This window comes from Strix aluco, chromosome 6 (genome assembly GCF_031877795.1).
Source record: "Strix aluco isolate bStrAlu1 chromosome 6, bStrAlu1.hap1, whole genome shotgun sequence".
Classification (NCBI taxonomy): domain Eukaryota; kingdom Metazoa; phylum Chordata; class Aves; order Strigiformes; family Strigidae; genus Strix; species Strix aluco.
Genome location: NC_133936.1, coordinates 1,212,708 through 1,355,700, shown reverse-complemented (window position 1 = coordinate 1,355,700; position 142,993 = coordinate 1,212,708). Strand labels below are relative to the sequence as shown.

Here is a 142,993-nt window from a genome sequence, read left to right as displayed (position 1 = left end):
AGGCAGAGTTATTTTATCTTCTCCATTGTTCTTGTTCACTTTCCCACAATTCTCTCCTGCGATTTATTGGGATTTAACAAACTGAAGAGGAAGTTGTCAGCCTGCTTCATACTAAATATTAGCTCTGGAACTCATGGTATAGCAGCAGTGTGGTTTCTGCTGTTAGAAATGAATATATGACTCACCACTGAATATGTAACTTTGAAGAACAAATATTCCCAGTGCAAACAGGGACGAAATTCAGTGAATCACAAGAAAATCTACAGGGCATCAATTAAAGACATAGTGGCTAATTTCAGGTATCTCCTCATATTCCCGGTTTCCACACCAGAAGCAGACTCCTGCCAACACACCACCCGTTCCCCAGCGCCAAGAAACAGGTTATAGCAGCCCAGGGCTGGAGCTGCCCCGCTCCTCAGTGCCCAGTCCTGTCCCAAAACAGTTTCCACAAACATGAATGCCTATATTCCTGAAAAATTTGGCCTTGCCTGTTCGTTTGTTTGTTTGTAAACAGCCTGTAAAATTTCTGTAATGATTTTCTGTGATGTTACAAAAATTAAAAAGGTTCATGCCTCATATTCCAAAAAACCTCCAGTTTGTAAGCAGTGGAAAAGGCTGTCATCTGCTGTCTTTCATTATATAGATACTCTAACATCTGGTTGGTTACACAGCGCTGAAATGATGGTATGGAAAATAAAATTTTGACTATTTAGTACTTTCACCAAAAGAAGAAGAAATTCTCTATTTGCAGTTAGTTACTGGATTTTTTTAAAAAAAACTTGGTCAAGCTGCTGTATACGTAAGAAAATTAAAAACACAGCCTAAAAGCTCTTGTTCTTTTGATACTGATATTGCTATCGAAACAGTAAGAAAAGGAGGTGAGATCTCTAAACCTAGATAATGGTAAAGCTTCGTTTTTAGAATAAGCATTTTTAGAATTTCAAGGTAGCTGTAAAATTGGTTTTCATTCACATCATACACCTATACTGTAACACAGGCTGTACTAAAGCTGTAGGAGTTTAAAGGATACAAGCTTGAATGAAGAACAGTGAATGGAAATGTACAGATAAGTAGGGCTATATATAATTGAAAATCTGCTTGCTTGAACAGCATGGTGACTAAATAAATATCATTATTAAAATACAGCAAGCAGAATTTTGCTGTTAACTTATACCGATATGCAAAAGGAAAAACAGATATTTGTTCTTTATAAATTTGTATTAGATTACAAATGAATTACAGTCTATATGCTTAGAACACTGTCATTTTTTTCCAGTGCTAATAGAAGAAAGCAGGCTATGAAATATTTTAGCTACATATAGTTAATTCCATGGCAATTCAGTGAATGGGAGAAAAAAGCCTCATATAACAGAAAATGTTATTTGAAACAATAATAGAATATGCAGCACATATTAAAATCTATTATTTCTGTCAAATATTTAGTCAGCATGGATGTGTAAACATATGCAACTGTGTGGTTTTATGTTAACCAAAATCTGACACATACTGTTGGACTCTGGAAATACAAGAGGAAAATTCTATAGCATAATTTCAGTGACTAAAATTCATATAAAATTAATATTTAAACTTAAAGCAAACATGCATGGAAATGCTGTTAATAGGCTGAATTAATACCCTCAAAGCTTTTTTTTAAAAATTACTGTGCATTTTATATTAAAAAGACATTCAATATAGAGTTCTCACTACATAATTTATATTTGCTTTTTCATTTTCTTATTAACTCATGTTTTTTCTATGCTTGACTTAAGAAATACTAATACTGCAACCCATTTAAAAAAAATATTCAGTTGATTAAAAATATAACTGAAAATACAGTTTGTAATTTTTTTTGCAGCCTTTCCAGAGACAATAGAGGGTCAATAGTTTGGCAGAATCAAGAGGGATCATGGTTTATCCAGTATGTGTGACAACTGCTTGCTGAAAAGGGAAAGCCTATGTGATATTGCAGTTTTGGTTCCTAAAACTATATCAAGGCTACTCTTTTAGTCAACTTGGAAATTTATATACTATACACTAACCCTCCTTTAATATCCTCTCTCTCTTTCCTCTGGGCATTTATTGCTGTTCTTTCTAGTTCAGTAACCAGTGAGCAGAAGGTTCATTAAAACTAATTGAATTGGAAACTTGTCTGCCCTGGGAAATGTTAACTCTTTGTTGTTATCTCTAGGAAATTCCTTTTGTTATTTTCCTTTGAATTATATTATTAGGCTTTAATGTAGCAAACACCACCTTGAAAATATTTTCATTTGGCAGCCTGTCTAGACAGCAGCTTTAGGACAGCTCCTCTCCCCCCGGTTTTCCACAGCGGAGTGCAATATTCCGCGTGGGTGAAGCGAGCGTGGTGCTCGCCACAGCCACCCCGCTGCCGGTTTAACTCCTGGAGCTCGCGAGAAAGGAAGCGGCTGGCAGGCACCTACCACGGCCCCTTCCAAAATGGGAAAATAAACAGCAGAACTACAGGTTTAGGAATCCTGGCTGCTCTGATGGAGATTATCGCAGCACAACAAACCCCAAGTGGATGCGACATTAAATACGAGGGACTAGACGTGGCAGGGAAACGACAGGGTGATTAGCCTGTGTGGTGCAGTGAATCTTATTTTAACTTCCTTCTTTTAATCGTCTGTGAGCAATACTTACCAAACAGATAAGGAAATAGTTTCAGAACAGTGTTTCGTCCAGCTCTTTGTAGCTTGAAAATATTGATGAAATAAAACACTTGATAATAGTCACAGTGGTAGATTTTTGACAGCTTTAAAAATCAATTGAAAATAACAGGCAACCCACTGTTGCTAATAAAAGTAAATATTTATGACTGATTTGACTGAGCTTCAATACCAGTCAATCACTTTCTAAAGGATCTTTGCAATTCATTAACCTCTTTTTACTGGTCTTGTCCCTGTTGGTATTAGCCATTAAAAGGGAATAAGGGAGGGGGGCTTGATTTTTCTATTCTCATCATTCATAGCTTATTTGTTCATTCCCTCCATTCCCATACGTTGCTGTTAAATTGATTGTCTGTTTAGTCATATGAATGATAAAGTAGCTCTGCCAGGAAGAATGAAAGCATCCATTAATTTCTGAGAAGGGTGGGTTTCTTTGATTCAGCCTCAATCTAAACCAAAACTACTTCCATAGTTTCCTACAACACCAGTAACTAAATTTAGACCATAAGATATTGCTGATAATAAGTGCCATAATGCTCCTCACAAACTTTGATGTCAAAACTTCAGGTAAAATTATATTAATAACTATTGAAGACTGTTGTTATCAGTCTGGTATCCTTAATCTGTAACATGACACAGCAGGAAAAAAGACAGCTATCTTAATTTTATAATTTAAGTATGGTTTCTATAAAACAATGTTTGCATGCTACAGTGGAAGAAGGATATACACAGTTGTTCCTTTAAATAATAAGGATGATGGTGGGTTTGACTTACCAACCTACACAAATTCCACATTTGTTTGGGTTTTTTGAAACCAATGAACCACGGCATTATTCTAAACATAGCGTTAAAACAGAAGAATGATACAGTACCTTGTCCCTTTAAAATATCCCAAAGAGATATTGGAGACTGTGTATACAGGCAGAATACTTTCCTTACACTGATACCCTCCGTGGTGTAGCCAAAAGGACTTCTAACTACATACAACTTGCTTTGTTACTGAAGAACCAGCTGTAGAGACAGATAGAATCTGTAGGACCTAAATTAAAGTCAACCTGGGGGCAACTTTGTATTACACACCCCCTCTAAGAAACTCTTCTTTACTCTTATCCCATAATCAGGGTATAACAATGAAGAAAGCCTGTCCCAGATCACAGTAATTCTTGACAGCTATCACTTAACAGTTGAAGATGCATATGACAGTTGTTTTCAGCAAAACTCCCAGTTTTCTTTTTTTTTTTTTCAGCCACACAGAGCACTTTTAAAACAGAATGCTGTAAAAGCATTGTCCAACCTGTGAGGCCACCGAAGCCAGGGGATTCAGTGCCCTTGCCCAAAACTCGCCCTCTCCCAGTTCCCATACTGCGTAGGGTGCCTGTGAAACACCAGTGCTGAGCCAGCCGGGGCATGGTGGGACCATTAACCCTCCTCCCCTGAGCCTCACAGCAATGAGGGTGTTTTCACCTGGTCCAGAGGCACAGCAGGATTAATGATGTATCTTCTACTCTTAACAGCTCAGAGGCAAATCTCTACTGGCAAGAGCTTGGGCTGCTGCATAATAAACCCTGAAGAAGAAAAAATGCCAGCAGAGGTTGGGTCAGCTAGAAGGTAGGAAAGTTGGATGTCCATGAAGCAACACAACACTGTCCTTGGAGAACCCTCCTGCTCTGCAAAGCAGCATTAGGCGAAAGGGATTTGTCTGTGTTTATGTGTTTGCTGACCACACTCTAGAGCATCCATTGCAACAGCACAGGAGCAACCACAAGCACCATCAGGATCATGAGGTGAAACCTTAATTAACATCACAAATAACTTCATAGCTTAAACAGCCTTTTGAGTACCATGGGTAAGTTGGAGTCAGAAGCAAATCCTTCACTTTCATCTCTACTTCATGCCTTAGCTACAGGACCCCTCTCAAACCTCATTCTGTTGCCTTTCAGGGGCAAGAAGAGGACTTGCCAAGGGACCAGCTGACAGCAGGGTGAAAGCATCCCCAACCTACTGCACTTACTGCTCCACTTGAAACAACGGCATCCAGGCAGAGAACAGCAGGAGGAAGGACACCCAGGGCTTTGCATTGCTCTGGGAACATCTAATCCCAGGTTTAGCACACCAGCACACAACTCTTTAAGATAAGGCCCTTGCAGCAGTCACTCGGCCTGTTGTCACCTTCAGGCTGGGGTCCTGTGATGGGCTGCAGCAGGGGGCTGTGCCAGGTCACCCACCCTCCATCCGCTGCAGAACAGGGCAGTGGGATTATTTAATGCCATCAGCTGAAGGCAATATATCTTTATATCACTATGGTAGAGGCCATACTAATTCCTCATTCATCACCAGGACCAATTCAAGGTGATGATTAGAGTAGCAGATGAATTATTTGCAGTGAAAATTTTTTGACAAATGTACCACCCTTTTCTGCTTATGAATTATCCCTATACAAACTTCTCTTGATACTTATTTATTACATTTATTTATAAATTACACTGATTTATTCAACAACTCATTTACAATGTCAAGGATAGCTAAGTTTGCCCATGGACTGTTCTCAAGCCTGTTGGCTTAAGCATTTATTTTTGTCCGATTAGTCATTTAAGTCACATGATGTTGTTGTTTCTAGTCATTGATAACTGCTCTACAAATTCAAAAAGGCCTGTATCCCCAGTTGAGGGAACTCAGTCCAGATGTAAATTCCTTAAAACTTTTGGCAGTGAATTTTCAATTAAAGAACCTTCAGTCTGGATTTTTTTCCCCTGACAGTACAGCCCAGGTTGAGTTTCAGAGTGAGGCACGGCTTCATTTCTGCAAGCTTTCACATAATGTAGAGTTGAGAATGTACTTTCATCCACTAGTCAAGGTATTCATTTGCTGCAGATTTCATTATTTAAGGTCACTCCCTCCTTTGCTCCAAGATTCAGCCTAAATTTTCTTAAGAAGGGAAGGTATATGAATGGCAAAACAACTGCTACTGAATCTTAAAAGACAAGTTCTTAAACTTTCCTTCTACAATTCATTGTCACCACTTGTTCAATATGATGCTGCTGGCTCGGGACGTCAAGGGCAACAAGAAAAGATTCTATAGGTATGTCAGTGATAAAAGACTAGGGAAAATGTGGGCCCCCTCCAGAAGGAAACAGAAGACCTGGTTACCTGGGATATGGAGAAGGCTGAGGTACTCAATGACTTTTTTGCCTCAGTCTTCACCACCAAGTGCTCCAGCCACATTGCCCAAGGGGCAGAGGTAAAGGTGAGGGCTGGGAGAATGAAGAACCACCCACTGTAGGAGAAGATCAGGTTCAAGACCATCTAAGGAACCTGAAGCTTCACAAGTCCATGGGATGCATCTGCAGATCCTGAAGGAACTGGCGGATGAAGTGGCTCAGCCACTATCCATCATATTTTATATGTTGTGGTAGTCTGAGCAAGTTCCTGCTGACTGGGAAAGGGGAAACATAACCCCCATTTTTAACAAGGGAAAAAAGAAAGACCTAGAGAACTACAGACCAGTCAGTCTCACCTCTGTGTCCAGCAAGATCATGGAGCAGATCCTCCTGGAAACTGCTGGGGCACGTGGAAAATAAGGAGGTGACTGGTGACAGCCAACACGGCTTCACTAAGGGCAAATTGTGCCTGATGGATCTGGTGGCCTTCTAGAATGGGGTTAAAACACTGGGGGATAAGGGAAGAGCAACAGATGTCATCCACCTGGACTGGTGCAAAGCTTCTGACACTGTCCCGCACCACATCCTTGTCTCTAAATTGGGGAGAGATGGATTTTATAGATGGACCACTTGGTGGGTAAGGAATTGGATGAGGCTTTGGGCAACCTGGTGTAGTGGAAGGTGTCCCTGCCCATGTCAGGGGGGTTGGAACTAGATGATCTTTAAGGTCCCTTCCAATCCAAACCAGTCTATGACTTCATGATTACTGTGTTATATGATGAATATATGGATTTAAGCTCAGAAACAGTATCAGGGCTGCTGCCTGCACACGTGGCTCCTAGCAGTTTGTAACTCAGCACTGCAGTGACCTGGGCTGTTGAGAAAGCAGCTCTGAAGCTATCTAACTCAGCTTCTCTGTAGAGTTTGCAGGGAAAGACAGGATCTATGTAAGATTAGACAATGTAAGTTCTATTTAGATGGCAACTCAGACAATGAGATAAAGATCATAAAATCCATTTTATCTTCCTCTTTGAGGATGAATGAAACCCTCTTTCCTTGTTCACAAAGGGTAAGAAAGCCATATGACAGAGGTCCACACAAAATAGGACAGAAGGACATGAATATGTGTTTCTCTTTTTACAACACCTATCCTGTTGACTTTGTCCAGGCTATTATTCCAATCCAGCATGGAAAAATGCAAGCACGATAGTCACCCCAAGGAAGTTCCTACGCTCACTTCCCCCACGTGGCAATGGCAGCAAAGGCTCTGGCTCTTGCCATGCAACCGTGGTGTGACTGAACCCCTGGCACCATGGCTGCTGGCATGGGCTCCAGCCCGTGGTGCTCCCCAGCCTTGCTCCAAGGAAAGCACTGAACCCCTACAATCAAACCTTCATTTTCCAGAAAAAGTTGCCTTTGCAACTTTTCTGTGACAGCAACCGTTATGGAGCACTTTAAAAATAGACCTTATAACTTCAGTTCAGCTTCAAAATTAATGATCCATATGTTTAACCTATTTCAGGACATCTATATCTAAAGAAAATGCATGGAACCAGGCATTCAGACACTCTTACCCTTCAGTAAAAGTTCTGCTGACTGCAAGGGGCTCAACTTGATTTCTTGTAGATAAATACAGAACATATTTACAGCTGCCAATGACAGATGTTCAATGCAAATATTATTCCAGCAGATTTTTTAATCAGATGGTGTAATGCATGATAGTGTCATTTAAAAAAAAAGTATGAATACAGTGAAAAAATTACCATTTGAAAGGCAAAACTATTTTTGCAGAATTCATAATGAACTCATTTTTCTCATCAGCAAAATGGGGCTACAAGACACACAAAACTTATTTCTTAGTTGTAAGAAACCAAATAATTAAAAATTATATACATGTTCACCTTTATGTTCAGGTGCAGAGGAGTCCCACACACAGTGACCTGTATTTGTTCAGCACCATGGAAACCATTTCACTCCATTATCCAAACATTATTTACATAAAACCGAGGGGGAAAAGGTAAGAGAAAATAAAAGTGACACAGGCAGAAATAATGACAGCAATCAGATTCATGGAGGAGAAGTGGGCAAGGAACCAAGAGGGCTTTAATGAGATTTACATTCACTGAGGGGAGCGGTTTAGGAGGAGCCAATTGCATCAAAATGGGATAGAAAGGAAAAGTCCAGCTTACATGGAGTAAGATTTTCTCCTTCCAGCACTAGCACTTGTACAACTACTTTATCAAAATGATAAATCTTACTTAAACAGAGCAGGAAAAACAATGGTACAACAGGTAAACAAGTGGGAACTTGGTGATCACACCCTATTTGCAACAGGCAATCAAACAATGATCTAAAAGTGAGATACACGCCTCTGATGGGGAGAGATACTTTCTGCTGAAGGCTGCAAACATCTCCTTGACAATCACACACTGGTTAAAATATTTTAAGATTGCTGCTTTGAGACTGCTCCTTAGAGCCACCTTGCTGTACTGAACATGCAACAGCAAAACATTTCACTATGTTCCCTCTACAAGCTGCTGAAGTTTCCCAAATTTTATTCCCTCTCTAAAAGGAAAAAATATCCAGGACAACCAGAAAAATCAAGAGAAACATCAAGAAAAGCTGAATTTAGCACAGACACGTCCCTGTTTGTCCAGCTCATGAAGCTGTTGAAGGCAAGAATTCTGCAAACAGAGGAAGAGAAACAAGAGGCAAACCAAGAACCTCCTCACCCAGTTTTTCTGCCTCTGGCTGGATAAGATACACTTCATCTGCAACTGCCAGATTCTCCTGGGACAGCAGCTCCAGCCATGACACCAGCAACCCTGGCCATGGCCGGAACACAGGCACCAACCAACTTCTTGTGTAACGACTTCAAATCCATTTACAACTGAGTGTTGGAATACTGAATGTTTAATGCCACTTCATTAAAAGAATTTCATTATAATGCCTTTTGCACATTTAGAGCCAATTAATGCAAGGTACTAAGTACTCTTAAATCACATTTCAGCCAAGACAAGCTAAGGGTGATCAGCCACTCATAAGATGAGCTTTTTCTGATTTGACAAAGGACAGGAATTTTCAGCTGGGATCTTGAAGTGTTCTTCCAAGTATTCTTCTTTGAGAGGGGAATGGAGAGAAACAGAAGAATTGAAGATTTCCTCTATTAACAGCACCTGCAGAATGTGCAGTGCAGCCACTGCTACCCCAGAATACACGGAAGAAAACTTCAATGCTCTGGTTAAAGTCAGTTGTGGGCTGATCTCACCCTTAATTTCAACTGAACATACAATCCTCTTCTTCCTCCCCCCTGTCTTATCACTAGACGTTTTGGAGCACGGTGATGTTGAATGTGCTACTAACCATATGTCCTATTCCCATCTTACTCATGGCTATGTAATAAGCAAGTAAAATTATTGTATGTGTACAATTTATATATCAGTGTGTGGTTTTCAATTATTTGGAAGGAAAGGGACCACAGATACTTAATTTAGATATTCAACAGTTCTAAATTTTTAATTTTAAGTTAACACCTCTCCATACCATGCCTCCTCTTCCCTGAGTAGTACAACCAAAGTACTCAATAACAAGGAAAAAAAATGGCCTGAACTGGAATTCCACCACTGGAAGATGTTAAAAAGAATTACAACCAAAAAAATGTTGTACCATTAGCTTCCTGTGGAAAAATAAGTGGCATCTTTCATGCATTATAGCAGGAAAGATAAAAAGCCACTAATACACTGTCTCCTTATGTTAGGCTGAACAATCATTCTGAACTACCAGTCCCAGTAATTACTGGCCGCTCTAAACAACAAGGGCCAAGTACAGGCAAATGTTTCTGTTTGTCAGCTAACTCCAAACAGAAAGACCTGGCTCTATGAGAAGATCCTTTTCTCCACTATCCCCCATTTAACTTGACTGCATGACAAACTGATGCTCACATGGGTTTTTTAACTTGTTCTCACCTTTCAGTACATGAAAACAGAAGAGCATCGTGGGCAGCATAAGGTATGATTTGCTACAGATGCAAACATTGAAGAACTCCTTATTTTCACAATTTATAAGCCCTTACCATCCCGTTGATGTCACTGATTCACTCCCAACTGACAGAGACGTGCAAGAACAAAGAACATTGCACAGAAAAAAGGACATCAGGAGGAGAAGCAGCAGAAGCAATGAGACTAAGAGGTATGCCAAAAATACCACCAAGTTGCAAAGCCCTGTTTGTTGGTTTATACATCACTGGACACTAAAGAAGGCAGAATAGAGGAAAGAAATCATCATTTGACTGCAAAATCTGGAAGTTAAAAATACATCAGCAGCTACATGAACACTGGAAAGGAGACAAAATACATCACAAATTGGATACCACTGAATATATGCAAGCATAACATTTTTTTGAAAAGTCATAAAACTTGGTATTTTATCATGAAGAATCCCTTCTAATTCCAGAAGGACGCACAGCACTAGGACAAACTTACCCATTGTTGAAATACTCTTAAAACCAGTTTGTCTCCTTCATTTAGGACTACTCAAGCTCTCCCATAGATTCCTCTGAGTAAGTCTCACTAGGTGCAATTTCACAGCTGATCTCTGATTTAGTTCAATATTTCCTTTGTAACTGATGCAATATCATCTCCTTCCTTTTGAGCAATTCTAACTTTGATCTCTTTTCTCTACAGCTTTGCTTTTCATGTGTCAGTTTGTATGAGGAGCATGTACCCCAACTGGAAAATGCTTACCAGTCTTCACTGGTATACATATCTGAATGTATTCCATAATTGCAGATGTCCTAAATTATGTTAACTAGCCTAAACTAAGAAAATATGGGCTTTCAAAAACATACTACTGCATGTAATAATTAATAACCATCAACTAAAACATAGCATAACAGCTAGTTTTTTGGTCTGTGGTTTGCTTTAATTTTTATTTTTAAAGAAATCTTTGATGTAATTTAAAAAAGTTTACCCTTCTCACTCTTAAGTTTTCAGTAAGGTAGACTTCTACCCATTTTGTTACTTGTCTTCCAGGAAGAAAAAAGGCAAACTAAGTGTATGCAAAAAATCTCTAAATGGGAGATTGCATAGGAAAGACACCACAACATGCACTTCCACTCTACTCCAGAAGCTGTCGAGCAGAGACCAGCTGCAGTGTCTTCACTGTGAAGGGATCAGTGCACCTGACCAGGCTCTTTCTCTGCAGCCATGGCTTTTTGTTTTATGAGATCTCAGTGAATACTTCCACATCTTCTCTGAAAGTTCTAATCGATACAAAAAATGAACCACACTTTGTAAACACTGTGATCACATCAATTGCTATTGTATTTGTAATTATGTTCATTTATCAAATGTGCTACTAGGATGATCATAATAATCTCAACATATCCATAAAAACTATCTAACTAACATTATCTCAATGTGTGCACACATCCACAAGTCATGAATCATCCATCCTATGTTTTGAATTTACCACCGGAAGTTAGACAAGTATTTGTGAAAAAAACTTGCCTCTGAAATATTTAGAGACCTTATTCTCACAAAATATCACCTTCCTGCGCTTGTTTAGCCTCCATAAAACAAAAATCCCAGGCAAAGCCTTTAATACTCACCCTCCTGTGATACTGATGGGCAAACAAGAAGAAAGAAACAGAAGGAAAAAAAAGAAATAAAGGTGAAATTAAAAGTTTTGAATCTTTCTAAGAGCATATTTTGTTCCGGAAACATTGATGACAGAGGATACAGCTGACCAAGCAGAAAGTAGAGAACAATAGTACAAAGAATACCACTATTTATTAAACACACCTCACAAATACTGCATTGATATCTGCTTATTTTGAGAGCAGAAGGTGACAGACATCAGATTCTTGAAAACAACACAGAACAAGCACAGCAGATAGAAACTCTTTTTCCATTCCCCAGCAACCCCCTAACCTGATGTAATCTACATTTCTCACTAAACCTTCAGATAGCTGCTGAATGTACATATTAAGAAAAGGTCTATAAAAAATATACATTGGATGTGCCCTAGTTAAGTGAATGGAAAAAAGGACAAAAGTAAGAGAAGACAAACCCAGTTCTTTAAGAGTCTCCTTTCTATTTTCAACCCAAGACTTTTTCCATTTCTGTGCTCCTTCTCTACACGCATCCAAGTGACACGCTCTGTTGCTCACACTAAGACAAATACCCGAGTAGATTCAATGGAAGAACCACCCAACTGGTCAGCAGAGAGTGTATCTTAGAAAGATTAAAGATTAATTAGCATTTTTCAAGAATTTTAACAAGTCTGTTGCTTGACAGTTGCTTCCAGAGTGTTAATATCACAAAGAGCAGTCACACGCAAAGGCCGATCTGACCTCTGAACCTAATATGGCAAAAGATACCTGTGGTCCCAAAGAGGAGAAGACTTCAAATTTTGGGCTGGACAGAGAGGAGGATTGAAGACGAGACCTGTCTGGTTCTGGGTTCTTCAGTGCCATCTACTCACCAAGGGGAGGTGCATCACAGCTCTGTGCCAAACCCCCACTGCCAGCCAGTCACATCCACCCAACTAGTCAGGAAGCCTCTGAGCAATGTGGTAGATTTTAAAGGTATGCTTAAAAGTCTAGAGCAATTCTTCTATCCCTAAAAGCATCAGACAGCTTCCTGATACCAAGCTGATGTGCACTTTTTTGCTGTTTTGCTTCCCAGGGGTAGCCCTATATTTTTAACACAATGTAATTCTGGTCCTATTTCCCACTCAGTCACTAATGGTGTGGGGCAGAGTGATCTACAAAGTCACACGGAAGCTGCTGAAAGAAAAATGTAACCCCTTAAGAATAGTATGAATTAGTCACAGGACACTTGCTTAACCGGAGTAATGCCAAACACAGACAGACATTCAACAACGTGACGTGGAGTGCACTGACAGAGCTGTTCTGCATCTAACTTATCAGAGAATCACAGAATGGTTTGGGTTGGAAGGGACCTCAAAGCCCAAAAAAAAGCTTTTCTGGCATGATAGAGGGCATAAACATGAAGATTTTGATCATTCTAGAGATCAGACACGCTCAGCCACTACCAGGTGATACTGCGTGTACCCAACAGGATGCAGTCCCAGCCAGACTCTGATCCCCTGTACTCAGTATTATGTTCCACAAGATGTTCTACTGGTTTTATAGGAGCTTTCTAAATGATGATGATGCCAAGAACAAGTGAAAGCATGAGAACCTGGCCCTGTAAGTCTTTATTTATTTTACCAAATTCTTATATGCAAGGCTTGCCTGATTCCTTTAGCATATACCTCTGGGAAAATAACATATGAAACATTGAGTTTCACTCTTGAACACAAATATTTCTTAGACATTCAGAGAGAACTAGAAGTTCCGATCCAGACTTCTGCCTTTTTTCTTGTATGGACAGTAACAGATGATCTCAAGTCCACCAAAATCAATGGAGACTTTTTGCCCTCCTATGAATCGATTTTGGATTATGTTCTATAGGAGCATGAAGTGTTGAGTCAAGACCTTAACCACAAGCTCATTACAGACAATTTTATCTGTGGGCACAGAACAGGCCCGTAATCTTAACGTACATATTTGGTTTTGAAACAAAGGAATGTTGGTAAATCAGATTAATAATTCCTAGAATCATAGGATAGCCCCAAAAATATGCCACTATTCCACTATTTTTTAAAACATGAGTCTCCTGCCTGAATTTTATCAAGAGTCAACAAAGGTATAGAAGACATTAATAAGTGACATTTTAGGTACTAATTGATAAAAATCCACTAAAAGAGGATTGGCAGTATAATCTCAGCTATTATGATTGATTTGTTAGTTAAATCTGTGTTTATAATCAATTGCCCTCCAGATAAATAGGTGGTGTAGCCTAGGTGGTACGTTAGATCACTAATGAAAGATCTCGGGTAATCCCTGAACAATTATGTAGTCCTGTGCTTACAAAATAGCCTCATATACTGAATCCATTAACAAAATTTAGGTATTTAAGCACTGTCTTTTGGATGTCCTAGAATATTAATTATACCTGATATATAAAATGTATTTAATTACAGCAAAATGTGAATCTGGATGAATTAGCTACACATAAAAAATTACACACATCCTTTTCTCTTATGAACAATTTCGCGTCCGCTCTGAAGCATGAGCTTTGTAACACAGAAGACGTTCATAGTGAGAAATCAGCTGTGAGGGGACTTCAGAAGAAAGGGAGAGGACAGAGCATCAGAGACCTCTGGCCATCGCTCCACAGGCCTGGGACATTACCAGAACCAACCTCTACCATCGCACCAGTGTGCGACCAAGACCATTGACACATCCCAGGCAGAGCCACAGCAGTATCTGCACCAGGGTGAAATGATTCCCAGCCCAGAGGGGTTTCAAAGGGATATGGAGCATTTCCACCCCTAACACGCATGGAAATCCACACACTTTTCTTGTGAGCAACTTAGTATGAAAGTTCTTGGAAATGGTAAATACCTTCAGAAGAACGGAAGACTGAAATGTTTACAAACATCTGCTTTGTTCATCTATTTCTAATTGTTTCTGGCCAGACTGAGTTACAAAAGTAAAGGGTTATCCATCCTTTGACCAATGGCACAAACTTTTCACCATTCTGCCACCACTGGCAACTGACATTGAAAATCCATTTAGTGCATTATTTTGATTGCATCTACCTTAAGCAGCAAAAGGAGCTCAAAGTACAGGGCCTAAACAATGCAGATTTCCCAAAATGGAAAGCTAAATTCTAGAGACATCTCCTCATTTCTTGTTTTGAAAGAAAGTGAATTTCCATGCAGTTTACTATGTCAGGAGACTTTTGGACTAAACCTTCAAACAGGCCCCGTTTCTGTATGGTTATTAGGGGTCGGATTTTCTCACCTCCCTTCTGGAATATCTGTACCAGGAAAAATCCCAATTTACTGCGCACAGTGATCCAGACTACAGCAGTGGTAACTGAAAGGAATATGAGACTATCAACTAAAATATGTGAATTAATCAAGCAATTAGTTGGACTGATTCTGAGCCCCAAACCCTTGGAATAATGGCTTCAGAAGAACTGGTAAAGTACTGTTAGTAAATAAATGTTTCCGCAGCCGAGTCACAACGGCACTGTCTTACATGACCTGGGAAGACAAGTTATGTACAATGAATAACCTGAGTTTTCAGGTTGACGTAGTTTATATACGTTAGGCTTGAGCATATGGAAGTAACAGGCATCAGGAAACACCACAGTCCATCCAGTCACAGCAAAACTGTTTGCTCAGTCTTTGGGCAAACCAGCTCTTGAAAACAGAAGGTAATTTTTACTTCATTTCTCACCCTAATACCAAGTTCATTAGTTTTTTTGCGTTTGTGTGTTTGTTGCTATTGTGGGGGTTTTTACATTACACTTTAAACATATGTATATCTTAAAGAGCCTGAAGTATCATGTATAAGGCAATTATCTTTTCTGTTTAAATGTATTTTTAAAACATCCTAATAAATAACCTTACCTCTCCACATGGCTATTTATCTCTGTTGAGTGTGAACAACGTGCAATTGTTCTTCAGCTCCACTGCTGTATTCCTGAAACTAGTGAGATCAAAACAAACAATCTAATAGGACTCGCTTGGCTGCATCACAGTTGTTTATAAAAATGGCCTGTATATTACTGGTACATAAAAATCAGGCAGCTGAGCACCACATGTAATCCCAGATGAGAGTACAAAGGCAAGGGAGACACAGCATATATATTGTAATAGAGCATCATCGCCACGTCGCATCGTATTTCTGAATAAAATAACACATCAATGTGTTTCTGCCGCCTTAGACATACCCTCAGCTTCGAATTTAAAAAAAAAAAAATGAGGTGAGCTTCCTGGAAGCCGGTGCCCGAGTCACTCCATGAGCCTCAGCCACCCGTGTTTCACCCGCTGGATCCACCAGCAGACACACACGTGCACACATGAAGGGCAGCGCCACCCGCAACGCCACTCCCTGCTCCCCATTCCCGCGGGGCGGAGGAGGCGCCGGCAGCATCATCCCTCCCGCGGGGAGCCGCTGGCCCAGCCCGGCCCCGGGCACCTGCAAGGGCTCAGGGCTGGCCCAGCACCCCCGGACCCGGCACCAACTGGGGTCAACCCAAAAAACCTCACGTGCCTGCAAACTGCCAACCTGCAGCCAAGGGCACGAGGCCTCAAGGTGTTTGGCATAGCTGACCCTGAAGAGAAATCATGTTCAAAAACTGTAGCCAATAAGCATTTTCTTAAAAAATTTTTCATTGCCATTGCACTTTAAAAATAAGTTTCCCCGGCCCTGCCCGGCCCCGCTGCCGGCAGAGGGAGGCAGAGGCCAGCGCCGGCACCGCCGCTGCCTGTCCCTGCCCGGCCCTGCCTGTCCCCAGACAGCCCCGGCGGCAGCGGGGGGACGCGGGGCTCCCTTTGCCTTCGGAAGACAACGTGGTTTGGGGCGTGGGTGTAAATGCCAAAAAATAATTTTAACTTGAATAACCTGCGGAGAACGAGGCGTGTCTTAAAAGAGTCGGTCTGTGAACAGAAAAATAGACTTTCACTGGAAAGTGAAAGGGCTTTTCCCACGGAGGTCACGTAGTAATCGGTGGGTCTCATTCCTCTCTGTCAGACAAGCGTTGTTTTTCCCCAAGAAAGCTCTCAGAATTCGTTAATGCTATCATTGTCCAGCATTTCTTATGCAACACCCACATACCTTCACAGTTAGCGACGTCATCCCGGGCACACGCAGAGCACAATGTGTCGTTGGACACACGGGCAAGCGGCCGCGCGAGGCACCTGGCAGAGCCACGGAGGGGAGATGGCCGCGGAGAGAACATCTCCTTACACCGAGCAGCAAGGATGGCCAACACAGCTTACAAGAAGAACATCAGAGGCAACTGGTCCTCTGCAAATGCCCTTGCTTTGCTGGGGGCTTGGAGGGGGGACAGTCTGGCAGGGAGCCCTGGAAGGAAGCTGGGGGTCACAGAACGGTTTGGGTGGGAAGGGACCTCAAAGCCCATCCAGTGCCACCAACTGGCATGGGCAGGGACACCTTCCACTAGCCCAGGTTGCCCAAAGCCCCATCCAACCTGGCCTTGAACCCTTCCAGGGAGGGGGCAGCCACAGCTTCTCTGGGCAACCTGTGCCAGGGCCTCACCACCCTCACAGGGAACAATTTCTTCCTTATATCCAATCTAAATCTGCTCTCTGTCAGTTTAAAGCCATTACTCCTCATCCTGCCCCTACACACCCTTGTAAAAGTCCCTCCCCAGCTTTCTTGCCTTTAGGTACTGAAGGCTGCTCCGTGAGGCACAAAGAATCACAGCAACAGCTCCCTTGAATGAACAGATCGTGGTAGAACTGCCCACAAGAACAGGACAGTGGATGACAGTTCTGACCCACCCTGAAAGTGCGGCACTTCTACTACAGGTCTGAAGTTACAGATATCAAAACAAGAAAACACACAACTAAAAGTAAGGCAGAGCTGTTCACAGTAAGAGAAAATGGTCTTCAAGTGTCAGTTATCCTAAGCTTGCATGAGAGAAAAACACTAGGTTTAACTTAATATTTTAGCTACTCTTTCATATTCATTCTTCAAAACATGAAATTAATTCCCCAAACCAAACTTTCTGCTTTTCCTCTATAATCAAAAGAATTTCAGAATTCTCCAAAAGCATGAAAACTCCACCATACAGAATCTGATTTAATGCAGCAGCCAAGGCGAAATCCTCATTAAATCTTCATCATAAAATATCAGATCTGCATTACTTTTTTCCACTTTTCAGCACTTTCACCATTGCTTAATCTTAAAATGTTAAAGCCCTTGACACTTACTGCTGTCCTGTGTATTCACCTGAAATAGCTTGCCTGCATAACTTCATTGCATTCTAATGCCACTCCTTTGTCATCCTGCATTCAGTGCAAACCATTGTCTTTTAAATAAGTAAATCAGGTCCAAGTCCATGTAAACCCATGAAATTTGGAACAGTTCAGGCTTAAGATTTATGCCTAAAGCACCTCTACATTTCTTCTGAATGAACATAGGAAGTTAGTCTCAAGGGAGTTCTAACCATCTTTAAGATGTAAGCACATTTTTTGCCACTTCCAGAACACTCGATTAATAACAGCGCAAGGATTTTAGAGTTCGAAATAGACGCAGACTGTGAGAAAAAGAGATGGGCATAATTAAAAGATCTGTCCCATTCCCGCACCCTAAATCTAACATAAATTCCCTAATCCTTGAGCCACATCTGATTCAGATACAGACAGGCCTCATGAACAGCACTTTGAAAGTATCTTAGTTCTCTGACGGCCTTTTCACAGTGAAACCCTCCCAGGAAGCACCACCTTCCCAAGGAATATGTCTTATTGAAGATCCATGAGAGATGAGTTAAAATATAAAATGACACAATCTCTTTTCCCTGCTGCCCTGTCACCAAAGATGCCAGAATCTCAGCAAGACAGGTAGAAGTATCTTACCATTTTAAAACTCCCATTAAAGTATTTAATCTTAGAAAAAGAAATAATCATAAAGTGAGAAGCTATAAAATCCAAAAAGTTTCTGTAGAGTGTAGGATTTTTAAAAATGTCAAAGAGAAACGCAATAAATATATGCTAAGATAAAATTGTAAGTGGCAAATGATTAAAGTGTGAGGCCAGTATTAGAAAATATTCCTTATAAGTAAGTAGAGAAAATGCAATCATCCTGCAATGAAAAGCAGTCAATTACAATAAACAGTGTATGAATGCATCTCATATGCTTCCAACGCAATACACATACCAAAGGAGAACTGTCAAATTGTTATAATTTGCATGGGAGAATTACAAATGAGACATAAAATATTCTTTTGAAATGCAAGTTATTTTTATTTTGGAATTACCATGATCAACAGTGATCCCCTGCATCCAAATCACCAGGCAAGGCAATAATAAATCACAAGGACTTATGCCGCTGGCAGCACAGAGAACAGAGGGTCACTGATTTTGCAGATATATTATGATACACTTTCTATCCTAAGTATTCACAGGACATCTGTTTTTTCAAGTATTCAAGTTTATCCCAGCATCTGGGTGTAAAAAATGCATAATGAATGCTAGATATTAGTTTCTTCTGTCCATCCTATTTCCAGTCCCTGCTTTGTCACTGATACCTCTGGACTCCTGACTTACAGGCAGTTTTCCTGGTTGGAGTAGCATAAACTGAACCGGTGGCCTCATGTGCCTTAGTTAACGTAAGGAAAGAAAAAAAATATTTTGAAATTGTTAGCATGCTGTTTTTCATGGCCCAGAAAAATCTCCTTGTTCATTTGTTTCCATATAATCAGAGAGCAGCCGTAAGTCATTCCAGGTCATAGCTTAAAGTGATACTTGAAGAGACACAACTCCCAATTTGAAAGTTTGACTAAACAGACACCAAGAACTACATCAATTAACTCTTGCCCATTATATACTTAAATGTGAGGGCCATTCCCCAGACCCTATCAAGAGACTGAAAAGATAGTAGTAGATGCACTTCACACAACATTTCTGAACAGTTACATTTGCCAACATTTTTCTCCTATCAGACCTTGTAGAAAGTAGCAACAGGGCATTTCAAAGTGGTATTGCACTTGAATTTGATTTTACCTGGAAGAAGCTTGTTACAGAGGCTCTCAAACAAGCAACCACCAAAAATTAAAAATTTATTGTCAACACAATTAACTAGCCTTCTGCAAATTACAGGTTCAAATGTCTGTGGGAGGAGAACAGAACAGCTTCCTAGGTTTAAGGACAACCCAAAACACAGAACAAAGCACAACTCCTTAGGGCTTAACAACAACCCAAAACGCAGGAGAACTCAAAACGCTCTATCACTCACCTAACAACTGAGGGATCTCAACTGCAGCATCCAGATCCAAGGCATCTCAAGGAGTTTCTTTGGGCAGGGTCCCAATCTAAGGGGGGAGTCCTCAACTGCAGTTGCTACCCCAGGGGACAAGTTCAAAATGGCTCCCCCAGGGGACTCCATTTATACCCAGGCCCAATCTGGCCTCTAGTCAGTAGCAGCTCCCATTGGCCAGAGGCCCCAACTACCATGAAGCCCCAAAAGCAAAATCAATCAGGAGCTGCTCCACTTCAGCTGCCAAGAAGCCCGATTATCATTGTGCAGGGGCACCTGCCACACAACCCACCCCATGACTACAGCCATGATTCAGTTGGTTTCCTTGAAGTGGAGGTGCCATCACCTCTTGCCTCCAATGGAGAGCAGTCCCAGTGAGTCTCCACACTCATTGTGGATTGTCATTCCTAGATGATTATACAATCAAATCTTAAAAAGCCTCGACCATACAATGTATTACAATCAGAATTGAAGGAAGCTGATTAACCATTCTAACAAGGAAAATTCAAACATATCCAATTAATACTTAATATAGCAACAATTGCCTCAAGTCTCTTGCCACTTTCTTCATTTGTTGACCTAAAGTGACATTAACACAATAGCACCAAGTTCAATCCCATTCTCCTGAACGCTGTCAATTGCACAAGATTCATTCATCACCACCTTGTCATCCAAGTCTGGACTGTCCCGATGGATCCCCATGGTCACGGAGGATGCCAAAGTCCTCCAAGATCCTAACAAAAAAACAGAACTAGGTCTCAGATCAGAACCCAGGCATCAAGTTAAAAATTAGTAATTATCCATGGGGCACTAATACAGTGAGTTTTTCCACCTTTCCCTCAGGCTTCCCAAGCATGTGGACAATGCCCATGAGCCTGAGGATGGGATGTGCAAACCCCCTGTATTCCTTGTGTGCCCACTCCTGGACCACCCCGGCAGTAAAGTGGCTCCTGTTACCTGATTAAATTGATTTGGGGGTTTCCTTCCCGATCTGCCCTGGGTGGCGAGAATGATCTCACTGCACAAAGCTCTTCCTCGCAGTTTCTCACTGCCCGACTCCCACAGGAGGGGGGGAGTACCCAGAGCTCTTAACCCCTTCCCCAGGCGTGGTTTTAGGAGCTGTTGAGCCAGGGCACAGCAAGGAGCTGTCGGCGAGTGCAGCCCAGCCCAGCCGCTGACAAAGGGCCGGGATGGGCGTTCAGCCGCCCATAATGGGCTGCTAATTGCCACCTTGTGTGGTTTGGGACTGGCCACACCGGAGGATTGTGAGGAGAATGTGTACGATTTATAATCTTTTTTTCAATATCATTGATCACCTCAGAAATACCCTGTTTGGCAGCAGTTGGCAATGGATAGAGAGACACAGGGAACTTCTGTCCCCTAACTCCAAACCTCCACACTCCGCCATCTGGCAAACACCACTGTTTCCCTGCCAAAACATCAAACCCGAATATTTTTCCTTTGTTCTCGAGTTCTGCCCTCCAGCAATCGCGCCAACTTGGAGATGTTACCAGTAGATTTCCCATGTAACACTGCCCGGCGTACCCCCGTGCCCAGCCTTCGGCCGGAGAGGATTCCTGCCCGAATCATCGATCCACCTGGATTATCCCGGGCGGCTTAAACTCCCTACCAGGAGGCTGCTCGGGGGCAGTTTCCGACTGACTGGCCGAACCCTCCGGCTCCCACCTTCGCCCCCCCGGCTCAGCCCAGCCCATCTCTCACCCAGTAGCAGCCAGATCCTGGAACGCTTCTGCCCACCTTAACACATGTACGCGAGGGCGGGGGAATTCGCTGGTCGCATTCAATAGCTTTTTGCACCCTTTCTCTGAGGGACTGGACATGGATCTTTAAGGCACCAGGGAGCCCTCTAATAAGAGCTCTAAGGGGGCTGGGATTCCGTACCCCCCCTCTCACCCACCCCTGAATACAAGCCGCCTTTGGTATTCCCCCCACCAGCTCCAACAGCCCCTTCACCTTAATGGTAGCAGGTTCCTCCGTCTCCTCAGGGGCCACCCCCCAGCCCAGTAAGCCACTCGAGATGGTATCAACTGGTTACCCGCTGCTCCGTCACTTCAAAACACTCCGGGACCCCAGAAACCTCGCACCTCAGCATCACTGGAACAGAATTCAATACCGCCCCCGTTAAAGAAACCCTCCACAAACACTTGGTTTCAGTTTCACCGGCTTTACACAAATATTTAACTTGAAGTTCACTAAACTCAGGTCCCATCCAGGGGCTTCCACAGACAGTGGTTTGGGGGTTCCCACCTTGTGGACCTGGACACCTTTCTGTTTTAATGAGAGGTCGCACATTTCTTTCCTCCAATTGCTCTGTTTCCTCCAAGTCACTTTCATCAGACTCCCCAAATATCTCCATCCCACTCCTCAAGATCTACACTCATGATTAACTTTCAAATCTGAGCAACACTAGGAGGCTTTTTTGCTCATGCCAACATAATTTCATTTTTTTTTTCTCTAACAACCACCTTCTCTCTCATAATAATTCTGTCTTCAAACAATCAATTTCCAACCGCTCCTCTAAGTTCTCTTTCTCCACTACTACAAAATAATCCTGCACCTGAATCAAGCAGGCATCTAAAACGGCACACATTTCTCCTTCACTTCTGCCATTCCACCAACTTTCCCAACTTGTTCTAACATTCTCACAACTGCCACCAGATCAAACCACTTCTCCTTTGCCCACTGTACATCTGAGGGAGAAGGGACACAACTGGATTTCTGCAATAACTCCTCTATCAACATCCTGCTGACTACACCAATCTGTTACAGAGGCTCTCAAATAAACAGCCAACCACCAAAAATTAAAAATTTATTGTCAACACAATTAACTGGCCCTCCACAAATTACAGGTTTGAATGTTTGTGAGAGGAGAACAGAACAACTCCCCAAGGTTTAACAGCAACCCAAAACACTCTCTCACTCACCTGAGGGCTCCCAACCTCAAGGACCTGCTCAGGGCAGTGTCCTGACCTAAGGCACCTCAAGGAGTTTCCTTGGACAAGGTCCCAACCCAAGGGGAGAGTCCTTGGCCACAGCTGCTGCTCCACAGGACAAGCTCAAAATGGCTCCCCCAGGGGACTCCATTTATACCCAGGCCCAATCTGACCTGTAGCCAACAGCGGCTCCCATTGGCCAAAGGCCCCAATTACCATGAAGCCCCGAGAGCAAAGGCAGTCAGGAGCTGCTCCACTTTAGCTGCCAAGAAGCCCTGTTTTCACTGGGTGGGTACACCTGCTACAAAGCTTAACAGGACATTTTTACAAAAACAAAACCTTACAGCTGATTCACAATTCACGTCCTAGTTCTGGAAACTGCAGGTTGTCTTTTAGAAAAGAAGTGGCAGCCTAACCCAAGAACCAGGTTTTCCACTAGTTAAATTCAGGTAGCCCCGTTTACTTGACTGGAGACAGGCAGATCTAGCCCATGGGAATATCTGGCAGATGGTTTTTCCAAACCAACCTGTCAAATCCTTCTCCTTGACAATTCTAATGACAATTTTAGTCATCAAGAGGGCAGTTAAAATCCCCCCAAAATCCGAAGTGCAGCATTACACAGTTTTCCCAACATGCTGAAGAGATTGCGATAAGGAAGGACTCTACTTTCCACAGCCCTCAAGCTTGCTATCTGCACTGGGGATCTCAACACCTTCAGCCTTTACAAGCAATACACTAAATAACCTTAAGGTTTCCATTGAATTTCGTTTGCTACCTTTCTTCTCAAGTAACTGGTTTAATTCACCCAGAAAGAATATCCTCTTATCACAAATCCTTTAAGCACTGTGGTCCTGTCAATTGTGGCATAATGAGCAATAAAACCCACTGCTAGCCCATTGGGGTCAGCTGTGGTGTATTTTGATTCCTGATGTTAGACATGGGAAGGTAAAGCAGACGATGCCATACACAGCTATCTCCTCGCTAAGAATTTGCAGAAATTTTGTGAGCATTTTTTCCCCTATAGCTTTCAATTTAAGTTTTCCCACTTTCCACTGAAGATCAGCTCTGAAGGAAGGGTCTTTCACTTCGCTTTCTGTGCTTCTTTGTAAAATAAAGTTAGGTTCAATGAAAATCAGATTTCCTGTACTTGCCATGGATTGCAGCTGACGATATGCCTGTATTAAGACAGGCGAACTCAGAGATAATTTTAACATTGCCATAATGCTAATTAACTTTGAGATACATTGGCCCAGCCTATGTTGATGACTGCCATCCCCATGAATCAAAAAAGTGGAGAGAATCTAAGGGTGATATAGTCCAACCTTCCGGCTACCAGAAATTTTACATACACCCTTTGGGCTTGTGGTTTAGCTTCCCAGGTGCAATTTTTTTAAATTACTTTTTGAACTCTAATGTATTCTAAAACAAAACAAAACAAGTTAAGTAGGCTAAAAAGGACTTACAGCATTGGATTGCCATGGGGTTGATTTTTCAGGGGGGTTGCTTAGTTGGATGTTTTTTCCCCAACTACTTAAAAAGTTACAGGTATTCCAGTATCCCAGACAAACACTTCCTAATGTCTATGGATAGTTGTCGGCCTGATCAAACAAAAATGCAACCCTGATTAATCAATGCTGATGGCCATTATTTAATTTCCCTTCTGGTTTCTGTAAACTAAGTATTTTGTTCTGCCAGAAATCCTGCAGTTCTTTGTAGTTGCTGTTTAGAGTGTATTATTAAAAGTAATGAATTATTTTATTGGCCTCATTATCTCCATAAGAGGCATGCAAATGCTGTATGCTGCTTTGACTTAATCTTTGCCAATCAGCATGGTTTGCAGAAAATGTATATCCAGTCTGGAACACGAGCTCCGTACAAGGAACACAGCATCAACAACTTGATGTAAATTTCCAGAAATACACGAACAGATTTAATGTTTGAAAGTCGTGAAGATCCAAATTTCTTCATCTGCTGATACTTTAAGCTACCATACCTATCATACATCTGATGCCATCTCTAAAGAGAAAACACTTTGACAAACTCTGTTCTCTTTAACTTAAACTCTCACAAGTTTGTTGTATACCAAAAAGAAAAGAAAGAACATAAACTAGTTAGATAAAAATGTTTCTATATATTAATATCCCTATAAACTTTCAATATCTGTCTGTCAGAAGGTCTTTCAAGGAAACATGATTTTTTTAATATATTACTCTTGAGAAAACTCTACTTGTGTGGCTAGAACTAAAATGAAGAAAAGCATCTTCTTTGTACTCAACAGACAGCAACAGGAAAGCAATTGTTTAGGAGTTTTGGTTCATTTGTTTATTGGAATCAAAGAAAATGTGATTGTGCAGATCAAGATAAGCTAAATTTCTACATTTACATATTTTCTGTCACATTCACAGCTCCTGGCCAGCGCACTTACAAACATGGGAAATTCAAAACATACAAGTTCGGGAGCTCAGAGCCTGTCTCTAAATTTTAGATCTCATTAATTTTAGATCTGTCTCCAAACTCCTCCAACAACTACCTTTTTTTTCCATTTCATTTTCCACACAAGTTCATGAAAAGAAGAGCAGTACTTCTCCCAGTGCAATTTTCTGGTGCCAGCAATACCAGACTCACAATCTTCTTGGCCCGCTCGTCTCACTGGCTCTCTACTGCCCGTTCACATGTGCAATGCAGTCCTCAGGGTTTGATATATTCTGTCATTATATCACCCCAAGATCTAACTGACTTGCTAGCTGCAAAGTTTTTTGGCATAACGTATTTACTGTCTGGGAAAAAAAAGGGTTTTTTCCTTTCAGTTGTATCAGTGCTGCAGTGAAAACAATGAACATTTTTTCTTCCCACAGCTACGTCTTTTAAATTTCCAGTCATATCCTTTGGCCACCTGGCTTTCCTCTTCCCTCCCCACTGGGAACCATGTCCGTGGCTCTGCCCAGCACCTCCGAACGAGGGCGAACGCCCGCAGAGCTGCCGACTCCCGCAGAGGGCGGGTCCTGGGCCCAAAATGGGAGAATTTCCTCTCACGAGGATTTTTAAAACTTGGGTTGCTTGTATTCAGCAAACACAAAAGTTTTAGTCAAGTGAAGGAAATCAGGTAAGGGAAGTTTCACTGCAGGGTAGGCATTCCCAGGAAAGTAATGCCTGGATTCCTTAAAAATAAATTTTTAAGCAACTGGGCTCTAGATTTACTGAAGTTAACGTGCCTCATGTCTTTCTAATTGTTCCTCTAGTACCACCCTACTTTCAGTAGCACATCTCTTTTGTTAATTGATTACAATCAAATTTCTTCAATTTATCCCACATTCCTCAAAGTCTGCTAGTCTAAAGACTAATCCTTTTGAGCTACTACCTTTCATAGAAACCCTCAGGTGGATTTCAAATATGATATGATTACTAGACCCTAGATATTCACCAGTTTCCATCATATTTATCATACTTGCTTCATTTCCTAGGAGAAAGGGTCTGATTCATTAAAAATTATATGCCCCATTTAAGCAGGTTTTCTGCATACTTTACTCAGGAAAAAATGCTGAATGCATTTTTTTCCACATAAAAGTATGTCTTTTATGTGATTTATCAACCTTTTATACCCTGCCTATAAGTGGATGCCTCTCAGTCATGTACCCTAGTGGTACATAACTCCTGAAAAGGGTGACAACAGGAATTTCCAACTTCCAGCTCAGAAACTGCAACTATTTTAGTCAGAACAAATGTCACGTGTTTTTACTGTTTATGATATTTTTTGTGTTTTTATTCAAGCACCATGATTCACAACATGAATTCCCTGGAACAGTAATATTCCCACTAAGTTTCAGTTCAGTTTTGAAAGACTGATTTCCAAGTATTTGTGGGTCAGATGCAATCCAAATAATACTAGGCGGGGTTTGTTTTTTTTTTCAGAAGCAGAGATTTTCACATTACTGTAATTTATCTGTCTTTATTACTTTGGAGATTTAAGTGATCATTTGCTGTTAGCCATGCCACAGTTAAGCACAGGAACTTTTAATAACATCGAGGATGAAATTCACTCTTGGGCACAGAGCTCAAACAAGGTTCTCTGGTCCACCTGAAGGCTTCAGGATGGAGTTTACATAGTCAGGCACCTTTGCACAACCTCTTTATATTATGACAAATTTCATAGCTGAGGGAAAAAAAGCCTTTTCAACACTTACCTCCTGAAATTGTTTCTTCCTTTTTTTCCTTTTTGGTTGTGGGGGAGCTTGTGGGATGGGGAAGGGGTATTAGAAAGAGGTAAAACAAGTAGCAAGAGGCAGATACCTCTAAGGAAGCTGCTGCTGGAAAAGGGTAAGAGAAGGCTCTTCTCTATTAGCACACTGTTGTTTTGGAAATCCTGAAGCTAATATTGAAACTAATAATTTTGTATCTTTTAAATCAGAGATCTGAGACAGAAAGTTGGGTTTATAATGAACCCCTCTCAAATGACTACCAGAAAGCTTGAAAAAGTCATTATTAACATTTCTAGAGTGCAAGTTCTGAACCCTCAGTATACGTGAAAGTATAATTCTTATTTGACAACACTTTGCAGCAGTCACCATTAACCAAAACACTCCAGTATTTGTCAAGTCTTGTTGATCTTCAACCCACAGGAAAATGAAGGTGGCATCTGATAGAGGAGAACACTCTCAGAATTGACCTTCTGAGCCCTGACCAAGTACTGAGCACTTTCATAACAGAAGACAGTACTAACTTCAAAGAACAACTACTGATCTTACATAGAAGAGTTACTACATCCCCTTATGGTTAGTATATTCAGGCATAAAGAAATGTAGAAGCATTAAGAGAGATTCACCTGTAGTTCAAACCAAAAAAGTCCAAAACATCCCCAGATTTCTCACGCATGCACTGTCTACATGTTTATCACAAAAGAAAACACCTCTAATGAAATATCAGGAGGATAAAAATTGCAGAGACAAAGGGCAATTTTCAACATCACTGTTCATTAAAATCTCAGTAGATATTCCACAGACACGGCAAGAAGTTCCTACTGACCAAGTTTTGAGTTTCTTGTCAGAAATACAGGAGTCTTGAAGCTGCAAAATTCTCGGAGAGAAAAGGTTTTACTATACTCTCTGTGACTGTCATGAATTTATTCACATTAGTCTTCTGCTATATTAATCCAATAAGCTTCTGCAAAGTCACTTCACCTGCCATAGCAGGGAAAGGCTTGAAAGGCGGCTGCCTAAGAGCAGTTAATATCTGGTATGAGGTGAGACAGCCCTTGGGCTTCTCCAAAGGGTGCTCTACAGGGTGCGATACAGCCTCTGAGGGTTACAGCTTCCTCCCGAGCCCCAGTCTTGTTGAACTCAGTTTTATAAAAGCGGTTACTGATAGAAGTTGTGCTCTTCAGTCTTCTCCTTGCTGTCCCTGTATCTCCTTTGGCAAAGCACATAAGCACGAGACTTCTGCTGCTCGTATCGTTTGGACAGAGCTTCAAACCGGGGTTAAAACAGGCCCTTCCTTTCAGCACTATCCAGCATAAGGTTCTGCCTCAATCATTTTCCTTTTTCCTTAAAGGAGAGAAATTGTCTTTTTTCTGTAATCTAAAGAGGTAAGGTTTACCCTGAAACACAGATAGTTTATATTTCACATAACAAACACAGTTAATACATGCAAATGTATAATTCTAAGGTTATATTAAACAGTAAGATCACCAAACTAAGCACTGCATCTCTTAATCTTGCCAATGTTTAAAATGCTGCATATCGTGGAATTGTTGCAATGACCTAGACCCCAGCTTAAGAAAGCGGCAGAGATACTGTTAATACACTAGAACACTATTTTACAACACACTTCCACCAGGAAACACCCACACCCCCCCCAAAAAAAAAATCAAGACACTTGCAATGCAAGGGGCATTTATTCCGTAGACACTTTTATACCTTGATCTGTTATACTGTATAACCCACGAGTGAATCATAGAGGGCGATGGATGCTCTTGCAGAAGACAGTTGCTTGTTGACCTTCACCAAGGTGTAGTAATGGTAACAATGAAGAATCTGCGGTCTCAGTCCCTGTGGATGTCATTGAGTTTCACAGGCAGGATTAGACAGTGCCCAACAGACAAGAAATGCACGTATCAATGGGGAAATAATGTCTTACATAGCTGTATGAAAAATTGTCATAAAAACATGCCTAGGATGGGGCTGAGCTAAAATACAAGTGTCTGTATAAGAACAGGGCATCAAGCTGTTCCTTAACTCTCAGCTTTTGCATTCCCTTTTGAACTCGGTAATTATACAAGACGAAAAGAAGGCAGTTAGCATGGAGAACAGATTTAGCTGCTATTCACAAAAGTTCAACCAGTCAGAACTCCAGTTCTTCAGAAGTGCTCTACTGGCAGTATTATGGGTGTGTTTTTCAATAGCGTCTACCCCTGAGGCTAGCAAAACCGAAATGTAGCCATGAAAAACCATGCCACACTTTTCCATTGTATCTAACAAAACTGCAAAAAAGGCCAATTTAAATTCTATATGCAATAAACAGAAAAAAAATCACACAGCAATCAAAGTTCAACTTCTCTTTTATTAGTCTCCTATTAAATCAGAACCAGATCAAAGGTATCAAAGACTAATTTTTTTCCTGCCTTTTGATAAAACTTAATCACAGCTTCATCTCAATATGCCTTTTGCTATTGGTTACACAGTTTCTTCTAATTATTTAGAAGACAACTGACTCACTCAGCTTTTGGGAGGCCACACAGCCTAACCCACATAGTCAGGCGTACCACCTACTTATGCTTGCAACATCAACCCGAAATCTGTAAAACAGTTACGCAAATGACAGAAAAAACATATGCTAGGCATAAACAGCTTCAGCATGGAAGTACCTCTATGAGCACTCATTTCTTCATGCAAATAGCATAGAGTTTGGGTTTTTTTTTTTATGAAATAGGAACCAGTTACATTTTGTTAGAACTATAAATAAAATTATTTTGCAGAATTTCCTTCCTCTCGACTTAAAATGCTCTTTTTTGTGCATTTTTTCCACTCGTTTTACTATCCAGATCACTAATGTCCCCATAGAAATATCTTAGAGCTTTGTAATCATTCCCGGTGTTCCTACAATTCCATTTTCTCTGTTTGCCAATCATCTCATACTAGAATACCTCTTTATGCAGACTCCACTTTAGTCAGCACCTACCTCATCAGCCACGTTTGCTCTTGTTTCCTATTGCTCTGCCTGCACAACTTTGCATTTTTGTGCTTTGTATGATACCCTCAAAACATTTGATTATGTTTAAATGAAAGAAAGAAGCCACTTAAATATTTGCTCTAAGTTTCCCTCCCTTATGCAGAACATGACATTCATCCCAGCCAGATCATGGAAGCAAGATTAAATTGTCCAGAGTGTTTACTGGGAGAAGTGCCTCTGACATGGAATAAAACTCTGGAAGGCACGGGTGGGAGGAACAAGAAGAGCTTTAAAGATTAGAAGGCCTAATGGAGTTTGGAGGGGACGCATTTTGAATCTATCAAACTCTGACATTTGAGGTAGCTTTATATTTTGCTTTAAGAATAGTACAGACCCCAGTGAATTATATAATGGAATATGTCTCCCAATGTAATCAAAGTTGACCTAACAGATTTATCTTTCTGGCGATACAATCTACCGAAAATCTTTACTGTAAGGAAATCAGAACCGGATTCTAATGACAAAGAGAAAAATCACTTTTTAAATATATAACAGGCCTAGAGAAAGCAATTCCTACCAATTATAAATACTGCAGTGAAAAGCACCATCAGGAAACTAGTAGCTCCCCTCTTCATGGCTCCTGAGGAACATGTTCTCCACAAGACTTTGATGTGGTTGGAGCCCCCAGGACCGAGGCTGGCGGGGAGGGAAGAGGACAACGTTGTCCACGGAAGGTTACATGCTCAGACCCAAGACCGAGGACCACTAGAATTAAGCAAATATCCCAGTACAGCACTTGTGTCAGTCATGAGATTTAACCTTCCGTATCTACCCTCAGGTTTCCTGAACAGCCCGTAGGAAAAGGGTGGCCCTGAACTCAGAGCATCTGAAGCACCGGGGGAAGAAGCCGGTTTCTCTTCACTGCCTGTGTGGCTCACGCACTTCAAACAAGCACTTGTGGTGGGACACCCAAAGGCAGGGAACAGCAACACCTCTGCCACTGCACTTGGAAAACTGCAGCGCTTACCTAAACATTAAAGGGGATGCTGAATAAGTACATCCAATTTTAAAAAGCTGTATTTATTAGGCTTGGGAAAAGGACTCCTTTCTCATCTAGAGGAACAAAAGGAATGGACTTCAAGCCTGCATTACAAATATATTTCAAAAGGCATTTTTCCAGCTCTATGCAAAAAGACATGGCTCTGAATTTGTATAATAATGAATAGGTTTTATTAAATCTCTTAGTATAAAAACATGTAAATTATTCTTCCCCAAAAATATTTTAAACATAACCTAAGTCAAGTTTCCCTGTTGCTAACTAATCTCAATTTTATAATTGCTGTTAACTAAAGAAGGTGATGCTGATATCTACAAAGTTAAGAGCAAAGAGTAAAATTCCAGAAGCGGACACAGAAATTCAAATTTATATTGCCAAGCAGCTGAGCAGGGGAACCTAAATCAAAAGGCAGAGACGCCGCTAGTCTCATGAACATGCACTATAAAGGCAGGCAGATTCCTTTTGTTAAAACATGTTATTCAATTAATTTTGCCATCTTTACTGAATAATTTATTTGATGAATCAATTCTTTTGGTAAATAACCACTTCTACATCCCATTGTCTTCTGTGTGGGCAAAACTGATTTTTCTGTTGGCACTAATTGTATTCTTCAGAGCCAGTAGAGACGGAGGCAGGGTGGGTCAGCAGGTAAGCTGAGGGGAACCGATAAAGAGCATCTGGAGTGGACGAATCCGTAGGTGAGTCGTGCCTCCGCAGGAGAGGGTTTAAGCCAAGCTCAGCAATCACCAGGGCCACAGAATAACCCTGTTAGCTTTCAGTTGCTGGTAACCCATGTTCATTCAAATCAGCAATATGGATGATGACGCACTTGTGTATTTTTCCCTAGTCTGGTTAGCTACCAAGATCCCCCCTGGCTATTAAATATGATATGGGAACTCTTAAGGACAATTTTTTATTTAGATAGTTATATGACTAGTGAAAAAATGTTATAACATTTTTAAAAAATAGGCTTTCCTGTAAGCACCATCAATTTCCTTAAAATGTTTGCTGTGAAACCTTTATCTCAGAGAAAAGCTAAACATAAGGATACAGAGACAGAGAAGAGATATTTCTGCATCTATTTGAAGAAATCTCATCCATAAAGAAACAAATTGCCATGGTAATTATCACTATCTTACTCGTAATTGTAAGAATAACCCTACACGGTTTATACATATGGACCGTTCTCATTCCGTTTGCTTTAATTCTCCCTAGAAAGAAATGATCTTTTATGGAGCAGAAGTATTAAATGTGTTCTGGCAACCGGGAAGCGGTGGTTTATCGAGGTGCTCTGCCATGAAGCAAGCCCTGGCTGCAGATTCTGAAGTGTTCCTGGTTGTGCTTCAGAGCAGCATTACCAGAGACTAAACCTCCAAAGGTTCTAGGAACACTAATTCAATATTCACCAGCAAACCTGCGAATTACCTGCGTGCTCACCAGGACAGTGCTGTCGGAAGAGTCACAGATGTAATCTGCATTATAGCAGAGTTAGTTTACATTAGACTGCCTCTCAAAACTAATTACTACAAAACAAGAAAGGGTCTGTATTATCGACACTATGAATTATTTAAATATCAAGGGGATGAGTAGATCTACTGTGTTTTGGGCTGTGTCTTTTTTTTAAACTGTGGCAGAGCACCATGTAAAACTAAAAATCAAATTTGCATTATAAAGCTGTACATGGATTAATATTTAGTTCTTCTAGTCACTGCAGATAATCTATTCTGAAAGGCCAAAGAGTGAGAGTACTCATATTCCTTGTCCAATTAGTCAGTGGAAATAAATCGTCAAATTCTTCTAAACAATAACCAGCTACCTATCAGGAATAACAACTATCTGCCCGTTCACCCGGTCTGCAAACACGGCAGGTGATACCCACGAGCTGAGTCATAACTCCAGTGTAATTAAATAATGCATGTGCATTTATTCCCTGAACGTTTATGAAACATCTGTAGGCAGGAGCTGGTCTGATTCCCAAGAAGGACTTTCATACCGTTAGTTGAACTGGAAAAGTCAGTCATGGGCTGGCAGAGCTCTGCGCGGGCCTGGGGAGGCTCCGGGACAGCCCAGAGGGACTCAACCCCGCCCCGGGCGGTGATTTCCCCCCCGGACAGCCCCGGAGCAGCAGTCTGGGGAGGGCTCATAACTGCAGGCAAACAGCATGCACTTAATTCACGCTTGGAGCCAGGGAATTCAGGCAGGTTATGAAGCCACAACCCAACAGCTACCTTTTAAGAGCTTGTGTCCAGGCATGATCCAATCTTGACAAGCGGCTGCAAGACTGTGGATAAGTCGGCCTTTTTGCTTTCCTAATATATGGCTGTATGTTTTAAAGCCTACTCTTCCACATGACATACACCTTTCTCGGAGGATGCTATTTCTAAATATATGAAATTTCAGTGAGCAGATTTCTATTTCCAAACAGGATTAACCAGGAGAGAAATTACCGTAGGAATGAGTAGTTAAAAATAAATCCATCTGCTGTTGATGGAGGGAAAAAGGAGAAGCCGTGCCCTGGTGAGGACCATCTCCTCGTCCTCTGATCAGGGCCCAGTCCAAAGGGTGTGGTTTATCACCTGCTAAGGGGGTCAGACTGTGGGGCTGGGAAGACCAGCTCCAGTAAATCCTCAGAGGAGAGCTGAGCAACGTGAAAGTGCCTATAACAGTTTAGAAGTACTACAAGACTGACGGCTAGCTCCTCTGTGAGATCTTCAAATTCCAACATCTGCAATAGAGAACTGGCATTTACAGCTTAATCTGTTTGCATGCCTAAACTGTATTTGAAATTTCTATGCTTCAACTGTATTTATTAATCTTGAGGTTTAATAAATTATTAATCCCTTTTAAAAGAGAAGTTTGAGTCTGATTTTTCTCTATTCATTTATTCACTACTGGTGCAAGTTCCTGCTGAAGCTAAAGATGGCCCGCGTAAGGATTAAGCGTAGGCTTCCAAATGTAATAATATACCTCCAAATGTAACCAAGCACAGTAAAATAATCGTATAGAGAAAATAAACCGTAACTTTCACATTACTAGTTGCATTCCAGCTTTGCTTTCATTGATTTTGGGAAATGTTTTATGACTCATTTCAGGAAGAGGGTTGGCCCATAACTTTGAACCCAATACATTTCAGAAAAAAAGTTTATCTTGTCTAAGAAAAATATTTGCAAGTAAGCTAGAGAAACAGTAACCTCCGTCGTTCATTAATGAGCTTTAGCTGAAGTGAATATTTTTGAAGATGATAGGCCACGTCTCTGACTGCTGAGTGACAATGTGTACAGTAGAGGTATATTGGCTGGCGATACCCGCGACGAGACGGAGCAGCAGCCGAGGGTGTGTGCTCGTGCGGCGGGCGGGACGAGGCAGCAGTCGCAGGCAGTGGGGCAGGCGGGTACGCGCTGGCACCCCAGGAGCTTGCAGCCATTTTCTGGCTATTCTGCAAGTGCTGCGAGACCCCGTCATCCCTGGGGCTGGGGGCTGGCCCCACCTGCCCCCACCACACCCCACAGGCTCCCCTCCTGCCCTTTAGCTTCATTAGCACAAGGCGAAAGCGTTTCCCACTCGGATTGATGGGTTCTGCTCCCCGGGGTGAGGAGCGAAGGGCTGAGGAGCTGCCGTGGTGGCCCCGGAGCCGCGGGGCCACACGTGCCCTTTAGCAGCTGATGGGCCCATTCAGTGGAGTCTCCTGTTAAAGTCAGCAGAATCACTCGCTGCTTTCCCCCTTGTCAGGATAAAGTACCATTTTTATCACAAGGCAAGGGCTACCACTGTATTAAAATCAGGTCCAACAAAACAAGGTCAAATTCGATACAGGGAGAAATAATACTACAGCCAGCATACAATTTCTATACCTCAACTTCCTCTGCAGTGTTTTAAACGGATCAGGCCTGGACCTTAAATTAAAAAACATGAAAATAACAAATAGCCTCATTTTGTAATTTATATGTTTTTCCACTGAGATAAAGGAGGTGGCCAGGCCATAAATTTGCCAGTCCTAGTAGTGCAAGAGTACTTCAACTTACTGCTTCAATAATTCTAACACTGAAAATATTGTACAAGATTCTTCTCTATAAAAATCCTATGCCACAGTCATGCCTGGGCAGAGAGTGTTTCCTGGCTTCTCAGCCCTAAAATTAAATCACTCAGAAGTATTTTTTTAGTAATTTGTGTTTAATTATTTTTGACTCACAGATGTTTACAGCAACTGCCCTTTAGAAACCTGGAATTAGACATCTCTCATTAGTTAGATTTTCCTCCTTCTGCATGGAACTGAGGTTGTTACTGTAATATTATTTATGAGTCTGGATGAAAAGTCTCAAAACCAGCGCAAAAAACAGGCAACAGCAACACTACCACGCTTACCCCAGTAATTCCCAGCACTCCCCAGCTGCAAGAAACTTCATCCTGTCTCCTGTCTGTGCTGCCACGGGTGTCGGAGGTGTCCCCAGTGCCACCAGCTGTCAGTGACGGGGAGGTCTTGCCCTGGAAGTCCAACTGTTTTGGCCTTCCCCAGGAGTACAGGGAGCAGAAGACATATTAAAGCAACCTCACAGCTGTCTGATTGCACACAAAGAGCCCTAAGTGCTCTCCAAGTGGAAGGAATACAGGCATTTGAAACATCCTGCACTGTGCACTCATCCTGACCTTTACTCCTGAAACATGTGCATGTATGAGGAAAACAGAAGCAAACATCTTTTAGACATTTTCTCAGATTTTTGGCTTCAAATTAACAAAAAAAAAATGAAGCCCTTATTCCTGTTAATAAATGCAATTAAGCTTCAAGCTAGAATGTTAATTCTAACTCTTAGTCCTTCATAGTCTGTTGCTTGTCTCCAAAGACAGCTATGGGCCTAAGCTGTTCACGAGAATCTGTGCACAACACTTCTTCAGGAGGCATCCAAGATCTAACAAATTTTATCACCCATGTCTTTTGTATCTTCACATACCATAATCATTTTGAAAGCTTCAACACATGTCTTCCAATGGTGTCACTCTCTATAACGAGATAGGCAAATCAGATTGTTACGAGACAGTCTTAATTGCATTACATCATCTGAGCTGTAAATGTTTGTCTACTTACTGTCCAGGTAGGGCAATCAGTCAAAGAAGAGAAAAATCCCTTCTTTCTGACCCCAAAACAAAACAGACTTCCATTTCTCATAGGCTTACTGTATTATTTGCTCCTCAGACACGCTACAACAGTGGGTAAACACAAATGGCTCCAGGAGATGCATCACTTTTTTCCCTATTAATGCTTCAGGAACCCTGGCTTCCAATGTTTTGGGGTCCTCAAGGTATATTTCATATATTGTTTTTAAAGCTTATTATAGACCCTGAGGAGGGAAACTTAGATCAAATACAGTCTGACAGGTAAAGGGCATTGTGAAGACTCCATCCGCATACCTGCTACAGGGGGAATGTGCTCACGATGTAGAAAACCCTTTCCATGCCATGCAGAAAGATGTCCCCTGTGCACATCCTTCCAAGCACTCCTTACTACTGATCAGGAAAATCACTGTTTTACTTATGTGAAGCGTAAGCGCTACCTGACTCTTTTTGTGCTTTCTTCCTTGGTACCGTGCAGGTCAGCTGCAGAAACTGCAAATCAAGGAAGAGGGAAAAAGCAGCATCACAGGTACACTCTTCATATTTGGGATAATGCACTTGAAAACAAATCCTTTTGTATAAAAATCAACACACTTCATAGCAACTATGGGAAAGCCTAGAAACATGTGGACATTTTAAAAAGTCCTTCTCCTTGTTCATCAATCCAGTCAAGGTGAAAAACTTTCATCTTCATGAGCAGTGAGCAGTTTTATGCATGGAACTTCAGAATATCTTAAAGGTAGAGGACTCCTCATACCTCTCCTCCTGGAAACCAGTCATATCTCTAACATGTCTAGATGCAGGTACCCAGAGTCTCCACTCACTTTTGAAAAAAATGGTCTCAGTCAACTTGCTTTAAAAGTTGCATTTTGATATATATAATGGTTTTTGTACTTAACATAACTCTCAAGAAACAATACTGTGTTATTCTCTTCAAGACAATACCTGTTCGGCTCAGAAGGGTTCCTGCAGTAATAGTCACACAAACACTGAACATCAGTATGTTATGGACTTCTCTTTTTAGATACATGAGATTATAAAGTACATAAACCTATTACTGTAATAATTTCTACTTTTACAATTCCATCTAAAAATCTCAGCACTTTCTGCTCAACCTTTGCAATGCTCACGTTTATGTTCCAGTCTTCCCCACATATTTGATGACAACCGTTTTTTAACAGCAGAACGGCCAGACTCTCCTACTGAGATATTACACAAGAAATTTATTCTAGGAAAAGCAGATGAAAACAGTACTGAAAGCAACTCGGAGGTCAAATTTATGTCATATATTAACTTTATGTAATCAAACTCAGCTCATTTGAAGTATGCCCCAAAAGAAATCTAAGAAGAGGAAGAGAGCCCCAGCTATCCCGCCAGCCTCCACGGGCATGGGCACATGCCACCAGCTCCCAGCTGAGCCCCCATCCCTCACACGGTGCCTCTGACCCTCAGCAAGGACACGGCCACCTTCTCGCACGCCGTCATAGCTACCAAGGTCTCCTTGCACGCCCTGCAGCACTATCATCAGGGAAATCTGTTGCAAGGAAGATCTGACAACAACTGACAGCAGATTTACTGTAAATCCCACAGATTTAGTACTAGAGGCCTTCAGAAGACTGTCTGGGAAAAGCAGCTGAGACTGGGCATAATCTAATACACAAAGAGGAGCAATGCGGGCAGCTATCTTTAACGCTGTAATGGGCTTTGATCAAGAGCCCACCAATGAAGAACTTCAAGTAGAATAGGCAGTTTTTCAAACCTGAGGAATTGCACCTTGTCTTTGTCCTGGGGGAGACCCATCCATCTTTTAATTACAGCTTTCTGGGTCAACAAAGCCTATCCATCTTTTAATTGCAGCCTTTTAAGTCAACATGCCCTTCCCACTCCAGCTCTTATTTTCTCAAATGCTTCCCAGACTGTGGGATGACTCCCTCGTTATAGCTCCTTTACCCCAAAACAGGGAGACATTGCATAAGACAGCCCCAGTCCCGTTCCTGAGTTCTTCTGGTGGAAGCAGATCAGCCTTGTGCGCTGTGTGTTACTTCTGTCACTGATATGAACTGATGTAAAGACATTTAATTTACCCCACTCAAACAAGGACTGTCTCAAACAACAAGGAGTAACCTGGACCTGGCACGGAGCTGACAGGGTGAGACAGGCTGCAGTCGGGTGGATGTTCATCACGCACCAAGCGCACACACGGCGTTACTCGAGCATCTCACCATGAACCGAAAGAAACAGAGAAAGAAAAGGGTTGTTAGATAAAGGAGGAGCTGAAGGCAGACCAGTGCATCCTGCTTGTTAATTGTGTGGATTCTTCTAAACAGTCACATGAAAATCAAAAAATTAGAAAGAGGAAACAGAAATAGGGAATCCATAATTAACAGTGGTGCCCAAGATGATAACAAATGCCATGTTACTGCTCGGCACGTAAGGTTTCAGCTCAAGCCCAAGCCTTCATGGTTCTCACGCTGATGAGCTCTGGCTCAGCAGAAGCAGCACAAACGGCGGGCGATCTGCCTGAATGTCTGACTTCAGCCAAGCCTCACAAAGCCCTACTCCGTGCTAAAACATCCCAGTTTCCTGTGTTCCTAATGCTTAGGACACAACTTAACTAAACAGACAGTTCTCCTCTTAGTCCATTGGCATGAGCCACGTGATCTCAATGAGATTAAAGTCAACCACAATTTTATTTTTTTTTTAATTAAGTCTCCCTCAATATTTTGAGTTCACTTGTGCCCAAATCCAGAGGCATTCAGAGCCCAGCTCAGAATCAAAGCAAAACCAGCTGGGTGTCATAAAGATTTCCTGCTGATGCTTATGTTGATGAGGATTTTTTCTTTCCTGAGCTTTCTTTTTCCTACAAAGTTGATATTTTGCACTGGTTTAACCCAGGAAAATGTAAAGGTTTTTTAGAGATATTTGATGGATTTTTTGTTTATTTCCTCACACTGCTGTCTGGTAGGAATACCTAATCTTCCCTTCAGAAAGTATGCACATCTACAGGCAATACAGAGAAATGCCAAATGGTAAACTTAAATACAGATATACTCTCCCAAAACCTGAAATTAAGCTATTGTTATTACACCGTTCAAGGAATCGAATGACTACTAACCATAATTTAGCTAAGATCAAGTGTAAAATCTGTTTAATAATATCCGATACATCCTCTATCTAGGAGATTATATCCTGCATTTGCAGGGCATTGACTCAATAATCTAATAGGTCTTTTCCATCTCTGACTTCTATTAGCCTATGAATTATAACAAAAGGACCATTAGGCAAACCATAATTGTGGAAACAGCCTTTGACACATGAGACTAACTACTGCCATGGTACAGAAAAAACCCTAAAATTAAAACATGGACAGACAATTGAAAGTAAAGCTTTCCCTTTATCCAAGTGTTAACTCACTTGATTGAAATCATGAAAAAGCCTCAGTAAGTCGCAGAGGAGGCACTTTTTCTCCCCATCTGGTTCGGTAAAACCACCTTGTTTTGACAGCACAGTAAATGCTGTTTTGTCACTGAAGGAGGGACTGGAGGGTTATGTGGGATATTTTCCTTAACTGCTGCCTCTACCCAAGCAAACCTGCCCTGTAGTCTGGACCAGTGCTGGCAGACTGCCTTGGTTCTGTGGGGGAAAGTCACGTGTCTTGGCTTTCGATGAGCTTTACCTGGGGAAGAAAAAACCAAGCAAACCAAAAAACCCCCCAAAAAAGGCACAAAGCATACAGCCAAGGTTCACTGTCTGCGAGGGAAATGCAGCCATCCTCTAACAGCTGTATCACACCTTCCTGCAAAGAAGGTCATCAGCTTTGCAAACACCTTAGAGAAGAAGATGAGTTAACAAATGAAGTTACACATTTTAATACATTTACAGGGAATGTAAACTTCACAAGAGCCCAGCAGCAGAGACACCTACAAAGAGGATCAGCAAAAAAAGAATTTCAGATTTCAGCTCCCTTCTGCAAGGGCTCATTTAGATTTCTGAACGGGTCCTGCTGGCTGCATTAGCAGGGCCAGGTACTGCTCTCCCTTGGTGCGGCAGGAGCTGCCAAGGCCAGTGGGAGCCAGAGGGCTGCCGACACAGACGCGTTATTCCTCCCAGCACCGGCCCTCCCTGACAGCGCATCCGATCCCCGGGCGGCACCTCAGCCACCACCAGCCCCCGCACAGGGATCACGGGACCCTTGTGCCTAGTTAAGCCTGACCAAAGACCCGGGATCCACGTCGGGTGTGTGAGATGCTGGGTTAATTCCAGAGCCGTTCACCTGCGTCGCCACACGCCCGAGTTCCTGCAGCAAGGCCTCGGCGCTCGGCAGAGCTCCAGCTCTGTGGGGGTTTAACCCCACAGGTGAGGGGACGAGCAGCCCACGGAGCCGCGTGTCCTTGGTGCCCCGGCACTGGCCGTGGCTGTAGGGATGGCACCCTGGGGCACGGACTCTCCATTGAATTGCAGAAGGAAAACCTTTGTTATTACAATGGTACATAACTTATGCTCTTGCTACCTTAGCTCTTACTTCATGATAAGCAAATCAGCAGCTAGATGGTCATCAACACTCTTACCCACAAACAGTTCCATACCACACAGGCAGTCTCAGTGCTGCCATTTTCCTCACCACACTAGCACAGCCTGGTATCTCTCTTCCAAGGCCTGTTTCTCCTCCAAGCCTTGCTGCTCCTCTGGGCTGGCGCAGAGCGGAGCTGAGCTGATGCTTCTCCAAGCCAGCACAGGACAGAGCTCCTGCCTGGCTCACTAAGAGTTCTTCTGGGCAGAGCTCTCCACCTTCACCAGGCTCCCCAAACTGAGCTCTCTGGCTGGGCTGAGCTGATTGGCCAATGTCGATTTGGCTCTTAAGTATTGACTCTCCCACAGCTGTGCAGGGCTGACAGGCCAATGCCCACTTGCCTCTTAATCATTTACCAGTAACACATGATTTGACTCTTAACATCTTGAATCTCCCACAGCTGCACGGAGCTGACACTCCCACAGCACCCTCCATCTGGAGAGGGGGCTGGAGGAGCACGTCGGTGCTGGGGACGAGCGAAGCGCCACCGACACTGGAAGTGAACCATTATTAGTGTGCTTCTGACCAAAACCACAGCTTTCGGTTTTCCGTAAAATTTCTCAAGCTTCATTAATAAGCACTTTTTAACCTGAACAACTGTTCCTTTTTTATCCATTACCTTCTAACACGACTGTTTATGCAAAACACATTCCTTAAAGACAGTACGAACCGTTTACGCCGCTATTTGCAAACACTGCAAAGAAAAAGCACTGGCCAATATCTTACCTTTCCAGATTCTACAGCTTGCAAGGCTCCTCGCTGTAGAAGCTGCAAACTGGAGCCAAGCCCATGCATCCATGTGCTGTCCCAGCCTCCTCGCCCAGCTGTGCCGCTGCACCATGGAGCAGACTTGCAGCACATCTGCTCGCCCAGCCCCAGCCCTCTGCTGTGGAGGAGCTGCCAATTGTGCCTCGCTGTGCCAAACTGTGTGGCAGAGAGGTTTTATTATTATTTATGAAACAGGGGGATATCCAGTAGGGATTAGGAGGACTCTCAAGATCACTTCTGTTTGTGACTCGAGCAGGATTTGAAAACAGGTCTTTTCAAATGGCAGTGAGCAAAATTATACATTTCTGCAACAACATGCTTAGAGCTATATTAACACTTTCATTTAAAAACCAGTTTTCCAAGGGGTTTATGAGTTGGCAGTGAATATTCTCCATGAGCTAATAACGGCCACACCTGAATTATTTTTCTCATTAAAATCGGATCCTGAGAAATATCCATGCAAAGAGCCTGTTGACCAAACAGAACCCATGAAAAAGCACACGGGCGAAACCTGCCTGGGTTAAACAGGAAAGTTGCAGCAGTTTACAGCTATGACACGCTCGCTTCCATCCCCTGCTGTACTTTATAGCCACTGGCTTCAGCAAACAGCCACCAGCAGTACAGGAAACAATCCTGCCCTAGCAGGAGCGACAGTATGAGTTTAACTGAAATGTTAATATTGACTCTATCACAAATACAACCACCACATTTAAACAGGCTACTCCGCATTTCATTCTGCTGGACTCCTGCGTTCGGAAAGACTGGGCTGCTCCATCTCGCCTTTTCACCTCAAAGCACGTTTCCAATTTTAATTTTGTCCGCGTCTTCCATGACAAGCTCATTAAACTCTGTTACATTTCCTTCCAGCTCTGACTTAACACCTTTTCTTTAAAGTTACTTCCTTCTCACTAATATCTGTGGTCTGCTTTATTTCTGCACTAGCCAGCAGAGCAAGAGTTAATCTGGAAAATAACGTCGTTGTGAGCCTGGCCCTAATTCCTAGACCCGGCTTGTCTCAGGGAGTCAGAGCAGGTTGCATTCACTTACCAGTTTCCGCAGGGCCCTCTCTATGTATTGGTAATCTCTAGCTATTCTGATTGTTTGAAAAAAGCCCACATTAATGTAATTTAAAAATATGACAGGCTTGATGTTTGCTTTCCAGATCATCCGTGCAGATGCTGAAGCCCCCTGAGCTGTGAGAGCCCCCCTGGAAGCCTCGCCCAGCCCCAGCTCTGCTCCCTCTCAGCCCGGCCCAGGCACTGACACCCAGCCCCTCCTCCCTAATCTTTTGATTTAGATTTTGTGAGGCGCTGCATTAGAAGTTCAAATACGTTGCTATCTTCTGCATTCCCGTGCGCCGATTTGCAGTTCGGTCTGAAGCAGTGGATTTGATGGTGTGGTTCTTCTGCCTGAAAAGAGCTAAGCACTCCTGTTTTATTTTCATGTTTGTCTGAATAAAGTACACCGCAGTATTAATCCCAATTAAATATTTGCTTAACTTGTGAAGGAACTGTGGATGTACGAATAAAAACAACACAGGATTTCTTCCTGAAATTGCACTCCAGTGCAGAAACATCTATAAATGTTCTCAGGGCTTGTACATCCCCTGATCACTCCAGAAAATAAACCTGCTCCAAGTTTCCATGGCACAGGTATTTCTAGGATCACAAAAATAATGGTTTCCATCTAGCCCCTTGCTTACTGAACCTGCAACTTTCTTTCCTAAGGTTTTAACAAAGGCATAGATAGCGGAGGTTTGCAGTTAATTTTAGCTAACACTCTTGCTCTCTTTTTGCTAATATCAGTAACTTTTTCCAGATAGCTTCACACCATTATTTCGCATTTGTTTTGCAAATCTGCTAAAAACACAACTCTAAAACAAATGTCTTGTAGGAAATTCATCTCTCTCAGTCATAGACATATTGCTCACAAATTATTACAGAAGTAATGTGAACGCATGAAATTTATTTATTTATGTTAGGAAATGAAGTAAAAATTTTACAGTTCTTTGTCTTCAGGAATTAGCACAAATATTCATTTTTATGGAGGTTTTTCAGGAGAAAAGACATCAGTATATGGCTTGAAATGGATTTGCAATAGGTGCAACTGTGTTTTATTGTCCTTGCTCATGCTCTCAGTTACACAGTAGGTTATTCTTCCTATAAATATCACAAATACATGATTTGGGGGTTCTATTCTTTGGGACCCTCCACCATTTCCATTATATGTATCTATAATGGTATGATGCTATGCTAACGAGTCCTTAGTTTCAGCAGTTTATTGATGCCAGTCCACTCGTGTGCCTAAGGTTTGTAAAACCAGGCTCCTGCTGTAAAGCAAAATTCATAGCCAGATACTGGAAATCGTGTCACTACTCGAGAATCACATCCATGTTATTTGGACACATCATCCAGGGAAATACCCAGTTTTACAGTAAGACAGAAAAAAACATACTACAGCATCTAGTCACTTGGCTTCTTCAAATGCTTAGCTCCAGCTGTAGGGAAACACTGTGTTTTGAAAATATGATAGTCCTGAACCTTCACTAAGTGACTTCAGTTACAAAACCACACAAAAAGGGCTGCTGGCAGGAGCAGCGGGTTCTGTTTCCGTGGACTCGGCGGATTCAGGCTTTTACACTCCTGTGTTTTCAATTTCTTATAACAAGAGAGTAAAATTGTCAAAACTCTTATAACGGGAGAGTAAAATGGTCAAAACTAAGGATCCCAAACTACTTAAATGGCTCTGAAGCAAAATCACCCAACAACTTAACGATGGTATGGCTGCTTACATAAAGGACTTTTAGAACTGGAGAGAGATACTTAAAAAAAAAATAAGAAAAATAAAATAATGAGAGTTTGTGAGGATGCTTGCTAAGCCGGGCTTTACAAAGCAATCCCCTGGTGCCAAGGAAGAGCCTTCGCAGGCTGGGAGCAGGAGGCAGAGGGTTTCAGCGGAGGCTGCTGGTGGGTGCCCCAGCCCCCAGCCCCCCCAGGCTGAGCCCACTCCCAGGAGAGGGCAGGGGGCAGGGAGCACCCACCCCAGCAGCCTCAGGGAGCAGAGTGACCTTGACCCCGCTGCCAGGGAGAGCTGCTCACCTGCCCTGGCGCCCAGAGGCAGGCAGCTGTCGTGGCAGCAAGTGGAGATAAAACCAGGAGAAATATCTGGGACAAAAAAATGTCAAGCCCTGCAAACTCGGGGACAGTCTTAAAGAGAATAACATTTAGAAGCGATCCTACAGAATTAGCCACGTCCGTGTGAAAGAAGAGCCCTCCCCGCGTGTTGGAGGCACCGAACCACCCACGGAACCTCCCGGCACCGCGCTGCTGCAGAGAAGCCGTTGTGCGGGTCCCCAGCAAGGGGGTCTGCAGGCAGGGGGTGCGCGGTTTGCTCTGCTTTCTCCCACAACGCCGGTGCTCACAGTTTCCCTGGGGCGCATCTCGGTAACAGCCGGGGCAGGGGTACAACTGCTGCAACGCTGGGGAGCGCCCGCCGCCACATGCAGAGCCCGACCCTGCTGCCCCCGGCCCTGCTGCCACCCCCCAGCGGGTCCGGCTGCCGCTGCCCCCTCACCCCGGGGCCGGGGGGACCCGCCAGGACGCGGCTTCCCCACCCGCCGCCTCGGCCACCTTTTCTCCATCCCACGGCATGGCTGTTCTCTGCCTCCCGAGCCCGGAGCCAGCACAACCGAGCAGAAATTAAGATACTGCTTCTGATCTGCCAGGCAGACCCACCCTATTCTAGCGGTGGTTCCACTCCCTGTGCCATGACCCGGGCTTGCGGTGACGTTCCCTCCCTGGGGTCGGAACATTTCCAGAGGGGCTGATGGCATCCACTCGCTCCTCCCGCAGCAGAGCCCGTCGTTGTTGGCCTTTTAAGTTTTGCTCCAGAGCTTGTCGCTTCACTTTATTTCTTCATGAAGAAGCTGGAGGGTCTCTTGTTTTAAGGTACATATACCTTAACTATTTAAGAGAGGTGGGCCACCAAGGCAGGCCTGGCCTCCTCCTGGCCGCACACCGCAGCATGCCTCCGAGACATCTCACCTGGGCATCTAACACACCTCGTTACCAAATCGCCCGTTGAGCAGCCGTTTCAGTAACTAAACATAGGCGCTTCCCCAGGATTTAATGAGTACAAATCCCAACCCTTTTTGACAAGTTTTGTTGGAGAATGGGAAAGACTTTTTGCCGCTTATTTTACAACCAGATTACAGCTACGTCTCATCTGCAATTCCGGGTTGTCAGAGTATACTGCGTAACTTGCGTGGGACACTCAAATGATAGAATAATTACCATTTGGGATCCATGTCTCTGTAGAAAACCACGTTAGCCATGAAAAATTAGCTAAGTAATGTTATTTAGTATTTATGAACATGTGCGAGCCCCTATGCCTTTAATAAGTTACACAACAAGCATTAAAAGCTATTTTTGCCAGTGCTGTTGAGCAGATTTGTCCTTCCGAAGCCAGTACTTCAATCACCAGCCCTGGAGTGCTGCGATTTAGAGCATTAGCCCAGCACACACAGCAACAGTCTCTGCCTACCGAAAATCAGCCCTAATCACCCTCACCACGGTGACTCGGAACCCGGCTGCGGGCCCACCAAGGGAGCTTACATGGAAACGCTGCCCGTCTATGTACAGTTCAAGTATCGTTTCTCCTGAATAGAAACACTCTGTATTAAACTCTCCCTACATCCTACGAGCCACTCGGTGGCGAAAGAGGGAGCGGAGGAGAAAAACGTGAAGCGCCCAAAACACCCGATGTGTTGCAGAAGTTCTCTCGCCTTAGGGAAGGCCCCAAATTTCCTAACGAGATTTGGTTTCATAGAGAATATTGTAGGTAGACGTGGATGAAAATCAGCAATTATCTGAGCAGACATGAGGCCCATTCAACTAAATGCATTGTTTACATTTATCCAAAATTAGTTTGATCATCAGTCACTCAGCAGCCTGGCACGTTCTCCATCTTGCAGAAAACGTTGCATTGGAAGCTCAAGCAATCACAGATCACCTTGCTGAATTAAGTAGGGCTGTCTTGCTAGTGCTGTAGTAAACCTAATACATTTATATCGCATCGACATTAAGTTCTAGTTATGCAGAAATACGATTTTTACAAATCTGTATGCCAGATGTGCTTCTTTGGAAAGAGAACACAAATCACCTGTTTTGTCAAAATGAGCTCTTCTGACCATAGTTGCAACCACATTAAAATGCAATAATCCCGTTATTTACCTAGACACATACTTACAAATAATAATAAAATAATACAACAAATTTAAAAACCCCTAACCACAAAGCTTAAGTTCCTTTGCAGATCCACCCTCCTGCCTCCGAACCAAGCCAGACCACAACGGTCTGGTGAAGGCTCCTACTTGCTGCTAAAATAGGGGAGCAAAGACAGGAGGAAATCAGGAAAACAGAGAAAGAGCACACCATATAGAAAATGTCAAATATGTCAAAACATTCATGAATACCAACATCTCCCTCTGCACCATAACCAGCTGTAAAGGTTACTTAGGGCTAACATCTCAGCAAGTGCAGATTATGCAGCAGCGGGTTTACTTATACATAAAAAATCAGCTACAGGTGCATCCGAAGTGCTTTTATCTCTGCAGCCGGTACCAGGATTTCTGCCACTAAAGAAAAGTCAGAAGGGTAAAATCACATAAACCACAAATTTTCTAGTTTTGACTGCCCTAGACGTAAATTCCTGCTGGCTGCTCTCTCTGTATATGACACACGCAATGAGGATAATTAGGTAAAGGACTAAGAAAGCAAGTGTTGCTGATTGCATTCCAAAACTAATAAAGCTCCTGCACAGGTCTCGTGCCTGCAGTAATTCATCTTCCCAGCGCCGCGGTCAGGAACGGTGGTTGCAGAATACGTCGCGACGCTTTCTCGTCCCTAAGTCACCAATTGTGAATTATATCAGAATTACTGCGGGCGAGCACAGTTTTATGGAACTCGAAGCATAACACATGCAAGGCAGGCATTACGTTATCCCGGCCCGCAGATAAACGGAGCTTAAATTAAATGTCACGAGTGGAATACGATGTACTGGAGAAGCAAACACCTGACCTGAATTCACCCCCAGTTTGTTTGTCAAGTTTGTAAACCCCAGCGTGTTTTGGAAAATTATTGCCTTAGCGCAATCTCCTCATCCTTCCACGCCGGGAGGAGAAAGGTGTCCGGCTCTGGAGAGGAACAGGCAGACTGTCCACAGCGTGACCGGGCAGGCTGCACTGGAAACAGAAATGTGACTTTTAGAGAAATAAAGCAAACGGGCTCCATTCTTATGCATGGGTGCATTGGCGGAGTAACTCTGTAGCAGACAGTGGGATTGTACCAGCAAAAAAGTTAGGTTCAAATCAGCCCAGCGGCCTGATAATGAACTACAAAAAAAGGAAATCCTACGGGAACAGAACAGAATGGGGTTTGTCTGCCTTCTCGCACCAGCCAAGCAGAAAAAGCAGCAACAACATAATCGGCACAGAGCTAAAACAATTAAGAGAGTTACAAATCTGAAATATTGTATGACGACAGAAGTAAAATCTTTCCCTAAATCCTCCCATTGATACCACCATTTAAAAATTATTCCTTCGGCTCCATATTCTGTGGTGAGCCTCCACTCCAAGGGTTTTTCTAAATGTCTCTGTGGTGCTGCTTTTTCTCTTCCCTCCTTCCTTCCCTCCTTCCTTCCTTCCCTCTCTCCTTTCTTCCTTCCTTGGGCTCTGCAGCCCAGGGAAAGCGGGGTTCCTCTCTCGGGGCTCACCTGTCTGTGGGGTGAAGGCTCTTTGGGAGATCCCCCACCCCTGGGATTGTCCCCTCCTGTGGCTCCTGACCAAGCCCAGCCCAGGTGCCCGTGTCCCGCAGGTCACACTCCCCGTGGCCGTGGCCGTGGCAGAGGCCGGAGGGATTTTCCTGGGAACCAGCGGGAAGGTGGGAGCGCTTGGCAGCTGGGGGGCAAAGCCAAGGAGGGTGTAAAGCGGCTGCCTGGGGGGAGAATTCCGGCTCTCCCCCAGCTCTGGGGGGGCTCAGCAGGCGGCGAAGGTCCTGACCAGAGGCGCCGGGGAAGGCGTTTGGCCAAGCGGCCCCTTGCTCGGGAATGACGGAGGGACGGGGGAGACTCCGCGGGAGGGTTAAAGTCGCAACTACTTTAAAGCCCCGCTCAGGCTCAGCCAGGCAGCGCCTAACTCCCTGCTCCCGGCCCGGCTGCTGCCCCGCCGCAATACCGCCGGGGTTATTTCTTCTTCCCGCTCGTTTTGCCTGAATTCCTCACCCAAATAAGCCCCAAAGTCCCCCCTGCAAACCCGAAGCGTCCGTCCCATCCATCACCCACCCTCGCACCGCGCCTCGGGGCTCGCCCGCACCCCCCCGCTGCAAGCCGCGGGTGCTGGCCCGGTGGCGACCGGCAGAGCCGCCGACCGCAGCCCCTCGCCGCCGGGCCAGCAGCCCCGGGGCGGGTTGGGGTGGGGGGTGGGGGGACACACACAGCGGGGAGGGGACAGGCCGGAATGCGCGGGGAGAGGGTCGCGGAAGCCCCGTCGAGGCGGCTGCTTTGGCTCCGCAGGTGCGGAGCGGCCGCGGGGGGATGCGCGGTCCCTCGCACCCGACGTCCCCCCCCCCGTCACCCCGCCGAGCCGGGCGCTCCTCCAGCCCCCCCCCCAGCCCCCCCGAGTCCGTCCGCCCGTGGGTCCCTCTGGGCCGGGATGGCCGGCAGGGAGCAGATTAAAACCGATCTCAGGGGCGGCATCCCACCCCCCCACACCCCCCCCGGACATTTCTTTTTTTCCCTGACGCAAGAGGCTGAAGTTTTCTAAATTCCCAGACGTGCCACCGAGAGTTTCGTTTCCTCCTCCCTTGCCACGCGTGGGGCCGGGACACGGGGGGAGCGCACCCCCGTCCCCCCCCCAGCCCCATCTCCGCCGCCAGGGCCGCGGGAAGTTTCTAAGCGCGGTGCTGCCCCGGCCGGTCCCAGCAAAGCCGGGCTCAGGGAAACCCGCCCCGCCGGGCCCCGGAGCCTTGGGTGGGCAGCACCCCCCGGTAGCCAGCACCCCGCTGCCGGAGGAGGGGGGCTGCCTCCCCAAAAACCCACCCCGGCACCCGCGGGACGAGGTTTCGAAATTTAACCCTCCCCCCCTAAAAACGGGGATTTGTCCCAGAAAAGCGCGCGGGCGGCCGCAGCGCTGCCAGGCGGGGATGCTGCGGGGACCTGCCGCGGGGAAAAATCCGGGAAAGGACCAACCTTCTAGGTTCGGGTTTTCCTCCTCTTCCTCCCGCAGGGCCGGCGCGTCCCGCCGCGGGCGTTTCCGAAAGGAAACTGCCCCATCCATCCTCCTCTGCAGTTTATTACTGCACGCTCGGAGGCTCATTGTCCTTTGCGGGCAATGGATGCCGGTGGTGCTGCTTCTCGCTTCGACAGAAAGAAGACGAAATTCCATTCGTTTACATGTTTTATTGTTGTAAACATTAAAATTGTCTTTCTCAAAGAAAGAGTTATCAAGAGGGAAAAAAAAAAATAATCAGCGTTTCTAACTGTCATACACCATAGAAAAAAAGGCAGCGACTCGTATCGTGTGCCAGACTGGGAATATACAAAGAAAAAATACTACAGAATATGGCAATATTAAAAATATTACTCGAACAGAAAATAATATATTAACCGACAATTTTAGACATAAAAAAAAGGAACAAAACAAACCAAAAATTCAAAGTGCTCAGTAATTTCCAGGGAGTTATGTATAAGCACTCTGGAAACAGTCAAAAGCTGCTGCATGCAAGATTTGTTTAGCTTTAGACAACAAAATAATCAAGATATAAACTTCTTTTTTAATCAACATCAACAGTACATACAACACTTACAAACAAGGAATGTCGGACGGTGTTTACAAACACTATGTGTCCCTTTGGGGAGGATTTCGGGTTCTGTAATACTTGTGCCCACCTATTTTACAATTGAGAAAATGTTTGAAGCTTAGATAACTACCAGTCTTTATAAAAGCTAACAGACTACATAGTGTCTGAAATACTATTTATAGAATATAGACATTACTGAAATAGCAAGTGCCTATAACATCGTCACCCTAGAATCGTCATGCTTTCCTGGTACGGAGAGATTTATTTTTCTTTCTCTTTATTCTCCCCCCCCCCTTTTTTTTTTTTTTGCAAACACGTTTAGCTTTTATTTTTAATTTTTTTCCTTAGAATTGTTTCCCATATTTCTTCATAAATAGGCACAGAATAATTTTTAAAAAGCCAAACTGCATCTGATAAATTTACAAGCCTTCGCCTTCTTAAATGACATGCCACCCACGCAACATTTAGGTTTTGTATATATTACAGCTTTCTTTTACAGCAGAAAACTTTAGTCTTTAGGAGGGTGAGACTTGTGGGTCACCTTAACACTTTGTTTGCCACCGTATGAGTCTTAGCTGCGCACCCGGCGTTGCCAGATATGTTCATCTTTTTAATCAGAAGTCCTTAATAATAAATTCATTTATAAGCTGATAATAAAAAGTTTATACCATGGTATTTGTGTAGTCCATGATCTGCATCCATGATGCCCCAGAGCCAAAATGCCCATTGACGTTCTGCCTGCAGGAGGTTTGCAACACTGGTCGGGGTGGGACGCTGGCACCCAGAGGTGCTGCTCTGGGCCCCGGCGAATTCCCCGTCGGACGGGGGAAGTTCCTCTTCAGTTCAGTGGAAGTGCACGGGAAGAGTCTTAGAAAGGTAAAGTGTCCAGAAAAAGTTTGTCGATTATTGCTGGCGGTGGCACCAAATCCTCCAGTTTCAGGTAGAAAATGCGCTGCAGCCCCTGCGTGCAAAGCGTGCGAAGTTCGGGGAGCTTCCCCAAGAGTTTGGACAAATAGTTGGGGCGATTCAGCCCCCCGTTATTAAAAGTCACATGGTCTTTGAGACAATTTACAATCTTGTTTTGAAGTTCTTCCACCCTCTTGGGTTCTTTAAGCCCGTGCCTCTCTGCAAAAGAGAAGGACGTGGCCGTTACGGGTCTGGTGCGGAGAGGAAGGCGGGCGGGAGGGAAAAGGAGCTGCCCAGCGGGGCCGGGCGGGAGAGAGGGGACACTGACCTGTGACCATGGCCAGGGCAGCGATGCAAGAGAAGGCAGAGATATCGATGTTCATGTTTTGCAAGTTGGAGGAAAATTCAACAATGGAATCGATCCACTCCCCAAAGCCGCGGACGCACTGCAACCGGTGCAGGACCACCCCGTTGCAGAAGATAAGCTTTCCCTCCACTGGATTTGACCTGGAAGGAATGTGACAGCCCCAAAATGAACAGATGAATGAATGAATGAATGAATGAGGAAGAAAAAATCAGAGAGGGAGAGGAAAAGAAAGAAAAGGAAGAAGAGAAGGACAAAAGATTTAAAAGAGAAAGAGGAGGGGAGGGAGAAAAAGAAGAAGAAAGAAAGAGAAAGAAAGAGAAAGAAAGAAACACAGAGGGGGAAAGAAAGAAAGAGAGAGAGAAAGAGAGAAAGACAAAAGATTAAAGAGAGAAAGAGGAGGGAAGGGAGAAAAAGAGGAAGGAATAAAGAGAAAGAGAGAAAGAAAGAGGGGAAAAGAAAGGGAAGAAAAAGAAAGAAAGAGAGAAAGAGAGGAAGAAAGAGAAAGAGAGAGAAAGAGAAAGAGAGAAAGAGAGAGAGAAAGAGAGAGAGAAAGAGAGAGAAAGAGAGAGAAAGAAAGAAAGAAAGAAAGAAAGAAAGAAAGAAAGAAAGAAAGAAAGAAAGAAAGAAAGAAAGAAAAATAGAATCGATGAGAGAGTGAAAGAGAAAAAAGAAAAAGAGGGAAAGAAAGATTAAAAGGAAAAAAAAGGACAAGATGGGGGGAGAAAAGCTAAACAACTAATTACTTGAGGAGCAATAAATGAAGGATTTAAGAGGCACCTAATTACCGAGGAGTTAATAAAACGCAGATCAGTGGACCTTGAAAGGATCTGATTTCATAACCGCCCCCAAGTTCCCCCCTCGGGTTGTGCCCGCTTACCTGTACGCCAGCCGCAGCACGAACAGCTCCAGGAAGGCGGATTCAAAGAGCAGGTCCTGGTCCGTCTTAGGAAGGTCGGTGAAGCCGGGGATTTTTTCCGCCCATCCTCGGATGATCTCCATGGAGCCGGTCAGGAGATCATAGAACTGCTGGATGTGCTGGGTGTCATCTCCGCTCATCTGGTAGTCGGGGTTAGCCTGGAACTGGAAATTCATTTTAAAAAGCACTTAATGAGGTTCTCTAAAGTATATAACCCGTGAAATTGCTAACCCCGCTCCTAGTCGGGGAGCCAGGTTTTTTCTAACAATTAAACCTCTCTCTGACCAGTGAGGAAATTAGCTGTGCCGGGGCAATTAATGCAATTCCGAGCGGTGCTACGAGCTCGCCGCTGCCCGTGCGCGGAGGGCGGTTTCTGCGCGGCCCGATCCCGGGGTTAGGGCAGGGCAGAGCCCCCGGCGGGGCGGGCAGGAGGCAGGCAGGGCGGGCAGGGCTCGCCTCTCCCCCCCCTCCCCGGCCGGGCGGGTGGGCGCAGCGAGGTCCCTACGCGAGCTCGGTCCAGCTTACCCTGGAATAGTCCAGGCTGGTCATAGCCGGGTTGGAGTCGACATGGGCTCTCACCAGCGCACTGATCAGACTCACCGGGGGAGAGGGGGGAGAGGGCTCCTGGGGGCTCTTCGGTTTGGATGGCAAGCGACCCCTCCGGCCTTTTAGGCTGTCTGTGCGCACCACTGCAAAGAGAGAGGCTGCTCAGCCACCCCCGGCCCGGCCCCCGGGCTAGGCGCGGCTCAGCTAGGCTCGGCCCGGCTAGGCGCGGCCCGGCTAGGCGCGGCTCGGCCCCGCGGACTCACCCTCCTTGACCATGCCGACGGCCAGGCACTTCTGGAAGCGGCAGTACTGGCAGCGGTTGCGGCGGCGTTTGTCCACCGGGCAGCTCTTGTTGGCCAGGCAGACGTACTTGGCGTTTTTCTGCACCGTGCGCTGGGGGGGGACACACGGACAGGGTGGTCAGCCCTGCTCCCCAACTCTTTATTTGCTTTTTTTTTTGCTTTCCCTTTTTTTAAAAAAATTTTTCTCTCTTTTCAAAAATTTATCTTTTTGTTTTTTTTTTTTTTAATTTTTCTCTTTTTGTTTTAATTTTTCTCTCTTTTTTAAAATTTTTATCTTTTTTAAAATTTTTCCCTCCTTTTTTAAATTTTTATCTTTTTTTTTAAATTTCTCTGTCTTTTTTTTTTATTATTTTTCTCTCTCCTTTTTTAAATTTTTCTCTCTTTTTTCCTTTTTTCCCAGGGCATTTAACAGGAGAAAATTGATAGCGTTAACATTTGAGCTAACCCCGCAGCTCCTGGCTGTGTTTTATATGCCAAGAGGAGGGCAGGAGACGCTCGGTAAATACAAATCCGTGGGCATTCATATTATTTACATTCCTTGGAGACCTCCTCTATTTAAAATGATAAGATTATTCAATCAGGATGGCGAAATAAAGAGATCACTTAATTTTACCACAGGGAATTCTGTTCCACTTGGTTAGCTCGGCCACAGTTTCTCTGTCCTAACCAATTTCCATCTGAAGGGGAAAGCGGCTCCTCGCCCCGGCGGGTCCGGCCGCCCCCCCTGCCGGCCGCTGCCCGTCCCCCTGCCCGTCCCCCTGCCCGCTCACCTTGAAGAAGCCCTTGCAGCCCTCGCAGGTGCGGACGCCGTAGTGCTGGCAGGCCGCGTTGTCCCCGCAGACGGCGCAGAGCCCCTCGTTGGAGGGGGACCCCCGGGAGGGGGGCGAGGGCACCTGGCTGTCCAGGAGCTGCGGAGCGTGGCCCAGCTGCAGCCCGGGGAAGGCCATGGAGGGCTGCTTGCGGATGGGGTTGGGGACGGCGAAGGCCTGCCCGTCCACGGCGTGGTGGCCCCCGGCCGGCTCGGGGTTCATGGGGACGTGGAGGGGCCCGTCGAAGCGCATCTGGCAGCTGGAGACGGGGGTGCCGGGGGGCGACTGCTTGAAGGAGAAGAGGGAGAGGCGGGAGACGGGCGTCTTGCGCTGCTCGATCATGTGCGTGGTGGCCACGTAGTTGGGGTGGAAGTTGTGCAGGGAGCCGGGGTCGTCCCACACGGGGCCGTGCTGCACCTGGAAGCCCGGTGTGGAGGGGGTGGGGGGCGACGAGGGCTTGTAGTAGACGGAGCCCGAGTGGGCCATCATCTCCTCGGACTGCGGGGGCAGGTGGCCGTGCTGCTGGTAGCCGTGCATCGGGATGTCTTCCACCTTAATGGAGGACTGCTGTCCGGAGAGGGGCATTTGGTACAAGCAAGGTGGCTTCACGTCGTAGCTGGTGTTGTAGTTGTCCATAAAGGTGCTGAAGCTGGGCAGGGAGGTGGTGGCCGTGATCTCGGTGTTGGTGAGGTCCATGCTAAACTTGACAAACTCCGGGGTTAAGAAATCGGAGCTGTACTCGCCGGCGGAGTGGTAACCGTAGCTCTGGGAGGCCGGGCTGGCTCCTTGGGGCGAGGATCCATACTGCGCCTGAACACAGGGCATGGCTGCGAACGAAACACGGTCAGATAGACTCGGCCCCGCAAAGCCGCGCTCCCCCCGCGCCGCCCCGCCCCGCTCCGCGCCGCTCCGCGCTGTCCCGAGGTGGGGGGGGTGGGGTGGGGGGTGAGGCGCGGATCGAGCCGCGGAAGCCAAGCGCACAAACCTTCCGCCGCGTTAGAGGCGTTGTCGGGGGAGCTGAAGGCGGACAGTGTCGGAGATCGGCGGAGAGCGGAGTTTCCGCGGGTTTAGAGCGCGGAGGAGGAGCCCAGCGCGCCGGCTGAAACACAGACACACAGAACCGCTCGTGGGGGGCCCCGGGACCCGCGGGGGAGCCCCCGGGAGCCGCGGAGAGAGCCCCGAGACGCGCGGAGCAGCCCCGGGATCCTCGGAGCAACCCCGGGACCCGCGGAGGAGCCGCGCTGCGCCGGCCCGGGGGGTGCGGGAGCGGTCCCGGGCACGGCGGGGTGACCCGACAGCACCCCCAGACCCGACCCCACCCCCGCCCTTCCCGAGGAGCCGCGTTGGATTTGGGTTGGTTTTAGGGGTTTTTTTAATCGCGAAGAAAACTTTCCGCGGGCGCGCTGTCAGGCGGCTGTCGGAGCCCCGCACGCGTTTACACCCCCCCCCTTCCCCGCCCCGATTTTTGGGCGAAAGGAGCCGGTTCGGTGTTTCCGTCCCTCTCCGGGGAGAGGCGGGCGGGGCGCGGCGGGGGGGTGTGTGTGTGTGGGTGTGTGTGTGTCCGTGTGTCCGTGTGTGTGTGTGTCCCCAAAAAAACCCTTCCCCGGGGGTCTCGGCATCCGCGCCGGGCGCCGGTGACAGCCAGCCCGGGTGGGAGCTTCACCCACGGGTGACACGCGTCCACGGGTGTCCCGTCACGGGGAGCGGCACCCCCCGAGCGTGTGTCTGTGTGTCCCCCCCCATGCCCCAGCCTCTCCAGGAGGAGCGCGGCGGTCCCCACGCGTGATGGGAGCGCGGAGGAGCCGCCGCGCCCACGGGTCGCGCGTGGAAACCCGGCGTGTGTGCGTGTTGGGGGGGGACACGCGGGACACAGCGGTCTGCGTGCGCGGGGACTCACCGGAGAGCGGGGACCGGCGCATGCATCCAAGTGCCGGGCGGCGGCGGGGAGGACACGTCGGGGCGGCGGGCGGAAGGACACGTCGGGGACCCGAGCGGCGGCCGGAGTGTCCCTTCCCCGCAATGTGCCTTTGTTTATGTGGGCTCCTCATTCCGCGGCCAACGTGCACCTCGAGCCCCCCGCGCGTCACCGCGCGTCAGCGCCCCCCGCGGCCAATCAGCGGCGCCGAGGGGCCGCCCTCGCCCCGCCCCCTTGGCCGCGCGCTCCCTTTGGTAAATTTCCGACGGTGACATCACGGCGCGGGACACGCCCCCAAGTGGGCACCCCCCCCAAAACACCCCCCCGAAACACCCCCCCTAAATACCCCCTCCCACCCCCCCTAAACACTCCCCCCACACCCCCCCAAACACCCCCTAAACACCCCCCCCAAAACACCCCCCCTAAACACCCCCCCACACACCCCCCCGCACCCCCGCCCCGCGGCCGCCCCCGCCGCTCCCCCCTCCCGCCCCGTCCACGCGCGGCGCACGAAGCGGGGGGCGTGGCCTCATTTGCATAGAGGGCGGTGGCGTCCCCCGCCCGGCGTCAAGGGAAAAAGTGAGGCCGGGGCGTGGCGGCGCGTGTCTCCCACCCACCCCCACTCTGGCGTCACCATTGACGCAACCGCCCGGCGCGCCAAAAATAGCGCGCGCCCCGACGGGAGCTCCCGCGGCGGGGACCTCCCCGCCGCCCCCTCCGCGCGCTTTTTGGGGGGGAAAACCCCTTCTTTGCGGAACGCTCCCCCGAGCCCAGAGCCGCCCGCGACGCGACGCCTTTTATTGCTCGCCCCCCCGCTCCCCCCCCCCCGTTTCTTACAAACGCGCACGCGAAGTTTCCGCGTGTTTTGTTTTTATTTCCACCCCCCCAGCCCCGCCCGCGCGCAGCCCCCCCTATTTGCATCCTTAAAAGTACAAGTTTGGATCAACGCGGGCTGGAGAAAGCGAAGGGGGGGTAGTGTGATGCAAAGAAGGGCTGGTTTAGGAGAATTAAGGGCACGGCACTTATTAAAAACCTATCAGGAATGTTAATTTTGAGGTCCACATGGCGTGGGCTTCAGCGGGGTCGCTTGGCCTCCTCCTCAGCAGTGAGCTCCGACCCCCACCCCGGATCTTCCCATGGGACCCTCTGCTGTGGTCCAGCCTGAAAAAAAAAAAAAAAATAATTTAGCAAAAAACCAAAAGGCCCAAGTCCCATAAGGGCACATCCTTGCCCGCAGCCACACACCAGGACGGTGCGTCTGCTCACAGGTGCTTTTTTCTGCCAAATTCCAGAGGTGGGAGGCAGCAAAGGTCAGGTGCAGGCCCCAGTCATCAAACCCCCCGAGTCCTGTTGTGCGCAGAACGGCAGAAGAAAAGCCCGCCCAACCTGACCCTAAAAGCTGCCGTTTTCAAGCAGAAAAGCCTCGCCTTGCGCCAACACCCCGCGAAGCGCTGCGCCGCGGTTCCTGCGAAGCCGCGCTCCTTCCGAAGCCGCTTCTCTCGCCGCCTGTCACCGTCGTCCCTGTGGAACGTTTCTCCCTGTCAGCTGAAACCTCCCAGACCCCACTCAAACCGCTTCCCACCGCCCCGGCAGCTCCGTCCCACCGCTCTCCCGCTCCTCCCGAGCCGCTCCCGAGGCTCCTCCGAGGGCAGAGGGATGGGGGAGGCTGGGAGGGCAAGCGGGCAGCGCTGTGCGGGGCCTGTGGCCCGCCAGGACGAGTTAGCCCGATGTTTCCCCGGGTGGCCGCCTGCAGCTCAGGGGTGCTGGCCCCGCACGTCCCCTCGGGGACGGGCACGCGGCCGCCAGCGTCGTATCGCGACAGTCGGCCCAGGCTCCAGTTCTAACATCACAGAAGACACTTGCTGCAAAGGCCCTTATAGGGATAAGTAATACATCTAATTACCATATCCTTAGAATAGATGTAATATAAATTTCATTACTCACTTAAAAGTTCTAAAGTTAACAGCATAAACTTGAAGTTGAGTAATTAAGTAATCCTTATATAGACACTTATTAAAGTATTTATACATATTATCTTAAATCTACATCTATCATTTTGCCAATTAAAATTAGGACTTTAATTGCAATTAAGTAATTTAATTGCCAATTGAACAGCAAAATTGCTAAGTGACTAATTTTAATGCCTATTTTAATTACCAATCATGACTGGGGAGGGAGCTAATCAAGCAGTATCAGAGTAATGATGTGAAAAAAAAAGGGAGAACAAACATTCAAGACTACATGCTTTTAAAAAAGAACTCTAAATTAAATAAATGCAAACACAATTTCATACATGTGGGGAAATGCTGTATTTTGGTATCTAAATACACGAGCACAAAGAACACGTTTAATTAAAAAGAGCCATCGCTCTTCCCCCAAAGTGCTGACGATGAAGCACCCCTTACCCATCTTTCTGCATTCGTCTCCCCCAAAGGGAACCCCAAAACTGAGCATGGGCGGGAGATTTGCACCTTCACTGGCTCGGGAGGCTGCGCTCCCTCGGAAATCGGTGCTTAAAACCAGAAAATCAGCAAGTTTAAGAAGACCCAAGCGCCCCTCGACACCAGACGTGGGGAAACAGGGCAGCACTGATGGGCCAGAGGCCCCCCTGCCCCCCCAGGCCCCCTTGGAAAACGTTTGGGTGGTCACTGTGTGCCCACGTGAGACACCCCCTGTCGCACCGCAGGGTGAAGGAGACACCCCCAGCCCGGCCGTCACGGGGAGGGGGAGGCCAGGGCACAACCGGAGCCGTTATCCCCCACAGCGCATCTTGGTGCTGCTCCCTTCAGTCCCGGGGGCCCGTTCCGGCTCCTCCCCCGAGGAAAAGCGCAGGCGTGTGCGCACACACGCATGTTCACGCCGAGGCACACGTGTGTCACCACAGCCCCACGCCCTCCCGTCGGTGCTTAAGGGCCCAACGGTGAATCACGAGCATTTCTGACCCTGACCGGCCCATACAGGAGGACCATCCCCGGGGCGTACTCCAAAAAGTAAAAATCCATCTTCCTGCGAGGCTGCAGCCACCACTAATGAGGTTTTTCCCATCTGCAGCTCGTTAGGACGCTTCCACGGGAGGACGCGCGGCAGCTGACCCCGCAGGCCGTGTTTTGGGGACCGCCCGTGCGTGGACCTGCTCCGCTGCACCCTCGTTTGCAATAAAAGTGCAAAAACCTTCCTGTCGTTCCTGCCTGCGAGCGCCGCAGATTCCCAGGGTCTGAGGGAAAGTGACGGTGTTTGTTTAAGATTAAGCAGCGCGGGAACCAATTGGCGGCAGGCGCAGCGGTACCTCTACGAGGAGACAGCCCGTGACGGGATCACAGCCCCCGTGGTGGAGTTTCCGTTGTTCCAGGCACGAGGGCAGCACCACGGGCTCCACGGAACACTGGCCTCCAACGGTCTAGTGATGCACAAAGACTGTCCTGGGGCGTCAGGGTGCTGTTTGTCCTGCATGTGGGTGATGCCAGCCTCAGTGCCTTGGGGGACGTGGCGGGTTTGCTCCTTCTCTTCTCCCCGGCTGTGCCTGCACCATGCAGCGCGTGCAAAGAGGGTGCTGCAGCGGCAACGCGGCTTCTGCCCCACAGCAACAAGCTCCCGACCCTCAGGCCACGCGCGCAGACCCTGTCGAACACGGGGGAGTGTTTCGGGATGGTGTTTTGTGAGAAGGAAGCTTTCTTTCCTCTTCAACAGAGCAAATAAGATTTACAGAAAGGCAGCGGGTATCAGAAGACACAATGTGTGCGAGCGGGTGACACTGCTCCTCTCCAGAATCCCCGCACCAGGCCAAGAGCCCGTGGCCCTGCTGAGGGACGAGGTGGTGCCAGGTCCCCGGAGCACCCGCGGCCCGTCCCTGCTCTCCGAACACACACTGCAGAAGGACGTCGACACTCACGTACACCGGTGTTACCACTGAGAGACCCAAAACGAGCTGTACCACGCCTGTGAGTACCTTCCGGAGGGGAAGAGGAGTAAAGCATCCTTCTGTCCAACTTCACTTCAGCACTTCTTTACATGAGGTGCAACATCGCGAGACCCAAACCCAACCGGCGAAAGATCAGCGTCTTCACTGCAGTGGCTGCTGCGCCGGCACTGACCCCCCTTCTGGGCCAGGACAACGGCCCCAGCCCCAGGCAGTGAGTGGCAGTGCGGGCATCCGTCTGTCTGTCCTGCAGAGCCGGCTGGTTTCCCCATGGAGAGCGAGCAGCTGGGACAGGAGTTCTGGAGTCGGACGCTGATGCAAAGGTCGAGCCCTGACGTGAAGTTTGAGCCCCAACGTGAAGTTTGAGCTCCAATGTGAAGTTCAGGCCCCGACCTGAAGTTGTTCAAGCCCCAACGTAACGTTCAGGCCCCGACATGAAGTTTGGGCCCTGACACGAAGTTCAAGCCCCGACGTGAAGTTCGAGCCGTCCGAGCGTGGAGGGGGGCTCATTGCCAGACTCGCACGCGCCTGGAGCAGCTCACGAGCACTCCACTACCCCCGTTCCATTTTCCTCAAACTCCCACAGGCCCATCCCTCTCCTGTCCTTCCTGCTCTGAGCCCCCTCCTGAGCCTCAGCCACGCTGGCGGGGTCCGACGACGGAAGCGATTGACTTCGGTAACGTTGATTTCCGCCCAACATGCGGCTCTTCGACGGGAGGCTACAAAGCTGTGTTTTCCCTCCATTATCAGCGGCTGGCAAGCGCAGTGGGTGGCACGTCAGCTGTCGGGGTGGGTGCGAGCAGAGGCCAGGGGGGCTCGGCCGCCTCCTCCGCGCGGGAGCAGTGGGGTCCCCCGGCTCTCACACCGGCCGGGCACCGGCCATAGCGCCCGCCCGTCCCTGTCCCCTGCTGCGCCGCGTTTTTCCCGGGGGATGTTTGGGGATCCCTCGAGGTGAGGGGCTAAACGGCCCATATGGCACGTGCGGAATTCCAGATGCTCCCGGCCCGGCCGCGCTCCAGCTGCCGTTACAACATCTGCCCCCCCCCCCGGCGCCATCCAGCTGTGCGGGAACTGCTGGCGGAGCGCTGCCAACCCAAACCTGGCTGCCGGCTGCTCCCCCCCCCGCCCTCCACACACACACAGACACACACACAGACACACACACACACACCCCCCCAGACGCTACCTGCCTCCGCCGCCGGTGCGGTGCAGCGCGGAGCAGCGCGGACGGGAGCGCGGAGCCGCCGCCGCAGCGCGTCAGCGCCCGTCAGCGCCGCGGCCCGGTGACGGCAGCGACGGGGCGGGGGGGGGACGGGGGGGACGGGGGGGGGCCGTGACGGCTTGTGGAGGGGTGAGGGGGGGCGGCCGCGGGAGCGCTGTGAGGGGCTCCCCCAAACATCCCCCCACCCCCCCCCCGCCGGGCTTGGAGGCGGGCTGCAGGAGGGTGTTGCTTTGGAGCTTTTTTGTTGGCTTTTTAGGTTTTTAAAAATATTTAAATTTTTAATTTATTTTTTTCCACACGTACAACTTGTCCCCATCACGGCTGTTCTGCGCTGGAAATGATGCTGCCCCTCTCCAGCCTGTGGCCCACCTCGTCACGCGTGTCCACACACACGTGTCCACACACGCATGTCGGGGTCCATGGGGGCAGCCCCTGCCCGGGTGTAGCCCCTCACCTCCGCACCCGGGAGCCCGTCGTGGTGGGGGTTTGATGTCAGCCGAGCGTCTTCGGGATGGGACCGACTCCAGAAAACGGGGCTATTTTCAGCACCTTGTGAAGTTTTTCTTACATAAAGCGCACATCTACACACTCAGACGCCCCCCACGCACACACACTCTAACGCAGACGTAGATTGGATTTTTATCTTGGCAGCGTTTTCCTAAAAGGTTTGAAAATGCCCAAAGTAGTGACTACGCTGCAGAGACTATTATAGCTTACCGGGTGCGATTCATTCCCGAATTTCCGTCACCTGAGGGGGACAGAGCAACCCCGGGGCTGCCCTGGGCCCCTTGGCCAGCACCGGGATGCGATGGGGAAGAGGGGAAGGGACAGCAGAAACGTGGAGCTGCCCCGTTCCAGCTCTTCCAGTCAGTTTGCATCTGGTAGAAGACATGAACGTAATTCCACTTGTTTTCCCCCAGAATTACTGTGTGCAGGCCGTGGAGCGGCGGGTCCCTGCCTGGACAGGTGTGGGTGACCCCAACACCCAGCCCGTCAGCAAACCCCAAGAAATGACACTTGAGGGATGTAGTTATGTCACGAGTGCTCTAAAATAGCATAATTACACATTGTTTTCCCTGTATTTTGGGAATTGACTGCCAAACCATACAGAAATCTGGATTAATTAACTACTTTCTTTCAGCAAAATCCTTTTTGTCATTTTAAGTGAAATCTTCTTTTGGGAGGGATTTTCTCGATGTATCTGGGATCCTCCCCACTCATACCATCCTCAGAAACACACTCCCTGTGACTGTGGGAAAACAAAACTTGACGGAAGTTGGTGCAAGGGGCAGGTTTCCAGCGCAGCCCCCGGCCGCAGCTCCGGGAGCACAACGTGGCCAGAGGTCCGTGTGTGCAGGGAGCGGGGGGTGATGGGCTCCAGAAGTGCCTCTGGTTCTGCCCAGGCGCTGTGCAGAGCTGGAGCCAGGACACACACAAAAAGTATTTTTTTCCTCCAAGATGTTTTTCATTACGTGGGGCCTCGTAACAACAGCATGAGGTTGCTGGGGGCGCAGCAGCTGGTGCCAAAACCGTCTGTTGCTGAGGACATCATGGCATCGTTATCTTCCGTCCCGCGCGGCGGCCGCTTGCATAAGGCCTCGCAGATGTGAACCAGTGCGGGAGGAATGTCTGGTTTGACCGAGTTACCACGAGCCTATTTCTGTAACCCCCGACTAGAAGCCGTTCGCTGAAGCCCTCTCAAACACTCTGCTGTGGGATGGACTCACTGCCAAGGGTGGGAATCACAGAATCATCGAGGTTGGAAAAGCCCTTGAAGATCCTCCAGTCCAACCATGAACCTCACACTGACCGTTCCCAACTCCACCAGATCCCTCAGCGCTGGGTCAACCCGACTCTTCAACCCCTCCAGGGATGGGGACTCCCCCCCTGCCCTGGGCAGCCCATTCCAACACCCAACAACCCCTTCTGCAAAGAAATCCTTCCTAAGAGCCAGTCTGACCCTGCCCTGGCGCAGCTTGAGGCCATTCCCTCTTGGCCTGCCGCTGGTTCCTTGGCTCAAGAGACTCATCCCCCCTCTCTGCACCCTCCTTTCAGGGAGTTGTAGAGGGCGATGAGGTCTCCCCTCAGCCTCCTCTTCTCCAGACTAAACCCCCCCAGTTCCCTCAGCTGCTCCCCATCAGACCTGTGCTCCAGACCCTGCACCAGCTCCGTTGCCCTTCTCTGGACACGCTCGAGTCATTCAATGGCCTTTTTGTAGTGAGGGGCCCAAAACTGAACCCAGTCATCGAGGTGTGGCCTCACCAGTGCCGAGTCCAGGGGTAAGATCCCTTCCCTGTCCCTGCTGGCCACACTAGTGCTGATACAAACGTCATAACACACAATAAACAATATAGTATTCTTTGCAACATTTGGAAGATGGTAAGTAATAAACACCGATCTGAGAAAGAGTAGCATTAAGTAAAACCACCCAAACTGTAGCTCAACCTGCACATAGACGGAGGGAAAACTTGGGTTTTTTTCTTCTGTTTTAACTAAAGGGGATCTGGTTCTTCAATATGAAAAAAAAATTAGATTAAAACTGAGGTAAAAACTGAATCCCATTAACATTACAAGTAAATAAAAATATTTTTTTGGATGAGAGACCTTTAGTGATCGTAAAGAGAGAAATCAAAACTGGATTGTATATTCACCAGATTGTTCAATACAATCGCCAACAAAATTGGGCCATACTGATGCGATAAGCAAAAGGAAATATATTAGTTTCTGGATCACATCATCCCAGTACAAGATATCATTGGAAAAGCAAGTCAGTTTTTCTATCAGTCAGATCGCTGCTAAATTAGCCCATACTTCTCAGCAGGCGGATCCACAGAACTGGCCCCTGTTGACGTACCGATAATGAGATGTAAATATATTGCGTTCTGGTTCACAGCGAGTCAGCAGCTCACCACCGCTCACCAACAGCCGCCTCGCGCAAACTGCCGCAGTCAGGCTGGGCGGGCAAGCGTCGCCAGGCTCTCGGTAGCCACCGCAGGCGGGAGCGGGTCTGGGGCCAGCAACACCGAGCAGAGGCAGCGGTTGAAGCTTTCACAGAGCATCGGCCTGATCCTTCCCCCCGGGCACCAAGCGGTAAGGATGTGGTTACGCCAGCTCGGGGCTGTGCGGGTGCCGTCAGCCTGAACTCACTGCACCAAACCCTGATTTAAGCAAGAGAGGGTTTAGTGCCCAGGGAACACTCGCGTTCACGCCACGGAGGCAGGATGAAATCCACGCTCCTCGCCCTCGCGGAGGTGGACGGTGTCGTGCCGACGGCAGCCTGCGGTCCGTGCCGCACGGAGCACACGTGGAGGGCGCAGAATCTGTACCGTGGCGCTGGAGGAGAAAATCTCCACTGCTGCACGTGGAATGAGTTCAGATTAATGACAGGGCAAGGAAGGGGACAATGTTTTCATCTTAAATCTTCAGGCTGTGAGGCTTGGATGTGTTTCTCTGGAGTCAATGGTACCTTCTATGTGAAGGGGCAAGAATCGGTTTGGCTGAGTTCCCAGTTCCATGGGAATTAGACATTGTTTTATTAAGGTTTTTAAAGGAAAAAAAAAAAAAGGTTAGTCTAATTTTTTAAGAAATATCAAGTCTTACTCTTCCTCATTTACCTAAAACAATGGTCGTGTAGTGGCTTTGTAAGAATTTATTCTCCCTGCTGTATGAAGATCCCATTTAACACACACTGTAATGGTCCTGTGTGTCTAATTGTTGTTCAGCCTTATACCACGAGACTTTGACACTGCAAGCTCACAACGATCTAGACTAGCATTGATGAAAATCTAGAGCAGGGAAAACCTCTTTGATAAATGTGACTGAGAAAGCAGCTACCAAAGTAGTAAAGCTGCATTTTTGTTTCCCTGTCAATTCGCCACACCTTGCAGCAGGTTAACATCTGGACAGTGAGTTTGGGAAATTTATTCAGTGGGAATTAGAGCAGGAATTAGGTGGGATATTGAGAAACGCAAACACAACCGGACTCTTGACCCTGCCTCACAAGACACTTACTGGCTAACGCAGGCAGCAGAGAAGAGCCGCTTCTCAGGAGAGCAGACAAGGACAGGTAGAAGAGGGGATAGGGAAAGGGCAGGAGGAACGGCTGTGTGGACGTGAAAGAGAACGTTTTGTTTTAAATCTTGTCAATATATTAGCAAGGCGGAGTGGGCAGGCCCACCCCCTTTCACTGTCAATACACCCATCCAGTACTGAGACTAATTTCAATCAAGGAATCAGAGGAAAACTTGGGAAATACCATCAGTCTGAGGCCTGAGTTAAATGCTGTTACTAATCATCTGAGTGGCATCCAAATCACTAAGTCTGGGAGGGTAAAACGAGGGGGAAAACTTGCCATAAGATTAATGAGTGAAATGCAATTAACTATTCTCAAAGAACAGGCAAAGCGCTAAACGTTCCGGCCAACATTCTGCGGGAGCGCCCTGAGCGCAGCTCTGACGCCATGCGCGGCAAGGAGCTGACTCGCAGCCAGCCCCGAGCGTGGGGGCCGGGGGGCCCGAGCCCATCGCCCCATCACGCCCCTGTGCCAGGGCGTCTGGAGGTTGGTGTGTGCCCAGCCAACAGCACCCACACTCTGCGCAAGAACAGAAAGCAGAACCTCACAGGTGCACGAGGGATTTTTCTGGTATTTTATTCCATTGCTACTTTCTGGCTCTGAGTAACCTCTTCTTTCTCAGTCTTAGCATCACAACAGGACAGGCAGTTTAACCTCCAGGTCCGCTGAAGGAGTCACCACACCATACACTGGTTTGTCTTCCACGAGATGAACTTGAGAGTCCATGTAGAACAGCCCTGATGGGAATTTGTTCACTCAAGTCACAGCAATAAACTCCTGTCCTGAGGGTGTCTCAGTTATTTGTGTTCCTGACGTCCATCGCCAGTGAGACTTTCACTTTTGTTTTTTATTAACAACAAATTCTTGTTGTCCTTCGGCGTATGATGCGTTTTCACAGTTATTTTTAGGTTCATTTGCTGCAATATGGCTCCCTGGCAGCAGAACCACAACAGGATGTGATAGATGTGTTCTAGACGTTGTTCTAAGACTGGTTTTGTGCTCATCTACTCGCACTAGTGCAGTGGAATAAAGCAGTTATTCTGATATATTTATATCATGAAAAAATATATAATAATTACAGAATTCATTAGTTTTCTAATTCAGTAATTATAATATTACTGAAATGAGAGAAAATTTAAATCTTCCAGTTTCCTATCAGCTCAAAAGTAGCCTAGTAACAAAAAATAAATCCAATTGTACTTTTTGCAGGAGCTATTAGTAGCAGCCCTTATTTTGGTTTTCGTTCTCTGTGAGCCTGGGTGAAGAAGTCTGCTTTCCCCCATGGTTCAGGAAAGTGGAAAAAGATGGGTTTGGATGAGAATATTCATGATTTGTGAGGGAGAGCATGCTGAGTCTAGCAGGGCCCTGATTTGCAGAGGAGGCAAAGGGAATAATGGTTCTCAAAAACTTTAGAAACGCAGCCTGTGCTGGTAAAAGCAATGAAAAGGCTATGCTTCTCACAGGAGATGGCTGACCCATGTTTCTCGGAGGGGGCCGTGCATCCCCTGAGCCACTCTCTCCACGGCAGCCCCGGAGCCGTGACGTGGTGGGGGGCACTTTTGGGGATGAAGAAGGCTAATAGTCATGCTCCCTCGTTTTTTTTTTTTAAAACGAACAGGGACGGCAGAACGATTTGGCAGCTGCACATTTGGGGTGACCTGGTCTCCCACCCGGGGTTCCCCTTGCACAGAGAGGGGGGGCACGGGCCACTCTCCTGCTCCTAATCCACTTATTTAGCTCCAGGTTTAGCATAGGGTTTGGTGGAAAGCAAACCGTGCTCACTTAACTGCTAATGGCACAACGTTAAGGCCCGCGCAAGGGAAGGTCTCCGAATTGCCAAGGACAAACAAGAGTTTGATGGCACTTCAGCCACACTTGAGGCTGCTTGCCTCCGGCTTGCAGGAGGAAAGAAGAGACCAGACGGGTGTGGGACAGAAAACCCTCACTCAGTTGAACTGGTTTTGTCCGTGCAGAAATCCAACCTTTCAGCACTATGCACAGAAGGAATTGTTGGCTGTTGTAATTCGCAACAATGAAAAATCATTATTAAGCACAAAAAAGCACTTGTCAATATGAGGCCACATCTCCCGGTCCGTTTGGTTGTACACATTTTTATCCTAAGCTTAACGGGCTACACACCTCATCCTGTAATGTCTCAAAACTATTTATTTCTGAGAGATTTACATCTTCCTTTTGTCTGGAAAAACATTTATGTTTTGGATTCCAGATGTAACCTGAAGAACATGAAGAACAGAAAAGCAAGAGACTTCCCCCTGAGAAAATGGAGCACTGGAAGCTGAAATGCTCTGTAGTAAATTGAAGTAAGAGTTATGTTTGATTTAAGGTGATGACTACGAGCCTTGCCTTCTTATTGTGTCATTTCATGCAATCAGAAAAGATCTTACTTAATATTTGTAACGATATTGTGGTCCAGACTGGGCTAATGAGCACATCGTGTGACACCACCAGAAGGTGATGTGTTCCAGTTGGGGTATATATGGTTCCAAAACTTTTACAGGCACAACAAAAACATTTGTTCCAAGAGAGAGCTCATCATCTCTTCCTTTAAAATGTGACACTTAGCAAGCAAACTGGGAAAAAGAGTATTTCTTACATATTATGTTTCTGCATTCTGGGACAGAGTGAGGACTGCAAATGTGGAATAAGGTTCAGAGAATAAGTCAGCGCTTTAAGAAATAATATAATTACTTTTGCAGGGCTGGGGTAAAATATTTTGCAGAATATTTTAGTTGGGCTTTCTCTGAAGAAATTTAAAGTGTCCTGTGGAATGGTGTGTCCTAATGAGACTGCCGTGTCGGTTTCCAAATCAGCGCCGACCTTGGCTTCAGGGGGAGGTCTGTAAATCAAAGGCCTGTGAGGAAGGCAGGAGCAGGCCACTGTCTGGACATTTCAGCTTTATTATCTGTGTAAACCTGTATAATTGTGCTAGACTCCATCTTTCTGGGCTTTACAAAAGGCTCCTATTTGCCTCAAATCCTGAAATGTTAATTTTCATCTCTGATTAAGCTGAAGACCAGTCGAGGCTCCTTTTATTAAGTCATGCAGACTCCCACCTGCTTCCTGAGGGCTAAATTTGGCTGAGAAAACCATTGTAATATTGTGTAATTAATTTGCCAGTCAAATAACTTCTGCAGGGCTATAATTTACTTATCTGTCTGCAACCTTAATGAATCTCCCTGTTCAGTACTTTAATCCTGTTTTCTGCCTTTTTATCTCCTTTTTTAACTCTAACTTTCATAATTCTTTACTATGGGCTGATTTGTAACCTGTACTGTTGGGATGTTCTTGTGATGTTCTCACCGGGAACAGCAAAAACCAGCTAAACACTTAGACTTCGAGTACACCTTGCATGACTGGGAACTTCCTTACTTTATTCCTCCATTTTGCCACATACAAGGGCGTTAATTCAATAAAAATCAAAGGACTAAAAGTACAGGAGGAATTTAAGATTGTAACTTCATCCCTTAAGTCAGAGGATTTAAGATTGCAACTTCATTTGAACTCAGCCCAATGTATGTGCAGAACTTCCTAAAGGTCATTCTGAGCACTGTATTCCCCAATGAGTGGCAGTAGATAAAAACTCAGTAAGTGCCGTAAGTAAGTAGTGAGTGTGTTGTTCATAATCTCTGAAATTTGTCACTGTACAGTTTTCCTGATCTCTGGCAGGAATGTTTTTTGGAGGAGGATAGGAATGCTAAATATAGTCTAAATAATGTAAGGGATTTGTGACTATTCTGCACTGACTCACTGGACACTTGCAAACTTGGTCAAGACCAGCCAGGGTGCAGGCCAGGCAGGTGTGCGGCTGCCCAAGGCAATGACGGCGTATGGCCGAATGAACACTCTCCTGATGTTTGTTTTATGCTGCTACACTTTGCTGCTGTATTTTATTGAATGTGAGAGTGTATTTTAAGACAGAATTTTGAGTGCAAGCCTTTAATCCTGGGAACAAGTTCGGTGATAGGAAGCTGTACCAGAAACACAGGCAGAAATGCCCATCTGTCTCTGCAGAGTTCCCCTGTGATCCCTCTTAGCAGCCCGCCCAGCAGGTAACTTTGAAACTGAACTCTTTTCAGGCTGGGCTACAGAAATCCATCAGCTTGGAGAAAAATTGCTGTGGAAAATAGAGTGAATTTAAGCATGCATCTAATGGGAATCGATGAAAAATGCAAAAACTCGAGCGGATTCAATGAAAACCCCATCCCCAGGGAGAAGGAAGGCCTCCCGAAACGCGTGGAGGGTTTGCGAGGTCCCAGGAATGAGTTAATCCCACCAAGGAATGTGGAGGAGCTGCCAGATAACAGAGTGACATTGTTTTTCCCTGATGTCAGCAGAGAAACCCAAACACAAAGAGGTGAATGTAGTCCTCTGAGAGAGCTGTTGAGAAAGCTGAATGTCGAGCTTGTGCCGTGGCATCCAGCAGCATTAAAAACTGCTCGGCCCAAGATGACAAAGTGTTTCCTGGAACCAGGGGCTGCCTCCAGACATCTGGGTAGGACCGGCGCTGTGGGCCGCGCTCGGAAGGACCACGAGATGTGCGTGAGCGGCGCTGGGAGCTGCCCCGCTCCCACGGCAGCAACTGCTTTCCATCACCGCCTCCCGGAGTTTTAAGAACACGCAGTTCTGGTAGGCTTGGGCTTACCACCAAGGCCATTTATAGCCATCTACGGGTCATTTTGTTTTACTTCACAGCTCAGTGTAAGGCATCTTATTTTCTCCCGTAGCATCCACATGTGGAGTCTTGCCTGAATAATTCAATTTATTCTGTATTTGGTAGGTGACGGTCTAGAAGATATTTAGATCCAGCTGCAATAGAAGCGCTGTTTCACTTCAATATAGGCAGCACATAAGCTCTTGTATTGGTTCCACAGGGATAGTAATTAAATACTTGTTGATATGCTTTGGATCGGTAGCTGCTCTTCTCAGCAGCTTCAACGTGCTGTGCCTTGATCCGCCACCCGAGCAGGAAGTTTCACAATTGGACTGACTGTCCATCAAGGCTGAGAAATCCATAAAGGCATAGTAATATCTGTATTATTCATTTTCTACTATTCTGAAGTCTACAGAAAGGTAAACAAAAGGAGAAAAACCTGAAGAGAAGGTTTTAAATTGCTTTTTGTTTTTATTGCAGCGGTTGGTATTAACCTGCTCTGCACCCTGGGCTCAGCCTTGTTTTAGGAGCCACTGCTATTCAGTGCTTTAACAGACACGTCCGATAGTTTCTATGTCCTGTTAATTATGAAAATCGAATTCAGTAACTCCCAGAAAGCTGCTGCTTAAAGTCTGTTTTGAAGAAAGCCAAGCTGTTAAACGCTGCTTCCTGACAGGATAGAAAAACCTGAGTCACTGAGGTTACAGATGTCAAAATGGGGGCACTGGAGGGACGGCGCTCAGTGCCCAAGGGTGCTCCTCATCTCAGGCTCTGCAGAACGGGTGTGGCTGCTACACGTGTAAGAGTATAAATGAAAGGCACTATAGCATTACATGCTGTAGTACAGATGCATATCGAGGGGAGAATAGCAGCTATCATGGAGATGGCGCTTAGATTCTGAAAATACACCTGAACGGAGAGTGGGACCAGGTAGTTCCCACTAAAACTGATTTTACTGGGAATACACCACCGAAAGAACCTGGCTCGGTTCTTTTAGTATCAGGGCTCTAAACCTGCCAAGTCCAGGTTTAGATAGCAAAAATACGCTGGAAGAGGTACGTGTCATGATAAGTCATCTCTTACTTGACAATTTAGGAGCTTCAATTTGCCAGGAAAATCCGAGATTAAAGGCAGCGTGTGGAAGAAGACGGCGGTTTAGGCCGGTCCTTGGGGCTCTTGCCGCCGGGCCGCGGTGAAACCGGCGGGGATGCCCCGGCAGGGTCTGGGCATCAGGCTCCGAGGGGGAGTCCGGGGCCGTTTTGAAATGAGGAGAAGCGGCCTTTAAAAAGCGGGATGCGGGGAGGGGAAGGGCTTCTCCTGTTGACACTCCCCCTCCGCCGCAGCCGGGGGCTTGGGCCGCCCCCGGGCTCAGCTCTGGGCGGGATCACGGGCCAAGGCGGCGCCGGGACGGCGGAGTTGAGGGCTCCGGCCCGCGGCCGCGCCTGAAGCGCCGGAAGGCGTTCTAGGGGGGGGGGGGCGGCGGGCGGCACCAGCACCTGTCCTTGGGCCCGGCCCGGCCCTTGGGTCCAGCCTTAAGCACGACCCAGCGCGGCCTTGGGCCCGGGCCGCCCTCTGATAGCGCCCGGCGCGAAACTTTAGCAGCCGGGGATGTAGCTCAGTGGTAGAGCGCGCGCTTCGCATGTGTGAGGTCCCGGGTTCAATCCCCGGCATCTCCAGCGGCTTTTTTTTTTTTCGCTTTTTTTTTTTTTTAAAAATCTTTCCGTCCCCTCCTGACGCGGCCGCCGGTTTAACCGCGGGGACAGACGCCGCCAGCAGCGCGCTGAGGCCGCCGGCACGACGTGGCTTCTCCCCCCAGCCCCGGGCGCCGCTTCTTTCCGCTGCGGGAACCCCGCGGGGAGAAGGAAAAAGGAAACTGGGGGACCCCGGGCTGCGCCCCCGGGAAAAAGAATCTGCATTGGCCGGGAATCGAACCCGGGCCTCCCGCGTGGCAGGCGAGAATTCTACCACTGAACCACCAATGCACCCTCGGCAACGGATATTCCCGGCTGCTCCCTCCAGGACCAAACCCAATGCCTCGGTTTTTATTTTATTTTTCTCAATTTTTTTTGAATTCTGCTTTCACAGCCAGTACTTTTGAGCCGTTATTCCCAGGAAAAACAAAAAAATTTTACAAAGTTAGCAATGTCTGTATACATTTTTCCTCTAAAGGATTAAAAAAACCCCTAGAAAATTGTATAATACACCCATCATCCTCTACATTGAAAAGCTTTCAGACCAAAGCACAAAAGGTGTATTTTTGTTCCTTTCCAGTACTGGAAGGACTTTGCCAGAGGAGGCCACCACTTAAGGGCTTAGAGGCTCACATGATCCACTAATAAAGGAATTATCAGGGTACAACGTCCAAATTGACGTCTGTTTTGTCAGTTGATGTGGTGCTGTGGATCCTGACATTTCAGTACAACGTAAGTGTGTGTAGTGAGGAGAGATCAATACAACGCCGTTGCTTGCACCGTGGTGTAATGATGCCACATTCTAATATAAATTGTGTACAGCCTTGACATTCAGTTTGTCTTGGACACGCTCCCAAGAATGGCCACGCATGAGCCGAAGGGTTCAAGGAAAAGCAACATCAAGTGTTTCACACCAGGAGAACATGAAGATGAGTGTAGGAGAGGAAGAGCTGCTGCACTGCGGGCGGGATGAACAGCTACCACCAACTGTCTCCTGGAAGGGAGTACGCAGGTGTTTTCTTCTTCATCGAACAGTACTTGGGCGCTACAGATAACGTCCCAATTTCCCATGTGAACTGATGTTAACACCTGGATGTTAACACAGGATGCTCCCTGCAAAACCTCAGTGCAGAAGGGTATGTACTGTGTGTGGCCCTGTGTACAGGACCATTCTGTGAAATTACTGTCCTAACCAAAACTGAAGTACAAATACTTCATAAAAATAAATGTGTCTCCAGCTGTCATCCATAAAACATACAGAATTTTAGAAGCTCAGTAGATGGCTTGAATGGCATCAAGAATCCAACTTCATAGAACAAGATTATAGCATCTAGGGAACTTCTTCTAGAGAGATTGCTTAAAATGTACTTTTTTACATTTCTATCCAATATCTGATAAATGGGTGAGAGGGATTATCTTGTCACAACTCAGAGCATCATCCCCTTCGGTTCAGTTCAAAGGTCTTTCAGGCAGCTAAGGAGATGCCACAGACCTTCACCAGAAACAAGGAAGGCAAAACTTGTTACAGGAAGAAGGAAGAGGATTTTCTTAGGCCTTTTTATCCCCCAGAAGGGGACAAATACATTTTTTTTCCATTCTGGGTGACCTTTAGCTTCTGGCTAAGGCTTGACACAGCGTCTTCCTGCTGCAGAGCAGAGCCCAGGAGCTCCAGGTGCTGCTGTGACTGCTCTGTACCGCTGGGAAGGACGCTGCAGTACAGGGGCACCTGCAGCCTCAAACGCCCCAAGTTCAGGCAGTGTGGTGGGGATAGGGGGTCAACGGAGGTAGGGATTGATAGGCAGTGGTGAAACAGCTCAAATCAAGCTTAAAACGGCAGGTGTGGCTTACCTGGGCTGGGGTAAGTGCGTATCGTTCATCCCTCCTCCCTAGCTGGGAGGGACAGGTGTTCCCGTGGCACGCGGCTGCGCAGCCACCCGCTTTCAAACTGGTGTCACGTCAATCCTTGTACTGGTATCTGAAAGAGAGAAAGTGTGATGCTCCAAATGTACCTGTACTATTTGCTCTAAGTCACCTCTTCACGGGCAGCCATATTAAATGGCGTTCTTCTTAGAAATAATACCCAAGGGGTACTTCAGACCTGAAATATAGCATCCCTCTTGGTAAGAACCAACTGTCTGCTCATTAGTTTCTCATGCTTAACTAGCACACACCCAATACTTAATATTACCAGGAAAGCCTAGTCAAGACTTCCTACTGGCCCCCAAAACAGAGAAGGATAACTGCAGGCCTTTCAAAATGGCTCCCGAAAGCCTCTTCAGTAAAGGCTTCCAAAGCGTGCTCTTGTCTCTGCTTCCAGAGCACAGAAAATTTGTACCATCGCTGGCAAGTCCTCCCCTGAGTGGAGTACAGGCACATCAACTTGATTTTAACAGGTCACGGAATAAGCTGGGCATTTAAAAATATCCACCTCCCCAAAAGGACAAATGAATACGTATTGTGGAGCCTTCAGCAAAGATTGTTGAAACAAAACAAACAAAACAGTCGTGGTAATCTTTTAGGTAAGACTTATAATGTAGAACAACTTGTCAGTACAGGTTAAAGTTTTAAGGCCTAGCAATTTTGACAGCGTCCCTTTGAGCACAGTGAGAGCGCAGGGACGAGCAGGACAGCAAAAGGTCACTTGGTCACACATATCTGCTGCCTCTTTTAAGTTTATCTCAAGACCCACTAGGCACGTCCCAATTAATTATTTAAATCTGCAGGGAAAAGTATTTCTGTAGATGAAAAGGTATAATGGTGAATTCTGGGGAAGCTGCAGGATGGCTGGCGTGGTCAGAAACAGTGCTAAGAGGCAGCCAGGGCGTGACAGCTGATCCACAGGCTTCAGACACCGAGGGACATCCTTTACATCCAGTAATTTTGATTTGTTTCAGACATCAGCAAAGTGGAAACTTGCGGATTTTCCTACATCCCTTTGTTTTCAACAGAACCATTCTGGATTAGAAAAGGTCACCAAGCCCAAATTGACAACAATCTATGTAGTTATTTAAAATAACTTTTCCCAGTACAGCTATTGATTACGTCACTAGAGATCTTCATAAGTTCCTTACAAACCTGTGGACACCCCAAAAATGTTTGCCCCAGATGCTATTCAGATGGTCACAGACAAAAGCCATCAGGCAAGCAATGCTAGTGAGACGGACACTGGAAGAGGAGAAGGACTCCAAGCCTGTATTTCTTCACTATGTACCAGAATATTGGGCTAGGGCTTTCCAAGTGATTTGAACAGGTTTTCTAAGATTTTTCCTAATCAATCAAATGGAGAAAATATTGGGGTAAAAAGCAGATGTGTATATTCACTGGGGCTGATTTTGGCCAGTCATTGTCTGAGAGGAAAAAAAATAATATAGCAGAAATTCCAAAAGGCCTTTTCCATTGCATTTTCTGACTATAATTTCTCCCTCTCTGGCACACGTAAAGAGAAAATAAATTTCGAAGATTTTTTTCATATTTCCTGCCACAACAAAAATCTTCAAACAACTGAAAATAAGTACACTTAGATAGTCCAAGCAGTCTTGCTTTCTAACATGCTGTCTTTCTTTTCTCCCTCTCTACCACTGAAATTCATGTTCTCTATCAGACCTAGCTCAGCTGTTTGCCCCAGAAAAATATGGATATTCAACATCGCTTCTTTCCATCGCCTGGCTCTCCCATAGTTAAGCTGCCTGTGCTACCATTGCAGGGAGAGGCCAGTTGATGATTGTGTTTGTTCTGCAACAAATAATGTGACCTGTGACCTTATTCTTTTAAAATTGCAATTTTTGCATTTGTTTCTGTGACTCAGCCCTGATGTGTTATCTTTATATAACAGCAAACAGTAAGACATAATTATGATAGTAACATATTACTTCAGTTTTAACAGAAAAATGAGCCACTTTCTCTTTTCAGACACACACACACAAACACCGTGGATGTTTTTATCTGTTGTGGTGTAGGGGGAAAGTGTTTCAACACCAGCAATACAGCCTGGTTTGGCTGGTAAACTGAGTATCTGATATGAAGCAACACAATTGTATTTCCGAATGACACCTGATACCAGCAGCCAGAGATGGGAACACTTTTAAATGTTTAATCCTAGCCATGACTAAGTACTTTTATTTTCCAGTGGGAGGACCTACCGTGGATCCTGCTTGAAAAAATCTCGGTAGAGAAATTCTGCTTCTGTTTCTGTCACTTCATTTCAACTCTTCTGTGATTATTATTACCCCTTGCTCCTCACAAAGACATTTTCCTGAAGACAGATTAGGAGAAAACATATTTGTGAACGTATGAACAGATTTTCTTCTTATGATACATAACTCTGGCATGCAGTCAGGAAACGATGATAATCTTTTTCTCCATCTTCCCTTGCTAATGAAGAGAAACTGCCTCTGGGGTTAAGGACAAAAGGTGAACTCTCCCCGAACACAATTTACACCTGCTGAGCACATGATTTTGGGCATCTAAAATTCTTGTCTTGGCAGGTGTCCCAGGGCCCAAGCCACACGCATGGAGACTTAGGAGGTAATATTTTCATCTAGACATTAAATAAAAAACAGACTCAAGAGGGATTAATTTTGTGATACTTTAAGGCATCTCATTTTTTTGCTTAACCTTGTAAAAATCTTTCATTATTCAAACTGAGGAAGACCAGTCTTTACCAACCAGTAACTAAGATAAAAACACAGCTGAAAAGGAACTAAGATAAAAAGACAGCTGTAGTTGAAAAGATGCCTAATCAAGGGAGGAAGGAACAGCCCACCCCTTGTTTGTCGGTAGCTGCACTGTGAGCAGGTGGAGAATCTCTCCTGGAAAGGGGGATTGCTAGGTAAATGTGACCCTTATAAAAGTTTTCACTCATTCTCAGATTTCCGTTTATGAGAAGACTAGTATAGTGCTCTCACTTCCCAACCCCTTTAAGATTTGGCTGGTTTGGAATAGTTTATGAAATCTAGAAGTGCTGGGGTGCAGAATATGTTCGCTTGGAAACTGGAGGGATATACATTTTACACTTACACTGCTTTGTTTTGAATCAATCAAAAATGATCCTAAATTGATACTGACAACGCAGCCACATCTGGGCAGACAACAGCCTTCAGAGGTAGGAGGACAGGATATTTTCCCAGTTCTAACAAATTTATGATGACACTTTGAGTATTTGTTAAGAGACAGACAAAACAACAACACTTAGTGTCATGTTAGTACACATATTTAGACATCATATGTTATATATATTAGGTAGATATTCACATCTAGAACTTGCATGTGTTGGATCATGCTGAAATTATTTACCACAATTTGCATTTAAATAATTTTTTTTTTCCTAGCCCAATTAGTCTTCTTCCTTTCTCTCTCTCTCTCTCCAAAAAACCCCACAAAACCATACCCCCAAAAAATGATTAATCCACTTCTGGGTGGTTTTCCTTTCATTTTCCATTCTTTCTGTTCAGCTGAGGTGTTCCCATGGATTCTAAGCCTGCATATCTATAGAGCATACCAATTCCTGCTGCCACTTGAGATCTTATTTCCTTTTAAGAGCACTACCATGTCTTCTAATGTGTCTGGGATAAAAACTGCTTCCAGCATCGGTGGCCTGAAGATCACTTACTTTGCAAAACTTCTGAAATCCAACCCTTGCAGTTGTTTACTAACTTGAAATGCCACCTAGAGAGCTGATAGCCATGCGTTATTATTGCAGCTTCCAATTTAGCTCGTCTGGTTATATCTGACCCAAGAGGGAGGGATTAGGTTCCTGCGGGCTCCTCGGATGGGACCTGTTGCTGACATTTAGCTGGCTGATGGGGGACTGGAGCGTGCCTGAAGGACACTGTGGGAGGGAGATGTGCCCCATCCTTCACAGCAGCAGCAGGTTGTTTTTCTGTGCCTGGTAGAAAACACGTCTCATGCTGCCTGTAAAGCCTGTTGACTAAGCAGTGAGCCCAGAAGAACAGCAATAAAAGCAGTTTCTGGGAGACAGCCAAGAAGCACCGTTAGAGACACAGCTGATCTCTGTATGCCTGGAAAGCAGGGAACCACGGACCAGCACGGAAAAGGAGATCCCAAACACCTCTGGGACCACAGCTGCAGTGCACTAAAACTGTAAAGTTGCAGGGAAAAGTACAGCTGAAAGTTCAGCATGAGTTTTGGAGGGGGAGGAAGGTCCTGGCCTATTACTCATGTGCATCTGGCTTTCTCACTGCAAAAGAAGCAACAGGCAGGAATCTCTAGATGATTCCCCAAAAAACATAGCTCTGTTTGTCAGCTAGGAGCCTGGAGCGTGGGAACCAGGATGAGAAACAAAGAGGACCATTAGAAACCATAACTCTTAGCAGCAGCTCTCCCAGGTCTTGTCACTTGGTATCACAGGACGGAAAGAATAAGGATACACAAAATGTGAAAGGTATCACCCAGTCAGCAACTCACTGCCTTACCCAGCAAGTGCCTGTGGAAGTTCAAGACTGGAAATCTGCTATTTTGGAGAGGTAAAGAATTGGAAAGCTTTCAATTCAGGAAGCCCTCAACAGAGAAAAACAAGCCGACATACCTTGTGCTGCAAAACTGAAGTGAGATTCACCCTACCCAGCACTCGTGCTGTGTTTCCTCTCTGTGACAGTTGGAGTGCCACCCTGGGGTGGGCTCTGTTAGCTGTGCCCCAGAGGGGTAGTTGTGCAGCCTGGCTGTGGGTGGGAAGTCTGGCTTCTATGAAAACCTGGATTAACTGCTGAATTGTGCTTCTGGCAAGTCCGGTAGAAATCAGGAGCCCAGGGGGGTTTCATGAGAAGTTTCAGTTGAAGTAGAGAGCTGGCAGATGTGTCAAGCCACTGAGATGTTGTTCTCAACTGGCTTCATGGCATACTGGAGATGACAACTGAAAAAGAGATGTGAATTTCTAGACATCTATGCACTGCATATTTTTTTTCAAAGGCGGATCCTCAGAGATTTAGCACTTTTCTGGTCTAGGACTTGAATCAGCCAGGTTATTACAGACTGGTTTGGGTTGGAAGGGACCTTAAAGCTCATCTAGTTCCAACCCTGCTGCTGTGGGCAGGGACACCTCCTGCTAGCCCAGGTGGTGAGTATTAAGGCTCTGTTACAGATGAAGAGATGTGTTGGAGAGGTCTTTCCCTCCACTGCAGTGCGCTGGGCAAGCAGAGAAGGATCTGCAGTAGACAAATAGGCATTAATATAATATATATGAATGGATTTGCGAGGAAAAAACCTCTCTGTGACCTAAAAGTGAGCCACCCCCCGAAGTCCTCAAGAAGCGAAGGTGATCAGTTCAATCAAATACCACTTCCCAGTTCAAAGGCGAGGGTGAACAACCCCCAGAAACCACAACGGCAGCGTCCAAAGGAGCCGCTCCCGCGGCCGGCGAGGGCCTTCGGCCGACGCGTGGGGGCTGGCTCCGCCGCCCCGGCAGCCCTCGCCGGAGGAGGGGCCGCCATGGGCCGCGACGCCCCTCACTCTATCCCGGGGCGCGGCGGCGCGGGAGCAGGCCCCGGCGGTGCGGCCTAGCCCGCGCCTCCCCTCCTGAGGGGGAACCGCGCTGCCGCTAGGCCCGGCCGCGGCCTCCCGGCGGGGGGGGGCAGCGGGCAGGGCGGGGAGGCGCCGCCGGGGGTTAAGGCGGAGCGGGGAGGCGGCTGGTGAGCCGCCGGCGGCGAGGTGAGGCGTGCCGCGGCCGGAGGAGGAGGCGGGCGGGCGGGCAGCCGGCCACGGCCCTCCCCCGGCTTCTCGTCCCGCCGGCCGGCGAGCAGCGCGGAGAGGGACGCGGGCCCGCCCGGGGCTCCGGCTGTAAGTGGCTTCGGGTGCTGGTGGGGGGCCGGGAGCGGCGGGGAGCGGGGCGGGAGCCGTCCCCGCGGGGGGGCTTTGCCGGGGCGGCTCCGGGCGCTGGCCCGGCCAGGGCGGGTCCGGTGTGTGCCGCGTCCCGGGCACGGGGGTTGTGACCCCGGGGTACGCTCTGGAGTTGCCTTTGTTAGGAATTGGTCACCAACGCGTCGTGGCCGTCCCTCTCCTTCGCCAGGTCTTACTTTTGCGAAGTACAGCAGGAGCTCGCGCTACCGAGGGCTCCCAGCCTGCTCCCCCCTGTTTTATTTAAACTTTTGGCTGGAAAGAACGCCCAGAAAATTGAGCGTGTGGCTGTTTTCTGGAAGTAGGCAGCTGTCCTGTTTGCGCGTTGTCACCCTGCGCCGGGGCTGAGCACCCCGAGAGTGGCCCTCAGACACAGCCCTGGTGTCTCTGGTCATGGGCAGCTGTTGGCACATGTGTAGGCATCCATATGTCACAAATAGGGGGTCTGCAGAACTCTTTAACTGTGTTTTCTTTCTCAGATAGAGCTGGTAGAATACAGCATATCCTATTATTAAAAAAAAAAAAAAAGTGAGTTCTGGGCAAAGAATAGCACAGCTGTAGTTACACTGAACTTTGGAAAATAGGAGCGGTTACTCCTCACTTGCACTGAACTTACTCCTGGGACCATTTCTGGGTGAGAGTGTGTCAGGGTAACAAGTCCTAAACTTTTGTGAGTTCTTAGCTCTTCTACCCAATCACTTCAGTAAATGTTTGTAAGCCCATTACTACAGGAAAAGATATAAATGCACGTGTATGTTTGTGTGAAGACCTTGAGTTTAAAACAGCCAGATTTACTACCTGTTGAACTGAGCCTACTGTTTACTGCAAACCGGTAGTAAAAGCGCACTGAAAGCGAGTTCCCCTCCACCCGCTGCTAGGAAGAGGGGACTCTCCCTTCTCCACCCTGAAGTAGTTGCACTTCTCTGCCCCGCTCCTTGCCACCCTCCCCAGTGTCTCTTTGCTGCCCTAATTACACTGACGTTGGCCTGAAGACTCTGAACTCTCTTCGTAAGATAATCTTCTGACCATGGATAGGAAGCGAGCTTGGAGACTCAGCTGTTAGGAGCGTGGTGTATTTTTAATTGCCGTTCATCAGAACTTGTCTTACTTATTTGTAGGTACGGTTCCTCAGAAATGTTTAATGGTGAGCAGCGGCTGATGATGAGCTTGTAAAGGCTCAATCTGATATTTCCGGGTCTTTAAGTGCTGATAGCTAAGGCAAATTCCAGTATTGGCTCTTCTGTAATAGCAATAAGCAGAATATTGTTAATGTTAGACATTTACCAGTTTTATTTCGTCTAACTTTGGATGAAAGTTTTGAGTAGGCACGCACATGCGTGAAAAATTATACACACACCTTACCTCTAATTTATAGTCTTACTTTGTGTATATATGGATATACTCTTCATTTTGCTTAATTATGTGTGTGCACATGTATGCATGCACAGGAGCACAGTAATGGTAACTTTGTGATCTAGCCTTTATTACATAATGTGATATTTTCTCTAGAGACCCATTTCTACCAGGTAATCTGTCACTAAGAGAAATTTGGAAAGCTGGATGGATGTGGTAGGTTCAAAGGCCATTAATGCAAAGCAGTTTTCCAAAGGAAAGCTCATACAGGTTCCTTTCTGCTACCAACTTTGTCTTCACACAAGTCTCTGCAAGCTTGAGCAAATATTTAAAAGGAATATGCTTTTTCCACAGTCAGTTTGCAATTGTTACTTTCTACTTTCACATGTAAATATCTCGATGGTTTCAAAACAAGGGTTTGCATTTGCAAGTAGCTCTGTTAAGCAATGGCTTACTTTTATCATACTGCTTGTTTACACGCTGGCAAACAGGACTTACAGAATTATTTTACCTTTTCTGAAATATGTGGGCCTATGCTGCACCCAAACCAGAGGCCTGATAGTCTAGCTGTATAATTTAGTTAATCTGTATATCGGTTGGCCTTCTGGTTGTAGTTTGAGCCTGCATTTTTCCAGGGATTAGCTTTATTGCTGTGGGTGTGCCGCCGAGGGGAGCTGGTGGGTGTGAGCCTCCAGCTCTGCCTCCAGAAGGGTGGATATCTGGGCACGTGCCTGTCCCCTTCCTCGGTGGGTGCACTCGGGAGGGGCTGTGGGAGACCAGCAGAAAGCTGGGTGAAAAGGGAAATGAACACGAAATAAAAATTGGAGGCTGGGAAAAAGAATTCTGAAGCGGTTGGGGCAAAAGTGGGAAGATCCCCCTTTGGAGAAGGAAGGACTCGTGTGCTTTGACTGCTTCATGGGTGATGGTGGGTCCAGACTGGAGCTACTTGTGAGCAGTCGGTGCGGAGCACCAGGACCACGTTCTCAGCAAGAGCCGTTTTGCTTTAGGGGTCCCCTGCAGCTGTGCCATAGCTCTCTTGCTAACGTAGATGTAGCCCATTTTTTCCAAAAAGCGTTACTTTAGAGAACAATTTTTATTAGGTAATGAACATACAATTTGTAATCAAAACTCTTCTACAGTATCACAGTATTGCTTTTAGAAACAGCCTGTATCCCTAAATAACTCTCTCTGAGCCCGGTTCCCAAGCGAACATGGAGCTCTGTCTCAGAGGGGTTTCCAAATGAACCTGCCCTGAGTTAATGCTGATGGAGCCCAGATTGTCGTTTCTCTGCTGGCTGGGTGCAAAGTCTTGGACAGTGCTGTTTTCACTTGGCACAGTGTTTCTCAAACCAAGTGTTGATTCTGATTTCAAAATGATATTGAACGCATGCCCCTCCCCTGGCATTCAATTTGCATGTGCTATCAGGTCTCAATCTTTACCCCGGTATCTAAACTAGGCTACTTCCTCGACACACCTAAGTAATCACCTCATTTGTAGTTATTTTTCGAGCAGGTGCCTGTTTGTATATGCAGGTCTGTGTCCAGTCTTGTAATAAGCAAAACACCTTACTTTCTAACCCTTTCTCCTTTAGTGTTTGGGGTGGGAGGAAAGAAAATTGTGGATATAGTGCGGTATTAGGATCAAGCTGAATTGGTAGACTGTCTAATCACACACCTGCATTGACTATGAGGGGAATGATGAATATCAGAAAAAAGGGTGAACAACTATAAAATAACTGTATCTAACAAGGACATCTCTTTCTAATTACAGTAATTGGTTTATTGTATTCACGAGTTTGTATTGTGTGTGTGGTGGGGTTTATGGCTGATATTAACCCCCACTAATACAGAGAGCAAGAAGGACTGTTTGAACTATTTAAGCTAAAGACAATGTTGGCACAAGAACAAAAAAGTATGGAAATCATCCTGCGTACATTTAGTCAGTAATGAGGCCAGAGAGTAGGTTTCCCACTCCTTGAATGGCAGATTCTGAAGTAATGTTTCAGTAGGACAGGAGGGAATTTAAATACTTTTATCATAAAACTTCATAAATATATTATGATGTTTGTATGGTGGGAAAGCTCAAAATACTCATGATCTCAGTGTTTCTCTGTATTGCTGTTAGTTCCTGGGTACAGTGCTTGGGATCAGAGCCATCGTTGTCTGTGAGTATTGCCTCAGTCTGAGACATACTGCTTTCTCTGGCAAGGCTATTACTATCTGAAATCCCAAGAAACATTTACAAATCCAACTTTTCCCCTCATTATCTGTAAGGCATTTTTTCTGTAGGAGGGTGATGAACCAGAAGAAAAAGAAGTGGTTAGGTTAAAAATACAAAGAGTGGAAAGAGAAGCCAAAAAAGTTCGTTCCTTGTAGGATACAGCTTCAAGCAGCTGGGATATCACCTAATGCTGGGTGGGGAGATCCTGGGACCCGGGTACAGAAAGCAAATCAAGTAGTTTGAAGCAGCAGGGACCAAAAGAAGGAATGAGGATAGTACGCCTATTTTTTGCTTTGTTTTTCCTTTATTTTTGTGCACGACAAGCGCTGCAACTACTTTTGGGCCTGATAGCTGAGCTAGTTGCCTGTACTGGAGCGTGGGAAGGATTTTCCCTGTACGGTAAACGACTGCTTTGCTTCCACTTGTTGGTGCGGGGTGGCCTGCGGGGCTTTGGGGTTTTAAGTTCTCTGTACAGGAACTTACAAATTTGTGGTGTGGTCCATGGCTGAAGGGGACTTGTAACCCGGTGAGCTGTCTATATATTGCGGGTTATGTTTCTGTGCTTGGTTGGTGAGGTAGTTCTTGGGTAATTAATTTAAGTGCCGTAACTTGTGTTTAAGAACCTGAAGTAGCCATGGGAGGCTTTAGGAGAGGATCTGGAGGGTGGACTCTGCTGGGATGTGTCGGCTGTGTCTCGTACCCACTGGAGCTCTTTCTTGACACATGGCTTCATTCCAGGTACGGCTTTCAGTAATGGCACGTGGAAGTCACGAGTGCGTGAGTCAGTGGCCCAGAGCTCTGCTGGTGAGGTCGGTTACAGCGTTGGTTGCCCTTCACACGTGCTGCTTTGTTCTGCTGCTTGCTGTGGCTGCTGATTAGGTGACGAGGAGCGCAGGGAGGCCCAGGAGATCAGACCCGTATCGGCCAAGAAGGGAGATGCACGGTGATGGTTGGGAGTGCTGCAGGGGAAGCATCTTCAGTCCTGCTTGGCTTGAGCTTTAATCACTTGCCTTTGAGATGCTTACTCAGTTAGTATGGTCTGACAGCCGATGTACTGTAGTGTTGACCACCTCAGTCTTTTAGAAAGCAAACAAGAAAGAGCTGGTAGATGATCTTGTTAAGGGGGGGGTGCTGATGGGATTATTTTCTGATTACATCCCCTTTTTCTTGTTATTTGGCCACTTCCTGCATTGACACACCCTGCAAACTGCCAGTAACATGCTCTCAGGATGCGTACAGCTTTAAATGCTTCAGCTACCCACAGTAAGAACCCTGACTGTGGCCTGTCTCACTGCTGTTCTGTGCGCCGTCACAGTGGCCACCTTTTTAGTCTTGTAAGAAGGATCAAAAGCTGAATTAGAGGGAGCTGAGGAGAGCGCCTTCAGCTGTTTGGGAAAGCAGAGGCAGCACAAGACTTAGCTCCGCCTGGAGGAACATTGGTCTGGGGCTTTCATCGTCCAAAACTTACCTGAGAAACTTTTGGGAAGAATGAGAAGGATTGAATTAGACAGTGCTACTGTGCCAGTGGCAAGTTATGCAAACTATAGTGGTGATGATTATAAGTTTTCTATTTTTAAGTCTTCCATTGAGTGACTCACTTTATTAGATGTGTTCGTTTAAAATGGAATGTGAAGCACCCAGATTCCATGGTAATGGCCTCGTAAAGCACACAGATATACAACATAACAGATTGGATTTCTTCTCTTAATTTAACAGGTTTTGCGTCTCATACACCATGTCTGATGGCAGCACACAGGGCGTCACACACTCCTATTGCTAAGCTCTACAGTTTGTATCCATCTGTCTCCTCACTTTTGCTAAAGTAGTCATCTTTCTTTGATCTCTAACTCACGGTTCTGCGTCTGAATTTTCCACCGTTCTCCTTCCCTCCCTCTTCCCTCATTCCTCTCATTCTTTCCCTCAACTTTGGCCACACGATGCTTAGACCCAGCCTGATACCTTGATAATTAGAAAGTACTTGAGTACAGAAATGCCAGCGTCTGCCACGTTTCCTTTTCAGTCACCTGGCCTCCTCGGGTGGGAGTGGGTTACGCAACTCAGAGTAAGATCCAGCCAACAGTCTTGCAGCTACCTGGGCTGAGCGTTACGGGAAGGAAGGAAGGAAGGCAAGTCACTCCTAGGATTTATATCGGCCAAGGAGAACGGAGGGTGGCTGATGTTTGTCGTGTGGGGCATGCTATTCAGAAGCAGCTACTGAAGACGGGTGTTGAAATCACTTCTTGAAAAAACAGGATGTGAGTTGCGTTTCGTATGCTTTTTGGTTCTTAAATGGCGGGCTGACAGTGTAGCAGAAGAATCCTGTGTTTCAGAAGTGTATTAATTGCTGAGGCAGAGCCCTTGCCCTTGGTGCAGGAGGTCCAGGGTCTGTTAGCTCGTCAGGTTCAGCCACACACCTCGCCGAGGCAGGGTGGCCAGCCACCAGCCTGGGCTCTGGAGCGGGAGCTTCCTACGGAAGCGACTGTTGTGTGGTTGTTTACTTCAACATGAGCGCTGCTCCGAATTGCTGGCAAAGAAATGCACCGCAGGAGGGAGCGGCCCCCGCTGCCATGACAGCTTGGATTAACTTTTTTAACTTCTGGAAACTGAAAGCATGAACTTGTCCCAAGAAGTCTTTCAGGTTAGTTTCTGTTTCAGGTAGACTAGCTCTTTCTTTTTTTAATTCCTTCCCCTTTGTGTTTCCTTTCAAGTTTAAAGCCTACTTCTTCTTACCAGGAATTGTTTAATAGCTAGAAGTTTGAGCTGATGTCCTTACACTGGGAAGTGTTCCCCTTAGTTAACCCCTTGGCCAGATCCCGTGCCGTGCCACCGGCTCCTCCCGTGCCAGCCAAGGGCTCCTTGTCCTAGAGCTGGCCGGGGACTTCAGCCCACCCTGGCCTCAAGGGCCTGGGTCGAAAGGCTGCAGTTTAAGGGTAAGGCTTAACGTGCAGGTTTACAGTGTCAGATGGCGCTTACAGCATTAAAGCACCGTGTGAGCCATTTTTCAAGGTGACTCAAGATATTTGTGTTATGGAAAGATGACTTATTTCTGACTGCATTGCTTCTTGTGCTGTCTGCTATTATAATTTTCATTAAAATAAAATTCTGTTTCCATCACAAGCCATTGATCTCAGCTTGGAAGAGAGTCAGGTTTTATTACCTACTTGGAAAAGATGAGGGGTTTTTAAGTGTAGGCCCTTCCCTGTGTCCATAGCGCTCTGTGTACAACCCCTGTCGTAACTATGCGGGCTGCATTCTTTCCCCTTTCATCTTCTGTGCTCTGGTTTATCCTGCTTGGTGCTGACAGTAGCCTTTAGCAGCTGTTCTGGGACAGAACTGGAGGAAAAAAACCCCAAGTGTATGTTCAGAGAGCCTCTAATTTCTCTTTGGTAGTGTTTATGCCGGGGCAGCGTTTAAGCCGTCCTCCTGCCCAGAGGAGACCTCAGTGCATGCCATTTCCCGCACGGGATGCAATTCCTGTCGGAAAGGAGCGTTTGGGCCAGGAGAAGATGGAATATGCCCTAGTCAGGCCCCACTGAGGGGTCCGGGGCAGAGCCTCGGCACGGCACACGGCAGCCTGGCACGTATATACTGGGTCTGTTTGTCTGGGGCTCTGTCTGCCCGTGGAACTGGCTAATGCTCCGAGCTCAATTCAGCCTAATCCAAATACATCTCCTCATACCTCGCAGATGTGGGCTTGCGGGTTCCGGGGATGAAATGGAGATGTTCTAGGTGTAAAAGCACCGTCTGTAGGTTTCAATGCCTGTCTAGCTTTGCGCTGGAGTGGCTTATGTTAAGCCGCATTTTCCTTTCTGTCCCTGAATAAGGTTCTCTTACTGATGGCGAGCAAGATTTATGTGGCAATTTGAGCAGCTGGTCTCCCGGGAGTGTTCCTTTCTCCAGAGAATTGCACGTAATCTGGCTATCGGCTCTGAGTAGAGCTAATGACTCACGTACCCGGCTGTCGGGCAAGCAGAGGGTAGCCCCTCACCGACAGCTGACCCCTGAGGCTCGAAATCCCTCCTGTATGGAGGGCACTGAGCCTGCAGGTTTCTTTATGGTTTTTATGTTATCTGGTATAATGAAAGCGGCAACATCGTCCTCTGTGACATCTCTAACTTCATTTCGGTGCGGTTAGGACAGCTGTATGCCCAGCAAGACCGGTGTGAGGTCCCACTGCGGGAGTGATCCTGAACCCACGTGGCTTTCCAGCCTGATCCTCCTCCCAGGTTATTGCCTTCGCTGCTTCTGAAGCATCTTCTGTACCCCTGCGGCTTCCAGCCTGGGATGTGGGTGCTCTCAGATCTCTCCTCCCCTCCTTACTGGTACCTGACTGTGTCTGACTCCGCGTGCAGGAGGCGGTGGGAGCGGGCAGCGGCTGCCTCTGCTCTCCCTGCTCTGACCGCCCCTGGTTGGGCATCGGCGCTCTCGGGTGCTGCGGATCTCTGCGGGCATTGCCTTGCTTGCGCTGGGTTCTTAAAGTTTCACTGGTAGAAATTTGAAGGTGGAAAACGTTAGTATGCCAAAAGACAAATAGGCACCATTCTAAAAATTTTTGTATCTGATCCAAAACTTTCAAGAAACCAGTTTTGAGTTGAACTTTCATTTGATTTTGATAATCGTTTGACTTCTGGAGCTTGGCTGTCCTTTATTTATACATATGAAGGAATATTTACTGCGTGCAGTTGGCAGCCGAGTTTGTTGGGTTCCTAATAGAGATTTTGTATAGGCAACTGTTAAATAAAAGCTGTTTGCTTGCCTCTCTAGTATTGTGTTAGAGCCGGTGACAGATGCTTCAAAGCTTTCTGGATCAAAGTAAGCATTGTGGGAGCATGGGGGCTTTTGTTGGTTTTGCTGTTTGTTTGTTTAAACGAATTCTCTTATCCGGAAGAAGTAGTGTTTATCCTAGTTAATGAACAAGAACCCACGGCATCCGGAGCAAATCGTCGCCTCTCGGCTCGCGGGAGCACAGCGGTGGGGTGGGGGCTCGGGGAAGGTGTGTCAGCGCGGCAGGTTGCTGTCCCCGCCGGGAAGCGCGGAGGAGATGGTGCTTGGAAGCAGAGACCTGGGCTCTGGGCTGGCTATTTGCAGAGGCCTGTTGGGAGATGGAAACGGAGGAGACACAGCTCTCTGAACATGAAGAGCAGGTGTAATATTAGTCATTATCTTATTTCCCAGCACTCGCCCAGTACAGCTTTTATTCCCTATGTGACCATATTCTGTTTTACGGGTTTTTTTTTAACAAAAAAGTTATCAGAAGAATAGATATTTCAGACTACTGAAAAATAGCATCAGGCTATCCATGTAACTCAGAATTGTGGTGAGTGTTGAGTTTATTTCTCCTAATTACTTTCCTAAGTTTGTGCAGCATTGTTGTACAAACAACTTAGAAATCTGCTACACAGCTTTGGGGGAATTGGTGCTTTTTTTCTTCATATATGCAATGATATTTCTAGTGTGATTCACTGTGAGAGAAACTTTGGATTTAGGCTGATGCAGTAAGGGGTTTTTAACCTGTAACTAGGTCAAGTAAAACCCATAAAGAGGTCAAATAGCTGCGTTATTTCTTCAGTTTTAAAAACTTGGGGGCTTGGGGTTTTTTTTTTTAGAAGTATTGATAATGGGCTTGTTAAAGAGGCCCAGTAGAACATGCAGTCCTAAGACTGTGATTGCCTTGTTTTTTAAAACAAAATAAATTACTTCCAAAGCTGTCTGGGAAACTGGATTTTTAAAGTAACCTGGTGTAGGCGATGATCCCTGAGGGTTTTAGTCAGCGGTTTGTACACCTTGTGCTGCTCTGACTCTGGTAGGTGTGTACCTGCTCTTCAAAGAGAAGTCTTGGAAAAGGCCTAAGAAGGCTGGGGGACAAGGAGCAAGGCTCAGCGTGGGCTGTGCTCTCCCTTGCACTGGTTCTGCAGCCTGCCCCGCCGTGGGCTGGGCTTACCCTGGGTGGGGGGTGCCTCATTGCACAGGGGAAGGTGTGGGTGCTCAGCACTGGGCTGGGAGCCTGTTGGCCTGCGCTTGCCATCGGACACCAGCTGCTGAGCTGGGGCTCTCAATTAGTTTGCTCGTAGTTAATGAACTTGTGGAGAGTTTAGCTGAACAGGGATAAGCCAGGATTTGTGCTTCAGCCGTCACCCTTCCTCACTGAACTTGGTGCGACATTGAGAGAATACACTTCATTTGTTTTCTTGAAAGCCAGTATCTCTGCAGACGTGCAAGCCGGCTTGGTGGAAGATGCTAATTTGTTCTTTTTAAACTCCCATGGATTCTAGAGCATATTGTGTTCCCAGAACAGGCACTTGCAAGGGTTTCATACTCTTACTTTGCTGATGCGTAAGGTGTGTGAAACTACTTCAAGTCTGCCACCAGTTTGCTGTCTGAAAGATGAGTTATTATTCTAGGGACTTGAAGAAACCTGATGGCAGAAGCGTGTAGTACGCGGAGTGCTTGGGTGATGTGTGTGTATTCACCACTGCCATATGCTTCGCGTGGCTCTAGACGGTATGTGAGCTGATGTTCATTGTCATAGTTCTTTTATTTTGCAGGAGGCAATGAGTGTGGTGACGGCAGTGCAAGTTTCCCAGCTGCTGTTTTAATTCTTGTGCAGTACTGAATTTCACATTGTCTTACAACCGCATGAGTATCTGTAGGCATTTTCAGGTATCTAGAAGCGATAATACAAAAGGTTGTCTTAACAGATTTTAGGTGGTGGGGTTTAGCTGATGGTTAGGTTTTACTCTTTATTTGGCTTTGGGGGGGGGGGGAGGATAAACCTACAGGATAGGGTCTGATTCTGAGGCACCCTGCTCCTGCGATAGGACGTTTCTCAGATTGCTCCAGTCCTGTCGTGCGAGGCTTGAGCCAGAGCGACGGCAGAGGGACTCTGCAGGCCGTGTGCTTGCTGGTGGTCGTGCAGTTGCTTGCTGTTCCTGGCAGCAAGGTCCCGGACCCCTGACTTGACACTCACTCCCTGTTTCTGTGGAGGTGCAGTAGCTTTTGAGGCCAGGCCTCCACAGTAACTTCCCTTTCAGAAACTCCCTGGCTGTGGGAAGTTGCCTTTCCCTTTTATTCCTCCCTGTCATGGTATAAAGGAAACATGAAGTTGGTCTTTTTTGAGACCGAAGTATGAAGTAAATGGAAAATGGGATATTCTACGTAAGCACCAAGAAGGGTTGTTATGGCGGGAATCTTTAAGAGCATACACGCTGCTCTTCAGAAAGACTTGGGGGAAGCTGTGAGTCATGACCTTCTGTACAATAACCACTTGCATATAGTGCAGACATACAACATCTGTACCTCAAATGTTAGTGGGATTTCCCCCCACGCTGAGCGTGCTGCAAGCAAAGTGCACAGGGAAAGAAGTTAGCATCTCTACTGGCTTAAAATTGAAGCTTCCTTGTTTGGCTTGTGTCTTAAACACGTTTGGTGCATTAAGGAAAAAGAACAGTTATGCTCGCTGGAAGGACTGATGGGAGAAGAAGGATGAAATAGGTACGGACGTAACGTGACATACAGCATTTCGTGTTTAACGGTATTTACAAGGTGCTGGGCCAGGGCGAGGGCCGAGGCCCCAAACCAGGCTGTGGGTGAGGCTACTGGGGCCTCCCCCGGCCCAGCCCTGCGGCCCCTTGCTCCTGGCCCGGGGCCACTCCCGCCGCGTTGTGAGTCCGCTGGTGTTCCGGTGTTGGCACGGGCTTGTACACGTTGCCTGCTTCTGCTGTAAGCCTTAACGGTGCGAAATCTCTTGTGTGGGGAGTGCTGGGGGAACCTGGGGCTGGGACAAAGATGTCTTGAGAGCCGGAGGGCTTGGGGCGCTGACGGGAGTCCTTCGGACTTGATGTGTGTTGTTTCGAATGCGATGCGAGCCGCCGCGGTCCTGGGGAGATGGATTAGGTTGTGCCTGCTTAAGATTCAGGTCAGTTCCATGCAAATTTTTCATTCAGTATCTGAACACTGGGTCTTTTAAGAATTTGCCTGACCCACATAGGGCTAGTTTTAAACCCTCTGTAGCTAGATGATAAAGTTCAGCACTTACTTCAAGCCACTTGATCTTGTGCACTGCCTCTGCTGGTGCCTCTCGCTGAAGGACCTGCCCCCTGACCAGCAACGAGTCGCTTCTCCACCGTTCCCGGGTAGGACAAGCTTTGCTGGTGTACAGTGAGCACAGGGATCGTTGTTCCAGGCTGGAAAGCAAGATGGAGTGTCGTTAAGGAAATGTGATTGTAGAAATGGGATGGGAGGGTAGCTGAAGGTGATCTTGTCAAGCAGATCAGCTGTTCTGTTGTGGTGAGGATTTGGTGGCCATCTGGCTGACGACAGGGTGTTCTTCTTTGGCTTTTGCCACAGCGTTGTAAGCACTTGTCACGTACACGAGTGCTTAGAGTTTAAATGGGGGGTGCGTGTACATATCTACTTATAAATACTCTTCTGTCGTTCAGCTTTCACAGCAAATACCAGAGCACTCTGGCTTGCCTCTGTCTAGACTTTGTTTAGAAATTATTAATATTGCAATGAAAATCACTAATTAATATATCATGACCTTAAGTTTCAACTTGTCACAACATTGTTGTTAGTTTCTACAAATGGTCTATTCTGTGTAGCCTAGATTCTAACATGGTAAAAGTGCCTATTAATTTTTATCTTCTTTTCTTACAGTAAAAAATGGCATTTCAGAAGGCAGTGAAAGGAACTGCTCTCATTGGAGGAGGTGCCATAGCAACAGTTTTTGGCCTCTCTCAATTTTCTCAGTATAGAAACAAACACGTAAGTATTAATTATGATTTCTGATAAAATATGAAACTTAAAATCTGTTTGAGCGTATGTTAGGCTTATACGAATAGTTTTGTTTGGAAAGGAATGCCAAGAGCCTCTCAGCTTGATTTGGTAGGTGCAAATCTGGAGCGTGGCATTAAATGATGTTTCACTATTGTAGGTCTTCAACCAGTGGGGAAGTGTGATTCTTGTAAATCATTTTTCATGTTTAAGAAATGACCTTTGTGTATTACTAGGGATTCTACTTCGTTGCAGGAGGAGTGGAAAGCATTGATTGAAGTAGAAGCACTAAGCAGAGTTTGGACAGTATTTTCAAACTTGCAAGCTTGACGTGAAGCCACTAGCACTACCTCTGAAAATCGCAGCTTCAAAACGGCCATGGTGCCAGCTCTTGTTCTGTTCAAAAAGCTGAAAACTGAGAGTAGGATCTGTGCCAAAGGAGTCCATGGCGAGGCTTGGGGTGTTTCTGGTGGGCATTGGCCTCTCTCAGGGTGGCTCAGCCTGGGCACAGTGCGGTGCTTCTTCCAGGTGGCGAAGGCACACAGGCCGGATACGCTCCCCGAGCAGTGAGGGGTGACGTTGGAGACTTACTGTTAAAGTAAAGTAGTGGTAGCAGAAAGAGGTGCAGTAGATTCCAGTGTCAGTTTGTGTATTGATTCTTGCTGCTGCAGAAAATAGATTTCACTGGTGTGGCCACTCCTCAGAGAGGAGCCGGAGTCGCCATGCTCTTTAACTCGCTTCTCGGTGCAGAAGCCAAGGAGAAATCAGTAAAAGGAACATGAGTTCTGGGCTGGTGTAGACAGAGCTGGTGTGGATCAACAACTACTCTTTGTCTTAAAGCAAATAAGTGCCCAAATGCCCATTATTTTAATGCTGTTGTGCTGTACTTTAGAGTTTTAGAAAATAACCGCGTCTGGGCTTAGTAGACATGTATAAGGGAACATGTCTTCTGATCTTGTGTTAAATGCGGGCTGTGAGGCTGGTACCTCGCATTTGGCCAAAAATATTTGTGATCAGCGTTCTGTAAAACAGTTGAAGTAGGTGTAGTCAGAGCTCTGGCCTGATTTTCTCTTAGTCTGGGTTTGGAAAATCTTACGCCCAAGGAGCTACCTCCTCCTGCCTTTGAGATGGTACCAGTCTGAGCAGCTAGGTTAGCAGGTGCTCATTTTGCGTGGTGTTTTCTGCTTCTCACCTTAGAAATGTAATCAGTCAGCTCTTTATCTAGACAAGCTGTTACTCTGTGAACTACTTTAGTTACCACACATTTACTATAAGTTGCCTTTCAAATTGGGCAAACTGAAAATAGGAACAGAAGTGGATCTTAATGGTCTAGTTGAAGGTAAAACAGTGGGTGATGGGAGATGGTCTGCGCTGAGCTCCATGAAGGTGTGTATTACGTCTGAATAGATGATAATGTGAATTTTCTGTCTGCTTCTGTGGGGAGGAGGAGCAGCAGCTGAGGTACTGGTAAAGCAAATGAGATGAGTCATTTCTGGGGAACCTAGCCGGAAAGTGGATAAGCCAGGATCCTTATGGCTTCAGAAAAAAATCTTGCAGAAAATAAAACCTAGCATTTAAAGTGAGCTTCCCATTGGGCTGCCTGTCTTGCACCTAGCTGATAATACTGTTTCTAACTCTCTCTGGAGTCTTTATCACAGGATTTTACAATCTGGCCTCATTACTGTCAGAAATGTCAGCTTCAGATTTTAGGACTGTTAAATAAGAGAAGGAGTTGGAAAGGAAGAGGGATCTGGATAGCTCACTTGTTGTATATGCAGTATTCCAGAGTTCAGGGAATTCCTGTTTTTCAGGGAACGGATGGCTCTTGGATGGCCATTATGAATTTCCAGAGATGGATTAAAACCCAAAGTTTACAAAAGGTGATCATGGTGCTGAATGAAAGAATCTCTTGTCCCCCAATTTCTAAACCTATTGTGTAGGATCAGTCTACAAAGGATCTGAAAATTGCCAGCATATGTGTAAGCAAATGGATCTGTCAAGTGAGCAGCGTGTTGTTTCCATGTTGTACTCACTTGCACATTTCCCACGTGATGTCCCTTAAAGCTGCTGCCTTAAACACCTAATATAGGGCAGCAGGTGGAACATAACTGGAGGGATTGACACAAAGGAGGACAGTCCATTTGTCGTGTTGACATATCTAAGCTGTGGGCATGTCCCCCAGCCCAAGTGTCCTCTTTTTAATAATGCCTGCCAATCAAATATCTGCTAGGGCAAAGATCTTGTCTTCCTTTGCCAGAGAAGGATATTGCCCCAAGATGTGCACTAATTGGCTACACGCTGTAGGAAATCTGTTGTTATTTCAAGAACAGAATCCATCACATAATAAGACAGAAATAAAACGCTCAGTTTTTTACCCGTGTTTGTGTCGCTTCACTCAGGGATGGGATGTCTGTGCTGTGGCGAGCAGCCTGGAACTGGGGGCACCCAGTCACAGAATAAAGACCTGAGCTGGCTGATAATCCGGAACACGTCGTCTGGGTGATCTGTCTGTCTTTGTTTTCTGTGTTCGCTCAGCTGGTGTTCAGTGTTTCTGGGAAGCTTGGCTGTCCCGGGGAGTTCCAAGGGAGATGCTGAAGGGTGGGGAAGTTCTCGCCCTGCCGAATGGGTGAGAGGTCATTTGGATTTGTTAGTGCTTTGCCTTCTAGAAGGGGTGAGTGTTGGCAATTTCCGATGTTGAAATTTAAGTTGGCCTTGCTAGGTTTGAGGGTCAGAGCCTGACTGAGGAGAATGGCACAGTTAGTGTGGTTGTCTGGAAATAGCAGTAAAGTGTTCACACCTTGGAAATAAAAACACCCCATTGATTCAGATCTGCCCCGGTTTTCAAGATTTTTGTCCCAGTTTATTTTTCTGTATGCACACACGTGTGCTGACATTTGGAGCACGTTTCTGCAGCCGCAATCAAGGCAGTATAACCTAAGGATATATATCTGCATATGGCATATACAGGCATACAAGCGGTTTGGTAGATTGTCCTCCTTGTGCACTGGGTTTTTTGACAACACATGGTTCCTGCTGAGCAAAGGGAGGATGGGAACACGTGTTGATGTGACAGAACGGTTGTTGAGTTTAACTCATAAGCTGATAGATGGATATTGCACTTCTGTGTCTTTTATAGTAACCTGATTGCTGGATATTTGCTGAATTAATAAACTGGGTTAGCTTAATGCTACGTGTAAGGGAATAAGTAGGAATGACAGTAATTCAAGCAAAACCTCTCAGTAAACACACAGGAGTGGTTCTTTGGTGCTGAGGAACCATTACCCTTGCGGAAGCAGGTGAAGCTTTCTGTGGAGCCTTAGTGACTTCGGCTGTGGAGGGCAAATGTGTAAGGCTGGCGAGGAGGCTTTTGGTTAGATTAAAAATAAAAACCTTTTCCAGAGAAAAGCAGTCAGTTGGGGAGCTCTTCACAGCAGGTAGTGCCGAGGTCTGAAGGAGCTAGTCCCTCCTAGACTGTTTTTGGGTAAAGCGAAAGTGTGCATAGACTCCGACATTTTTTTTCAGTGCTACTGCTGTAAATGAATTTCATCTTTAACAGTCCAGGAGCTGTTAAATCCACGTACGCTACACTGACTACCAGTCATGAGCTCCTGAAAAGAACAATTGCATCCAAGATGAAGGTGGACCCCTCTGTGACATAAAATACACAGGCTATGTACATAATGGATTGATTTGCCCTCAAATATTCAGGTGCCTGAATGGCAGAGGTGATACAGCCAGCCTTCGCTGGCTGGTTCACCAGCGCTTCTAGCACTGATGGTGACAGAGAAATGGAAATACCAGTTTCTCCTGTTTCCTGTGGACGCTGACTGAATTTTCTTGCTTTTTGTGCCTTTATTTTAATGCATTGACACAAGTGGGCTAGTACTAGATACGATGTGGGTGTTCTTTGATGTGCCAAGTTTGAATTGGAGACCACTGATGATCCCCCCCTCCCCTCCCCATCATTAAGGCAAAAAGCACTGCTTTGTTTTGGAGTTGTAAGAGATTCCTGTCTTTTCCTAACTACGCTCACCAGGCAATCCTTCTCTCCTTCTGGTGTGCAAGTACCTTGTTGGTCAGTAGGAATTGCTCATCAGGATGAATCTAGTAGAGTGTGATGATATGATAATGCATCGGGGCCTGCTTTTGGGTTTTTTTTAAATTACTTCCTTTTTTTTTTAATGAACAAGGATGATGAATTTGACTTTGCAAACCTACCTGGAGATTTACATTAGCAAATTAACAAGAATGGTTGCTTATGGATTACTAGATCACTTTATAACTTCATGATTAAATTCAAACTGCCAAACTAAATTTCTTCTCGCTAAGAGTGTAATCAAAACCATTCAAGGAACTCTTGCCTGAGAAATTGTAGATATAAACAGCAATTGCTTATTTCAGTAAACATACTTGTTCACTGCCAAACTAATCACGTTGTTGCAGATGGAATCCCTGTATGCAGCTTTTCTTCACTCTCACATTTAATTGACAGCAAGATGAATCATATCTATATCAATTCCTAGTGCACTAATCGCTTTGGTTATATTTCAGTGCTAATCTCCATGCTCTTGCTATACCAGTGGCTATCTGCTTGGGAGGCTGCTCTGTGGTTTACTGGAAGCCATTTGTTGTACATAATGGGTTTAAAAAACGAACAAAAAAATATAGTCAGACCCAAATGGTGCTAGTACTTCTTGAACTCTGAATTTTGTTTTTCTTGCATCCCCTTATTTTCCTGAAGTTAAGTTGTGCACTTTGAAAACACTTGCTTTGCTGAAGAAGGCATGTCTGGAACCAGTGCAAAACTCATTTTGAAATGGGGGATTTTCACTTTTTAAAGTTTCAGGAGCATATGTAGCTGAACTTGATCAACCAAAACACATGAAGACTAAGCCACGGGTGGTTTTGATCTTCACAATTTTCTTCTCGTCACTGTTGTCTCCCAGTCCCAGGGTGGTATTTAGGGGAGCCAGGAAATCAGCTGGCTGGCTGAGCACCCTGTAATGCTACAGCACTAAAACCGTGTTTAATGCAGCAGCTTACCCAGGAGACACCGGAGGCTGTGCAGGAGGCCAGGCAGTAACGCTTGCTATGCAGCCCAGAAAGCTGCAGCGTTGTCACAGTTTTCAGGTATTCAAGGAAGAAAAAAACCTTTCCTGTGCTGCTGCTCGTCCCCTGTCGGGAGGGGAGGCTGTCCAGAGCTGCTGCCGGGGGGTCCCAGCAAAGCCCTGCAGAAGCACGGGGCAGGAGGGTTGTCTTTGCAGCCGTGGAGGAAGGAGTGAAGACAGGGATGGCCGGATCCTCCCAGCACCCCCATCCTTGTGTCCCTGGGAAAACATGTTCTGGAGCTGCATCAGTGTGCGTGCTTCAGGGATGTCAAAGTCTCTGTCATGTTTTGGGGGATGTCAAAGTTCTGAGCGCTACTAGAGGCGAGTAGGCTGGGGAGAGAGTGGGGCAAGAGGCAAAAGGTGTTGGGCATGTCTGGAATTCGTTGGTCAGAAGAATAATGTGGAAGCAGAATTTCTTTGCAGTACCAAAGCTCTGCACCTCGTGTGGCGATCTCTGCACAGGTGGTAAACCCCTGCGAGCGAGGGAAGCCGGGGTCTGGGAGGCTCATCAAGATTCACCTTGCTGCTGTCTGTGTGCATCTCCGAACTCCTTCAGCTCCCGGGGCTGGCAGCGCCTCTGTCTCTATTTGAGGGTTCGGTGGGTTTAAACAAGCTTCTAATTAGGAGACCTTTTGTTACTCTGCATTTGCAGTTGGTGACTAAGCCTGGGCCACAGTTGGTCGAGTGCTTAATGTGGGCGCTCACGTGGGTGAGCCTGTGCCCAGGCGCTTGCTGGGGGTGACCCCAGTGGAAACCACGAGCACTGTGCTTGGGGAAAAAACAGTGGTATGACCGTATCCTGGGTCATGATTTGCCAAACTGGTTGGTTTAAATCTTAATTTTCACTTTATTTCCAGGAAGATAAAAATCCTTAATATAAAGTGTCCAATTTTGCTTATTGACTGAATTGTAACACATGTGCAGTGAAGGAGGTTGCTGAGTAATTTGCATGAGCTACTTGCATCTATATAATCCATGATTACAGGATGAACTTGATCATTATTTATCTTTTGAATATGCACTTCCTTTAGATGTGGCTACTAGTTATTAGATTTTATTTTCAGTTGTATGGCAGTGATGGGAACATTGAGAAATAATATTGCTGAAGAATGAGCAAATAATTTGGAACAAAAATATTGAGGTTGCATGCACCATATAATCTGAGTTCAGGCTTCTCGTGCATGGCTGGTTTGGCTGTTAATTTACAGTGGACACGTGGCAAGAATGGCCTTTACCTTTAACTCAGGTGCCTGCTTGCAGAGCTCAGTGACAGCCAGCGAACTGCTCGCTAGAGAGGAACTGCGCGGCTTGGGTAGCGGCGCGCGGAAACCCCTTCAGCTGCGCCCAGGAGCAGGCGGGCAAGCGGCCGACTCGCCTTGTGTCAGCCGAGCTGTTTTCGTGTGGCAGGTGTATATTCCCTCCCCGGGATGCCAGGGACAGTGGTTAAGCTCCTAAAACCTGGAGGTGGCTTAGATTAGCAGAGAGATTTTTCTAGGAGTGTCTGGGAAACTCAATACCTGGAGTGAGCAGGGACAGAGCGCTGGGACAGGGGATCGGTGCATTGTGATGGTGTCTTTGCAGCAGGACGGGGCTTGTCAGGAGCCTTTTTGGGGGCAACTGTAATCTCCTGTTAACAGTGCAATAAGCACTGAAGTTACACGAATAACAGAACAACTTACCGAATTCAGTTTATTCAAGGAACATTTGGAAATAAAAACTTAAATGAGAGCCCTCCCTTGCACATTGTAAGGGTAGACAGATTGTTTTAGATGATAGTAAGAAAGTAGTATTTTGTGTTTTGTCACTCGAATTTGTATTAGTTTACTCTTTCCTGTCTAGACCTGGACACAAGCTTATATCAGTTAAGACTTGTATCAGTTAAGTCTGCCATTTGGACTAAAGATGGGACCATCCTCAGACCTTAGACCATAGGGTTTAAACAGGTTTTTCTTGTGTTGAAACTGTTTATAATTTTCAGGAAAAGTCTGAAAATGTTAATTCTTAATTTCCTGTTTGTTTACTTTGATCCATTCTGAATTGGCCAGTTAGCTCTTCTGGTCTGGGTAGTGTAGGTGTTTATTTGTTTTCACGTATGTATTTCAAATCAGTAGTGGTTGAAGCAGTTCCTTTTGGAAGTGCTAGGTTCTAATAAAAGCACTCCTCAATCAGGCAAAGTTCAGAGCACCAAAATCTGGTTATTTCTGAAACAGTGGGCTCAAGTGATGTTCTCAAGGCCGTGGGGGGGGTCTGCTGCCGAGCTGGGACGTGCTGCGGGTGTTCTGGCTTGGTGGCCACACCTCGACTACCCGTCTTACGTTGTAAGTGCAGTGCTGTGTCTGCCAGGTACACGTACATACGAGTGACTACTCTTTTGGGGAACATGTGGGTCCTTCGGGCCTTAAAAACCAGTGGTGAGAGAAATTCACTGTCTAGTTTTGTGCAGAGCGAGGGACAGTGGTGAATGAGGAAAACTACGGAGGAAAAGAGCTGGAACAAAAAACAAAGCTAGAGCTGAAAGCAAAGAGAACGCAAGCATGACTTTTGTGATCTTGCACCCTCTTTAACTGTCTGAGTCACTATGGTATCTGCCTGAAGCCCATTGTAGATAAAACTAGTGATGGTGCCTGTGACATACATTATGAAGTATATGACCAACAATATGGTTTGGGGATTCCAGTGACTGTAAAGGTTTTCAGAATTCAGTTTAAATTCATGTTAACCAGTTTCTGAAGGCTCTCTTCTGTTAAAACCTTAACGTTGAAACCATGGTCTGTATGGGTTGACTGAGCAAGCACATCAGTCTTTCTCACCACGGTCGCTAAATGGAGAGCGGCACTGGCTCATGGTGTACCGGGCAGAGTACTAGGGAGGTCTTCAAAGCCATTCCAGTAGAATCTGGACTTGTCTGGAAGCTGCCACATCATGAAGTTATGTCACTTTAAAGAAAAGTCGTCTTTTAGCATGCTGTAGGATATAGATTGCTTTGCTTAGAGGGTTTTCAAAAGGATATGGGAATAGTGTTTCTTTTAGTATACTATATTTGACAGTAAACCACATTGTCTCATGAACCTGATCAAATTTGAGCCTAGATTAATGCCACTGGATGAGTAATCAATTTTAAAATATGAAATGTACATTCATCTTTAAGTCCTTTGCTTTGATGGATTTTTTTGGTAGAGAGTTGAGAGCCTAACCATGTGTCTGTTTATTAAAATACTTCCTGAGCCTCCTGTGACATCTGACATAGCAGAAGACTATTCCTAGAAATAATTAATATAAGTAGTAGCACTTGAGTACAGCATTATATTGAAGTAGGCAAGATGAAGTAAATGTGTGCTCTTTATGGTTTTAGTACTGTTTGTTGCTCCATGATGTTTTAATACAATATTACTGTTATTAAATATAGGTAAAGTGATAGGGAGTATTGAGTTTACCTTTGTGGATATAGAAGAAGCTGTGATTTGGTTGTGTGTGTGAGTGTACACAACAAATACAGATCCTCTGTGTTGTTTTTAATCTTTGTAGGGTACCTTTGTGCATGTTCAAGCTGCAGAAGCTGTGACTGTTCCAATAAAGAACCATTTCCCCACAAGAGAACAACAGATTTTGGCACTGCAAACCACGGGTGAATTTGATGTCCTCGTTATAGGCGGAGGAGCGACAGGATGTGGCTGTGCTTTAGATGCAGTCACTAGAGGTAAGGCTTGAAAATTTAATTGCGTTCTTACTCTTGGATTACATGGTTTATAATAAATCTATCAGATTGGCTTTGCAGAAGTACTTGAAGATTGAGAAGGTGCACTCTGCATGCCTGGTTATAAAACTTTGTTCTTGGAAGCGAAAATGAACTTGAAGAAAAGGCGGTTGTTTCAGCAGAGCCTTCGTTGTCTAGGTGCTTGTATGCAGTTGTCTGACAGAAACCTTTTTGCTGGATGCTCGCTCTCTGTTGCTCCTCACTTGGTGGGTTTGTTTATAGTCGCATTTCACTTGTCTGTGCAGGAGAACATCTGCAGCAAAGGGAAGACAAGACTTGCACAGCACTTTTAGCAACTGCTTTGAAAGGGCCGAGCATGAATTCTAGATGAGGCATGGTGGGTCTCTAGCTCGTATTTCTTACAACTCGAGGTATCCGCAACCTCAGCCAAATGCGCTGGAGCTGCTCGGGACACGGCAGGTTTGGGGAGGTGTTTGGATTTCCAGTGAAAGGTACCAGCACCCTTCAGTCAGAGGGTACACACGGTACCTCTGTGCTCCAATCTCCCCTCTTTTGGGGGATGAGCTGCGTAACTGGTTTAAGAAGCTATGAGAAGCAGCAGAACTGATGTTAGCTTTACGCGTAGCCTTAACTTAGGGAAAACTCAAGGTTAAATGAGTTTAAGCTAATGCTTTTTACCTGGCTTCTGCAGGATGTTGCCCAGTAGATGTGCAGCTGTTGCCCAGTAGCTCGTGCAGGCCATCAGCCCTGTGAAAAGCTCTGTTCAGGGGCTGAAAAGGCAGGGCGCTAATGCCCAGGGTCTGCGTCACCCACCTCGCACAGTAACTTTGAAACTGGACAGCAGGTTCTAATCAAATATGACACTTTTCAAAGAGAATAAGTCATCTTACAAGTTTAATGACAGCAGATCTTCAGCTACAGAAAGGAGAATGCATGGGTACTGTTTCTGCGGGACAGGCTGTAGCATCAACTCTTGTTCTATTAAAATACTGTATTCCCTCAGAATATAATCTTTTTGTCCAAAAAGCTATGTAAAAGATTTGTGAGAAAAGCTTGTCTTGGAATGTTTTATTTTCAGTACCGTCAGCCAATGAGAGAGAGAACCAACCTTCCTTGGCTCCTGTGTGCATAGACCTTGTTTCTGGTTTTTGGACGTAAAATGGAAAAAAAAAAATTATAGTGTAAAACATAATAGATAGCCATAAAGTTCTTCAGGTTCTTTAACCTGTAGATATACCTCAGAAATAAGAGGCAAAACCTAACTCCAGGAGTGTTTTGTAGTTTGATTTGGAAAATACTTGTCCAGAAGGTATGATAATTTTGAAGTAGATAAAGCAGTAAGGTCTGCACCATTGAGAGAAACATACAAACTCAGATCTGGTTGTTATTTATTTTCATGTGTTGTATAACTTGGGATCTTTTCACTTCTCCCTCTGCTATATTGTGGTAGAAAATGCAGTTGTAAAGCATACAGAAATTATTATAGTTAATCTGTGTTTGTCCTTTTACTAGATATTCTGATTATATCAGTAGATTTCTGAAGTGTGAAATATTCCTAGGCATTTGGTTAATGAATTGTGTATTGTTGCTGTTCATTCATGGAACTTGCTCTTGTATTATATTTGCTTCGCTTAACAACAAATTCTGCTTTTCATGTCTTTGATGTATCTTCACCAAATTATTTCTGATTGTATCCATTAATCTTCAGTCACATTTGACAAAAATAAATTACTCTGATCTTTGGAAGCTACCAGTCATAATTAGATTATTTTTAAGGACATAAAAGTTTTGGGAGACCAGCAGATGTTCAGATGTATGTTCACCAGCCAGTAGCATGAAGCACCCCCAAAGAGGGCGAAGGCAAGACCCGAGGGATAACTTCTGGTGCAGGTGGTGCTCTCCTCCACGGGTGTGCGTCAGCGTGCTGTCAGTTTTGGTAGTGATGTTGCTGAATTTCATTCACGCTTTCCCTTGCCTGCCTAACTTTAAAATTCAGCCAGCAACGGAGGGGGCTGGGAGGCTAACTTCTGTAAGGCAGGTTGTCCTTCCACATAGATTTCAAGTGAAAGATTGCCACCTCCTTGCCATGTCAGCAGCACGGGGTATGTGGTTTCCCTCTGAAGCAGTGTGCCTTCGCCCATGGAGAGCTTTTTCCCATCCTCCAGGGTGACTGGGAACACAACTTATGCAAAAGATGTGCCAACCCCGTTCCGAGTGTTTGGTAGAATAAGCACTGTAAGGTTTGGCTATAAAGCCCTTTGTGTTCTGGATCTGGGTGACCGTCCGGGAGCCACGTGCTTCTCCCTCCTTGGGCTGTTCAAATGGTGCGGGGACACATGCGGGCACCTTCTCACGTCAACATTTTTCTGAAATACTTAGTAATGTCTCACAACTACTACTTTGTGTGTGTGTGATGTTCTCTGGTGAGCTCTGCCCCAGGGTGCCCGTGGCTGGCTCTGCCCTGGCTTTGGGCACCCTTTAAGCAGACGCAGATGCCAGCTGGCTGCCTCTGGTATGCTCTTCAGCCTGTCCGTGGGATAGGTTCAGAGCACTCTGCTGCAAAGGGTTAAAAAGTAGTCATGAAAATACTCTGTTCCTGCCGTGAATACGAACTATCATTTGCTTGAGGGAGCATGGCCCCTATAATGTACTGTAATGCCTTTCTATTGTGAAATATCCAGGTTTTAATGTGCTTCTGTTTAAGTTCTGTTTTGACTTTTCCCTTAGGAAGGAGGCTAAAATTTTTCATTACAATATAGACAGTGCACTACACTTTGAATACAAATTTATCCATGTACAGAGTAATTTTTCTTGTGATTGTCTCTACCCTAGAGAAGTGTCTTTAATGAATTACATACAAATTGTGTAATTTAAGAAGTTAATTTGGTTTTCTGGTAACACAGGACTAAAAACAGCCCTTCTAGAAAGAGATGATTTCTCATCAGGGACCAGCAGCAGGAGTACTAAATTGATCCATGGTGGAGTGAGATATCTTCAGAAGGCCATCATGAAGTTGGATTTTGAGCAGGTAATTGTTTATGCTGGTTGTTAAGCAAAAATTGCTAGTAGACACTTCCCCTATCCCAATTATATCCAAGTCTCCTTTTTATTTTTTCACTACTTGACAGTTGTATTCCACAGCCACTGCACACAGAAAGTGTCCTCTCCAGTGGAGCTTTCCAGACTAGCAAAATCACTTCTGCTGCCTTTTGCTAAATTCTTTTATGGGCAATCTAATGGCTATACCTTGTAGACTCTGTGTATTTTGGGGAAGGAAGGCAGAGGCAGGGCTGGCTTCAGAATAAAAAGAGCTTCCTGCCTGTTGTGATCAGAATTTGGGGGAGTGAGGGGTTGTCCTGTTTATTCTGGAATGGGGAAAGAAAAGATGGTAAATGAGTGATTATATATAAATGCTTTTATGTATTCTCGTGTTGGTGGAAGCATGATATTCTTGTTTTGAGAAATTGATTTGTCTGCTCATTGAAACTTCTCTAACTTTTAAAGTATGTTCTAATGGTTATAATGCCGCTACAGAAGCGGTGACTTCTCAGGGAAAAATATCTAAAACATGCAGTTATCCGGCTCTAGAGATTAACCTTTTTTGCCAAAGAACAACTTCATCTTGATTCATATGGATTGATTTGGAGAAGAACACTTCTGCGTTTGCAGCTCGGAGTCAGTGTGGGATTTAGTCGTGGGAATTGGCACAGAAGCTGTACCATGGGATGAGTTCTGACCCCCCTTGAGTGCCCATAGTTAGGAGTAACACGCCTTACTGTGGTTTAGGCTCAAATGAAAAAAATGTTCAACTGACCTGCCAAGACACCAGAATGAAACTAGTGAAACTTCATTTTCTTGGGAAACATTTTCCTTAACTTTTGAATTTTTCAGCAAATCTCTGCGTGTTTGAAAGAACAGTAAAAATTATGCAAAGTATTTGCTTTGATAAACTGTTTCTTATTAAACGTCTCACAGGGAGACAGAATTGAGTAGTGTGGGATTCACGTGCACGCTTCTATTTTTCAGTACAAGATGGTGAAAGAAGCGCTTGAGGAGCGTGCAAATCTGCTTGAAATTGCTCCTCACCTCTCAGCTCCTTTGCCGATAATGCTCCCTGTTTACAAGTAAGCTCTGCTAGAATACCTTCCTTCACCATTGCTTTTGACAAGCAGGCCATTTCCCCGGAGAAGTTTCCAGGTGCCTCCTTCCAAGCGTGTCTTTAAACCTGTCACGAGCGTTGTCCTCCAGGCGGTGAGATGTTGCCGTGATGTGGAAGCAGGGCGTTAGTGATTCTGGAGCTGTAAGAACAGTTACTCGCTCTAACAGGTTACTTAGAGCAGTGAGGTTTTGCTGAGTGATCTTAACGTACGGATTTATTCCTGGCTCAGTAGAAGGGGCTTGTAGCAACTGGAGCTCCTGTGATCAGCTGATCTGTTTGGCCCTGTTGGTGCAGGAGATGTTAGCCGAGATGGGCATTTGGGGAACCCTTCCAGTGCACACGCAGCCCCGTGCTTCCCTCAGCACGGAGCTTTAATATCTCACCTGACACTGAAGTACAAAAAGCCAGTTTGTGATCCTAATTCTAGAATAAATAAAGCCTCAAATCTGCTTGACTAACTGCAGTGAGTAATCGGTTGAAAACGGTAGTGAGCAATACGTAAGTTCTTGCGTGTTTACATTGTGGTACCATGAACTTGTATGACAGTACAAAGTAAAGGTGGTGTAACACAACATACTATGTTACTTCACAACTTCTATATTACAATAACAGTGTGCATGTGCTTTCAATCTATTTTTTTTTTCATTTCACTTCACGAGGATTTTTTTTTTTTTTTCCTGCAGATGGTGGCAGCTGCCGTACTACTGGTTTGGAATAAAACTGTACGACCTCGTGGCAGGAAGTCAGTGTCTGAAAAGTAGTTACGTCCTTAGCAAGTCACGGGCCTTGGAGCTCTTCCCAATGCTACGCAAAGACGAGCTTGTCGGAGCTATTGTCTACTATGATGGTACGTTGCCTTTCTGTGCTTCCGTTATTGGGTCGTGCTGTGTTTCAAGGGGGGAGGAACACGAGTGTGCAACTGTAGATCACGTACATTGACTTTCTAAAGGGAAGAACAACAACTTGAAGGCTTCAACTGGCCTCTTCAGCATTAATTTGGTAGATAAATTATGTCTTTCACAACAGTAACTTGATGTAGGAGAGGATATATTAGCTTTCTTGGCTGGTAGGTACAGTGATATGTGAATGCATTCTGGTGATTCCCTACAGCTTTCCAGCTGTGCATGATTTTGCTGTACATTTCTCGGACTGAACCCTTCTTCTGAGGCGTTGTAAGCCAAGAAAATGCGATCATTTGGGTAATGTTAAGTGGTTTGCTGTAGCACTTCCCTGTGCAAATAACTTCAGACTTATCTGGGTGATCTGGCTGCTGGTTGTGGTTCTCGCACTGGGTTGGATGAGGCCTAGATCAATTACTTTTTGTATCACCAGGAAAATAGGTTGCTCTGCCAAGACAGCATTCGTTGTAATTACAATGAAATACTAGAGACTGCTGGAAGACATGAATGGTTTCTGTTAAAATCCCTTTATTTAAAGGGTTATAAATTCATGAGAGGAAAAATGCCTCCAGCTCGAGTTATTTAATCTATTGTATCGGCTAGTTTTAGGTATGTTTGTGTATAACACAAGAATTCTGAGTGGGAGAAAATAAAGCTGCTTTCTGCAAGTGTTTTGATGTTCGTTCAAAATAGTACGATGATTTAACAGAACTCATTGCAGTCCTCTAGAAATAGCAATTTTTGTGTTCAGAAGCGTTCCTGTGTATGCACGTTTGGGAAGTGTCACTTTTGTTTGTAATGCAAGAACAGATAAGCCTTCTTACCTTGTTCTGTGAAATACCTCTGGTAATAAGTCCCTTGCCCAGCTGTACAGCAGCAGGTGCCACAGCGGAGCCGCCCAGCCAAGGAGTTGACTCTGGCCCTTCAGGCTCTGCAGAGGCCCAAGGCAGTCGGAAGCAAAATCGGTGAAGACTGGGTTGGCTTTACAGAAACTTTGCTTGTCTGGAATATTAGCGCTTGTGTTGATGTACAGGTGTCTTGAGCTTTATCCAACCTGCTGTAGCTCGGTCCTTTCAAATGTCACGCAAGTTACGTCCCCAAAGAGGATTGAAAAAATACCCAGCTTGTACAAATTCTAAATGCTGGGAAGTTCAGTGCTCAAGCCGGAGTACCAGGGCATGCTGCCGTAACTGCTTTCTTGGTGCACTTGCTTATCTTAGCATATCTAGAAGGTGGAATATCTCTTCTTTCCAGATAATATCTTATCTTTGACTTGTGCGCTGTTACATGATGTGTTTTTAATTAGATTGGTATGCCTCCTCCTCCTCCAGTCCTCTTCCGCTTCCCTTCCAAGACAGAAAGTTTGGTAAAACTTTGTTGGTAGTGGGGCCAGCCAGGTAATATCAAAATGTCAGATGTGTTCAGGATAGGGCAAAAAGCTGTAGAGTCCTTGCAGGCTTGGAGGGGCCCTCCAAAGAATAAATCGCTTAAATATTGATTTACTTCAGTAGTGCTACAGTTCTAGTTAGTTTTTACCTGAAGATGTAGTTTCTTTGGCAACCAGAAAGGTCTTCACACAGCATTGATTATAAAGGTAGTTCTTTTCCCTTTTTAGAACTGCATTTACACTATTCATCAGCTTATCAATAGGGACTTTTTGTACTGGGAAGAAGTAGGAGGGACTCTTGAAACACACTGGACTCTGATGGTATTTATGAGGCTTCTGGCAAAAGCATATGTTGATAATTGCGAGTTATCTCATACAGAGCCCAGCAGAATGGGAAAAAAAAAAGTTTTTATATATATGCAGGAATATATATGTGTAGGTTCTTATTTGGGAGTGGGGTGAGATTTAAAGGATGGACTTGATTTTTTACTTACCTCTGGAGACTGCATCTTCTCTATCTTATTTTTAAGGTTTAGAGGAAATAAGAGGTTATTTAGAAGTGAAATTTGTTATGGGATTATGTGGTATTTTTTGTATACTGTAACAAGAGCTGCTGTAAATAGCATACATGGAAGTAATGCAGATTCACTTTTACATTATCATAAGCTATCCCTTAGACTGTTTTAAGGGATCCCAGGAGCATGCAAGAGGAACTAAGTGGTTCTCTTAACTGTAATTACACTTCTCATAAGAGCACTGTAACTTGAAATCTATTTATAATCTATTGAAGTTTTTTCCGATTAAATAAATAGTTTGGATGTATCATAGCTATTTACTACTCCAACGTTCCGAAGATGTGCATTTACAAGATAGCCTTGAAATTAGTCTTCAAGTTTCTTGGACGAATAATTATTTTAGACAGTGTTGCATTAAATCTAAACATTAAGCACCAAGGTACCATGTGGTCTTTTAGTGGAAAACATCAGCGCAGCAGCACAGCACGGAGCTCTGAAGGGCCAGGAGGTGCCTCTGATGGTTTTGTTGCCTTCCCAAGTGATGGGAAACAAACCCACACTCTGCATATTGGGAACAAAGGAGTGTAATATAGGAAAAAAAGGGGGGGGGGGGGGGGGGGGAAGGAAATGCGCAAATTCTGAAAGAGCAGTTTAGAGGGGAAAGAAATTGCATAATCACTGTTTATTCATACAGGTTTCATAAAGTCAGGTAGCTGGCAGAGACTCCTGACACTACTTCTTCAGAGGAAGAGCTGCAGTGCTGGCAGGACTTGGAGTAATTCGGTGAAAGAGATCAAAAATAGACTTGAAGTTTTGCTGCTGGTGAAACTACTTGTTCATGCTAGTATAATCTGGCCTTTTTTTGCTTTCCTTATGAGACTATGCAGGATTTAAAGAAATTGTGTTTTACAGTGAAAAAATTAAAAAACTCTCAAAGCTCCACCAAACCTCAGTTTCCTAGAAGAATAAAGTGGTTCTGAAGGGCTAAAGTATCAAATTTGTGAGCTCATAATATACATTTGGGTGCTTTGAGGCTGCACCTAATCCAGAATAAAAATTTGCTGACCACGATGTTAAATCAATTCTTAACATGCCACATTTCAGAACTAAGTTTTGTCTGTAGTGACTCCTCTGTAGGTCAGCCTATGGCTGACGGGCTCGCATTGTGTGGTACACGTTAATTATTTTATCATGATCAGTTAACCTGTGTTCTGTCCACAGTAAATTTGTTTCAAGTGATAGTGTTTCATCAAGTGCACTTTAGATTTTGTAAATTATTATAGTTTAATTTTAATAATATACTTTCATGCCCTAAATCCGGAGGAATGGAGGACAAAAGGGAAAAGGAATTGAACTTAGAGCAGAGAAGGGGATGATAAGATTGAATTAAACCCCTTTGAGTTCTTTCAGAAGGATTAGTTGTAAAATAAAGCATTAAATAATGGCAAAAATATATATATATTTTTAAAAAAGCCTTAAAGTAGGTCATATCTTTATCTTCTCTGTCCATCCCTTCTCTGTCTTCCCTAAATAATGAATAAATAAAATGGCCTTTTAAGAATGGGATGTCTTAACTGGTTCTATATGTGCAGTTAAATGTAGTTTTATCTTGTTTTCTTGCTTTTCTCTATTCCTGTCTCTGTCATACTTGCTTTGTATCTGTAGTTGTTAATAGCACCTACTAGCAGCATCTCACTGTTTGGCATGTTGATCACCACCACCGAAGGGAAGAATTAAAAACCTTCATTATGTAGGTTTTTTTATTTGATAAAACCACCTGTCCAGTTATGACTTCTGGTGGCAATGTTCTTTTGCAGAGGAAGGATCAGGAACGCTCTTTGGTTTGTTTTGTAATTGTTGATCAAACTAGTGGCATGTCAGATAATCCATTATTCATGAATTCGTTGTGTTCTGAAATGTTGCTGTGGTCGTCTTAATTACATTTTTTAAATTGTTTATACAGGGGAAGGAAAAAAAAAAAGGTACATTATAAATGTTGGAAGTACCAGCAACAGCAAATCACAGACTTTACCAGAGGCTATTCTTGCTCTGTCGCAGCATCAGGAAACTAAAGCATATGTTGGATGTTAGCCTGGGTGTACACAATGTGTCCTATTTATTCAAGGTTTTCTTTGAAGCCACAACTTACAAGTTTGTTTCTTAGGGGTACATGTCAGACTTCATTTAGCATTTGTTGGTATTAGGATACTCCTGAACAGCAAAAAGGCAACATTTTGGGGGAAGAACGTGGCTGCTATCTGAGCAGTGATCTGTCAGTTCCACTTATGTAGCTCAAGGAAAACTGGAGAAGAGGCACTTCGGAGAAGCTGGGCTGAGATCTCGAGATCATAGGCAGCATTATTTTAAAGCACTATTAATGGAAGAATTAATCTCCATTTAAATTATATATAGTTCATTATGTTAAAAACTAGGAAAAACATTAAAGCAGAGATCCAACTGGCCAGAATATTTAAATTTAAAGTGTTTAGAAATTCCAAGCGGCGCAGTTCTTTTTAAGATGCATTATTTTTCTGTCTCTAGGTGCTTGCAGACTTTTTTGTTAACATATTTTTGCCTCACAAGATGAGCCTTTAGGTGTGTAAGGAAAATAGGTGTTTTGGAATCAGTCATGAATTTAAAATTTTAGGGCTTTGTGGACCCCGTTCTTTGAATTTACTGCTATTTTCTGAAAGCAGGAATTATCATACACTACTTCTGTGACTCTTTTGCCACATCAAGGTATTTGATTGTTTAATGTCTCGTTCTACAAATTTCCAGTGTACTTGCTGGGATGTAGGTAATTTTTAATTGTTCTTTATTTTTTGCATTCTCAGTATTTTGTATATATTCTCTCCTGAAATATTTTAATGTGGAGGTTATTTAAAGGTGGAAAAAGAAGCTTTGGCAGAGGATTTAGCTTTCCTTGTTTACAGCAAACCCCATGAGAAATCCTTCCCAGGCACACATGCACACACACAGACACACATACACACAAAAATCAATGCAAAAGAGTAGGGCATTCATTAAGCTGTCAAAAATGGAATAAATGCTTTTTTTTATTTAGGCTCTTGTAGCTATTTTTCCTAGTATTTGAGTGTGTCCTGAATTATGAAATGTTACAGCTTTATAATTCATATTTGACAAATTAATATTTTGAGAATGTTGAGCTGTAATAGGGGTATTACCCTATTACAGATGCAGACAACTGTTTGAGGGGTTTTTTCCTTCCCTGGATATAAAAACTCCTTGACAGTTTGTCACTAAAAAGACTTTCTATAGGTGAAATACACAGCTAACCATATTTCTTGGTATTTCAAGATTGAAGCTGGATGGAGAAGCCTTGCAGGCACACTAACTGTAGGTATAACCTGGAAAATACTCCGCATATTCTCCATATCCCGCTGCTTTCAGATACATTTTATCCCGTGTTCTCTGTAATAGAGTTGTGTGCGAAATCCTGCAGGAACCGGCAGCCTGCTCCGAGGGGGCTGGTGCAGGTGATCCTGGCTGCCTCTAGTGGAACGTGCGTAAAGCGGGACGCGGGGCTGGGGCTGAGCCTGTAGACCCGATCGTGTTTTTCCTTGCTGGCGTGAGTATAAACACCAGTGGGGAAGGTGGGGGAAGCGGGATCCATCACAGACGGTGCTGCCCAGTTCTCCCATGAAATCCGCTGGGTCTCTTTGCAGCTCGAGTCACGCCGCGTTTTATCCGTCAGAGCTTTTTTTTTTTTTTTTTTTAAAAATCATTTTCAAAAGGGATAAAATCAGTAGCCGAAAACGGCTCGCGTCTTTAACCCAGTTTTGCCTCTGTCAAAGGGTGCAGCCGCACGGGTGGCCCTGCAGCAGCGGCCGTCGGCTCCTGACAGAAGGGCCGGTGCGGCCGCGGCGCTCGTCTCCCTTTGGCTGGAGGCGTCCTTCCCAAAAGCGTGCCGAGGGTAACTGCATCTCCTGCTGTACCTGTAACAATTTAATTGTGTAAGTCAGCCCAGTCAAGCATCCCCAGCTCATGACTGGGAGACATGAAATTCATTGTCATTATTGTCCCTGTCATTTTGGATCATTATATCCTGCTGCAGAATTTTCCTCACTCCAGTGCTTTCTTACCTCCAGGAAGCAGGGATTATGGCTGAGGTTGGGGTGGGGGCAGGACTGTGAACTACATTTACCTCAGGGGAGCCACAGATTAAATTGGCTTTGCTCTCTGACTTGCTGGATTCATCTGTTTGTACGCTGTGGGTTTAAGGTTGGAAATGATGAATATTCTAGTGAATTCTGTGCCTCTCTCTTTTCTTTTTTTAATGCTTCTATAAGCAAAGGATGGTTTTTGTGTCCCTTAAGAAGTGAACGGGGAATAATTCTTCAGATCATGTTACCTAAAAGATTTAAGATTATTCCTGAGCAAAACGACATTATTTGCACATTGTGCCACAAACATCTGAGCGTTCCCCAGCGTGTCGTGGCTTTTAGGGGAAGACTCCATTGAAGCATGTAACTCAGCTGTAATTTATATGTGTGCATTTTATGTGAACTTAATAGTTGGTCATTAGTTAATACGCACACTGTTCCGTACGGTGGGTACGATTATATGTATGTTGAAGGAAAACGGATTATGGGATGCCTGTCCGTTTGGCTGCTCCTTGCCCTGCTCTGGCGGCTGTCCCTGTGTCGGCGGGCGCATGGGAGGGCTGCACGTTGCTCCTCTTCCTCACCACGCTCCTCCTGCCCCATGAGCAGAGTTCACCCTGCCCAGCACCTCCTGGCCCGTGTCTGTGTCCGTTCCTGCACTGGGTTTCTCTAGGTTCAGGGCAGAATTATCTCTTCAAATGCTGCCGCGTGACTTCTCGATGGGACGGGCTGGATCCCTCCACCAGCGGCAGCCCTGCCTGCTCCCCTGGCTACTGCCATGTGCAAAATTTGCCTCAAATGTAAGTTTTCCCCAAATTTCAGGTGTTGGGGCGAGCGTTGGGAGTACCGGCCAGCTTTCAGGCTGCGGGGGGTCACGGTAACCACTCCAACACGGGCCCGTTCCGCTGGCGCGGGGGCACGGCCGCAGCAGAGCTGCCATCACAGTTGTTCACGGTGACATTTTAGCGCAGTTTCCATAAACTGACAGTGACAATGTTTAGTTTCATTTTAACACTGTGCTTTTACTTACGCTGACATCGCAATATGATTGTGGTGACAAGTTGAAGGCTGATACAAAAGAAGTGGGAAACAACATAATTATAAAGCAGTAGCACAGAACAATAATTCCAAATTTTGTCTCTGGCTTGATGTGCCTGGATATCGTGGCTTATTTTTGTATTCCGATATCTTAGTTTCAGTCCGAGTTTTAGCTTCTGTACTGCAACTTGGCAGTAGACTTGGTTAGACAGACATTCTCAGGGTATGGTGATTTTTTTTTTTTTTTTTTTTTTTTGCAAAGCTTTTATGGTCTTCCTGTCTCTTGCTCATGTTATTCATTTGTTTATAACTCTGTGTAAGTTGGAATGTATCATACTTTCATTTCCCAGTCTTCATTATGGTCTTGCTTGTTTTTACCCATACGTGCAATTTGCTTGGTCACAGATTGCTCCATTCCTTAATCTTGCCTTATGAAAATAATCTTGAACTTCTTAACTTCCCTAAACTTGTCTTGTAAAACAGTGGTTCTGCTGCATCTTGGGTGGTCTGTGCAGCGCTCTCAAGCTGTGTGTTAGGGTTTGATAAATGTAGCTGTTCCTGGTAAATGGGTGTTAGTTCTTTCAGACCCTTGAGGAGCAGAATCTGAGGTGGGAGCCGATGGTTACCTCTTCACCTCCATTGCTCACAGCAACAGAGACGTTTGTCTCTTGTGGTCTAAGCTGATGCTGAATGGAGGAAGCAAGAAATTACTTAAAATGACCATTACTGGATTATTTAAACTTGATGTGTCAAATCTGAGTTTGAATCTGTTAGAATAAATTTACCTGCGACAAGGCCAAACTCAAGGCTTTCCTTTCCATTAAAGTTCCTACAGAGTGCGGGCTGGAAATACCTACATCTTAGGGCAGATCCTAAAGAACTAGAATACATGGGGGGGGGTGTGTGTGTGGTTTTTTTCCAGTGCAGAGTGCGTATTTAGATGTGTATCAATCATTCTTCCCACCTGGTTGGGCCGTATTTCAGCAGCACAGATAACGCAGTGGAAAGCAGAATTCAAAATTATACATGATTTGTATGGGAAGTATTAACAGTCTGGTGTGATATTGCTGTGTTGTTGTACGTGGGTGTGATGGGACTGATTTAACTGAGTCAGAACACACTTCCCTCTGCAGCAGTCCAAGAACAAATGCGTGCGTGCTACGTATCCTAGAAAGTCTGTTAGTTTTCAGCAAATTTTGACTTAAGTTTCATGTGATTCAGAGAGCAAGAAATAGTTCAGGTCTGAGGGCATTTTTAATGATTTGTGACTCACGAGTCAAATTTGATGTTTACCTCTGAACTCACTCTACTTCTGTTTGGGGAAGAGAACTTGCTGAGCTCTTTCTCGGAGAAGTCTGGAACAATTTTGAGTCACTCCAGCTGATTCATAATGCCTAAAACTTGGTTATAACTGATTTCCATATGTACAGCAGATGTTGGGTTCCTGTTTTAATGCTTGTAATAAAACTGTTCATGCAATTAAGCACTTACTTAAAAATTAGAGGATGTGGACAGTCCTGGTAACTTAGTTATGTATAGGGATGTATAATTATCGCTCATCAGCCTTAAATTTGGTAAGGTTTGTATATAGACAAGAAAACTTTCACGCAGATGAAATTATTTGATCTCATGCATTGCTTTTCTTTAGTACGTGCATGCAATTACCTAGTGTAAGGCTGTTGTAAGAATATAACATATAGGTACAGAAATAGACTTTAAAAATAGCTTTTAGAATCTCCGTGGTTTGGGGGACAATGGGTGTCATCACTGTGGTGATCCAGTGGTATCCCTGACGTGATGCTGGGTGCTGGGTTTCTGGCTGTGTTCCACATCCAAGGGACTGCCTCGTGAGTTGCAGTGAAGAATTCTAGTTCAGTAAGTGGGGCTCACTGGTGTCGGTGAAGGAGTAGCCTACAAGCAAGAGATGAATTTGCAAGTATTTAGTTTGCCTTTATCCCCTCAGCTTTTTAAAAGAAAACAAAAACCCCCACCTACTTATTTGTAAAATTGTGACCATACTGTGGGCCTAGTTGCCTCGTTCAAATATTTCTTTTAATGTATTTTTCCTCTCAAAACAAGCCTGGTAGGTGGTTCTATGGAAAGATTTGCCCTCTTGAGAAAGTTCATTCAGACTGTCATCCAGCTTCTTGCATGGCTAATTTCCAACTCTCCATTAAACTTGACCTCCACAGCAATAACTAGATATGCCTAATCAGAAAAGACTGTAATTTGAGAAGAGGTGAGAAGGCTTTCGTGTCTGTTGCAGGGACCAACCTGTTCTTTAAAGCGGGAAGTTTGCAGAACCACATATTCCAGCTCTGCCGTTGCAGTACGAGCCAGAGTGTATTTGGGGCGATTGCTGCCGTGCTTGCGTGCATTGTTACATGACTAATTGCCATGCCGCAGGTATACTCGGTAACGAAGTGTTAGTTCGTAGCATAAAAAGGTTAACATGAACAAAAGTTACCCTCTTAGGATTAAAAGAGCTTCCAGCTTCTTAAAAAATAATAAAAAAAAAGAAGCTGCCACTGGGTACTGTGTGCTGTTTGTCTTCAGCTGAATAGAGCTGCAGAGGAGGAAGCAGGAACTGGTGTAAAAGTAATAGGTGTCAGAGTGTGACACAGGACAGAATATACCAGAACTAGCAGAGGGCCTTATTAACACTGGGGTTTTCACACAACTCTACTGAATCAGTCACAAACAAATTTCTACAGTCTGTGGGCTTTGTTACCACTACTGGCTGTGTTTCAGCATAGATAAAAATAAAATTGAATGTACACTATGTGCACTCTGTGGGAGGATGCTTTTAGTGCCAACGGAAGCATTGTCTGTTCGTCTTTGAAGAACTACAACATTTGCTACTAAGGAATGAAAATAGAATTTTCCTAAATTACACAAAAGAAGAAATTATAAACCAAATGGCATCACTGTTGGTCTTAACATGATGTAGGACACACTTACACAAAATGTCTTCACGCACTAAATGTCTTCAGCAGTATGCCTTCCAAGAATAAGGGCTTTTAAAGAGGAATCAGTGTTAATTTCATGAAAGCACTTAGGCTGGTGTTTTGTTAAAAGCTAGGTTGACTACCCATAATACAAATTAAAGTACCACTCTGTCAGTACTGTATTACAAACAGATGACAGTAGTGAATAATGAGAGGGATGATTTTTTCAGTTTCTCCTGCAAGAAATAACTTAAAGGATTTAAACATCCTTGTGTTTTCGAGAGAGATGACGGGAGGAGTTGCAAAGCAAGCTCAGCGTGTTCCATCAGTGGGCTCCTGGACGCTTCTACCCGAGCCACTGAGGCATGGCTGCGTGCGCCCTGCCGCTGGGCTGCACCCGGCTGGCAACTGGCACACACGCCCCAAACCAGTGCCCGCCAGCGGCGGGGCTGAGCCAGCACGGACCCCACCAGGGCAGGGCCTTTGGGAACATCTGCTGCTGGCGAATGTCATCATTATCGTTCCACTGTATTGCCTACAGGTTAGTTACAAGGTCTTCAGGAGCAGACTCGCTCACAGGAAAGGATGCCAGGTTAATTGGGTTTAGCCATTCTGTTGTCATAGAATAACTTTTTGGCTTACAACATTGGGAAGAAAACCCCGTGGTATCCTAGAGGGGTGACCTCTGGTAGCAAGGGGGAGTAATTGTTTTCTTTGTTGTGCTTTGGAGGACAGTGGGTGCAGAGCTATCTTAAGCAGGTAGTCCAGGCCCGCCCAGAGAAGCTGCTGGTTACCTTGCCATTTGTCACACAGCCGTGCCTTGGGTGTGCTGGGCATCTTCTGAACGTGGCACTAGTGCTCATGTCAAGAAAGCTTTACACGTCTCTGGAGGAAGTTCACAGAACCGCAGAATCCAGCTGGGAAGGGACGTCAAGGATCAGCTGGTCCAGCCTTGCTTGGCAATAGCCCGGTCTAGCCAAGCTGGCCCAGCCCCGTGTCCAGCTGAATCTTGAAAGGGTCCAGTGTTGGGGAATCCACCACTTCCCTGGGGGGATTATTCCAGTGGCTGATTGTTCACAGTGTCAAAAATTTTCCTCTTGTGCCCAACTAGAATCTCCCCAGGAGTAACTTGTACCCATTGCCTCTTGTCTTCTCCACGGGGCTCCTTGAACAAAGGGAGTCTCCAGGTGTGGAGGTGCTTTTATCTTGGGTTTGGAGGATCTCTGAATCTTACCTGCGGAGAAGGGCATTTAACTGAAAAGTCAAAAAGGTCAAGATACAGAATCTTTGCTTTGCTTCATCCTTTTGTTTCTCTCTAGAGGTAAGGATTGTACCAGGACATATACCAATCTCTTTGGAATAAACAGTCCCGATTTCAAACTAGCACACGTGTAAATAGCTAGTTTGACTTTAATCAGCAGAAAATATGCTTTGTCAGCTGTGAATGGAGCTGTACCTGCTCTGAACTGATCTGGCTACATTACCTTTATAATGGGGGGTGTGCATGAAAGCAGCCACTTCCTCAGACATCAAGAGGAAAAGGTAATTGCATATAAAGTGCAGGATTTTAATGTAATTGTCTGGGGGAAAATGTGCACATGTGAGTTGGAGGGCTTAAAAAAAAAAAAAAAAAAAAGCTGTTCCTGAGTATAAAAACTATTGTACTGTGACCCCATCTCTACCAAACTGTTGCAGTATTATTCTCCACAGATGATAAATTTCTGAGCCGGTAAGTCACTCTTCATTTCTTTCAAATCTAGACCTCTACAGATCTCTGCTGTTTATACTATGAAATACTCCAGGACTCCACACTGTAGATCACATCAGTCTGAAGCCAGTGGGTTTTTCTAGATGTGTAGTTAATCAGGAAGGGGTTATTTCCCAGTCCTCTGCCTGCAAATGCATTACATAGGCACTCAGAGTTCCTTTTGGACAGCTGAGAATTAAGTAATAACAAGAGGTTTCTCGCATCAGAATAACGATGAGGGGAAAATGGATGAGTTTCAGAGAAAGCCTGAAAATGTTGTCTTGGACACAGCGGTCCAAACCCTGACGTGCACCGAGCGTATCCTTAGCTCACTCGGACATTAAGAGCATGAGGAGTTTCAACAAAATGCTGAGCAGCTCTTGGATTTGGGGCTTAGTAAACAATTGTTCCTTTGATGTTTGTTCTTTTTAGAAATTACACCTGTTTCCACATTATTTATTCTGCTGATTGGCTTCTCTGGATTGCTTTCGGTCTGGACAAATAAGTCACAAAAGTGGGAAGAGGCAAGCTCTCAAAATTTAAACAGTAAGACTTCCCACAGACCAAAGCTAATATTGGCTAACGCTGTAAACTGTGCTGCTTTTGTGTGATGAATCCCCGCGCCGCCTGTGCCGGCGGAGACCCGTTTGTACCAGGCACCACCTTGGGCACTGATGGCAAGAACATATTGATCAAAAGGATCAAGTTGAACAAATCGATCAAGAGGATCAAAAAGTAACTAAGGAAGCCCTCTGGGCCCCGGGGTCCTTCTACAATAAATAAATCCCACCGCATGGAAACAGGTGCTTCAGGGTCTTGTTCGGGCACAAATGGCACTTGTTTGGGGTCTGGTTTGTGCTGGGCTTCTTGTCCTGTAAAGTCAAGACTTGCAGCAGCCTGCGGGTCCCCCACAGTCCCCCAGATCAAGGACCACACTAAAGAGGGATGTCTCCAGAGCACGGCGCTTGGGGAAGCCTTCGCCTTTGGGCCCGAGGAGCCTTTCCTGGATTTCTCCGGAATACGTGCTGTATTCTGCTTTGTGTAGGAGCAGCTCCTGTAGCGCAGCTTGTCGCTGTCCTTTGTCTTTTTGCTGTCTAGTGATCCCTCTGTGAGGAGATGTACGTTCTCTCAACCCTGCATTAAAATGTTAAGGTTTGAGGTAAACCTCGTAAGGTCATTTTATCCATTCCCTGACACTACTGCAGCATAAATGTTGATGCATTTATTTAATGATTTGCCTGCCACTTCTGACAGATGGTTGTTTAGTCTTATGCATCTTGTGTGATGGAGCATCCCCAACTTTTCTTGACATCTTGCTCAGTTGTTTTGCTGTTCTTTTTTGCAGTTTATTCTGGGCATTGTTTGCTTGGTTGAATTGGAGTTACTGTTTGTTTCTTCATCGGTGCTTTATCATGTTACTGTTTCTGTACGCTTCGCATAACTTTTCTTCTTGGAGTTGAAGACTGATTGCACTGTATCGTCTCGGCTGTGTTAGAATGAGAAGTTTGGGGAGGGGAGGTGGCGCCTTCGAGGCCATTGATCCCATCTTTATAACTTTGCCCTTTTAGCTAGGAACAGATTATTTGTGCAGTGGTTCGAGATTGCACGGGCAGAATCAGAAGGACCAAACTTTACATAAACCATTTATACTAAATGTTGGGAATGCTGGCAACATAAATCAACTACAATATCTATTACAAATTTATCACTTTATCAGTATTATCTTTGATAGAAGTGGTCCAAGCACGTGGGGAAGTGAATCGTACCTCAGGAAGTTTAGCCCTCTCGTAAATTAATTATTCAGGACACACAGAGCCTGGTCCCTTCAATGTATAGTAATTCTTTCTAGCCAGCATCCAGGACTTTAACTTCGGTGGCAATAATAAATAGGAAAAGTCTCAGGTGAAGCCAGTATTTCAAAGTAATTAATCATCTTCCCCTCATGGTCCTTCCACCTCTCTCTTGGTTTTCTTTAACGAGGGAATTTCAGTAATAAATCTTTAATGATATATGTTAAGAATCCTTCATTAATTCTTGTCTACTTATTTCTCTTTTTTTGGATGCTTTTATGTTGTGTGTTGGGAAGTTAAGATGCATATACGAGAAAAAACAGTTACAGAAAGCTGATAATTTGGCACAGTCTCTGAAAGGTTGTTTCTTGGATGTTGAGTGTTGCATGGTACATTTGCTAATGGGAATTGTTGATTAATACCGGTTGGACTGTCAAACCAGTACTTAGATACAGTTGCAGAATTACAGCATGGTTGCGCAGGGAAAGGTAAAGAAAAAAGTGATTTGTCCTTTATTAAACTGGAGGGGAGCACCTACTAATTCTCAGTTTTGTGGTGTGTGGAGGCTGTGGGTGCTGCGTGGCCTCAGAGGGTCCCGAGGCCCGCGCAGGCAGGAACGGCGCAGGGGATGTATCTTTAAATCATCCTGGCTAGACGTGAGCAGCCATCACGCCTATGCAATGTGACAGGGACAGATGTGACAGATGGGTTCTGACACCCTTCCATACCATGAGCCTGTGGCTGGAGGTGACTGGTGTCCTTCCCCGGTCCCGTCCCCGCTGCAGGACAGCACAACGATGCGCGGATGAACCTCGCCATCGCCCTCACCGCTGCCAGGTACGGCGCTGCCACCGCCAATTACACTGAAGTGCTGCGCTTGCTCAAGACGACGGAGGCGGCCAGCGGGAAGGAGCGCGTGTGCGGGGTGCGCTGCAGGGACGTCCTCACAGGTACGTGCCTCGCCGGGGCGCGGGGACACGCGGGCAGCTGCCTTCGATGGGCGGGCAGCAGGGCAGCACCCTGCTCGGTGGGCGGATGCGACAGTGTGCCACAGTTGAACAGAAGGCACAGCCCTCTAGGAGAGAGGAGCCTCATCGTTATCAGAAATAGTGTTACCAGCAATAGCATGGCCAGCAGGGACAGGGAAGGGATCTTACCCCTGTACTCGGCACTGGTGAGGCCACACCTCGATGACTGGGTTCAGTTTTGGGCCCCTCACTACAAAAAGGCCATTGAATGACTTGAGCGTGTCCAGAGAAGGGCAACGGAGCTGGTGCAGGGTCTGGAGCACAGGTCTGATGGGGAGCGGCTGAGGGAACTGGGGGGGTTTAGTCTGGAGAAGAGGAGGCTGAGGGGAGACCTCATGGCCCTCTACAACTCCCTGACAGGAGGGTGCAGAGAGGGGGGATGAGTCTCTTGAGCCAAGGAACAAGTGCCAGGACAAGAGGGAATGGCCTCAAGCTGCGCCAGGGCAGGGTCAGACTGGCTCTTAGGAAGTATTTCTTTGCAGAAGGGGTTGTTGGGCGTTGGAATGGGCTGCCCAGGGCAGGGGGGGAGTCCCCATCCCTGGAGGGGTTGAAGAGTCGGGTTGACCCAGCGCTGAGGGATCTGGTGGAGTTGGGAACGGTCAGTGTGAGGTTCATGGTTGGACTGGAGGATCTTCAAGGTCTTTTCCAACCTCAATGATTCTATGGTTCTGTTTAAAAAACCACAGAAATAATGAAAAGGCCGGAGGAGCGGGGAATGCTGCTGTTGGTAAATATCAATGAACCGACAAAGGAGCCATCTTCCCAGAGTGCAGCGGCATGCCATTAGTGTCAATCTTCTTTAGCTTCTGTCAGATTTTTCACTCAAATCCTAGTGTTTTGGCAGGGTACACTAAGCTTTACATCCAAACCCTTCTGTCAAGCAAAGATGATATTGTAAAATGCTAAGTGCTGTACAGTAATAATCCCATTTATCAAGTCTACGGCTTGAGACTGAAATCTCTCTTGTTTGAGAGGCAGATTTCAGCTGAACTTCTACGCAGTCTGCCTTTACAGATAAGATGGAATTTCACTGTAAAGCATTTTCTTTCAAGTCTGGTGTTATGTGAAAACTCTGTTAATTTTTAAAAACTGTTCCAGCTGTTCTGTTCGGACAAGCACAGTGTACTTTACAGTAGGTTAAGTTCATAGATAGATTAATAATAGAGAGTGTCAGTGAGCAGGAAAACAAATGGTGTATGTGATTGATACTGTTTTCTTTCACAGGGCAGGAATTTGATGTCAAAGCCAAATGTGTTATCAATGCTACGGGACCTTTCACAGACTCTGTGCGCAAAATGGATGATCAGGAAGTACCAAACATCTGTCAGCCAAGTGCAGGCGTGCATATTGTGATGCCTGGTTATTACAGGTAACAATAGTCAAAGCCTAAACCATTCGTAACAATCTCTGCTGGTGTCTGTAATAAATAAGCTTCCAGAGACGCATTTGTGTGGTTTTCAGGAGTTTTGAATGCACGATTTTTTTTTTTTTTTTAAAGAGCATTCTGGCTCTGTGCCAATTAGAAGAACAACTTCATATATTCAGGAGAGGCTAAAGTTTCATAGTTCTCAGTTAAAACTCACCAAGGCAGAACTGCTGCTGAAGCAGGAGGACATTTAGGCAGAGCATCTACAACAGACTTGTGAAAGGCACTGGCTGTAATACTGAGTTTGAGCCAAGTGTACTGACTGCTTGTTCACCCCCCTCATGAAAACAAGAAGCACATAAAACCTTCCAGAGAGGTTGCCACCTTCATACAGACACTCTTGTCCCGTTAAATACTCTGTGCACTGTACTCTGCCACGCTCTGTCTCCGCTCATAGTAAATATGAGTGCAGCATGTGGGCAGTGTAGTGAGTAGTTGAAAATAACACGATTAAAGTGTGACGCTGCTGTGGACACGAGCCCCCCCCGCCGTGGCTGCGTTGGTGGAGAGGACTTGCCTCCCTCTGCTGACCTGGTCACCAAAGAGTTCCCGCGGTGCTCTGCGGGCGCACTCGCTGCAGCCTCCTGCTTCCTTCCTTATTTGCTGCTGCAAAACCAAATCCCCTTCTCCCAAGTAAGCCTTGTCAGTGGAAACTCAAATATTACCTTTGGTTTCTGAAGTCATTAGCATCCTAATGGAAATTCACATTTATAGACTTATCCCAATTCTGTTGATACAGTGCACTTACAATAACGCCTTCCATATCATCGCTGCGCTCCTCTGTGAATATAAATTCAGCCTTCTAGTGCACAATGTGTTTTTGCCAGAGCTGTCCCAATAGGACATGGCCGGAGACTGTAAAATCGAGGCATTTTTGGCCTAGCATAAAATCGCTCTTGCATTCTGTTCTTTTTTTTTGGTGTCTTTCCACATGAAAAATGGGAAAATGACCTGATAGCTGCTTTAAAGCACTAGCAGCTTGGAGAAATGGGTTGTAATGCTGGTTTCCTCACACACTACGAGAAGGACTGGTGTGATTGACTTTGTCCCTACAGCAAAAACATGTAAAGTTTTAAAACTTTGACTCGCTTTGTGAATTCAAAGTAGAAGACGGCTTGATACGTGTGAGGGCTCTAATTTATTTATTCTGTAATAACCTAATAATTTTAATTGGAAATGGAGAGAATTCTTGTTCTCCTTGTTCCCCTGTGTATGTCAGCATGTGGGCATTACTTTTCTTGTAAAATAGTATCTACCCACATACTGCCTCCACAGTACAGCTGATTAGATAAAACTGTACTGAATTTCCTTGAAGTGGGATAGCTTAAACCAAGGAACTGTCTGCTAAATAGAAAATACTCATGGTATTTAATCTTAGTTGTATCAGACCTTCTCCTGGTGCCAAGGAATACTCATCAGCAAATGAATATTGTCATTTCACTGCGTCCATTTGCCTTGTGCTAAATGTTTTACAGAATTTTTGGCCCATACTCACACAAATTAAAATTTTTTAACAGGTAGAGGTTTTTAGATATAAGCATAGTTAAGATTTTGTAAAACCAATGTTAACCTAATGCATTCATTTCCCGTGGGTTTCTTACTCATTTGTGTTCTTCATTAATAGTCCCAGTATTCCTCCTCTCATTAATTCTATTTTTAGTATACACATATCTATTCCAGTAGCTGCAGTAAGTCTCTTTCGCTCCCTATTGTTTAACTATATTAATCTGCTAAAATGAGAGAGGGTTTTGCCTACCTTTGCTCGGATAGGTTTCCTGCCTGAAATGTGGCTATGAAGGCAAGTTTTTTTTTCCCCTCCCTTCTGACAAATTTCAGATGTTTTCAGTCTTTCTTGAGTTTTCCTATCAGCTCTGCATTCCAGATTCCAGGTAAACTGCTCTGTTAAACCTTAGTTCTACTCCATGGGAAGTCACCTGTTTGTTCTTTAACTGCATTTGCAGTGCTTTGGTCAAATGCTGCTTCAACTCAAGATCCTCCACGTGTCTGTTCTGCTCTGTAAAATGCTGTGTTTAACGTCTATGGATGAATGACTTACGGACTTCAAGCTCGAGAGTTCTGGTCTGTCCTTCAGTTAAATCATCTTGTCTAGTTCAGTAGTCTGTAGCTTCTTACATTCCATGAGAGCTTTAGTCATCTGTTTTCAGGATTCTTTCCTGATTTGTCATCCATTCGACACCTATTGTCCAATTTAACTGCACTGCTTTTTGGAAAAGGAAGCTTTTCAGAAAATAAATGTTTTAAGTCAACTCTTAAATATCATCCCAGTGCCTTACCATTAGGCCAGGTATCTGGATGTTTGCTTTGCTGACAGAGTCACTGCAGATCCATCTGTATTACGCTCCAAGACCATTTGCCACTGTGTTTCTGTGTAAAGGCATCACTTTGTACTTCGTAGTAGAGTTTGCAATCCTGTACTCACACATTTTAGTAGTCTTTAAAGATTACTAGAAATCTTACAATGGCTGATAGTGCTATAGCTCATACCACATTCTGGCATCCATTCTGTAATCCTAAGAACTTGTGTCTTATAAAAACGTGTTGTTTCAGAAGTGTTCCCGGTGTGCAGCAGCACGACTGCAGGGGCATTCCAGAACAGCCAGTCTTGGGGTCTTAGGATGCTTCTTTCTGATGGGAAACACCTTATTTTACATTTGTTTTAGTGGCTCTTCAGTTACTTAGGTAAGATGGAACAAACAGAGCAATAGGAGATGGAGAGAGAGCTTCCCAGGATAGCTGGTAGTCATTAATGCAGTAAATTAATTGGCATATGGAAAACTGTTTGCTCCTTTCTCATTGTTTGCTGTGTAATGTAACTGAGAACACTTTAGTTCATAGGTGGCGTGGTGAAACTTAGTTTTAAGTCTTTACTTGTTCCTCTTCCTTATTTTTAACAGTTTTTATGAAATCACATTTTAAAAAAAATTGCACTTTTGAGAAAATGTCTAAACTTTTCTGAATATTCTGATACTGTATATTAAACCTCTAGTTTCCTCTGTCTCTAAATCAATAGCTTTTTCATTTTAAAAAGTAATCATTTGTCTGACGTGATTTACCTTTCACAAATCTGTGTTGACTTCCCCTATTAAATTGTACTTCTCCAACTGTATGCTTAAGCTGTCTATAAATATCATCTAAAAAATGTTCTAATATACATGCTATATATGAAATTTTCAGCTTCTCTTCTAGCCTTTCCAGATATTGAAAACTTACCTTTGGTAATCAGTTTAGACTTCTTAAAAATGAAATATTCAGTGATTCAGCTCGCGGCTCTCTTGAATAGGTAATTCATATCCAAGCAGGTCTTTGTCTACCTTCATCTTATTGTGTTAGTAGTTATTTGAGTCCATTGAATTATTCCCCTCTGATGGTCCTTATTACCTCCTAAATATATACCTCCTGTCCTCCTTCCATACACCTCTGTATCCTCCTCCTGTTATCAGCTGTAGGTGCAAAGCCTGAAGACTGCTAAGCTGGCTGCAGATGTTTTTACAAGGACTCCAGCACCCAAAATGAAAGTCAGCATTTTTCCTTTAAATAAAAATGAACCAAAAGAGGGGCAGCTTCAATGTTTTCCTACATAAAAGCTGTTTACTTTGAAGTGTTTATAGAAGCCTTTTGTTTCTGAAATACAAGCAGCGCTATTCAATAAGTCATGAGGATAACTGGGTTTGTACCTGTGGATTTATTTTTTTTTTACATTATACCAGAAAACATTGATACATAAATCAAGATTTCCTGTACAAAGAACTACTGTTTTTCTTCATTTCACTGAATCATTCTGTTTGTAGCGCTGGCATACATAAACACAAAATCTCTGAATAGCAGCATCCAGTTAGTGTCTCTTTTGCCTTTTCCCCCTCACAACACGGTTCCCCGTCAGGCGTGCGAGAGCTGGGTGAGTCTGGGGGTGCTCATCCCTGCAAAGTGGTGGGTGGTTAACAGACTCGGGCTGGAGTATCACCGAAACTTTACTGTTTAAATGTACTCCTAATGCTTCGGGTTTCAGTGGTGCTGTTCTCTTGTTTTCTCTACTTTTTCTTTCTGTCGCTAACCCTCACCCCCTCCTGCCCCACCTTTATTGTGAACGCAGGTTATAGAAGTCCTTGGAATTTTGCCCTCTGTTTAGGGTGCAGACAATTCATGACTTGGCTTACTAATATTTCATCTGTAGTTTTTCTTGTTATATACGTAGATGCATCGAAACAGAACTAGGATTCTCTTATTTCTTCCATTTCAATGTGTGTTCTGTTTCAGCCTTCCCTTTGCTTTGTGGCATAATATAAATGATTGTCCATTTTTCAGTTAAAAGCAGTTGTTCATTCTATAATGGCTTTCAACTAGTTGCTGTTTTAAAATTTCCAAACCTTTGTATTTGAAATCCCAATGAGCAAGATTTTCCAGAGTGAATGGAGATGTGAGATACCAAAGGCCTGATTGCTCGGCTTAAGATTGTAGTCTGCTACCTTCCTTAGGAAATCAAATTCTAGAATTATCTCAGCATCACATTCAAGGGCCTTATTTCTCAGAACTTCTGGGGCTACGATTTAAAGTCAGGTCATGGCCACGTCTGAAATCTCTGATCATCTTCCCCCCCCCCGCCCCCCCCCCTTTTTTTTTTTTAAATCATTTGACCTAAAAACAAATGTAATGTTCTGACACTTTATCAAGGGTACGAGGTGTGCAAGAACAGAATCCCTGGTGAAGCCTGACCTGTTCTGAACTGTGTCCCTTCTTTATTTCAGCCCTGATAATATGGGTCTGCTTGACCCAGCCACCAGCGATGGTAGAGTGATTTTCTTCCTGCCCTGGGAGAAGATGACTATTGCAGGGACCACAGACAGCCCGACTGACGTTACTTCCCATCCGATACCGACAGAAGAAGATATAAACTTCATTTTGAATGAAGTGCGGAACTACCTTAGTGTTGATGTTGAAGGTAAACCTCTGTCAGCTCTGGTTTGCCCTGGGAAGGTACTGGTGAGTCTCTGGCATTTCGGTGTAAGTGCTGTCTGCCTGGTGTGTGTCCGTGACACTGATAAGCGTGGGTCCTGTGCGGCTGGGCGTTCCTGAAACTAGTGGGACGTAAGTGGCATCATGATCTGTGTTCCAGAGCTATAAAATGATGCTCTTCCAGATACACCTGCGTTAGTTGGACTGTTTAAATAGAAATGAGTTGATATCTGCATGTTCTCATTTCCCACACCTTTCACCCAGCTGCACTAGCTGTCCCGCTGCACGGCCCAGTCATTCTGGTCTTGGCTTTGTTGAACTCCATGAGGTTGGCATGGTCCCACCTCTCCTGCCTGTCAGTGTCCCTCTGAATGCCATCCCTTCCCTTCTATTTTTCTAGGCTCTTTATTCTTAGAATCTACTTTTCTTGATACAGTAAATATCTAATAGTGTCAGTTTTCAGTGGGAGAGGAAAGTATAATGGGCAAAAAGGAGAATTTATAAAAATTACTTTGTGACAGTTGTTCCTCTCAGGAGCTGAGCCAAGAACACGTTTGTTGTAAGATGCTGGCCTGTTTTGACTCAGTGCTGGTTTAAAGGAGAGAGGCTTCTTTCCTTCATAGTGAGGTTTTTTTAAAAAAATTATTCTGTGAAAGCATTCTTACTTCTGTATTTCTGTTGTAGTAGCAGCATTAAAATAAATCTGAAAAGCACTCAGTCAGGAACCTTCCAACATCCTCAGATTTAGGAAAACTTGCTGTCCGGAGACTGGAAATGCTAGATTATTTGTTTCCTGAAGTGGATAATTGATGGCTCTGTTGTATAAAGTTCAGAAGAAGTCTTCAGGAAATGTACCTTGAAGTTCCTTGAGCGGAAATCGATATTTATAAATAAGTGTGATAGGCCAGAGAGATACCTGGGAGAGTTAAGACTGTGAAGAAGGCAGAGATTTTGCAAGGTATTTTACAGAAGTACATTATGAAGTGTTTAATTCTTCTGAACGAAACCTACCTAGGTGCACGCTGTTTTTCACATACGCAATTAGCAGTGTTTATAGATTGCTTGTTATTGAATTAACAACTGTGCTGGCCATATCAACTCACTGCAGACCTGCCTTTTTGCTGCCAGAGACAGTGCCAGGGTTATCAACTTACACAGGCTTGGATGTGTTCCAACTGTTTAATTATAGTGTCACGCATGCTGCTTTTTCTAGTTTCATTAGTTTATAAACGTAATATGGTATCTTATTTCTGTGATTAACACTTCATTTTGGCAGGTTAAACATGCTGGCAGAGCACCATTGATTTCTGAAATCTATTTTGTGTTCTTTGGGGGATATTTTTACACCCTTTTACTGATTTTCAATTATCATTTATTTGAAAGTTGTATAAAAAAAAAATGTTCCAAAGATTTCAGCATAAAGCAAATTGGTCAATTTTTCTATTGCAAATTTAATAAGCAACCAAATTAATTTCATTAAAGTCTCTACTGGTCCCATGTTTTATATATTAAAAAAAGTGACTTTTGGAGGCTGGGGTATTTTCCGACAGCTGTGAAGGGCTTTTGTGGCTGCTTGATGCCTTCAGGTTTTCTTGCCCCGGGTTTACTGAGCAGTCAGGGCTGGCAGTGGGGACGTGCTGGTACCTGGGCAGGAAGCAGAGTGGCCAGGAGGCAGTAAATGGCCGTTTCCTGGGGCAGCTGGCAGAGCGGGACAGCTGTGGTGAGGAGGAGGAGGGGGAGGAGGCAGGGCTGGAAGAGGCAGCCGTGGAAGAGATGTGGACTGATGCTGGCATGGGGTGCAAGCTCAGGGGATGTGCTACAGCCAGGCACAGCCTTACCAAGAAATGGCCTCCTCGTGCATATGTGTAACTGCCCCTCGATAAAGGCTGGGCGTAAACGTCACTCACCGAGAGGAAAACTGGGAGAAGTAACCTACAGGCCAGAGAAAAAGCTTTCAGGCCCTAAAAGCAAACATTATGCTCGTGTGGAACAAAGTTTATTTTGGTTTCTGAAACATAACGTAAGGACTGTCCTGCACACAGGCAAACAAGGAGAAGACTTGGTGCTTGGTGTTTTGGGTTTGGTAGGGTTTGGGTTCTGGGTTTGGGGGTTTTTTGAGCTGATTGAGTTTGACAGTTGAATGTCTCTTGGTTGATCAGTTCCCAGGATATCTCTGTTCTGTCGGATTTTTCACCAGAGTGAAAAATGGACCCCTCTGGTTTGGGCTAGAGAGTATTATTGGTACTGATGAGGGCAGTGCTGGTTTTAATTCTGTAGCCCAGCTTATTCCATTACTTTGGAGAATCTTCTCCAGCTTTTTGAGCTGCTCAGCTGCCCGGTGTGGTGTGGTGCAGCCCATGTTTCACAGCAAGGATCTACTCGGAGGCGATGCCACACAGACCATGGGAGGGATACGAGGGAAATACACGTCAGTTCCTGGCTGACTTGGGCTGATCTTTGGTTCCGGACAGTGAGAAGAGGAGATGTGTTGGCAGCATGGAGTGGCATTCGTCCTCTGGTCACAGACCCCAACTCCAAGGACACGCAGTCGATCTCCCGGAATCACGTTGTTACCATTAGCGATAGTGGCCTTGTCACCATAGCAGGTACTGGAAGTTCTCTTGAAGTATAGCTTTGCTGGGCTTCCCCAGTGTATTTTATTCAAAACTTTTCTTATTACAGGAAAATCCTTCACATTGCTATAATTAGCTAATGATCTGTCAGTGGTAGCATGACTGGCTTGTTGAGCCAGTCCCATAAAAATAACGCGATATATATATACATAAAATAAATATATATAGCGCGTACCAACTGTGTGTTCTGCTTGCTTTCCCCAAATAAAGAGTCAGTGTGTGGTTACAGGTGGGAAGTGGACAACCTACCGTGCCATGGCGCAGGACACCATCGACGCAGCAGTTCAGGCGCACGATCTGAAGGCGGGTTCCAGTAAGACCATCGGACTGCAGCTCCAGGGGGCTGAGGACTGGAGTCCCACGCTCTACATTAGGCTGGTCCAAGACTATGGACTTGAAAGTGAGGTGAGTCGTGGTTTCTGTTGGTGCTCTGCTGTTTCCCTGTTGGAGGGGTTTGTTTTCCCACTAAATGTAATGCCAGCATCACTTGTACAAAGGTCTCTTGAGCCTGATAAGAGCTTATTATCTGGCCAGGGCAGAGGTAGTTTTAACAAAAATAAATTCTGGTCATTGTTCTTCTTTTCTTCCCTTTTCCCTTCCTCTAATCTTGACTGTTTCCCGCTTTAAAATGTTATGTGTGCCGGGGTCTGTCTTCCTTTGAGCCCAACAAAACCTGTACTTTGGAAGCGATCGCAGCATAGCGTCGTTAGTCACGGTTCCGTTGAGACGTACGTAGTGGTGTGCAGCCTGGGCTAACCTATTGACAACTCCAGTAGTTTCCTCCCACACAATCAAACCCAACACCCTCTTCAGCCTATTTGTGATTGAGGATGAGAGAACGGACAAGAAGAACATGTGTCTGTTCGCTTGCTTTCAGAAGCGTACTGCGTTTGTGTTCAACTCCGCAGGTGGCTCAGCACCTGGCCTCGACGTACGGTGACAAGGCCTACGAGGTGGCTAAAATAGCCCAAGTCACAGGAAAGAGGTGGCCTATTGTTGGAAAACGCCTTGTGTCTGAATTTCCTTATATTGAAGCTGAGGTATGTGGAGAAACTACATAATGCTCTTTGATTCTCTCCTTGGGATAAGCAGGTTCTAGAGCAGGTCTGTCTCCCTCTAAAACATTCTATAAGCCCCTTCCTTTGGTGAGGTCCAGATTTTTTTTTTTCCTGTTCTTGTTTTTCCCCTTCCCCAAAGCATGCTTTATGTTTATATATACGTATTAATATATTTATATATAATCAAATATTTATAATTATATCATGTCTATTCTTTGTCTCATATGTACATGTTTGATCCCAGATGCATTCTGTAAAATGTTCCAAGGAAGAGGGAGCTTTTCAAACCCTTCTTGTGGCAGGGTGGGGACTAGTTACAGGAAGTTCATTTTGTGTGGCCAGCCCGGCAGTGTGGTCGGTGATGCTAAACATCATTTCCGACAGTGCCTGCCTGCTTCCTCCTCTGCACTTTTTCCCCTTGTCTTGCTGTTCTAGGTTGTCTACGGCGTTAAAGAGTACGCCCGCACGGCAGTGGATATGATTTCCCGACGTACTCGCTTGGCCTTTCTGAATGTGCAGGCTGCAGAGGAAGCCCTGCCAAGAATCGTAGATATAATGGGGAAAGAACTTAACTGGAGTGAGCAGAAAAAAAAGGTACAAAAGGCCTTTTTCATCTGAAACTTTTGTTTTTCTTAAGTAGTTTCCATGTTAATGATCTAAATTAGTTGGACAGAAAACTTCAAGCGGTGCCGTCTTCCTCAGAGGATGATTCACTTGGGGTATTTCATTATAAAGACTTTACCAAAATAGCTGTGAAATGCGTTGGTATTGGCTGGGGGGTGGAGGGGAAAATGAAGATCTGTATCCTGTTGTTCTCCAAAAATTAAAGCAGATGTGGCATTACTATGCTATTCCTGTTTTCAACAGATCTGCCTCAGAAAAGGAGGATCTTGTAATCCATGTCCCTTCTTTTTGGCTGCTGTGTATTTTGATACTGAATTTGCACCATTCTCTAGCCTAAATGGATGTTTAAGGTCATTGTTAGCTTCCTTTGCCCCCAGCGGGTCTGTGCCCAGATATAGTGTGAGAGTCATAGACTTATTGAGGTTGGAATGACCCTTCAGATGATGGAGCCCAACCGTTAACCCAGCACTGCCCAGGCCACCACTAAACCACGTCCCTGAGTGCCACATCTACACGTCTTTTAGATACCTCCAGGGACGGTGACTCCACCACTTCCCCGGCAGCCTGTTCCAGTGATGGACAACCCTTTTGGGGAAAAAATTGTTCCTAATATCCAGTCTAAACCTCACCTGGTGCAACTTGAGGCTGTTTCCTCTCATCCTATCGCTCGTTCCTTGGTTCAAGAGACTCATCCCCCCTCTCTGCACCCTCCTTTCAGGGAGTTGTAGAGAGTGATGAGGCCTCCCCTGAGCCTCCTTTTCTCCAGGCTAAACCCCCAGCCACTTGCACAGGACTTGTTCCTCTCTGTACTGGGGTGTGGGTGACTGGCTGTCTCCACCTGAGCTGTCTCTGTGCGCATGCCTGGGGCAGGTGACTTTCCCTAACGAAGGCACCTGCTGTGCAGGCACCGGATCGCGCCCTGCAGCCCCTGGTAGAGCTTCACAAACCATCAGGAGCACCTTGGGTGACTGAGGTTAGCTTAGATGTAGACGTCCCACTTACTGACGTGAATCCTGCCCGTCTGGAACCATCACATTGTGTATGTTCCCCATTATCACTTCCTTCTGTTGTCATAAAAAGATAAATGCCCAGAATACCGGTGGCTGCGCCCAAATGGGACACAGAGTTTGGGGCTTCTTTCCCTCGGAATGCTCACCTGGCTCTTCCACTGCAAAGGGGCTGGGAAGCTTCCCTCGGGCTGATCATGAGACCTCTTAGCCAGTTAGAAGTTGGATTAACGCTCTGGAAGGAACTGATTTGGATGCGGGTGGCCGGAGGCACCTGCTGTGATCCTCCAGCCTCCCCCCAGGAACGCGCAGGGAAGGGGGCACCAGCATGTTGCGGCTCAGGACAGAGGCATCTGGTGTCAGGGGGGTCTCGCCCTCACCCAAGATTTGCTCCTATAGTAATTCACCATGTCAAACGAAGCTGGAGCAATTCTTCCATAACGCAGGAAGCTTGCAAAGCAGAGAATTTGCGAGCAGCATGACGGTGGGGTCGCAGGGACAGCCTGAGCTCCAGCAGCCCATAGCCGTTGGGCGGTTCTGCGCCCGTTCTCACCGTAACCTGCCGGAAGGAGAATGACCAAGTGCTGCGTGTGCTGGGAAGATTTACAGAGCGTTGGTGGCTCCTGAGCTCACTTGTGCCCCCAATCTGCGTTCCCTGAATGTCCGCTGGGGTTTCTTTTGGAAAAGTCTCCTCCTCTTTCAAATGAGGCTGAAACCCCCCAGCTGCTGAACATCTCTTCTGTAACCAGTCTCAGGCTGTTCTGACGTGCTGCATTTTTACAGCAGTCTTGCACAGGCTATATTTCAACTTGACGGACGAGGCAATTCAGTGCCCATCCAGCAGAGCATTCTTTACTTTAGATCTTAGAGTAAGACCATTAAATAAGTCTGTGTTGGTTTGGGACTTCAGGGCTAATTTGTGTGCCTCTACTGAAGTATGTAAGAGTAGTCTGGTGTAGTTTAGTTGGTCTCCTAATATGCCTTCACGAACAAGTCTTTGCTACGGGAAGTGGCTTATATATCTGTGCCTAGGGATCTTCTACTGCTACTGCAGCCCTTGCTGAGCATGCTTACCCGTGTTTGTGAGCACGCTTACTCGTGTGAGCACACTTACCCGTGTTTGTCAGCACACTTACTCGTGTTAGCACGCTTACCCATGTGCCCCTCTGTGCTGCGGTGCTTTATGTGGGTCAGTTGGTCATCACTTATTAAAAAACTGACTGTGGAAGACCTTGCACTGAGCTTTCAGGTAATTAATTAATTTTACCACCATCAAGAAAACTAGTTTAAAACATAAAGAACCTGCCTGGTGTTGAGCCTCCTGATGTTTTTGCTGCCTTTGGACAGTGAGGTGAAGCGTGGCACTGCACCACCAGCTGTGAGTTCAGTGGCATGTTGTGGGTCTGACCTGCAGGTGCTGTTCTTCATGGAACAGGGGCTGCACCGCGTGGGACTGAAAGCGTGCTGTGGCCCTGAAAGCCTTTATGCAGTAATTAGAAGGCTTTACTGGACTTGATACTTCTTTTCAAGACTAAAAAGTGCCTAAGCTTAACTTACTTTTAAATACTTTTCAGCTACCATCTGCTTAATTTTTGGACCTTAGATAAATTCTAGTTAAGTGGAAGAAGCTAATAAATACTGCATTAAAAATAATTGTGTAAGAACGTGCTATTCCTCAGATATACAGTTTTTTTATTGTAGGAAGAACTTGAAGCCGCTAAAAAATTTCTCTATTATGAAATGGGCTACAAAGTAAAATCAGATCAATTAACAGACAGCTCTGAAATCAGTCTACTGCCTTCAGATATTGAAAGGTAAGTGAAGTAAGAGAGTTCCCTGTGCTGCGAGGAATTAATACCTGGCATTCTTCTGAGTGCGGTTTTTCCCACTGATATCCTTATCTTGCAGGTACAAGAAGCGATTCCACATGTTTGACAAGGACAAGAAAGGGTTTATTACTATACTGGATGTGCAGCGTGTCTTGGAGGTAACATTTCCTTGTGTTCTTTAGTTTCCTTTTTAAGCCTCTTACCTAAATTTCCAAGTGTGGCGTAAACAGCGCTGAACCACCCCGCTGACACCCTTCTGTGCTCCCCTTTGTCTAGAGCATCAGTGTGCAAATTGCTGAAAATACGCTCCATGAGATTCTAAACGAAGTGGATCTGAACAAAAACGGGCAGGTTGAGCTCAATGAGTTTTTGCAGGTAGGTGTTTCTCTGTTACAAGGGAAGCTGTAACGTTAACGAACAAAGGGGCGGGTGTTTAATTTTCGCCCTCTTTGCTGGAGGGCTGGGCTGGAGACAAGGTGAGCGTTACTGGGGGACATGCTGCAGTGTTGGTGCTGATGCCAGAGCACAGGGCCAGGGACACACAGAGCCACCCTTGAGCAACTTGGAAATACGAGGAGTTTTTTCCATGTGCAGAAACAACGAGACCCAAAGAACAGGGTCCAGTTTACAAAGTATACCCCAGTACAGACCTGAATTTGGCTTTTTTTAATACAGAAATGCTGTTTAAATACATTCAGAATGACACGGTTATGCACACTGACATTCCTCTGGGTCTGTTAAGTGATTCATAGTTTCTAAACTATTTTGAATATTTTAATGAATGAAGCACACCCATTTTCCACGTAATCCCCTTTTATCTCCTGGAGTGGCTGACGTTCTCTCGGTGCACTGACAACCTATGCATCTGCTTTTTGCAGGGCTTGAAAATAAAATCCGGGGTGCTACTGAAACCTTTGTGTCCCAGCTCTTCTGGCTTACGCAGCATGCCAGCCAGCTTTGTTTTTGCAGGGTCTTTCCTGGTGTGGTATTTCAAATGACTGCCATGTCTTTCCTGCATGGTGGCAATGATGAATGCCGAACATGAGATAAATTAATGCTGGGGATTTTGGTCAATGTCAGCCCTTTCTTCACTGTGTCAAGTTAAACAAACAAGATCAAGGCAAAGGAAATGGTAATTGTCTCTCTCGAGATGAGCTGTAGATAAGAGCAGCATTGTTGAATCTAAATGCAGAAAATTTTCACAGGTTGTGTCCAGCATTAGAAAAAAGGTCTATTTATTTGCCTAAAATGCAACCATTTAGCTGGGTAACTGAACTGCACTTGGGGGAAGGGGGGGAAAAAAAAAACCAACCCAAACAAGCCATGGTTGGGGGGAAAGAGGAAAGAATGGCTTTGGGAGTTTCTGTTTATGTATTCAGACATAAGAGAAAATCGCAGCGTTTTTCTGGCTATTGGAAAGGGTCTCCCTCTCACATTTTACAGAGGCATGTGAAAACTTCTAATTGGTGGGGGGGCCACCCATCATTTATTGTAAGGGCTGTGTTAAACTATAATTTAGTTGGTTTGTATACGTTGTGGTTAAGAACTTGAAACAACTAGTAATTAGTCTTTTGTGGATTTGTTGGTGGCTTTCTGGGGCTTTTGCTTTACTGGGCAAAATGTTCTCATTAGGGGTTGCCTGCCCTAAGTCCTAATATCTGTGAAATACAAAAGGCAGGTCACTGTTTTGGTACAGTTCCACAGGTTTTTTTGTAAAAGCACATCACTCTCTGGCTACTGGCTTCTCCTACACGTTTGACAACGCAATCTAAATATTGACCACCCGTGGCGGGCACTGCCGTAAGGGTCAGTTGTGCCCAGGCACCTCCTTCCCGCGGAGGCAGGCAGCGGCACGCGGAGCTGCTGCGTAGGCAAGCGCTCGGTGGGAAGCGCGGTAATAAAATTAACAGGAGGTTGCCATGGAAGGAACAAAATACATTAAATGTTTGTTTAATTTTTTTTAATGGATCTGTTAAGCCAGTTCCCAATACTTTCGTGTTTGCTTTCTGAAAACTTTCAAGTAATTGCATTTTACCGCAGGATGCTTGTGGAAAGCCCTGTGCAAATATTTGTGGACGTTTATATTAGAATATAGGAACAGGTTGTACCGGGGTGGCTCCAGGTGGGGAGCGGTGCAGTGCCAAGTGCCTTTGGCCAGCTGCAGAGTGCCAGTGTAACTCCAGTAACGGTCTGGGGGGAGCTGGTCCCACAGACTCTGGTGCTTACAGGTGTTCTGCCAGGAGAAAGCAGGCTGCAGCGACCAGCGTTTGACACAAACAGGGCATTCCGCCGGGGCGGGGAGGCAGAGCTCTGGCACTCTTTGGGAGCAGACGGAGCCATCCCATGGCAGTGGCTGGTTTTCTGAAGATTTGCGTGCAGAGGCCTAGTGCTGTCATTTGCGCTCGAGAAAGGAGGGGGACCTTGGCAACTAGTTTTGGAATATAAAAGCAAAAAAACCACCCCATGTTAAATCAGGAGAAAGGGTTTTTTTTCCTCCAACAGCAGATTTCCTTTTGGGGTCCTGACAGACCAGGAACTCTTGTTTCTGTGGCAGTGCCGGAGGATCAGCCATCTTCTCTGGGCTGGCATCGGGCAGGGGCAGCGGGTGTGCAGGCAGTGCCTCTCCTCCTCGGGCCTCCCCGCCTTGCGCCCGGATCGCTGGGGGAGGCAGGGGAGAGAACACCGAGCCCAGACCATGGGTAGCTTCCCCGGCCGGCTGCGGCGCCTGCCCATGCTGCTGGTGCTCCTCTCCCTGCCAAGCCCGTCGCCTGCCTCGCCGCAGGGCCAGCACGACGCCTCCGGGTGCGGGGAGGCTTCTCCAACCTCCACTGGCTCTGTGAAGCAGGGGGTTCCCTTCTGTCCCCTCCCCTCCTGGGGACTCGTTCCAGCACCGCAGGGTGGTACCACGTTTGCTTAGGTCCAGCTACAGATAGAATTAACAGAAGGGAAGAAATCTGAAGGATTCTTTGCCATCGGTGGCAGTAAAAAATTGCATTTTCTAAGCGCCAATTGCTTTCCATAGTAGTCTTTGACAAGCTGGCTGCATGTAATTTCAAGTCTAATGCTTGCTTTATCCACGGGATAAAAAAGAATTAACTAAAATCTTAGCACTAGTGTGTGTTCATTAAGATAGAGCCAAGTCCGGTTTGAAGGACTTAAAGGCAAAATGCATTTTAAAAGTCTATAAAGGAATTTGGATTTGAAAGAATCGTGGAAGTCAAGTACACCATCTCTACAAAGAAGGGCATATGAATGAGAAGGAGGGTACGGTCCGCGCCCAGTGGTAGGTCAGGAACGGTGTTTTTCTATTAGTTACATCTTTCAGATGCCTAAAAAAAAGGCACCCGTGAAATAAATGGGTTCTCCTACATTCTTAAATGTCACTGAGAAAACCCTGGTGGTGGTGGTTGCCTGCACTGTTCCTTCCAAATGGGTTGGATTTGGTACTTCTGCTCTTCCTGCCACCAGTGCCTCACCAAAACCTTCCTTGATATTTCTGGAAAATGTAAATGAGCTTTGAGGTGACTCTGTGAAACCAGACAGCAGTTTTGCTTGATAGCTGGGAAAATCAGTTCTGTGTGTTCGTTATTTTGTCCCAGAGCCGGCGGCGAGTGTTCCCTCAGCTGTTTAGACGGGCCCAGCGTTGGTGTGGGCTGTTGACGGCGCAGGGCAGGACAGCCAGCGCCGTGCACGCACCCCGGCACGGAGGGGTTGATGCCTCCCAGCTTGGGACTTCGCTGACCGGCTCAGAGATGGGCGTGGGCTGTGGTGTCCTGATTTCAGCTGGAATAGAGTTAATTTTTCTTCTTAGCAGCCAGAAGTGCTGTGTTTTGGGTTCGGTATGGGATTCGGTATGAGCAGAATGCTGATAACACACCGATGTTTACAGTTGTTGCTGTGAGATCAAGGTCTCTCCAACTCCCCCTGTCCTGCCCATGTGGGAGCTGGGAGGGGGCACAGCCAGAGCACCGGGCCCGGATTAGCCAGTGGGATATTCCACATCCCAGAATGTCACGCTCAGTGCGTAAAGGAGGGGCGGCCGGGAAGGGGGGGGGGTCTGTCTTGCTTCCGGGATTGCTGTTTTGGGATCTTGTTTTTTTGGGATTGCTGGACGGGGACGGGCTGGGTATTAGTCACTGAATGACAGAATCATTGGGGTTGGAAAAGCCCTTGAAGCTCCTCCAGTCCAACCATGAACCTCACACTGACCGTTCTCAACTCCACCAGATCCCTCAGCGCTGGGTCAACCTGACTCTTCAATCCCTTCAGGGATGGGGACTCCCCCCCTGCCCTGGGCAGCCTATTCCAGTCAGCAGGTGATGAACAGTCGCATTGTGTATCACCTGTTTGTACTTTTCATGATTGCTGTTGTTTTATTTTATTACAACTACTAAACTGTTTTTTTATCTCAACCTACGAGCCTCCCTTTCCCCCTCCAATCTCTCCCAGTCCCCTGAGTTGGGGGAGCGACTGGGTGGTGTTGAACCCACCACGTGGCAGTGACGCTGCCCCTGGCCCCCCCGCGAGGGGCCCTGCCCTGCACCCGCGTCCTCCCTCTCGCAGCTGAGCTAACGGGTCGCTCTCCCTCTTGCGTCCCCAGCTGATGAGCGCCATTCAGAAGGGCCACGTCTCCGGGAGCCGCCTGGCTGTGCTGATGAAGACGGCCGAGGAGAACCTGCGTCAGCGGGGGGTGATCCCGGTGGACCGCAGCGGGGGTGGACTGTGAGTTCAAACACAACCTCTGCTCCCAGCCCCAGCTGCTGAAAAACATTCCAGTGCTGCTGGTTGTCCTGGCTTGTGCAGGATCGCCAGTATCCATCCAGCGGTGTAGCTCTCGTAAAAATACATTGGTGCGTTTGTTTTCATCATTAATGGTCTTCTGTACAGCTCTTAATGCTCCAGGATGTGGCCTTTTGGATTGGGTGTTCTTTGGACGCGGGGGTTTATTAACCAGAGTTTGGGAAAGATCTGGGTGCGCACACAAGTGTGTGTGCCGGCGCTGCCCTGTGCGTTAACTCTTATATCGCCTTCACCTTTAAAGAAAACGATGCTCAGAAAGCGAATCCTGCCTTTAAACACTTAGAACACGCATTTAGCATTTGAAAGCTGCTGATCTGTCCTCTTCCACAAAGAGCAAGAGAACTGGACATAGTAGCACAAAAGGACGAAAACTGCTGCTTCCTGGGGCAGCGGTTCCGGTGAAGGACCGTCCTGAGCCTTCCATAGGTGGTTGGGTGTTATTTCAGTGATACCAATTCTTGGCCAGACAAAAATATCAGCAGTGTGAAGCTGGAAAACTACAAGACATCTTGATTAATCACCCAAGCTAATAATTTAGTTAAAAGCTAGGGGACAGCTTTCCTTTCTCCCATATTAATAAAAATAAGCTTCCTCTAATAAATAGCACTGTCGAGCAGGTGGTGGTTTATGCTGCAAAGTGCTTCATGCTGTTTCCAGTTCTGGACAAACCCTGGTGATAGGGCAGGTTTTGATAGCCTAACAGTCTTGTTTATTTAAAAATGCTCAAACACCAAGTGAAACAATGAAATTTGTTTTGCATTCCACTACCTTTTCTAGAAAGGGCTATTTTTCAGCACATTAATGAAAAAAAAAAAATCAGGACCACTCACTTGAGCTGTTTTCAACAATGTTGTGTGTGGCTATTTGCCTTTCTGCTGTTGGACTGACTGGGTTCAAGATCAGATGGAAGATTTCTGCCTGATGTAGAACAAGGAAGGGAAAAACATTATAGTGGTTTATTGATGAATTTGTCATTCTGTTATATTCTCTGAGTAGAAACACCAATTTACAACTCAAACCAAGCTTCAGTTCCAGGGTGTCAGAATTTCTACTTGTGTAAAATCTGATGTATTTTAACTGATGTCACCACTTTCACTAATGGAAAATAACAGTACAGGAATGAACAGCAAAGATTACTTTGATATTTTAAAAGGGAAAATGATTACATACACAAAATGGAGATGCTGAGGAGCGCTGGTATGTAGCATAGTAAGTACAGATGTCGTGTTTGGCTGGAGAGGCAGAGTCCTTTAAAAAAAAAAATTAAAAATTCTGGTGTTTAAAAATAGTAGATACAGAAAAAGCCAAAAAGGCAAGCCTCACTTAAAATTCAGCAAATGGTTACATCTCTGTCAGTCCAAACAATTGGTGAAATCTGGAGGGAAGGAGACAGTCTCAGGTAAAATGCCTTTCAGATGGCTTTTGCATGTTAAATTTTTATTTTTTTTTTTTTTGACTCTGCCTGTACCAAAATGCAGATATTGTTAAGGGGTTATGGCTTTTTTGCTTCGAGTCCTGTGCTAGTGAGGCATGGGCTATGTGAATGAGGAGTTAGCACATTTGACAATGTAAGAATTCTTTTATGAACAAAGGGTTTGTTTCTGTGGTCCTGTAAACTTTTCTTTTTGAAATATGTTCCAGTATATTCAGGTGAAGTATGTGATGTTTGACACAGCTTCGTATTTCCAAAACCCTTTCAAATATGAGGACAACAGATTTTACAGGTACTGCAGAATTGGAGGGAAATGAATGTACAATACACAGGTTATTTTGGTTCAGTGAGCAGGTAAGGAGGGAAGGGGTTTAGGATTCTACTAGTCACAATAATTTAAGGGGCGGGGGGGGGGGGAAGTAAAAGTAGTGAGATCTTTTCCAGGCCACATAAAGAAAAATATTGACAATATTTAACATCTTTTGAATGGTTTAAAGAAAAATTCTCCTCCACTCCTCTATAAATGGCACTGTTAAGAATTAATAATACAAGTTTACCTGTAAAGCCAGGATTTTCTGCTTTGTACCCAAAGTATACTCTTTGTTCGCTTGTTTTAGTAATATTGCATACAGAATGTGACTTTGGGATTTTCTTGGCTCTATGTGTGTCCTCCGATATGAATTTGCTTTGCATCTTAGGCACTTTACTGTCATGCTTCTCTGCTCTTTTGTATGGCACAGCAAGATCTTGTATGACTGCCTTGTGTAACAAGAGAAGATTGCATGTGTTACTTAAAACAGCTAAATCTATACATGGAAAAAAAAAATCTAGGAAGTATTTATTTTTCACCTCACATATGTTTTCAGGAATGTTGGCTTTGTTGTTGTGTTTGGTTTTTTTTTTTTTCTTCATGTGAATGTACTGTAGAAAGAGTTGTAAAATGTCAGTGTCTTGCATTGTTCTGATCCTAGGTGGAAAAACAGTAATGTGAGATTTATTTTTTTTTTTGAGGTGGGAGTTGCATTTGCGGATTTTGGGGGGGAGGGGGGGGGGTATTTTGTGTTTTAAATAAACTGCATGCCTGAGGGGGAGGGGATGCGTATACATGCGGTGTGTTTACAGTGCGTATAAATCCGTGTGTCTGTACGTACATCTATGCACACTGCATGTTTTACATGTGGCACTTACGTATTTTGTTAGGTTGCTGTTCTAGACCGAACTGTTAAATACTGTGTTTGAGGCTGGGTTGTCATTTTTATAACTGTCTTGGTGTTTTACTGCCATTATTTATTACTTTTGATATACAGAATGAGCCGCATGCATTTATAGAGCAATAAGAGGATGTATTTAATGTGCCTTGTTTTTAACTCAGTAAGAACTGAAAGCATGAATCAATAAAACTGATTAAAAATGGTCCCTTCACTGGCAGTTTGTTATGGCAGTTACAAAAATAACTTTGATTAGCCTTGAAAAAGTTTATTTTTAAAGGAAAAATGTTCAGATGGTTGCTTCTTAGTAAACATAACGTAATTTTGTCCATGCTTTCCCATTTTAGCTCAGAATTTAGCACTTCGTAGTTTAAAAGTGAAAATTAGGAGTTAATACAGCACTTAGCATTCTCGGGCCGTAGGAGCTGTGTGCGTTCGCCGATGACACGCAGGGTAAGGTATTCTGCACTGCCATCTCATACTAAAATTACAGCCAGCCAATTGGCCTGGATTTTGGGGGGGGAAATGCCAGTTGCAAGTGTTCCTTTGCACACTGATGAATTTTATCATAACTAAAATCAATAGAAATGAATGGAAGAGATTTCATAATCCATTTTGATCATTTTACATGTCAAGTTAGTCCAGGGTTGCCATGTGTTGATAAATGTTCTGACAGAAAAAATGCTATATATTTTCATTGTCAGTAAATCAGTAAAGCTGTTATCAGTTTTAACGCAATTTTTATAATCTCCATATTATTTTATAGGTTTTAATTTACACTTGTAATAGGGATATTCCACAACTGCGCTGTAGCTGTGCTGAGTACGGGGGTTGTGTACGTGCAGCCAGGGTAGCTCCCCTCCGCGTGTCCCCCGCAGAAAGAAACCGGGCCGATACCTCCCGAGTATAATTATAAAGATTATGAATTTTATCTAATCTGTGGTGTGTAAGTAATATGTCAGAAAACGTTTGCTACAATCATCTTTGTCCCAAATATTTTGCAGCACTAAAATTGCCTTGGGTCATGTTCCTGAATTTGCTGCTCAACGCAGAACTGGAGTTTTTTGAGAACAGTATTTTGGGGCTGGGTTCCCTTGCTTTGCACGATTTCTCCACTGAATGTTCAAAAATTCAGATTTATTGCAACTTATGTTCACTTGTGCTCTGCAGCCTGTTTTAGAAATATGATACGGAATATCATAGCAACATTAATATTTAAGCGTTGATGCCTGAGCTGGGTGTTCCCCGTGTCAGATACGAACTGATTGCATCTGTTGAGGAGAGAAAAACCATCTTCAGTGGGGATGAATCTTTGCTGCGAAGTAAGTGTTGTCTCTCCCCGCTGAAGAAGAGGGGTTTTCAGATTTGTAGGTGCGCTCAGCCTCAAGGTTTTAGTCCTGGTTCCCCTATTTAAGCAACCCCCTCGATTTTTGCCTGCCGGCACCCTGAGACAGGAGCGCTGGCTGCACAAAGCATGTGCGCGGCTGCTGTGGCTGGAGGTCACAGGCTGCGTCTCGGAATCGATACTTTCTTCACTCGGAAGATGCCCCTGATGCAGGCATGCGCTGGGATAATCTCGCCTCCTCTTATTTTGCAAATAAAGGCAGAGATTAAATTTTGCTCCCCTGAGCAAGCCTGTAGCTTGCTCGTTTTTTTTTCACAACGGTCTTGTGCAAGGGCTCTCACGTAGGTTAGACGTCTGCGTGGATATGAGCAGGGGGGCTGGTTTCTGTCAAATTTGGGGAAGTTGTAACTGTGTATTTAACTGAACTTGATCCTCAGCAAATGCCAGCGTCAGCCACCGTGCTTTGTCTGCCTCCTCTGAACCATCGCAGCCCGAGA

At 45.5% G+C, this 142,993-nt stretch overlaps 2 protein-coding genes, 1 long non-coding RNA gene and 2 other non-coding genes across 8 annotated transcripts; 2 read left to right on the top strand and 3 right to left on the bottom strand.

Annotated features, from left to right (window-relative positions):
• Positions 1-49,761: 49,761 nt before the first annotated feature.
• On the bottom strand, positions 49,762-56,197 carry NR4A2 (nuclear receptor subfamily 4 group A member 2). 2 transcript variants are annotated; one of them, XM_074828436.1, is made up of 8 exons: positions 55,921-56,197; positions 55,009-55,122; positions 53,985-54,850; positions 53,176-53,305; positions 52,892-53,055; positions 52,328-52,530; positions 51,412-51,590; positions 49,762-51,302 (listed from the first exon to the last, which is right to left on the bottom strand). In XM_074828436.1, the coding sequence occupies exons 3-8, from the start codon at positions 54,846-54,848 to the stop codon at positions 51,046-51,048; spliced, it is 1,797 nt and encodes a 598-aa protein (XP_074684537.1). In that variant the 5' UTR covers positions 54,849-54,850; positions 55,009-55,122; positions 55,921-56,197; the 3' UTR covers positions 49,762-51,045. The 2 variants fall into 2 exon arrangements, with proteins under 2 accessions (XP_074684537.1, XP_074684538.1); XM_074828437.1 differs by having other exon boundaries at positions 52,967-53,055.
• A 15,227-nt stretch (positions 56,198-71,424) lies between these two features.
• Positions 71,425-71,496, top strand: TRNAA-CGC (transfer RNA alanine (anticodon CGC)). The gene has a single exon. It is a non-coding gene; the product is annotated as a tRNA-Ala (tRNA).
• Positions 71,497-71,731: 235 nt separating this feature from the next.
• On the bottom strand, positions 71,732-71,802 carry TRNAG-GCC (transfer RNA glycine (anticodon GCC)). Its single transcript has one exon. It is a non-coding gene; the product is annotated as a tRNA-Gly (tRNA).
• A 1,341-nt stretch (positions 71,803-73,143) lies between these two features.
• Positions 73,144-78,741, bottom strand: LOC141925035 (uncharacterized). The gene is made up of 3 exons (XR_012623736.1): positions 78,056-78,741; positions 75,651-75,763; positions 73,144-73,486 (listed from the first exon to the last, which is right to left on the bottom strand). It is a non-coding gene; the product is annotated as an uncharacterized LOC141925035 (long non-coding RNA).
• Positions 78,742-78,919: 178 nt separating this feature from the next.
• Positions 78,920-141,359, top strand: GPD2 (glycerol-3-phosphate dehydrogenase 2). Of its 3 annotated transcripts, XM_074828433.1 has the most exons (18): positions 78,920-79,302; positions 83,672-83,742; positions 91,589-91,696; positions 100,339-100,510; positions 103,432-103,556; positions 104,555-104,652; positions 105,371-105,534; positions 119,921-120,085; positions 121,388-121,532; positions 126,353-126,546; positions 129,032-129,166; positions 129,423-129,598; positions 130,102-130,233; positions 130,687-130,845; positions 133,584-133,696; positions 133,791-133,869; positions 133,988-134,086; positions 138,312-141,359. In XM_074828433.1, the coding sequence occupies exons 3-18, from the start codon at positions 91,595-91,597 to the stop codon at positions 138,435-138,437; spliced, it is 2,184 nt and encodes a 727-aa protein (XP_074684534.1). In that variant the 5' UTR covers positions 78,920-79,302; positions 83,672-83,742; positions 91,589-91,594; the 3' UTR covers positions 138,438-141,359. The 3 variants fall into 3 exon arrangements, with proteins under 3 accessions (XP_074684534.1, XP_074684533.1, XP_074684536.1); XM_074828432.1 differs by lacking the exon at positions 83,672-83,742 and having other exon boundaries at positions 78,921-79,302; XM_074828435.1 differs by lacking the exons at positions 83,672-83,742; positions 91,589-91,696 and having other exon boundaries at positions 79,194-79,302.
• The last annotated feature ends 1,634 nt before the right edge of the window (positions 141,360-142,993 follow it).

Excerpts from the sequence above, each read along its gene's own strand:
- NR4A2 (XM_074828436.1), bottom strand. The coding sequence starts at position 54,848 with ATGCCCTGTGTTCAGGCGCAGTATGGATCCTCGCCCCAAGGAGCCAGC. Across the intron at positions 53,306-53,984 it reads GCTGCAAGGGCTTCTTCAAG|CGCACGGTGCAGAAAAACGC; the intron begins GTGAGCGGGCAG and ends GTCCCCCCCCAG. Across the intron at positions 51,303-51,411 it reads TGCCCTGGCCATGGTCACAG|AGAGGCACGGGCTTAAAGAA; the intron begins GTCAGTGTCCCC and ends TCTCTTTTGCAG.
- GPD2 (XM_074828433.1), top strand. The coding sequence starts at position 91,595 with ATGGCATTTCAGAAGGCAGTGAAAGGAACTGCTCTCATTGGAGGAGGT. Across the intron at positions 105,535-119,920 it reads AGCTATTGTCTACTATGATG|GACAGCACAACGATGCGCGG; the intron begins GTACGTTGCCTT and ends TCCCCGCTGCAG. Across the intron at positions 129,599-130,101 it reads ACTATGGACTTGAAAGTGAG|GTGGCTCAGCACCTGGCCTC; the intron begins GTGAGTCGTGGT and ends TCAACTCCGCAG.